The sequence below is a fragment of the Mustelus asterias genome, chromosome 20, assembly GCF_964213995.1.
Source record: "Mustelus asterias chromosome 20, sMusAst1.hap1.1, whole genome shotgun sequence".
Classification (NCBI taxonomy): domain Eukaryota; kingdom Metazoa; phylum Chordata; class Chondrichthyes; order Carcharhiniformes; family Triakidae; genus Mustelus; species Mustelus asterias.
In genome coordinates, this window is record NC_135820.1 from 64086744 (window position 1) to 64198720 (window position 111977).

Consider the following 111977-nt stretch of genomic DNA (forward strand, 5'->3'; position numbering starts at 1 on the left):
AGACGCCGGGAGAACGTGCAAACTCCACACAGATAGTGACCCAAGCCGGGAATCGAACCTGGGTCCCAGGTGCTGTGAGGCAGCAATGCTAACCACTGTACCACCATGCTGCCTGTATATATATTTATCATATATATTTATGCAATACACTAGCTTAACTGTTAGCTGGTACTAATGGTATCTTGCATGAATATATGATTTAAAATAACATAATTGATATGATCACATATACAAAGTAGGAGCAAGGGTAGGTCACCTGGCCCCTCCAGCCTGCTCCACCCAATAGATCATCGCTGATCTGATTGTAACCTCAACTCCACATTCCTGCCTGCCCCAATAACCTTTCACCCCCCTTCTTAATTAAAAACCCCTCCAGCTTCTGCTTTTAAAATATTCAAAGACTCTGCTTCCACTGCCTTTTGAGGAAGAGAGTTCCAGAGGCTCACGAAAATCTGAGAAGAAATTCCTCCTCATCTCCGTCTTAAAAGGGCGATCCCTTATCCTTAAACACTGAGCCCTAGTTCCAGATTCTTCGACAAGGGGAAATACCCTCTCCATATCCACCCTATCAATGCCCCTCAGGATCTTAAAAGTTTCAATCAATTCACCTCTTACTCTTCTAAACTCTAATGGATACAAGCCTAACCTCTCCAACTTTTCCTCATAAGACAGCCTGCCCATTACTAGCATTAGGTAAGCCTCTGAAATGCCTCTAATGCATTTACATCTTTCCTTAAATAAGGAGATCAATGCTGTACTCAATACGCTAGATGTGGTCTCACTAATGCCCTATACAACTGAAGTATAACCTCCCTACTTTGGCAATTAGCTTTCCTAATTACATGCTGTACCTGTATACTAACCTTTTATGATTCATGCACTAGGACACCCAGATCGTCTGCACCCCCAGTTCTGCAATCTCTCACCATTAAGATAATAAGCTTTTTTATTCTTCCTGTCAAAATACAATTCCACATTTGCCCACATGATACTCCCATCTGCCATATTTATGCCCACTCATGTAATCTATCAATGTCCCTTTGTAATCTCCTTGCACCCTCTTCACAATTTACTTTCCTACCTATCTTTGTGTCGATAAACAGACAATGTGCACATTATGTTAGCATTTCATGTAAACATGAAGTACATTTATATTCTCAAACATTTTAAGGTGTGTCACAATTTTGATGCATAATGCAAATATGCGAGCTGCATCAAGATTGGTGGCTGAAGGCAAAATGTTGGTCAAGAGACGATGGGAGAACTCCCGCCTCTTGGAATAGTCTGTGGGGATGTTTAGTGCGTAAGAACAGGACAATGTAGGGGAGGTGATGGCCTAGTGGTGTTATCACTAGACTATGAATCCAGAAACTCCGCTAATGTTCTGGGGACCCGGGTTCGAATCCCGCCACGGCAGATGGTGGAATTTGAATTCAATAAAAAATATCTGGAATTAAAAATCTAATGACCATGAAACCATCGTCAATTGTCAGAAAAACCCATCTGGTTCACTAATGTCCTTTAGGGAAGGAAATCTGCCGTCTCTTACCCACTCTGGCCTACATATGACTCCAGAACCATAGCAATGTGGTTGACTTTCAACTGCCCTCGGGGGCATGTAGGGGTAGGCAACAAATGCTGGCCAGCTAGCGACGTCCATGTCCCATGAATGAATAAGAAAAAAACAGGACGATGGAGCCTTAGTTTAAGGTTTCATCTGAAGATGGCACTTCCACCGATGTAACTTCTCCTCAGTGCTTGAGCTTAGGACTAAGTGCAAGACCTAAAAACGGGGCTTGAACCTATGGCCCTCCAGAGAAGCCAAGCTGATGCAGCAAGCTCCACACTGCTGCAGTGTAGTTGAAATAAATCAAAGGATGCTTTGTGTAAAACCATTACTATTACTTTGGCCTCGTGCAATTCTGATTCTAAATAATTTTGTACGGACCATTTGTCTGCAGGACTGTGGAATTGTTGACTGCACTTTAATGCAAGTTTAGCATGGCAGCTTTTGAAATAAATATTGAACGGTGAAAACAAATTTCAAAGTTCCTTTTTATAATTTACCAGTGTTCTGAAATTTAATTATGGTAGCAATGATTTTGAAATTCTGCAGTAATGTGAACCCATTCAGCCACTGAATTGAAGTAATCAGATCTTGTAACCATTTAATAACTCCATCAAATGTCCGTCCATAGTTCATAACAACATTGATTTTTGGTTTGTGCATTTTGTTTCAGAACAGAAATAATTCTTTTTTACAAAATCAATTTCTCATATAGCCCATCGCTTAAAGTCCTTTTATAAATGGATTGATTAATTTTGGGTTCAATCACAGTTTGGTATTTGTTTACAGTTATGGATTGATGTGTCAAAGAATGTAATTCGGAGCATTACACAGGGTGCACACACACCTAGTTAACTGCACTTTAGGGTGTCATACTTCAACAGGGTGAACAAAGCAGGTGGCACATTTAGGAATGAAAACAGATGGGTGACGGTGAGAGGGGCTGGGAGGAAGCAGTCCGTGCAGGGATCCCCTCTGGTCGTTCCCCTTAGCAACAAGTATTCTGCTTTGGATACGGTTGAGGGGGATGACATACCAGTGGTGAGCCGCAGTGGGAGGATCTCCAGCACTGTGTCCATCTCTGTGGCTCGGGAGGGTAAGGGGCAGAGCGGGAGGGCAATAGTTATTGGGGACTCGTTAGTTAGAGGGATAGATAAGAGGTTCTGTGGCAGCAAAAGAGACTCACGGATGGTATGTTGCCTACCGGATGCCAAGGTCCGTGACGTCTCGGACCGTGTTTTCCGGATTCTGAAGAGGGAGGGGAAACAGTCACAAGTCGTGGTACACATTGGTACCAACGACATAGGTAAGAGAAGGGACGGGTATTTAAAGCAGGAATTTCGGGAGCTGGGCTGGAAGCTGAGAGCCAAGACAAAACATGTGGTCATCTCTGGTACGTTGCCGGTGCCACATGATAGCGAGTTGAGGAACAGGGAGAGAGTGCAATTAAACATGTGGTTGCAGGGATGGTGTAAGAGGGAGGGTTTCAGATACGTGGATAATTGGAACACATTCTGGGGAAGGTGGGACCTGTACAAACAGGACGGGGTGCACCTGAACCAGAGGGGCACCAATATCCTAGGAGGGAAATCTGCTACGGCTCTTCAGGGGGGTTTAAACTAATTTGTCAGGGGAGTGGGAAAAGGAGTTGTAGTCCAGAGGTCAGTGAGGGTGGTGAGGTATTGGGGAAGGTATCAGGGTCAAGGGTGGGTACCGGTAGACAGGAAGGTGGGTTGAAGTGTGTCTACTTCAATGCAAGGAGCATCCGGAACAAGGTAGATGAACTTGGGGCGTGGATTGGTACTTGGGACTACGATGTTGTGGCCATTACCGAGACGTGGGTAGAACAAGGACAGGAATGGTTGTTGGACGCTCCGGGGTATAGATGTTTCACTAAGTGTAGGGAAGCTGGTAAAAGAGGTGGAGGAGTGGCATTGTTAATCAAGGATAGTTTAACGGCTGCAGAAAGGCACTTCGAGGGGGATCTGCACACTGAGGTAATATGGGCTGAGGTTAGAAATAGGAAAGGAGCGGTCACGTTGTTAGGAGTTTACTATAGGCCCCCAAATAGTAATAGAGATGTGGAGGAAGTAATTGCTAAGCAGATTATGGATGTGTGTGGGGGTCACAGGGTAGTTGTCATGGGGGACTTTAACTTTCCAAATATTGATTGGAACCTTTGTAGGTCAAATAGTTCGGATGGGACAGTTTTTGTGCAGTGTGCGCAGGAGGGTTTCCTGACACAATATGTGGATAGGCCGACAAGAGGTGAGGCCACATTGGATTTGGTACTGGGAAATGAACCGGGCCAAGTGTTAGATTTGGTTGTGGGAGAGCACTTTGGAGATAGTGACCACAATTCGGTGTCTTTTGTTATTGCAATGGAGAGGGATAGGGCCGTACGGCAGGGCAAGGTTTACAATTGGGGGAGAGGTAATTATGATGCGATTAGGCAAGAATTAGGGGGCATAAGTTGGGAATAGAAACTGTCAGAGAAAGGAACTAATGAAAAGTGGAGCTTTTTCAAGGGACAAATACTGGATGTCCTTGATAGGTATGTCCCTGTCAGGCAGGGAGGAAATGGCCGAGTGAGGGAACCATGGTTCACGAAAGAGGTGGAATGTCTTGTGAAAAGGAAGAGGGAAGCTTATGTAGGGATGAGGAAACAAGGTTCAAATGGCTCGATTGAGGGTTACAAGTTAGCAAGGAATGAGCTGAAAAAGGGGCTTAGGAGAGCTAGGAGGGGACATGAGAAGCCCTTGGCGGGTCAGATCAAGGAAAACCCCAAGGCTTTTTACTCTTATGTGAGGAATAAAAGAATGACCAGGGTGAGGTTAGGGCCGGTCAAGGACAGTAGTGGGAACTTGTGTATGGAGTCAGTAGAGATAGGCGAGGTGATGAATGAATACTTTTCTTCAGTGTTCACCAAGGAGAGGGGCCATGCTTTTGAGGAAGAGAAGGTGTTACAGGCTAATAGGCTGGAGGAAATAGGTGTTCGGAGGGAGGATGTCCTGGCAGATTTGAATAAACTGAAGGTCGATAAGTCCCCTGGGCCTGATGAAATATATCCTAGGATTCTTTGGGAGGCAAGGGATGAGATTGCAGAGCCTTTGGCTTTGATCTTTGGGTCCTCGCTGTTCACGGGGATAGTCATGATGTGGAGATGCCGGCGTTGGACTGGGGTAAACACAGTAAGAGGTTTAACAACACCAGGTTAAAGTCCAACAGGTTTATTTGGTAGCAAAAGCCACACAAGCTTGTGTGGTTTTTGCTACCAAATAAACCTGTTGGACTTTAACCTGGTGTTGTTAAACTTCTTACACGGGGATAGTGCCAGAGGACTGGAGAATGGCGAATGTTGTTCCTCTGTTTAAGAAAGGGAATAGAAATGACCCTGGTAATTATAGACCGGTTAGTCTTACTTCGGTGGTTGGTAAATTGATGGAAAAGGTCCTTAGGGATGGGATTTACGACCATTTAGAAAGATGCGGATTAATCCGGGATAGTCAGCATGGATTTGTGAAGGGCAAGTCGTGCCTCACAAATTTGATTGAATTTTTTGAGGAGGTAACTAAGTGTGTTGATGAAGGTAGGGCAGTTGATGTCATATACATGGATTTTAGTAAGGCGTTTGATAAGGTCCCCCATGGTCGGCTTATGATGAAAGTGAGGAGGTGTGGGATAGAGGGAAAGTTGGCCGATTGGATAGGCTGTCTGATCGAAGACAGAGGGTGGTGGTGGATGGAAAATTTTCGGATTGGAGGTAGGTTGCTAGCGGAGTGCCACAGGGATCAGTGCTTGGTCCTCTGCTCTTTGTGATTTTTATTAATGACTTAGAGGAGGGGGCTGAAGGGTGGATCAGTAAATTTGCTGATGACACCAAGATTGGTGGAGTAGTGGATGAGGTGGAGGGCTGTTGTAGGCTGCAAAGAGACATAGATAGGATGCAAAGCTGGGCTGAAAAATGGCAAATGGAGTTTAACCCTGATAAATGTGAGGTGATTCATTTTGGTAGGACTAATTTAAATGTGGATTACAGGGCCAAAGGTAGGGTTCTGAAGACTGTGGAGGAACAGAGAGATCTTGGGGTCCATATCCACAGATCTCTAAAGGTTGCCACTCAAGTGGATAGAGCTGTGAAGAAGGCCTATAGTGTGTTAGCTTTTATTAACAGGGGGTTGGAGTTTAAGAGCCGTGGAGTTATGCTGCAACTGTACAGGACCTTGGTGAGACCACATTTGGAATATTGTGTGCAGTTCTGGTCACCTCACTATAAGAAGGATGTGGAAGCGCTGGAAAGAGTGCAGAGGAGATTTACCAGGATGCTGCCTGGTTTGGAGGGTAGGTCTTATGAGGAAAGGTTGAGAGAGCTAGGGCTGTTCTCTCTGGAGCGGAGGAGGCTGAGGGGAGACTTAATAGAGGTTTATAAAATGATGAAGGGGATAGATAGAGTGAACGTTCAAAGACTATTTCCTCGGGTGGATGGAGCTATTACAAGGGGACATAACTATAGGGTTCGTGGTGGGAGTTATAGGAAGGATATCAGAGGTAGGTTCTTTACACAGAGAGTGGTTGGGGTGTGGAATGGACTGCCTGCAGTGATAGTGGAATCAGACACTTTAGGAACATTTAAGCGGTTATTGGATAGGCACATGGAGCACACCAGGGTGATAGGGAGTGGGATAGCTTGATCTTGGTTTCAGATAAAGCTCGGCACAACATGGTGGGCCGAAGGGCCTGTTCTGTGCTGTACTGTTCTATGTTCTATGTTCACAGTGGTTAGCACTGCTGCCTCACAGCGCCAGGGACCCTGATTCGATTCCCAACTTGGGTCACTGTCAGTGCGGAATCTGCACATTCTCCCCGTGTCTGCGTGGATTTCCTCCGGGTGCTCCGGTTTCCTCCCACAGTCCGAAAGACATGCTGGTTAGGTGCATTGGCCATACTAAATTCTCCCTCTTTGTACCCGAACAGGCGCCGGAGTGTGGCGACTAGAGGATTTTCACAGTAACTTCATTGCAGTGTTAATGTAAGCCTACTTGTGACACTAATGAATAAACTTTAAAAACTTTAAACTTTAGAGCAAAATAAATTAACAACGATAATTATATCTAATATCAACTGACAATGCATAACAATCCTGCCTCCATGGTCTCGCCCACCATATCTCTAACCTCCAGCCCTACAAGCCACCGAATTCACTGCACCCCTCAAATTCTGGCCCCATGCGCATCCCAATTTTAGTTGCACCACCAGCTGGGTTTCCTCCGGGTGCTCCGGTTTCCTCCTGCAGCCCAAAAATGTGTGGGTGTGGTTGATGGGCCGTGCTAAATTTTGCCTAGGTGTTAGGGGGATTAGTGGGGTAAATTGTGGGGTTACAGGGATTGGGCCTGGGTGAGATTGTTGTCGGTGCAGGCTTGATGGGCTGAATGGTCTTGTTCTGCACTGTAGGTATTCTATGATTCATTGATGGCCTGCTTTTGGCTGCCCTGCGCGCCAAGTTTTGGAATTCCCTCCATAAAACTACATCCTTCTACCTCCTTTTAAAATGCTCCTTAAACCTACCTCTTTGACATATCTTAATATCTTCTTATGTGGCTCAGTGTCAAATTTTATTTCTATTGTACTTGTGAAGTGGCTTGGCATGTTTTGCTGTATTAAAGATGCATATTGCAGTTGTATAATATTAAACACATGCCTTCAGTGCACATCATCAAGTCAATTCAAAATTATCATTACTGCAACAAAAGTGATGGAATATTATGCCAAATCCAAATTTTAAGTTAGGATGAGCTGATTCCTGCCACACTTTCAGTAACTCCTTGTTTTCATCTGTTGTAAATTCCATATTTTGGGCTTCTCTGAGCTTGAAGTCAATGGAAAGACAAATTGGGAGAGATGCATAAATGGCAACCAATCTGGCATCACTTATTTTACGCCGGTTAAGTCAAAAATATTTCTGATGACCTGATGGTTGCCCCAGTTGCTCGCAAGTCTCAAAGCCCCAAATCCTTTGTGTGTGCAGTTACATAAATGATCAATTGCCCTTTGAGGCTCTTGTGTATCTTAATTACAGTTGCTGTTATGCAAAAACCTCTTCCTAATCATATTGATTCCATTACATCCATTATTGCCTGGTAGTGAAGCATTGTGGTGATTTGACAAAGAACTGTAAAGACCTACTATCAAATTCAGACACCCACTGGATAAACGTGCTGAGCCATTGGAGGAGCCAGACTCATTTGCTTCATGATAAATGACTTTCATTTGTGCATGTCGAGGGGGGAAAACACAATTCACAAAGGACGCAACAGCCACAGCTGAAGGAAAGGGATTTTTTGCAGGCTTCTCAGGAGGGTAGGGAGGTAGCGAGACGTAAAGGAGGAAATTTGATGTATGTAAATGATAAGTTGTTTATGGTGGACTAAATGGAACAGAATAAGTCAGACGGAACAGTGTGCGCAGGTAGGAACATACGACTGGAGAAGATCTCTCAAACAAGTTGGTGGTTGCTCTGGGCCCTCCTCTTTCCACGTTCAGATGCTCTGAGTCAGAAGTTGAGAAAGTGGTTAGCACTGCTGCCTCAGGGACCCGGGTTCGATTCCCAGCTTGGGTGACTGTGTGGAGTTTGCACGTTCTCCCCGTGTCTGTGTGGGTTTCCTCCAGCTGCTCCGGTTTCCTCCCACACTCCAAGGATGTGCAGGTTAGGTTGATTGGCTATGGCAAATTGTCTCTTATTGTTGGGGAGGGATTAGCAGGGCAATTACATGGGATTGCAGGGATGGAGCCTAGGTAGGATTGTTGTCGGTGCAGCCTTGATGGGCCGAATGGTTTCTGCACTGTAGGGATTCTATGAAAAGGGCAATTCTGCATGACCATTACATGCAATATTTTCTATATTTTCCACAAAGTGTGCGTTGTGGGATCACGACACAAAAACAGACCACTCACCCAAACAGGTCTATGCAGATGTTCATGTTCTACACAAGCCTCCACTTACCTTATCAACATTAACCTTCTGTTACTCCTCTATTGCATGGAATTGCTGGTTTATGTGCATAAAATTACATAGAATATACAGCACAGAAACAAGCCATTTGGCCCATCCAGTCATGCTGGCTTTTATGTTCCATTTGAACCTCCCATCCTTTTTCATTTAATTCTTGCGGTATAATTCTTTCTTCATTTCTCCGCCATCTGCACATCTATTCCCTCTTAATTACATCCCCTCCACTGGAACTGACAGCATCTAGGACCAATTTCCATCCCATTTCCCCACGCTTCCATTCAGGCTGCAAGTGTTGCACATGCCTGTCATTTTAATTCTCCACTCCACTCCCACTCTGATCTTTTCCTCAGTCTGCATTCTTCTCATGAAACTCGATAGAAGGTCAAGAAACAGAATTTCATCCTCCAGTTAGGCAGTTCCAAGCTTTCAGGACTCTCTGTTGAATTCAACAGTTTCAGATCATAATCACAGCTCCCATCTTCTCAGACAGCAGCTGTTGCTATTGTCACTCACACCCCCTCAACCTAGTTTTTTTTTGTTTACTTACATCGGTCGGGGCATTGAGTATAAAAATTGGCAGGTCATGCTGCAGCTGTACGGAACATTGGTTGGGCCTCATTTGGAATATTGCGTACAATTCTGGTCGCCACACTACCAGAAGGATGTGGATGCTTTAGAGAGGGTACGGAAGAGGTTTACCAGGATGTTGCCTGATCTGGAGGATATTAGCTATGAGGAGAGGTTGGATAAACTTGTTCTCACTGGAACGACGGAGGTTGATAGAGGTTTACAAGATTATGAGTGGCATAGACAGAGTGGATATCAGATGCTCTTTTCCTTGGGTGGAAAAGTCAAGTACTAGGGGTAGATTTAAGGTACATGGGGAAAAGTTTAGAGGAGATGTGCAAGGCAAGTTTTTTTTACACAGAGGGTGATGAATGCCTGGAACGCGCTGTCTGGGGAGGTGGTGGGAGCAGGTACAACAGCAGCATTTAAGGAGCATCTAGACGAATACATGAATAGGATGGGAATGGAAGGATACAGACTCTGTAAGTGCATACGGTTTTAGTTTAGGGCATTATGATTGGTGCAGGCTTGGAGGGCTGAAGGGCTTGTTCCTATGCTGTACTTATCTTTGTTCTTTGTACTTGTCCCTTTATCATCCCCTTTTGCTTTTTCCTTTGGCAGTCTCTCAGGTTTGAGGATGACTTGCATCCACTCTGGGGAGGTGGGTTCTGCGATGGCCGAATACTCCAATCCTGGAGCCGCAGGCTCTGCCACAGGTTTGGCAAGGGGCGTTTGAAAAGATGGGTGGGTGGGATGGTGTGGATTCTGCACCCTCTTTCCACTGTTTATGCTTAGCCTCTGCGTGCTCCACCTGGTGACGCTCAAAGTGACTGACACCTTCGCAGATGCTGCTTCTCCAGTTTGTGTATTCCAAGGCAAGTGATTCCACATGTCGATGGGAATGTTGCATTTATTTAGGGAGACTTTCAGAGTGTCCTTGTAGCATTTCCTCTACCCTCCTCGTGATCGCTTGCCATTGTGGGGCTCAGAGTAGAGCACTTGTTTTGGGAGTCTTGTGTTGGGCTTGCGGACAATGTGGCCCGCCCATCACAGCTGGTCAGGTGTGACCAGTGCCTCTGCTGGGGATATCGGCAAGGGAGAGGACACTAACATTGGTACACCTATCCTGCCAGTGGATTTGCAGGATTTTGCAGAGGCAGCGTTGGTGATATCTCTCCAGGGATTTGAGGTGTCTGCTGTACATTGTAATTGTTTCTGACGCATATAGGAGGACAAGGACCACGGCTGCTCTGTAAGCCATGGGTTTGGTGCTGGACGGCATGGACAAGTTGGGCCGAAGGGCCTGTTTTCATGCTGTAAACCTCTATGACTTGAGGTCTCAGGCTTCGAACTCTGTTCCTCAGGCATCCGAAGGCTGCACTGACTGCGTTCCCTTGTGCGCTGCATCATCAACATCCCTTTTTTTGTCATTTGATTTCTGATCTCTGCATACTCATTGTAATGATAAACATTCTGGCTGGAATTTTCCAGCCATTCATGCCCCGTTGCCGCTGCAAGTGAGGACGCAAAGTTTGGCACTCAGCCAAATCACAGTGGTTAGCACTGCTGCCTCACAGGGACCCGGGTTTGATTCCTGGCTTGGGACACTGTCTGTGCGGAGTTTGCACATTCTCCTCGTGTCTGCGTGGATTTCCTCCGGGTGCTCCGGTTTCCTCCCACAGTCCGAAAGATGTGCTGGTTAGGTGCATTGGCCGTGCTAAATTCCCTCTCCATATACCCAAACAGGTGCCGAAGTGTGGCGACTCGGGGATTTTCACAGTAAAGTCATTGCAGTGTTAATGTAAGCCTACTTGTGACACTGATAAATAAATAAGATAAAATCTCCTTTCACTGCAGCGGGACCAGAAAATCCTGCTGGCGCGAACGGCGAGAAACGTCCGGCCAATCTATTCCAATCTGTGCATTGTGCTTACTTCTCCAATTATTTCATTATTGCTTTAGTAAATTTCATCAGTTATTTTTAACCATTGCTACTGGTGATCTACGCTACACAGTCTTAGTACTGATTTCACAAGGGAGTAAAGCTCAATTATCTCACAATAGCCACGAAACAGTAATCCCATGAGTAATATTGTCAGATTTTGATTGTGCTCAGTGGGATTTGATGGCCTACAAGATGATTTTTTTTCTTGACATGAGCAATTCATTAAGACAAGTTGGTAGAGAAAAGAAAATAACCCATTCTGCATATAAGAGCAGAGAAACAACATGAAAGCACATGAAGCAACATTTCCCTTGCACTCATGTCGTACAAAGAGAAGCCTGAGTTGCAATTTGTAGGACACTGGTTACTCACTGGACACTGAGACAGGCAAGACAGGTGAAGTGCAATGAGAGAACAATGCCATATTTGCACTAGGGTTCTACTAAAGTAGAAATATTGTACTAGGTAATTCGAAAATGCATTAATTTGATATGCAGAAATCTAATTCACTTGCAAAACTCGGGATTCTTCACAAACCACTAAGGTCTGTGAACCATTTGGGCGGCACGGTAGCACAGTGGTTAGCACTGCTGCTTCACAGCTCCAGGGACCTGGGTTCGATTCCCGGCTCGGGTCACTGTCTGTGTGGAGTTTGCACATTCTCCTCGTGTCTGCGTGGGTTTCCTCTGGGTGCTCCGGTTTCCTCCCACGGTCCAAAGATGTGTGGGTTAGGTTGATTGGCCATGCTAAAATTGCCCCTTAGTATCCTGAGATGCGTAGGTTCGAGGGATTAGTGGGTAAAATATGTAGGGATATGGGGGTAGGGCCTGGGTGGGATTGTGGTCGGTGCAGACTCGATGGGCCGAATGGCCTCTTTCTGTACTGTAGGGTTTCTATGATTTCATAGTTGTCATATTGCAAATTATTGAGGAATGTCCATTAATGATATGTGACTGGCAACTTTAAATTTGTGTTGCTGCAGCCTCTGATGAGTTAAAATCTACATCTCAGAAGCCACTGATTCTGAACGGTATTGGGACAGTCTTTCCCAGTCCATCAGTTTTTTTTTAAGTTATTGAAACAGAGATAAATACTTGAATGGGGCAGCATGGTGACACAGTGGTTAGCAGCCTCACAACACCTGGGTTCAATTCCAGCCTCAGGTCACTATCCGTGTGCAGTTTGCACGTCTCCCCATGTCTGTGTGGATTTCTTCCGGGTGCTCCGGTTTCCTCCCACAGTCCAAAAGTTGCGCAGGTTAGGTTGATTGGCCATGTAAAATTGACTATCGTGTCAGGGGGATTAGCAGGGCAAATATGTGGGGTTATGGGAATAGGGCCTGGGTGGGATTGTGGTTAGTGCAGTCTCGATGGGCCAAATGGCCTCCTTCTGCACTGTAGGGATTCTATGAGACAAATAGTTGAATTTATATAATGTCTTTTGTGGCCCCATGGTATCCCAAAGTACATGTGTGAAAGGTTTGTTACTGGATTATCTTTTAACCAGATTAGCTTGAATTCTGAGGATTCCCCTCTCGAAAGGAAAAAAAATGTTTCCTATCTGAATTTTCTTCATTTTTCTAAACCCTTCAATCAAATTACCTGTTCGCCCCTTCATCTCCAGGGGAAATAATTCCACTTCCCAATCTCTCACCAGTCCTTTCATCCCTCGCATCACAATTACTGAACTTTCTCCAAGGCCCGTGCGTCTTTCCAAAGTTTAAAACTGAACATGACAAATGAGGTCTGTGCTCTGTATAATTGTAGGAAAGTTCCCTGGCTTCTATATTCTCTGCCTTTTGTGATAAAACCAAGTATCCCGTTCATACTTTTGACGACTAGAGCCACATACAATTCTCGTTTTTTTTGGCAATTATTGGCAATTACAGAATACAGACAGAGAATATTATTTCATTATTTGTCATTAATTTGTGTGCCACTTTATAATGTGATAAGCCATCGAATTACTTCTGATTTTGAGTTCAAAAACTTTAATACTGCACCATCAAGGCAGTTTATGCTTCTTCAGTTTCTGGTCCATTTTTTGAGTTCCAGTTTAATATAGGACGGTGTTTTAACATTTTTTGTCTAAGTGCTGGGCAGACTTGAAACTGCGAGAGTTTCAGATGTCTTTTGGCTGCGTTTTTAAACCCCCCATACACATCCTGGATGCAAAATTCTGAGCAAGCCTGTTACTCGCTGCAGAAGCTTGTGGATGTGACTTAAAAGCCTGCAGAGGGAGACATTGCGCATGTTCAGGCCTCTGATCCTGCACATGCGCATTAGCAGTAGCAGGGGTCTGACAGACAAAGAGAGAGCTGTCAGGCCCCTGCTAGTGCAGGCAACCTGAAGCAGCTCCCCTCCCCCCTGCAATCGCGGGGGCCAGCGGCCGTAGATGCAACTCCCGCTGACTCACTCACTGCCTAGACTGATCGCGGACCCCCACCCTCCCCCAACGTTCACTGCAGAGTGGTGGCGGGCCCCCTTCCACATTAGCCCTGCCCCTCCCCCAACTGGCCCTTATCCATCACTTTAGATGGATTCATGAAAGGGAAATCATGTCTGACAAATTTATTAGCATTATTCGAGGAAGACAGAGTTGATAAAGGGAAAGGGTAGATGTGTTGTATCTGGACTTCGAGAAGGTCCCCCCCCCGCCGCATCCCCCCCACATCACCGCAACTGCAATGTGCACTGCGTCTCCAATATGCACTGTAGAAACACGCCAAGATCTTTTTAATTGCACTTTCAAAATGCATGACCTCTATCAACTAAAGGAACAAGGGCAGCAGAGGCATGGGAACACCTGCAAGACCCCCTCCAAGCCAAACAATAAACTGCATTGGAAATTTATTACCATTCTTTCGCTGTCACTGAGTCAAATCCTGGAGCTCCTTAACAGGACCATGTGTGTGCCCTCGCCAGATAGACAGTAGCCATTCATCAGGGCACCTCACCACCACCTCTCAAGGAAAATTAAGGACAAGTAATAAGCTGCAACCATGCCAGTGACATTTGCATCCCCTGAACAAAGAAAAAAAACTCCACTTGTTGCCAGTTTCCATGTGGAACTGTTCTGGTTAATGGTAACCCTTTGCCGATGAGAATGAACCAATTGCTAATCCAACACAGAGCCTGCCCTCCAATCCCACAAGACTTGAATTCATTGAATGAGACTTTATTCTTCTTTGTTACTGTATTTTTATACTTGAAAACAGCATGTCAAAGGTAATTAGCCCCAGTACCTTTATATTGAACAACTTATTGTGTGACGCTATGAAGGGAAACAGTGGCCGGCTGAAGTATTTTTCCCATTATAGTGTCACTGAGTCAATTCAGTAGAATTCCCATCTGAGCCTTCCCAGCTCAGCATTCAACAACCTGAACTAATAGTTGCTCTTATCTGTACATTATCTAACTAGCCACTATTATTGACTCCATTCCATAAGCAATGCTGCCATGGTTGAGAAAAATGCCAAAGAACTTCAATGAGCTCAATAACATTATACATTGCCACAAACGGAATGTGCTGCTTTAATATATTTTTCTTCTTTCCAAATGAAATCGCTTTTCATACATTTGTGCAGGATGGTTTGATTCTAAGTATTTTATGTTGCCATTGTGTTCAAGCTGCTTTGAGGTATTACTGTAAAATACCAGATTGAGGTCTATGTTGCATCGTGTAGCAAAACTATCCACCTACTTAGAATCATAGAATCCCTACAGTGCAGAAAGAGGTCATTTGGCCCATTGAGGCTGCACTGATCGCAATCCCTCCCAGGCCCTATCCCCATAACCCCACATACTTACCCTGCTAACCCCCTGACACTCAGGTCAATTTAGCATGGCCAATCAACCTAACCCGCACATCTTTGGACTGTGGGAGGAAACTGGAGCACCCGGAGGAAACCCACGCAGACACGGGGAGAATGTGCAGACTTCACACTGACAGTGACCCAAGCTGGGAATCGAATCCGGGCCCCTGGTGCTGAGAGGCAGCAGAGCTAACCACTGTGCCACTTTTCACATCTGTTGATAGTTTTATATCCTGCTGGTTTCCTGGCCCAAACTTCAGCTTCAGTCAAATTTTCACCAAAGATGTGGCAAATTATTGAAGTTTTTCTCTTTTGTAATAAAATTAGTAGCAGACTTAGTGGGCTGAATTTTCACTAGGAGATGGGAAGCAGGAGCCAGGACAGTTTCCATACCCCAAACCTGCCACTGTGGGGGAAACAGTCACTGACCTGGGATTTTGGGAAGGAGGTGCCCTATTAATTGGCATTAAGACAGGTTCATTGTCCAATTGAGGACAACAGGCGGGTTCTCAAATCTGGAGAGCCAATCAAAGGCCTTCCAACTCAAGAGGAGCCACAGAAAAGGGCAAGCAGCTGAGTAAACATTTTAACATGAAGATGTAACATAAATTTTAATTAAACATTTGAACGGGGCATCATAGTGGCACAGTGGTTAAAACTGCTGCTTCACAGCGCCAGGGACCTGGGTTCAATTCCGGCCTCGGTTCACTGCCTGTGTGGAGTTTGCACATTCTCCCCGTGTCTGCATGGGTTGCCTCTGGGTGCTCCGGTTTCCTCCCACCCTCCAAAGATGTGCAGGTTAGGTTGGATGGCCATACTAAATTGACTATTAGTGTCAGGGGGATGAGCAGGGTAAATATGAGGGGTTACGAGAATAGGGCCTGGGTGGGATTGTGGTCGGTGCAGACTCGAAGGGCCGAAAAGCTTTCTTCTGCACTGTCAGTTCTATGATTGGAAATGCACACTTAGCCAGGCCTCCATATTTGGAGAGGAATCCCTGTACAGAGCGACTTTTAGTTGAGCCTGCACCCTGGCAGGCTGGGAGGGTTTGTGGGCCTGCTTGGATCACAAGCCCTTGGTCTTCTTCTGGTTGACTGTCTCCATGAGGTAGCCCCTTAATGCTTCAGGAAAATCCCAGTGAACTTCCTTTCCATCCCCTTAACATGGCTTTGAATGAGCCTTATTGGCTGTCTGCCTCGTGGGCAAAACCTGCCTTGGCGGAAATGTAAGATGATAAAAGGTATGGATAAGGTAGACGTGGAGCAGATGCTTCCTCTTGTGGGGCATTCTAGGATGATAGGCCATAGCCTTAGGATAAGGCGTAGCAAATTTAAAACAGAGTTGAGGAGAAACTACTTCTCCCAAAGGATTGTGAATCTGTCAAATTCGCTACCCCAAAGTGCGGATGCTGGGACAGTGAGTAAATTTAAGGAGGAGTTAGACAGATTTTTAATTGGTAATGGGTTGAAAGGGTTCTGGGGAGAAGGCAGGAAAATGGAGATGAGGAGCATATCAGCCATGATCGAATGGCAGAGTGGACTCGATGGATCGAACGGCCCAATTCTGCTCCTGTATCTTATGAACTTCTGAACTTAAGCCATGTGCTAAATTAGTGATAAAACACTGACTTTATCATTTCAGATACATATTTCATCACATAACCATTCTGATTTTGCTTCAGGCAGGTTATGATTAATTGCAAATGGACAATTAAAATCAATTAGATTTTAAGTATGTATTGTAAATAGTGTTTGGAAGATATTTCAGTTTGTATATATTTGCACTATTGTTTGAACCCAGTTAACTCCTGGGTAAACACACATATAACCAATTAACAGAATAAGGAAACCTGCCCAGTGGATTTGGACGTTATTGGTACCTCATACTTTACATTATTCCAGTATTAGGATGCTGGGATGTATGACCATATTACTGCTGGGCTTAGACAATACATTAAGCACACGTCATTCGTTAAGAAATTGTAGTCATTATATTTCTCAAAGATGACCAATACATTATGACTCATTACATTCAATCTTACAATAGCATTTCAAGAAGAACTAGTCCAATTCAATAAATGGTACTTAAATGTTTTATTCAAGATGACATTCCAGTTAAGGTGATGGTTGTGTGGTTAGTCTCATAGTAACACATCATTTCACTTAAGAATTAAACTGCACTGATTCCTGCACACAAAATAAAAGAAAGCCTTCAAAGCAGCCAGGAAGAATAATAGAATTACAATGAGGGTAACTGCACTGTCTTCATGAACATTGATGACTGAATTACATTGAGAGCAAAAATGAATGAAATAGACAGTATATTCTTATCAATCATGCGGATGTAGCTTTAATGTGACATTACAATACAAATTTCTATACCAAAATAATGTTTACCATTAACTCTATCAATAAATTTAGTGCATAATACTGTGCGTCAAAAAATAATTTAATGAAGAATTTATCTCGGAAAGGAAATTTATGAACCATTAGGGTGGAGAATTGTCACTTCTTCCATTAAATACCTGTGAGAAAAAGAAATAATTTTATCAACTTTTATTTCGATTCCATTAATAATGCATTCGTATGTGGATAAGACTTGAGATTTTAGTTAAGCAATTTTGTTGTGGTTAACTTGGGTATCTGACATCTGGGCTAAGAAATCCACACAGGGAGAATTTTTATTCTTTTGACATGGATTATGCATTCTATCATTGTAGGGGCTCCCCCCCCCCAACAAATGCTTAAATCAAGAGTAATTGTGTGGCACAGTGGTTAGCACTGCTGCCTCACAGCACTAGGGACCCAGGTTCAATTCCCAGCTTGGGTCATTGACTGTGTAGAGTTTGCACATTCTTCCCGTGTCTGTGTGGGTTTCCCCTGGGTGCTCCAGTTTCCTCCCACAGTCAGAAAGACATGCTGGTTCGGTGCATTGGCCTGAACAGGTGCCGGAGTGTGGCGACTAGGGGAATTTCACAGTATCTTCATTGCAGTGTTAATGTAAGCCTTACTTGTGACTAATAAATAAACTTTAATTGGGCCCAGCAAAGCCCAAGGAGCCAGACAACTAAACAGAAGTCTAGACTGCTGTAGATTAAGCAGCTAACATTTGCATAATTCAGCAACACAGATCAGTAAGAAGGTTTGTGCTGCTTGTTCAACCAGAACCACTATACCTTGACTGGTATCAGATGGGATAAATGTTCACCTCCATGGTAGGCCCATCTCTCCAAGCTCCATCCATGAACCAAACTGGCTGATCAATCACCAACAGTGTTCTGGGATTACTGTGGACCTGTTTAGCTCAAGGACTGGAGTTTGCTGCAGAGGTTTCATAGAATCCCTACCATGCAGAAGGAGGCCATTCAGACCATTGAGTCTCCAACAGAGCATCCCACCCAGGCTCTATCCCCGTAGCCCCACATATTTACCGCGCTAATCCCCCTAACCTACTCATCTTGAGACACTAAGGGATAATTTAGCATGGCCAATCCACCTAACCCGCACATCTTTGGACTTCAGGAGGAAACTGCAGCACCTGGAGTAAACCCATGCAGACACGGGAAGAATGGGCAAACCCCAGTCATCCAAGGCCAGAATCGAATCCGGGCCCTTGGCGTTGTGAGACAGCAGTGCTAACTATTGTGCCACCATGCTGCCCTCGCCTTAGTTCCAATCATCTATGGACACCTTGAAACCAATATAACACCAAGCAGACCATTCTCAATTTTCGCCCACTAGCCAAGACTTGCTGCCTAGTGCTAGTCATTTGAAAATGAGGTACCGAGGTTTTGAACACTTGCTAAGTGGACCCCAGATAATGGATAGGAGCATTAAGTTAGACATCATAGCAATAATATGTGTGCATCCTCCTGATCACAGTTTGTATCAAGTGTGACAATTGTTGACTCAGTGGAGCAGTCCAAAAATGTGCGGGTTAGGTTGATTGGCCAGGTTAAAAATTGCCCCTTAGAGTCCTGGGATGCGTAGGTTAGAGGGATTAGCGGGTAAATATGTGGGGGTAGGGCCTGGGTGGGATTGTGGTCGGTGCAGACTCGATGGGCCGAATGGCCTCCTTCTGCACTGTAGGGATTCTATGACTCTATGATAAATGTATCCATGTAATACGTCACATAGACCATGAAATGTTTAGGTTCAATCCTCAGCAAGTGTTGAGTTAGCTGATTGTGTTTAAGCAGCAATAGATGCTTCACTCATCATTGCTGGCTTTCAAAAGTCTAGGGAAAATAAATTAAACCGGAGCCCCTGATTGTCACTATTATTCGGGGACACTTATAAGTCAAATTCCTCAGTGGTTTAGAATGGGAACATTCATTTGAATCAACACCTGTTATGAGGTCACCCATGACAAAAAGCATGAGGGTGACCTCCATTATTGCTTTGAAAAGGGGAAGTGAAGAAATTGAAGGAGGAAAGGGAAGGAGAACTCAATAACAGCAAAAACTCACCATTACTGGGATTGATTCCATAAGTTGCTTCCAGGGCTGCAGAGACATCCTCAGGGAGCTGCCGTACATTTATATTTTCAAGTCTGCAGCAGATCACAAACAATTTTCAACTCCAAACTGATTTTTAAAATCCCTAAACCTAATCCTAACCCTGCTGGTACTTTATTTTAAATGTGGCCTCCATTACTAGTAAGTAATGATAGGCCGGATTTTCCAACCTTGCCCACAGCTGGGATTTTCCTGTCCCACTGCAGTGAACAGAGATTTGGCTGAGCGCCAAATTCTCCATTCTTGCTGGCTGCCGGCAGCAAGGTGTGAACCACCAGAGAACTCTGGTCCATGTCTTGTAATACTTCCTCAATTCAAGGATGATAATTTGAAGTTATGTTATTTAACTTATGTCACATATTTTTAGTTCTGTGATAGTTTCAGAGCACAGAATAGAAATAAAGTGTGGAATTTTACCCGTACGTCCGGCCATACAATCCCACCCGAGACCAACAGAGAATGCCATCCTCTGAGCCTAGCCTGTCCCAGAATTGGAGCGGGCGTGCCAGTAAAATTATAGCCATTGTGTAGTTGGGAGCAGATATTTTATTCTTTGGCTAATTTTACCTTTACCTCCTCTCATGAATGTGTTGGCCGCTTTGCTGGGTACATTCCTACAAGAGTCCCAATATCTGCTCTTTATACACAAGTCTAGATTTTTATTTTTATTTATTCTTTCATGGGATATGGGTGTCACAGGTAAGGACAGCATTTATTGCCCAAACCTTGAACTAAGTGAGTGGCTTGCTGCACCACTTATTGATGAGGATCTGGAGTCACATATAGGCCAAACAAGGATGGCAGATTTTCTTCCTAAAAGGACATCAATGAGCCATATGGGTTTTTACAACAATGGTTTGATTGGTCACCATTACTGAGGTTAGTTTTCAATTCCAGATTTCATTAATTAAATTTCACCAGCTGTTGTGCTGGGATATGAACGCATGTCCCCAATTTTCTTTTGCCTGGCCTCTGAATTGCTAGTCCTTCATCAGATCGTGAGCATTAGCCATCTTACCATTGAGGTGCTATAGTTGAGACCCATCCTGCTCTTGTTGAACTCACTTCCACTCTTTCTTGCCATCATAGTTTGTTTCCCCTTTCAATGCCGGGAGCATGCAGACCAATTTTTGTAGCCGAGAACCCCCCAGCCCTTATCAGTATCAGAACCGAAGACAATAACTGAGTACAGACCATGGATTGAACCTAGAGTATTCCTGCATAACGGATGAGTTTAACCTTTTGGGGAAGTGGAGATGCACATGAACAGAGCAGACAATTTAGTTTAACATCTAATCTGATAGGTGACACCTCCAGAAATGAAGGCTCCCTCAGTACTGCACAGGAGTGTCAGTGTGATTCTCTGCTCCAGGCTCTGGAGTGAAGCTTGGCTTCTCACATAGAGGCAAGACCCCTACCCTCTGAGCCACAACTAACATCTGAACATCCAACCCAGCTACTGAGTGTAGGTGGGCTATTTTATCAATGTGGATATCCAACTAATTCCAACTTTATTTTCAGCCCTTGCCGCACAAATGTACTTTTCCAGAAGGGGGGTCAATGAATTTCATACTGGGGAAGAATCATGGATCATTTTCCTCTTCCTTATCCCAAGTAAGTTGAGGCTAATTGTAATGTCCCAATTGCTACTACGAACTGAAACTGGAACATTCTATTCTATATAGATCAGTTCTCCATTGGATGGGGAAGTTGTCATCCTGAGATGCGTAGGTTAGAGGGATTAGCAAGTAAATATGTGGGGGTAGGGCCTGGGTGGGATTGTGGTCGGTGCAGACTCGATGGGCCGAATGGCCTCCTTCCGCACTGTAGGGTTTCTATGATTTCTATGATTGGTCACAATGGAGCTATATGATTTTTTTATTTACATTCCACTTTTAGTTAATGGGACTCTCATTATTTTATGTATCAAAATGGATAACCTTTATGTCACAAAATTAGTGTTTGGACACAGTGTGTTAGTAGTGAAACATGCCACTTGTTAATGCCAATTAGCTTGGAATATTAATTATACCTTTGATTGCCCAGAATTGCAGCCAAGTATTTTCTGATTGCCATCTGCCTCTGGTAACGAGCATAGGTATCTGTAAAGATGTCATCAGAATGTCTCTTGGCTAAGAGTTCAGGCTCTTCCTCAAGGCTGCTATCACTATTTTAAAAAGACAAAATTATTCCCAGATATTACAATGGTTTGAGGATGGTAGTTTGAAATTATATTACTTAACTTAAACCACATACACTGTATTTTAACAGTTCACAATCTCTTAGCAGGGAAGGGCCTAAAGGCTAATAACTGCAATTTTCACTGTTGCACCCACAGGTAACCAAACAATATATCCTTTCATAAAGCACCAGTATCATGTATGCATCATGCTGAGTAACACATTCAGTTTACAATGAATTCACCAAAGCTACAGCGACTCTATATAAAAAGTATGTATATTATGTATTCAAATAAACTCACTGTGTACCGAAAACGCAGTGGATTTCATGCACAAATACTGAGATGAACTGTTATTACTCTGCCAGTGAAGGTACTTAGGCCAAACTTTACTCTAAAAGGAATATGCTATTTAGCTATTCAATGAGAGAACATTGAAGTCTAGGGAAATGCTATAAATATCCCTTATTATTTTTCAAAGCCTCTGTGCCTCATTTTTCCTCCTACTAAATTGCACCCCTTACACTTATTTCAAACAGGCACCTAAAGAAGAAAGATACAGGGCCAAGGGGAAGGGACAGGGGAGAGGTGGGACTAGTTAACTTGTTCTTGCAGCGAGCTGGCACAGACTCGAGGGAGTGATTGGCTTCCTTCTGTGGTGCACCCATTTTATTTTATGATGCTAATTTTCCATTTACATGACCGTGTTTGTGAATGTGTTCTTGGTATTTCGCTTTTTTCAGTTTTAACTATAAGTACACCCCCCTCCCCCAATTTGGTGCTATCTGCACATTTCCATATTGTATTTCCAATTGCCTAGTCCAAATAATTTAAAGAAATGGTGAACAGTGATCTCGGCACCAATCCTTGTGGAACATAATTTTCCACCTCCTGCTAGTCTGAGTAACTGCCTTTCACTCCTTACTTTTTAGTTTTCTATTTGTAACCAATTTACTATCCATTCTGCTCCTTGTCCCCTGTCTCCAAATGCTCTGACCTTAATTGGGGGATTCTATTTATCAGAGGCATTTTAGATCCCAAATGTATCACCTCCGCTATGTTACCCTTATCTAATTTTTCTTCAAATAATTCAATAAGGTTGGTACAGTATGACCTTCCCTTTTAAAATCCGAGCTGATTGTTCTTTATTATATTTTCAGCTTTCGAGATGTTTTCTATTACAACTTTGAGTAAAGGTTCTAATATATTTTCTGCCACCAACATTACGCTTACTAGTTCCCTGTATGTAATCTGTCTCCCTCTCTGAATATAGATATCTCCTCCCTAACCTGTTTGAGAATGCCTGGCTATAATGCATCAGAACCGAGGTTCAATCCTCTCTAAGTTTGTCTAACTTGTCAATTATCCCCCTCAGAAGTCCATTTTTGATCTATGTAGGAATAACATGTCCCCTTTGTTATGCTCCCTGGTAAAAACCTGAGGCAAAATTCAATATTTCTGCCACTTCACTGTTATTGCTTGTGATTTCACGTTGTCTATCCCTTAGTAGCCCTACCCCTACCTTAGATCCTTAATCTTTCTTTTGTTACTTATCTACCTATGGAATATATTACTGTTTCTTTTTGTATCTTTTGATGATTTTCTTTTGGCATCTAAGTGTTCCAGGGTAGTTTGGGTGCCTGTAATTAAGTTACCATTCTCTATTTATTTATTTTTATAAAGTTATTATTATTTATTTATTATTCTCACAAGTAAACATACATTAACACTGCAATGAAGTTACTATGAATATCCCCTAGTTGCCACACTCCGACACCTGTTTGGGTACACTGAGGGAGAATTTAGCATGGCCAATGCACCTAACCAGCACGTCTTTGGAGGAAACCGGAGCACCCGGGGAAAACCCATGCAGACACGGGGAGAATGTGCAGACTCCACACAGACAGTGACCCAAGCCAGGAATCGAACCCAGATCCCTGGCGCTGTGAACCAGCAGTGGTAACCAAGGTTAACGTTAATGTCAATGGATGTAATCCATTTTAAAGCGATTTTTTGATCAAATATTAGAATCATAGAACCCCTACAGTACAGAAGGAAGCCATTTGGCCCATCGGGTCTGTACCAACTATGATCCCACCCAGGCCCTATTCCCGTAACCCTCATTTACCCTGCTAATGCCCCTGACATTAGGATCAATTTAGCATGGCCAATCAACCTAACCTGCACATCTTTGGACTGTGGGAGGAAACCGGAGCACCCAGAGGAAACCCACGCAGACACGGGGAGCAAGTGCAAACTCGACACAGACAGTGACCCAACGAAATTATATTCTTTGGAATAAAATTTCAGGCAATTAACATCACATTATTAGAAACTGAGAGAGAGGCATTTAAACTGATAAAGCGCTACAAAATAAATCACAGCAAATTGGAGAAGTGTTGGCTCACCCCAATCTTTTGCCCATAATTGTCTGCAGAAGCTTCCTTGCAGATATTTGGCCAAGGACTTTCCTGTAGGTGTTGGTGAATATTGCATCTGCATGCCTTTCAGTTCTGAATGTATAAATAAGCAGCAAGAATTATTAAAGTCACATTGGAATTAATCAACTTCTAATAAAGTGTACTTAAGTTTTTTTTTGATGAAACTCCATCAACCAGACAAGCCGCAACCTTGAGAAATATTTTAATGCTTTATTTCATCATAAACATTTTAATCATTACCCATCAGAGTCAAAATGGGGGTGAAGATATCAGCATTACAACTGAGGATAGAACAGAGAGTAACATACAAACATAGTAATCGTGTTTATGTTGAACAGTGAATGACAGGTGCATTGGACAGAAAACTGAATTAATGAAAAGTTCACAGGAGAAATTTAACATTAGATGATACATGCAAACCCAATAGGCACAACCAGGGAATCTGGAAAGATAATTTAGTTTGACATAGGTTTTTAATCCTATACCTCGCAATTGCTGCTGACCTCCCAGCAAGTTTTACAATTCTGTTACTCAGATGCATAAGCATTGATGTTGTGAGAAAGTTGGACTGCAGAAATCAAGAAATGACATTCTGTCAGAGTGATGGGTTAGTTTGGTTATCTAAGCAAACCACTACTAGACATTGCAAAAGGCAGAACATGTCTCACAAATGTTTTAGGAGAAGAGATTGTTCCTCTAAATAGTGAATTGTTGAACCCATTTATAAATACGTTTACAACTTGGATTACACACAGCATACAGGGAATATGCCTTGAATGGACAGAGGGTGAAATGATGGTGAATGAGGGTGAAATCTAGGTAGCACAGATGTCAAATACACAAGTGATTGTATAGATGCATCTATTACAGTGTAAATTTTGAGCTAACAGTGTCTGGACTCACCGTTTGCCAGTGGAGTCCAGGGCAGACTCATTGTCCTCAGAGATCCCGTCAGCTAGGGCAATGTCGCTCTCCTCTCCTGGGGAGGTGAGCAATCTCCCCAGTGTTGACCTATTTTCAAATCTACGGTCAGAGACAGAGAAGAGTCCTTGCTTAATTACAAGAAGAAGGTTACGAATAGCAATCTGTAACTGCCTTAATAGACTTTGAAGTGTAAATTATTGGATCACTGCACACAATACATCAAACAATTATGTAAAACTTATCTATTAATCTTTAAGCGATTAATCATATCTTAATACAGTGGGGATTCAAAACGTGTTTTCCCACCAATTCGTCTATCACAGTATTGGGAAGTCGAGTCTGGGGAATACATGATTTTAGTATTTCACTTTTGTAATCTTAAATTGTCACCTATCTTTTTTTTCTTTTTCATTTTTGTATTATCCACTCACAAACATTATACTGTATTCCGGACCTTGCTTACATTTAGCAGAAATCTTGCAGTTACTGTTACTAGCATTGACTGAGACCAGTTGAGTTTTATCCCGTTAAAACACACTGGTTTGTTTGACAACATTTAATTAACTTTTGACACTTATGCCAGTGTGAATCTCACATCAAAACCAATAAAACAGGTTAAGGGAGCCCTTAAGGTTACACTAAAACGGAACTATACACTATGTGCACACACACATGTATATTATATATAGAGAGTACTATGCATAGTATATGTAGTATATAAAGTGTATTTATTAGTCACAAGTAGGCTTTACATTAACACTGCAATGAAGTTACTGTGAAAATGCTCTAGTTGCCACATTCTGGTGCCTGTTCAGGTACACTGAGGGAGAATTTAGCATGGCCAATGCACTTAACCAGCACGTCTTTAGGATTGTGGGAGGAAACCAAAGCACCCGGAGGAAACCCATGCAGACATGGGGAAAACATGCAAACTCCACTCAGTGACCCAAGCCAGGAATCGAAGCTGGGTCCCTGGCGCTGTGAGGCAGCAGTGCTATATAGTATGCACACATATATATGTATGTACTATATGGAGGAGAAATATATTTGACGACTGGAGAAGCAATCCTTCTTTTGTAATTCGATATTATTTAATGCAAAATCGGATATTTCAAATTCAAAATGTAAACACATTTAATTCACCAAACTTTGTGGATAATTCAGCTTCACTTCGGTTCATACTGACATTCTCCCTCACTGCCTTAGATTATCCTAGAGAAACAGGTCTGCTACTGCCGAACAGTTCTGCCGAATGCAATAGATGTGACACTGACTATACAATCTATAGTACAATCGCCGGACTCACCTCAAGACTGGATACACCGGTGAACACAGTGTGTGCACGGTCAGACAGTAAAACACTAGGAGGGAAGCTCTGCCCAGCATTGTCTGTTGTTAGACAGAGAGGGGGAAAAAAACAAGAGTTGATAATAAATCATTTAAAATTGCACAAGAGTTGTGAAAACCGTTGCTTGGGGGAAAAAAAAGACTTTGAATCTTTCGAAGTATAATGCAGAACGCGGTGTGCAGAGCAAACTTACTTACCCCTGGTGGTTTTCGATAGTGGCTGGAGGGTCGAGTCGAGTTTGGCAGCTGCTGAACTGCTCGGCTGTTTGAACTCGGTTCCTTTGCCAGCTTATTTATATTGCCAGTGGCGACCGGAGAGGGAGGGCGATACCGACGCCTACACCACACTTAATTTACGTAGTTTATTGTTTTTTTTCTCTCCATAAGAAAGTAATGAGAACACTGGCGCATATACTGCTTAACGCATTTTATTCAGGGATTCAGGCACTTTCCAGCTGATTATTTTGCTTTCTTGCCAACAGCATTGCTTATATGCAATGTCCATACCAAATACATCAATAAACACATTTCTAAAAGGTTTATGTTTTTGGGGGTGGGGGGAGAATGTGTTTGTTGTGCTTAGAGCTTGACACTTAAAAAAACATTAAAATCTACAGTGTTCCAAAGTGAAGGAAGCAAATCGGATATATATATATATATATATATAAACAGAGATTAAAAAGAACAACTAGAGATTGTGGGAAAATTTGAAAACATTGGAAATAGGCAGGCGGTCCGTCTAAAAATGAGAAACTGCACCCCACCCCAAACTTCTTCCCTACATTCTAAAAAATGTCAAAATAGATTCCATGTAGGGAAAAGTGAAGGGGAATGGTTACTATGCAATATGGGGGAACACCTGTGTAAGTGGGGGGAGGGGGGAATACTTCATTTAAATAGGCTATAATCATGATGTTCTGAAACAGTAAAGACAGTGTGCAATTAACACTATCCTCATAACAGTAATTTGTCCTTCAGACAGCAAACAGAAATGCCTGTGCAACATTCCTTTAAATACGCACAAAGTACATTGAGTTCATTTTTTTTAAAAAAAAGGAAAATCGACAGAGGGCAAGAGAACGCCTCAAAATCGAGACATTTTGCAGGTTCTAACTTTGCTGAGTAATTTCAAATTTACCCCTCTGCCCATGGGGCGCTTGAAGATGCTTAACGCATCTTGATTGTCCAACGCTGGGGTGTAATTGTAGCAAGTAGTGAAATTATTGGTATTCTGAATATTCACAGTGCTGGTGAGGTGAAGGCTTGTCTCAAACTACTCAGATTTTGAGCGGGAATGAAGTGCTTCCAAATCGTCATTTCATTTATCATAAAACTAAGGACATATTCATAATAGGAATTATAGCCTTGATGTGGGGAATGCAGATATACTTAAACAATATTTGCAGCAGGAATTGTCCATGCGTCTGCAATGCGCTCTAAAACTCACAAAGCAACATGCTTAGAAAGCCCTCTACCAGAACATAGAACATAGAAAGCCACAGCACAAACAGGCCCTTCGGCCCACAAGTTGCGCCGATCACATCCCCACCTCTAGGCCTATCTATAGCCCTCAATCCCATTAAATCCCATGTACTCATCCAGAAGTCTCTTAAAAGACCCCAACGAGTTTGCCTCCACCACCACCGACGTCAGCCGATTCCACTCACCCACCACCCTCTGAGTGAAAAACTTACCCCTGACATCTCCTCTGTACCTACCCCCCAGCACCTTAAACCTGTGTCCTCTCGTAGCAACCATTTCAGCCCTTGGAAATAGCCTCTGAGAGTCTACCCTATCCAGACCTCTCAACATCTTGTAAACCTCTATCAGGTCACCTCTCATCCTTCGTCTCTCCAGGGAGAAGAGACCAAGCTCCCTCAACCTATCCTCATAAGGCATGCCCCCCAATCCAGGCAACATCCTTGTAAATTTCCTCTGCACCCTTTCAATGGCTTCAACATCTTTCCTGTAATGAGGTGACCAGAACTGCGCGCAGTACTCCAAGTGGGGTCTAACCAGGGTCCTATAAAGCTGCAGCATTATCTCCCGACTCCTAAACTCAATCCCTCGATTAATGAAGGCCAGTACGCCGTACGCCTTCTTGACCGCATCCTCCACCTGCGAGGCCGATTTAAGAGTCCTATGGACCCGGACCCCAAGGTCCTTCTGATCCTCTACACTGCTAAGAATGGTACCCTTCATATTATACTGCTGCTTCATCCCATTGGATCTGCCAAAATGGATCACCACACACTTATCCGGGTTGAAGTCCATCTGCCACTTCTCCGCCCAGTCTTGCATTCTATCTATGTCTCGCTGCATCTTCTGACATCCCTCCAAACTATCCACAACACCACCTACCTTGGTGTCGTCAGCAAACTTACCGTTTCGTGAGGAATCTTTAAGCACGTATGACTACGTTGGGCATTCGTCGATCAGATAATCTCATTAATATTCAACACATATTTCTTACTCAGAAATCGACTGCTCACCGAAGCTCAGTTTGTGCTCTGCCAGGGATACTGAGCTCTAGAACTAATTAAAGCCTTGGTCCAAACATAGACAAAAGAAGTGAGGTGAGAGTGACTGCCCTTGACATCAAAGCAGCCTTTGACTAAATACACCATGTCAATTCAAATCAATGGCCATCAGGGAAATTCTCTCCACTGGTTGGAGTCCTACCTGACCCAAAGGAAGATGGGTTGTGATTGTTGGAGGCCTATCATCTCAGCCTCAGGACATTGCTGTAGGAGTTCCTCAGGGTAATGTCCCAGGCACAACCATCTTCAGCTACACCAATGACTTTCCCTTCACTACAAGGTCAGAAGTTTAGATGTTCACTGGTGCTTGCACAGTACCATTTGCACCCTCTCAGATACAGAAGCAGTCTGTGCCCACATGCAGCACAATCTGGATAACATTCAGGCTTGGGCTACTGGCAGTAACGTTGGCACCACACAAGCAAAAGTGCGAGGGAAGCTTTCATCTCCCTTTGATATTTAACAGCATTATCATTACTGAAATAAGAACACAAGAACTAGGAGCAAGAGTAGGCCATCTGGCCCCACAAGCCTGCTCCGTCATTCAGTAAGATCATGGCTGATCTTTTTGTGGACTCAGCTCCACTTACCTGCCCGCTCACCATAACCCTTAATTCCTTTACTGTTCAAAAATTTATCTATCCTTGCCTTAAAAACATCTAATGAGGTAGTCTCAACTGCTTCACTGGGCAGGGAATTCCACAGATTCACAATCCTTTGAGTGAAGAAGTTCCTACTTGACTCAGTCTTAAATCTGCTCCCCCTAATTTTTATGCTATGCCCCCTAGTTCTAGTTTCACCTGCCAGTGGAAACAACCTCCCTGCTTCTATCTTATCCCCTTCATAATCTTACATGTTTCTATAAGATCTTCCCTCATTCCTCTGAATTCCAGTGAGTATAGTCCCAGTCTACTCAGTCTCTCCTCATAAACCAACACTCTGAACTCCAGAATCAACCTAGTGAATCTCCTCGGCACCCCCTACCTCCACTGTCAACATCTTGGAGGTCATTACTGACCAGGAACGTAATTGAAACAACCATGTAAATACTCCAGCTACAAGGGTGGATTGGAGGCTGAGAATTCTGTGGTGATTAACTCACCTCCTGACTCTCAAAGCTTATCTACCACGTACAATTCCAAGTGAAGGGCATGATAACTGGATGAGTGTAGCTTCAATAACATTCATGAAGCTTGACACCATCTAAGCAACCCGTTTGATGGGCACCCCATCCACTAGTTTAAACATTCATTTTCTCTACCACTAGTGCACAATGCCAGTAATGTGTACCATCTGCAAGATATGCTGTGACAACTCACTAAGTCCTCTTCAACAGACCTATGACCTTACCACCTAGCAGAATTAAGGCAGCAGACACATGCTGATGCCCCAATGTGGGCACAGGTTCCCCTCCATGCCACAGACTTTGTGACTTGGAAATATTTCGCAATTCCTCACTATTGGTGGGTCAAAATCCTGGAATTTCCTGCCTAATATTACTATAGCTGTACCTACACCACATGAATTGAAGTGGCTCAAGAAGATGGCTCACCACCACCTTCCCAAGTGCAATTAGGAATGGAAAACAAGTGCTGGCCTATCCAGCGATGCTCCCATCCCATGAAATAATATTTTTCTAAAGTTTGGAACTGATAAAATGTTATCAACTTGAAATGTCAATTATGTTACTCTTTCGGCAGTTGCTATCAGATCTATTTTTATAGCATTTTCTGTCATGATTTATATACTGCAGCTGTCCATCTAAGAGAAGCTGCGGTTAGTAGACATTTGAGAGCAGTTATACAATCACTTCATTGGTGATATAAAGTGTCATCCATTTTAAAATCTAACTGTGCAACCTTTACACCAATACTGGGCACTGCACCTCAGAACGGATGTGTTGCCTGTGGAAACAGTGGAGTACAGAAATACCAGACTGTTACTCGGGTTCCAAGGGTTAACTTGCAAGGAGATGTCATAAATATATTTTTCGTGCCTTCTCTTTGCTTTCCTAATTGTGTTATATATTTAAGTGGTTGCATGATTGCTTTAAGAGCTGATTGCATGACTTGACAGTGGTGTTATTCGGGTGTTTTACAGGTTTATGTTTTATTTTCTATTCTATAAAGACAAAAACCCCTGCATTGTTGTTGTTATTTTGAATCTACGCGTGCAAACTGTATCATTTTCTTTTTGTGTAAATCCCACAGCCCTTAACATAGTTCAGACATTACAAAAAGAAAATTGATAATGAGCCGCGATTTCATTACATCAAGAAAAGATCCTAAGAGAATAAAAGCATCATGGATCCTTACACCTCGAATATTAGAAGACTGGGGAAAATCAACAACAGGATTAAAGGTTGGAGTGCCAGTGAAGTAAGAAACAAAAGGACAAAATAAATATTGCATTTCTTATGAAAATAAAATCGGGTAGATTCCTCTAAGCTGCAGGGTCCATGCATGTGTTGCAGCGTGTAACAGCAGAGCAGGAAACTCACTACGCAGTTGAAAAAGGGTAGAAGTTCTCTGTGTGGTTTTAAAAGAGAGGGAGGGGGTGAGGGGGTTTCGATCAGAGAAGGTAGTATCCGGCTTTGCTGTATAGCTGGAGCTAGCTGGAAAAAAAAATACATCAAGTCTACGATTTACAGGGTTAAAAAGGGGAGTACTGGGAAGACAGCAAAATAAAAAAATATACTGGGCAGTCTCAAGTCACTTGTACCAGCAAGGGAAACGGTGGGTCAATTAGGATCCATGGTCCTTTCAATGAAGGAAATGAATGGAGTTCCTATGTTGAGCATTTTCAGTACTCTGTACAAGCGAAAAAATTGCTTGCTCGTACAAGCTTTTCTCAGTACAATAGAAAGTAAAACCTTCAAATTGCTCCCCAGCTTGGTTCATCCAGCAAAATCAGGAACCAAAACCTACGATGACTTGACAATGATCCTTGAAGAGCCACTGATCATCAGGAAATGGTTTAAGTTTCACTGAAGGAATCAAATGGAAGACAAAGGTATTGTTCAGTTTGTGGCAACCTTAAAATGGCTGGCACAACATTGTGAGTTTGCTGACTTATTAGGGATACTCTTTGAGGTTGTCTAGTTTGTGGTCTCCAATGTGAGGCTGTACACAGAAGGTTGGTTACTGAACATGCTTCAACTTTAAAGACAGCAGTAGAAACTGCAGTATGAATTGAACTGGCTATTATACAAACTTCATAATTTGGTGCGGAAATGAGGATCTATAAGTTGGAAACTGCCCATAAGAAGTCAAAACACCAATAATCATGTCACAGATATGCCCAATCCATCACGCAAACCAGCCTCCCATCCATTGACTCTGTCTACACTTCCCGCTGCTTCGGCAAAGCAGCCAGCATATTAAGGACCACACATTCTCTCTTCCACCTTCCGTCGGGAAAAAGATACAAAAGTCTGAGGTCACATACCAACCGACTCAAGAACAGCTTCTTCCCTGCTGCCATCAGACTTTTGAATGGACCTACCCTGCATTACGTTGATCTTTCTCTACACCCTAGCTATAACTGTAACACTATATTCTGCATTCTCTCATTTCCTTCTCTATGAACAGTATGCTTTGTCTGTGTAGCGCGTAAGAAACAATACTTTTCACTCTATGCTAATACATGTGACAATAATAAATCAAATCAAATCAAAATCAAAATAGACCATTTAGTGAGTCAATTTTGGAGCAAGGCTAGTCAATGCAAGAAGTGTGGAAAAATGGATCACATTACAAAAGCTTGTTGGGCTAGATGAGCTTGCTCTGAGAAGAATATTGAAGAAGAAGAAAAAGTTGCATTTTAGAAAAAGAATTTACAACACGGAAGAAAATAATTATGGCTGTGAAGAAAAGGATGTCCAGAAATATGCTGAAGAGCTCCAACTGAACATCTTATCTATACAGGGTGAATCACATAGACTGTGGGTGATTCCGAAATTAAGTGGACAACCTATTAGGATGGAGGTTGATACTGGTGTTGCTGTCTCTTTAATACCAACAAAAGCTGAAGCATCTTCCTTTAAAATCAGCTGATTTGATTTTAAGGACATGCACGAAAGAGATCATGCCGTTAAAGGGCTACATCATGGTCAACATAGAGTTGAGTGGACAGACAGTGGAGTTGCCTCTCCCATGTGGTCCGTGGTAATTTTCCAGCTCTATTTGGGAGATTGTGGTTGGAGAAGATAAAGCTTAACTGGAGTGTGCCAAAAGACTTGTTGATGCCAAAACAAGCCTACAGCACCTGGATAAATACAAGCGTGTTTTCGAAGAGACACTTGGCTCAATGAAGGGAGTCCAAGTGAAACTCAAGATAAAGCCTAAAAGTCAACCAAAAAGTCTCAAAGCAAGAATGGTGCTCGATGCAATTCAACTCAAGGTTGAAGAAGAATTAGTATGACTTGTTAACACTGGTGTGTTAGAGCCAGTTATAATGAGTGATTGGCCATCCCTATTGTACCTGTCATGAAACCAAATAGTCCAGTTTGTATTTGTGGTGATTTTAAAACAATCATAAATCCAGTATTTTGTGCTTAGTATCATAAAACTCCCCCTTTTCCTTTGTCTTCTCCTAATTGCTCCTTGATATAGGGGTGGCTCTGAATTTGTTAGTCTGAATCATTGCTATCTTTTCCATGAATGTCTCCCACTGATCTGGTACGGATTTAACTTCAAGTAGTTTTCTCCCTAATTGAGAATTGTTATTACTGGTCTGCTTTTCTGTAGCCATCCTAAATCCAACTAATTTATGGTCATTTCCACCAAAGTGCTCCCCAACTGATTTCCCTTCCATCTGCCCAGCTTCATTCTCTAAAACTAAGTCCAGAACTGTCTCCTCTCTTGTTGGACTTGCTACGGATTGGCGAAAAAAGTTATCCTTAATGCATGATGTCCATTGAAGACCGGGATGAGGAGGGTTTTTTTTCTCTCAGAGGGTAGTGGATCTGTGGAATTCTTTGCTGCAGAGGACTGTAGGGGTTGGGTCGTTAAGTATGTTCAAGGCTGAGAGTGACAGTTTTTAATCAGTAAGAGAACCAAGGGCTATGGGGATAAGGCAGGGAAGTAGAATTGAGGATTTAATGAGGTCAGTCATGATCACATTGAATGGCAGAGCAGACTTGATGGGCCGAATGGCCTACTTTTGCTCCTATATCTTATGGCCTTAAGAATTTTGCTTCCTCTGTGCCTTTCATGCTATGATATACCAGTAATTATTAGGGTAGTTGAGATCTTCCACTATTACTGCTTCACCATTTCTGCAATTCTCAGAGAATTGTTTACATATTTGCCCTTCTATCTCTCTCTGATTAGTTGGAGGTGTATAGGATGATTGAGGATGAGTATATCGAATTTGATGCATTAACGCCAAAGGGTGCATGGATACTTCCAAGAGGCCATCCAGAAGTGCTTTAAGTTCACAACAACTTTGCATAATTTTCTACAGTGTCATAGAGTCATAGAGGTTTACAGCATGGAAACAGTCCTTCAGCCCAACTTACCCATGCTGCCCTTTTTTTAACAACTAAGTTAGTCCCAATTGTCCGCATTTGGCCCATATCCCTCTATACCCATTTTACCCATGTAACTGTCTAAACGCTTTTTAAAAGACAAAATTGCACCCTCCTCTACTACTACCTCTGGCAGCTTGTTCCAGACACTCACCAACCTCTGTGTGAAAAAAATGCCTCTCTGGACCCGTTTGTATCTCCCCCCCTCACCTCAAACCTATGCCCTCTAGTTTTAGACTCCCCTACCTTTGGGAAAATATATTGACTATCTAGCTGATCTATGCCCCTCATTATTTTATAGACCACGATAAGATCACCCCTAAGCCTCCTATGCGCCAGAGAAAAAAGTCCCAGTCTATCCAGCCTCTCCTTATAACTCAAACCATCAAGTCCTGGTAGCATCCTAGTAAATCTGCATTTAAATCTGCATTCAAACCTGCATTTAAAAAGTTTATTTAAAGTTTATTTTTATTAGTGTCACAAGTAAGCTTACATTAACACTATAATGAAGTTACTGTGAAAATCCTCTAGTCGGCACACTCCGGCACCTGTTCAGGTACACTGAGGGAGAATTTGGCATGGCCAATGCACCTAACCAGTGCACCTTTCAGACTGTGGGAGTAAACAGGAGCACCCGGAAGAAACCCACGCAGTCACGGGAAGAATATGTAGACTCCGCACAGACAGTGACCCAAGTCAGGAATCGAACCCAGGTCCCTGGCGCTGTGATACAGCATTACTAACCACTGTGCCACCGTGCCACGTAATCCACTGGGCCAGTTGAGAACTTTAAAAATGTTTAATGTTAGAACCCAGAACACTTATTCTCACAATTGATCACGTCAACTGTGACCTGGTTGGTAACTCTTTACCCTCTCAGTCTCCAGGTTCAAGCCCCACTTCAAGGCCTGAGTACAAACATCAAAGCTGACATTGCTGTTGAAAGTGTTAGCTTTAGGGTGAGATGTTAAACTGAGGCCTCATCTGCCTTGTTGAGTGGACTCAAAGATCCTGTGTCACTATTTTAAAGAATTCTCTTTCCCAGAAGGTGGTGGAGGCTGGGTCATTGAATTCATCCAATGCAGAGTTGGACAGATTTTTGACAGGCAAGGGAGCCAGGGTAATGGGAGGCAGATGGCAAAATGGAGCTGAAGCCACAACTGGATCAGTCATGATCTTACTGAACAGCAGAGCAGATTGGATGGTCTGTTCCTGCTCTGAAGTTATATGTTCATTATTAAATTGCTGCTTGCGGGTGTTTGCTGTGTGAAAACTGGCAACTGTCTTTCCCACATTACAACAGTGACTACACTTCCAAAGTATTTATTTGACAGTAAACGATTTTTGAGACATCTGGTTGTTGTGAAAGGAGTTGTGTAAATGCCAGTCGTTTTTTATTAAAAATTTATCAGCTTGAGGAATGGAACTCTGTATATATGGACATGTATACACAAAGCTTCCAAATCACTACACCACAGTGCCAGTCAGACTGAATTTTATCTTTGGTGCAAGGACTGACTAACTTTTTTAAAATTCATTCGTGGGACAAGGACATCATTGGCTGGCCAGCATTTATTGCCCATTCCTAGTTGCCCTTGAACTGGGTAGCTCACTCAGCTATTTCAGAGGGCAGTTGAGAGTCAACCACATTGCTGTGGCTCTGGAGTCACACGTAGGCCAGACCAGGTAAGGATGGCAGATTTCCTTCCCTAAAGGACATTTGTGACCCAGATGGGTTTTTCCGACATTGACAATGTTTTCTTGGTAATCAGTAAATCCCTTGATTCCAGATTTTTTTTAATTGAATTCAAATTCCACCATCTGCCACAGCAGGATTTGAACCCAGCACATTATCTGAGTTTCTAGATTAATAGTCTAGTGATAATACCACTAGGCCATCACCTCCCCTGACCACCGTAGTGGCAGATTTATAGGTGCACAAGAATTATAAATTCTTTGCGCTGGCAAAGCCTGACACTAACTAAGGTGCTGCAGGAGTGGATTCTTCACATTTAGCACTGATGCATGTGCAGAGGCCAGAGGCAACAGCCCACGTCCTTCACATCCCCCACACCCCCCCCCTCTCCCCCACACCCCCATTTTTAAATACTCAATCAAGATTTAAAAGTTCTAAGAAGAATGAGGGGGCATCTCATAGAAACCTATCAAATTCTAACAGGACCAGGTAGGGTAGATACAAGAAGGGTGTTCCTGATGGAGGGGCCATCCAGACCAGGGGTCACAGTCTGAGAACACAGGGTAGATGGTTTAGGACAGAGATGAAGAGAAATTTCTTCATCCAGAGAGTGGTCAGCCTGTGGAATTCATTACCACAGAAAGCAGTTGAGGCCAAAACATTGAATGTTTTCAAGAAGCAGTTAGATGTAGCTTTTGAGGCAAAGGAGATCAAAGCATATGGGGGGCGGGCGGAAGTGAGATGATGCCATTGAGTTGGATGATCAGCCATGATCAAAATGAATGGTGGAGCAGGCTAGAAGGGCCGAATGGTCTCCTCCTGCTCCTGTTTTCAATGTTTTAATTATTGAGTTGCCCAAATGGGTTCAATCCCTACACTGAGCGGTAGCGAGGACTAATCTGCAACCGGTTCAAACTCTAAGTGGTGTGTTTTGACCCCATGTGGGGGCGTGGGGAGGGGAGGGGTGGCCCGAGGAGTTGGGGGGGGGGGGGGGGTTCCTCCTGGACATATCACTGGGAACAAAGTGCCAACTTGGATCTTCTGTTTGACAGCGCAGTGAATTTACAGTTCAGGGGCTGAATCTATTCCTGCCCAGGGAATCTGGCGGGGATATTTCCCCAGAAGATATTCCTACATGGCCGCTGGATAAAACTTGCAGCGGAACGGCATCTCTACAACCACGATGCTGATTATGGAGTGGCGTTTGCGAAAACGCTTGAGTCCTTCTTCGACCACTGTATCATGATGCCCCTTGGTGTACCGCTGTTTAGTGGGGTCTGTGTGCAATCTGCTTGCTGAAACGCCTGCATTATCATCTGCAAATGTTAAACAGCAAGTTCAAGGCGACAATGTCCCTAGAATAGAATGCAATTTCAATATCCGCCGCTTCTGGACTTATTACATATCACTTGTTCTTACTCATCTCTCGGTTACGTCTGCTGGTTTAACGATGTTCAAACCGTCCAATCTCTTTACACTCGGAGGGACTGAGCAGGTACCGCTTGTTCCTGGCCGTAATGAACATTTGGACATAGATGGTTAAATTATATTTGGCTTATCTCGATTGTACACAAGATAGAAAATTGGTTTCATTTTGTATTTGTTAAGTAATCAAAGTAAGGAATAGACGGGGCAAATGTTTCAGAATTGCACTGATGTAAAGAACAAGATTTTTGTGTGCTGAAGTAATGTGGAAAATGCAATAAGCCTTTGTAGGTGTTTCTAACATCAGACATCATTGTGATTACTGTGATAATTCCGACCGACATCATCGACTTCATATTCTTACCATCAGCAGAGTTATTATTTGTGCCTGGAACAGAGACGTTAACGCTCCATATAGCTGCTGCATGAGGTAGAGGAAGAATAGTACGTGACAACAGGCGAGATTTCCAAGTTTAAACAAGCCTGACTATCATCTCGGATGATGAACTAACCTTTTGACTTTGAAAATAAAACTTGATTAAAACTTCCAAACCAGCGTTAGAGATAAGACATGGGCTGTAAAAAAGTTCAATATCAAATATAATTTTGAGTTGGCCCAGAGTATAAGCCACTATCACAAGTTCCTTTTGAACTGGCTACTCCTGATACAATATCACCACCGGTAGATGGTCTGGAAGCACTGATTCATGTTATTTTTCAATCATATTGCAGTGTAACCATCCCTAATTAGGAATGGATAACACGAGATATATGAAATGTCTAAGACACCAGAAGATATTTCACTGAATCACGCAACACAAAAGTTTTTAAGTTTATTTATGAGTGTCACAAGTAGGCTTACATTAACACTGCAATGAAGTTACCGTGAAAATCCCCTAATCGCCACACTGCGGCGCCTGTTTGGGTACACTGAGGGAGAATTTAGCATGGCCAATGCACCGAACCAGCATGTCTATCGGACTGTGGAAGGAAACTGGAACACCCTGTAGTAACTTTAAAAAGGGAACTGAATACAGGTTCAGGGTTACAAGGATAGAGCAGAAAAATGGGACCGATTGGCGAGTTCTTTCAAAGAGCCAATATGGATGTGATGGGCCACATCTTCTTGTGCTGTATGTTTTTACGAAATCTCAATGATTCATTTGAACTGGGGGGAAGGCAGGTTTGACCCCTGGTTTGTGCTAAGGCAATTAATTTCAGGATGATGACATCACTATAGCTTGTGTTTCGTTGGTGGAGGGGGGGGGGCAGTTTCACGGCTGGTTGGAGTCATACCTAGCACAAAGGAAGATATTTGTGGTTGTTGGAGGTCAGTCATCTCACTCATTGGACCTCACTGCTGGAGTTTTAAAGTTTATTTATTAGTGTCACAAGTAGGCTTACATTAACGCTGCAATGAAGTTACTGCGAAAATCTCCTAGTCACCACACTCCGGTGCCTGTTCGGGTACCCTGAGGGAGAATTTAGCATGGCCAATGCAACCAACCAGTGCATCTTTCGGAATGTGGGAGGAAACTGGAGCACCCGAAGGAAACCCATGCAGACATGGGGACAGACTCCACACAGATAGTGATCCAAGGCTGGAATTGAACCCGGGTCCCTGGCACTGTGAGACAGCTGTGCTAACCACTGTGCCACCAAGTAAACCATTTGGCCCATCATGTCAGCTCTTTGATGGAGTTATCCATTAATCCTGCTCCCAAGCACATTTCCATAGCCCTGCAATATTTTTCCCCTTCAAGTCTTTATCCTATTCTCTGCTGGACATTGCTATTGAATCTGCTTCCTTCACACTATCAAGCAGTGAATTCCAGTCAATCTCACCATGGAAAGAAAATGTTTCCTTATGTTAGCTCTTTTTCTGTCACCCTCTTTACCATTCATCTGCGATGATGTTAGAACATAAAGGATTAGTATTTATAAACAGAATCAAGACTCACTCAAAGACATTTCAGAAATATACAAAGCTCAAGGGGTAACTAAGGAGAGGATAGGGCCTCTAAGAGACTTGAATGATAATCTGAGAGTGGAAGTGGGAGATATGAGCACGGTTTTTAAATAATACTTTGCCATGTGTCTTCAGAAAAGAGGATGACATTGTAGTTAAGAAGGAAGAGAGTGCAAGATTGGATTGGGTAAACATAGCGAGAGAGGAAATGCTCGTGGATTCAACATCTTTGAATCATTGAATCCCTACAGTACGGAAGGAGGCCATTTGGCCCATCGAGCCGGCACTGACATCGATCCCATCCAGGCCCTATCCCCATAACCCCATGTATTTACCCTGCTAATCCCCTTTACACCAAGGGCCAATCAACCTAACCCACACATCTTTGGAGTGTGAAAGGAAACCAGAGGAAACCCACACAGACACAGGGAGAATGTGCAGACTCTACACAGACTGAGGCTGGAATTGAACCCAGGTCCCTGGCACTGTGAGGCAGCAATGATAACCACCGTGCCGCCCATTTGGAAGAAGATAACTCATCCACCTCAAGATGAAAGGTTGTGGAGGAAAGAAGCAGATGTTCTGGCCATCATTTTCCAACTCTCAGCAGATCTGGCAGCATCCGTGAAGAGAAAAACAGAGTTATTGTTTGTACTCGAAACATTAACTTTGATTTTCTCTCCACAAATGCTGCCAGGCCTACTGAACTTTTCCAGCACTTTGTGTTCTTGATTCAGATTTCCAGCATCTACAGTATTTTGCTTTTATTTTCCAATTCTCTCTGGCTAGAGGCAAGTTCAGTAAGAGTTTTAACAACACCAGGTTAAAGTCCAACAGGTTTATTTGGTAGCAAATGCCATTAGCTTTCGGAGCGCTGCTCCTTCGTCAGATGGAGTGGATATCTGCTCTCAAACAGGGCATACAGAGACACAAAATCAAGTTACAGAATACTGATTAGAATGCAAATCTCTACAGCCAACCAGAGATTCGCATTCTAATCAGTATTCTGTAACTTGATTTTGTTTCTCTGTATGCCTTGTTTGAGAGCAGATATCCACTCCATCTGACGAAGGAGCAGCGCTCCAAAAGCTAATGGCATTTGCTACCAAATAAACCTGTTGGACTTTAACCTGGTGTTGTTAAAACTCTTACTGTGTTTACCCCAGTCCAACGCCGGCATCTCCACATCATAGAGGCAAGTTGCCAGAGGACTGAAGAACTGCTAACTTTATAATACTGTTTAAAAAGGGAGGAAAGAATAGATTTGAGTAACCACATAAACGTCAACCTAAGATCAGTGGTGGACAAATTATTCAAAAAATTATGAGACAGTTGTTACAACCAGGTGAGAAGGGGTGAATTTGTTCCCTTCTATTCAGCCTCCTCAGTTGGTCATGAAGCCTTTTCCAATTTGAATGTATTTAACTGTTTAAGCTATGAGCAATAAGGAGCCAATCAAACAAAGTTTTCTTGAGTCAAAGAAAGAGCAAATATATTCAGCAGTAACCCGGAGAAAAAAATAACATAAATGTGATGTTAAGCATTTGGTTCTCATGTAGTTATTAGGGCTCACACACACAGGTATCTGAAATAAGGGTCGTTAGAGTCTAATAAAAGAAAGGTAAAATAAGATATGGTTAAGTGTCTGTTGATTGTCCTTGAGGTGTAGATTTTAAATGTTGCAGCCAATCTGGGTTAGCTGGTTTCATGAGTACGGTCAGATGTAGAAGATGTTGCAATTATTATGAGACCTCAGCTTGCTACTAGGTTTTTGGTACAGTTAGCTTATTAGACCAGGCGTCAAATTCATTCTAAAAGGAGGGGGAGAGAGCGCAGCCTTCAGCCTGTTTCCTCTTCTGAAGACCTTCTTGACACCGTCTGTGTCACTTGCAATCTCTCTTTAGTGACTGGGCAGTCTTGCCTTGAAATACTGCACTCATTGTGTATTTCCAAGCCACTTTGCATGCGTCTGTCTGCGGCAGCAATTGTTTCAAAATGTACTTTGTACAATAACTTGACTCGCATTTTAATACCTCTTCCTAAGACAGTTATGAGCTTTGATGGGTGTTTGGATGAAAAGAAATGTCTCCCAACTTCACTCCCCTGAAGGTGCTTTGTTTGTTCCTCACCTTTTAATTGGGAAGGTGGCCTTGCATTTTTAAGCAGTTTGCTCTGTCTCAGTTAAAATTGCAAAATTTCCAGCCAGCTGAAAGTTTAAAAATCATATTTTCCTAAATAAAGGGGCATAGCCTCGTGACAGTATAAATCATCACTTAGAAACGTATGGTTTAATGAAGGACACTGAGGTTGGATTTACTAAAGGAAAGTTCTTTCTGATTGACTTGAATTAATTTTTGGGGGAATAACAAGATAAGACAATAAGGGTAGCACATTTGATGTAGTTTACATGGATTTTAGCAAGGACTTTGTTTAAAGTTTATTTATTTATTAGTCACAAGTAGGCTTACATTACACTGCAATGAAGTTACTGTGAAAATCCCTTCGTTGTCACACTCTGGCGCCTGTTTGGGTTCACATCTGCTCCTGCATTGTTTCAAAGGGCAATGGATCAGGTCCTGAACAGACGGGGCGGAGTCCAGATCTCAACGACATCCTAGTCACTGGAAGTGATGAAGAGGTACACCTTTGGAACTTGGATGCCACTCTTCAGAGCTTGGAAGACTATGGTCTGAGGGCCTACAAAGAAAGGTTTACAAGGAAAGATTTCAGGACTAACACTGAGCCTGAAACCCTACTACTCCAAGAGAATGGAGCTGTCAGTTTAGTCAGGGTGTCTTCTAAGGGTGATCATTCTGCCATCATTGAGGAAACTGGCCTTAGTGAAGCTACATGAAGATCACTGCGGAGTCATACCCATGAAGGAAATAGCAAGGAATTATTTCTAGTGGCCTGGACTTGATGCTGAGGTTGAAGAAAAAGCTAGAACCTGTTCTTCCTATGCAAAGGTAAGAAATCTACCACCCTTAGCATGCCTGCATCCATGGGAGTGGCCTGAAGAAGCTTGACAACGTGTGCATGCGGATTTTGCAGGACCTTTTGAAGGACATATGTTTTTAGTAACTGTTGACACTAACACCAAATCGCCAGAGGTCTCTGTAATAACATCTATCTCATTAGAGATGACCATTAAGCAGCTGGGAGAAGTGTTTAGTCACTTTGGATTTCCAGGTAAGCTGATGAGCGAAAATGGACCTCAATTTGTCTCACAGGAATTTGAGAACATCTTACAAAAAACTGGCATTCAAGACATTATATCCGCACCATATCACCCTGTCACTAATGGATTAGCAGAACACTGCATCCAAATCATGAAACATGCTTTGTAAACAACGAAAGAACAAGGTTCACTTATCCAACGCTTCAACAAATTCTTACTCGTCTATCAGAACATTACATATGCCACAGTCTGCATTACTCATGATGAAAAGGCAGCTGCAATCTTGGTCTTCTAAAACTTCCAAAAACCAAGGAGCTTGTGCGACAGCAACAAGAAGTAAAAGTGAGATGGCATGAAAGCAAGGTAAAGCACAGAGTTTTCCACCAAGAACAAGGGGTCTTGACTCAGAATTACTCCTCGTGGAGAAATGGGTTTCTGCCACCGTCCTTATGTAAACTGGACCTGCCTCTTACACTGTCCAGACCTCAGATGATCTTATCTGGAAGAGACATGCAGACCAAGTTACAGGCTAGAAAAACAGATCGACTGAGATTTGAGCCTGTTGAGAATTTAGGTTCAGCCTTACCAAGTCAGGACATTCCTGCGACTCCTACACCACCAGACGCTGCTGACCATATTAACACTGCACCCTCATGTCAACGCCATTTAAACCAGCCACCTCTGTCCTCAGTATGAAGATGAAAACAGCAGAGGTTCACCATCAACTGTTCCAAGAGCGATGATTTCCAGATCGCCTAACTCATTGACTATTGTCCCTGTAGAACTTGTTTTGGGCATGTTGAAGGGATATGGAGAGAAAGCAGGAATGGGATACTAAAAGTGCTTGATCGGCTATGATCACATTGAATGATGGTGCAGGCTCAAAGGGCCGAATGGCCTACTCCTGCACCTATTTTCTATGTTTCTAAGGGGGGAGGAAATGTTACGTATTTGTTCCTTTTGGCTCACTGTTGAGCCTGCTGCAGTAATGTATGCAAGGAAATTGTTAGGGCACGAGATCAAAAATCCCTAGATATGTTAAGAAATTGGATAGACCCCAACTATTCGTTATTTTGGCATTGATGCGACGATATAATGTTTCACTCCAGGTACGATTCTGTTGACACACTAGGAAGCTTTCATCAAAACAACCTTTATTTAACAATACAGCTTAACTATAACAAATAAATCAGTTTAACCTTTAACATTTGAATAATACTTAAGTACGAAAAGATAAAATTCTTAACTGCTAACCTATCTCTACTAATTCCAATTCAAGCAATATTCCTCTTATAGACTTAAACTCCTCTTCAAAATCAGTTAGCAAAAACCCAGACTTACGTGTTTGCACTTATTAATAGTCTTTTGAACATCTCTGAAGAGAGAGAGGTCTTTCTAAAAATTACATTTCTTAATGACACAGTATCATCACAAAGTGATGCAATATGATGTAGAGCGGGAAACGGGAAGCAGCAGGTATGAGAGAGAGCACACCATAATAAAGCTACGTTAATTTATTGAGTGTTTCTGAGCATCATTCTCACTTGGGGGGAGGGGGGTGGTGAGCAGAAAAGTGGAATTCAGTCTGGGGAAATTTGAGGTAATGCTTTAGGGGAGAACACAAGGTAAGGAAATACATAATACATGGAAGGAAAAGAAGTAGCGTTAAGGAACAAAGATAACTTGCTCTGAATATCCACAGATTCTGGAAGGTCACAAGCCAGATAGATAAAGATGCATAATAAGGCATAAAAAATATTTGTCTCTATTAGCTGAAGCATCAAGTACAAGAGCTGGGAGGTTATGCCAGAACTGTATAAAATACATGTTAATGGGCAGTTACTGTACTCCGTCTGGCTTTGGTCACCACATTAGTGGAAGGATGATCACACCAGAGAGGTTCCTGAGAAGACTTAAGAGGCTATTGCCAGGACTTGCTCATTCTGGTCATATAAAAATGTTGGATAGACTGGGGCCCTTTGTTTCAGAACAGAGGAGTTGAGAGAAGATTAAAGTGAGGTGTTTAAAATTGGCATTGAGCAGATAGAAGATAGCTACTAGCAGAAAGGTCAATAACCAGCAGACATTCATTGAAATAATTGACAGATTGATTAAAAGGGAGTTGGGAAGAATTGTGTTTTCACCCAGAGTGTGACGGGGGTCTGCAACTCTGCCTGGAAGGATCGTAGAGACAGATATTCCCATTGCATTAAAAATAATTGGAAAAGCGCCTGCAGGATGATGACCTACAGGACTGCAGATCAAGCGTTGGAACGTTTAGGCCAGCACAGACATATTGGGCAATGGCCTCCTTCTGTGCTATCAATGATTCTATGAAGTCTGGGGTATTTAAATAGCATACGGTGAGTGTAGAGCTGAGAGAGAGAGAGGGTGTGTGAGTGTGTGAGTGAGTGAGAGAGAGAGGTGAGAGAGAGAGGTGAGTGAGTGAGTGAGTGACATAGAAAATAGGTGCAGGAGTAGGCCCTTCGAGCCTACACAACCATTCAATATGATCATGGCTGATCATGCACTTTTTCCCAGTCCCATGTGAGTGAGTGTGAGAGAGTGCATGTGTGAGTGTGTGTAAGAGAGAGAGAGTGCCTGTGTGTAAGAGGGAGAGAGTGTGTGTGTGTGTGTGTGAGTGAGTGTGTGTGAGAGTGTGTGTGAGAGAGAGTGTGCGTGCGTGAGAGTGTGTGTGAGAGAGAGTGTGTGTGTGTGTGAGAGAGAGTGTGTGTGTGAGAGAGAGTGTGTGTGAGAGAGAGAGTGTGTGTGTGAGAGAGAGAGTGTGTGTGTGAGAGAGGGTGTGTGTGAGAGAGTGTGTGAGAGAGTGTGTTTGTGTGTGAGAGAGTTTGTGTGAGAGAGTTTGTGTGTGAGAGAGTGTGTGTGTGTGAGAGAGAGTGTGTGTGTGTGAGAGAGAGTGTGTGTGTGTGAGAGAGAGTGTGTGAGAGAGAGTGTGTGTGAGAGAGGATGTGTGTGTGAGAGAGAGGATTGTGTGTGAGACAGGATGTGTGTGAGAGAGAGGATGTGTGTGAGAGAGAGGATGTGTGTGTGAGAGAGGATGTGTGTGTGAGAGAGGATGTGTGTGTGAGAGAGGATGTGTGTGTGAGAGAGGATGTGTGTGAGAGAGAGAGGATGTGTGTGAGAGAGGATGTGTGTGTGAGAGAAGATGTGTGTGTGAGAGAGGATGTGTGTGTGAGAGAGGATGTGCGTGTGAGAGAGGATGTGTGTGTGAGAGAGGATGTGCGTGTGAGAGAGGATGTGCGTGTGAGAGAGGATGTGCGTGTGAGAGAGGATGTGTATGAGACAGAGGATGTGTGTGTGAGAGAATATGTGCGTGTGAGAGAAGACGTGCGTGTGAGAGAGGATGTGCGTGTGAGAGAGGATGTGCGTGTGAGAGAGGATGTGCGTGTGAGAGAGGATGTGTGTGTGAGAGGATGTGCGTGTGAGAGAGGATGTGCATGTGAGGGAGGATGTGCGTGTGAGGGAGGATGTGCGTGAGAGAGAGGATGTGCGTGTGAGAGAGGATGTGTGTGTGAGAGAGGATGTGTGTGTGAGAGAGGATGTGTGTGAGAGAGGATGTGTGTGCGAGAGAGGATGTGTGTGAGAGAGAATGTGCGTGTGAGAGAGGATGAGCGTGTGAGTGCACATCCTCTCTCACACTTGCGGACAGCGAAGAGCATTGTCGGGCTATACAGCAGGATATAGATAGGCTGGAAAATTGGGCGGAGAGGTGGCAGATGGAGTTTAATCCAGATAAATGCGAAGTGATGCATTTTGGAAGAAACAATGTAGGGAGGAGTTATACAATAAATGGCAGAGTCATCAGGAGTATAGAAACACAGAGGGACCTAGGTGTGCAAGTCCACAAATCCTTGAAGGTGGCAACACAGGTGGAGAAGGTGGTGAAGAAGGCATATGGTATGCTTGCCTTTATAGGACGGGGTATAGAGTATAAAAGCTGGAGTCTGATGATGCAGCTGTATAGAACGCTGGTTAGGCCACATTTGGAGTACTGCGTCCAGTTCTGGTCGCCGCACTACCAGAAGGACGTGGAGGCACTAGAGAGAGTGCAGAGAAGGTTTACCAGGATGTTGCCTGGTATGGACGGTCTTAGCTATGAGGAGAGATTGGGTAGACTGGGGTTGTTCTCCTTGGAAAGACGGAGAATGAGGGGAGATCTAATAGAGGTGTACAAGATTATGAAGGGGATAGATAGGGTGAATGGTGGGAAGCTTTTTCCCAGATCAGAAGTGACGTTCACGAGGGGTCACGGACTCAAGGTGAGAGGGGCGAAGTATAACTCAGATATTAGAGGGGTATTTTTTACACAGAGGGTGGTGGGGGCCTGGAAAGCGCTGCCAAGTAGGGTGGTGGAGGCAGGCACGCTGACATCGTTTAAGACTTACCTGGATAGTCACATGAGCAGCCTGGGAATGGAGGGATACAAACGATTGGTCTAGTTGGACCAAGGAGCGGCACAGGCTTGAAGGGCCGAAGGGCCTGTTTCCTGTGCTGTACTGTTCTTTGTTCTTTGTGAGGGAGGATGTGCGTGTGAGGGAGGATGTCCGTGAGAGAGAGGATGTGCGTGTGAGAGAGGATGTGCGTGTGAGAGAGAATGTGTGTGAGAGAATGTGTGAGAGAGAGAATGTGTGTGTGAGAATGTGTGTGCGAGAGAGAATGTGTGTGCGAGAGAGAATCTGTGTGCGAGAGAGAGACTGTGTGTGAGAGAGAGAGTGCGTGTGAGAGAGAGAGTGCGTGTGAGAGAGTGTGTGCGTGTGAGAGAGTGTGTATAAGCGAGGGTGTGTGTAAGAGAGAGAGTGTGTGAGAGAGAATGTGTGAGAGAGAGTGTGTGTAAGAGAGTGTGTGTAAGAGGGAAAGTGTGTGTGTAAGAGAGAGAGAGACAGTGAGTGTGAGTGAGACAGTGTGTGTGAGACAGAGTGAGTGTGTATGTGAAAGTGTGTGTGTGTGTTTGAGAGAGAGAGGGAGGTGTGTATGTGTGTGTGACTGTGTGTGTGAGTGTGTGTGTGAGAGTGTGCGTGTGTATGCATGAGAGAGTGAATGTGTGTGTGAGAGAGAGGGTGTGTCTGAGAACGAGTGAGTGTGTGCATGTGAGAGAGAGAATGAGTGAGTGTGAAACAGAGAGAGTGTGTGTGAAACAGAGAGAGTGTGTGTATCTAAGAGAGTGTGTGTAAGAGTGAGTGCAAGAGAGAATGTGTGAAACAAAGGAGTGTCTATGTGTAAGAGAGTGTGTGTGAGACAGTGAATGAGTGTAAGAGAGAGTGTGTGTGTAAGAGTGAGTACCTGTGTGTGTAAGAAAGAATGTGTGAGAGTACCAATGTGTGAGGCAGTGAGTGTCAGTGTGTAAGAGAGAATGTGTGAGACAGTGAGTGCCTGTGTGTGTGAGAGAGAGTGTGTATGACAGTGAGTGCCTGTGTGTAAGAGTGTGTGAGACAGTGAGTGCCAGTGTGTAAGAGTGTGTGAGACAGTGAGTGCCTGTGTGTGTGAGAGAGAGTGTGTATGACAGTGAGTGCCTGTGTGTAAGAGTGTGTGAGACAGTGAGTGCCAGTGTGTAAGAATGTGTGAGACAGTGAATGCCTGTGTGTGTGAGAGAGAGAGAGAATGTGAGAGACAGTGAATGCCTGTGTGTGTGTGTGTGTGAGAGAGAGAGAGACAGTGAGTACTTGTGTGTAAGAGAGAGTGTGTGAGACAGTGAGTGCCTGTGTGTGAGAGTGTGTGAGACAGTGAGTGCCAGTGTGTGTGTGTGTGTGTGAGAGAGAGACAGTGAATGTGTGTAAGAGAGAATGTGTGAGACAGTGAGTGCCAGTGTGTGAGAGTGTGTGAGACAGTGAGTGCCTGTGTGTGTAAGAGAGAATGTGTGAGACAGTGAGTGCCTGTGTGTGTGTGAGAGTGTGTGACAGTGAGTGCCTGTGTGTGTGTCTGAGAGAGAGAATGTGTGTGCCAGTGAATGCCTGTGTGCAAGAGTGTGTGAGACAGTGAGTGCCAGTGTGTGTGTGAGAGAGAGGCAGATATCCACTCCATCTGACGAAGGAGCAGCGCTCCGAAAGCTAATGGCATTTGCTACCAAATAAACCTGTTGGACTTTAACATGGTGTTGTTAAAACTCTTACTGAAAGAGTGTGTGACAGTGAGTGCCTGTGTGTGTGAGAGTGAATGTGTGTGCCAGTGAGTGCCTGTGTGTGAGAGAGTGTGTGTGAGACAGTGAGTGCCTGTGTGTGTGAGAGTGTGTGAGACAGTGAGTGCCTGTGTGTGAGACAGTGAGTGCCTGTGTGTGTGAGAGTGTGTGTGAGTGCCTGTGTGTGTGTGAGAGAGTGCCTGTGTGTGTGTGAGACAGTGAGTGCCTGCGTGAGAGAATGTGAGAGGCAGTGAGTGCCTGTGTGTGTGAGAGAGTGTGTGAGACAGTGAGTCCCTACGTTTGAGAGAATGTGTGAGACAGTGAGTGCCTTTGTCTGAGAGAGAGTGTGTGAGACAGTGAGTGCCTGTGTGTGTGAGAGAGAGAGTGTGTGTGACAGTGAGTGCCTGTGTGTGTGTGAGACAGTGAGTGCCTGTGTGTGAGAGTGTGTGAGACAGTGAGTGCCCATGTGTGAGAGAGTGTGTGTGAGACAGTGAGTGCCTGTGTGTGAGACAGTGAGTGCCTGTGTGTGTGAGTGTGTGTGAGTGAGTGCCTGTGTGTGTGTGTGTGAGAAAGAGTGTGAGAGACAGTGAGTGATTGTGTGTGAGAGTGTGTGAGACAGTGAGTCCCTGCGTGTGAGAGAGTGTGAGACAGTGAGTGCCTTTGTGTGAGAGTGTGAGACAGTGAGTGCCTGTGTGTGTGTGAGAGAGTGTGTGTGACAGTGAGTGCCTGTGTGTGTGTGAGACAGAGTGCCTGTGTGTGTGTGAGACAGTGAGTGCCTGTGTGTGAGAGAGAGTGTGTGAGACAGTGAGTGCCTGTGTGTGAGAGAGTGTGAGACAGTGAGTGCCTGAGTGTGTGAGAGAATGAGTGCCTGTGTGTGAGAGAGAATGTGTGAGACAGTGAGTGCCTGTGTGTGAGACAGGGTGTGAGACAGTGAGTGCCAATGTGTGAGAGAGTGTGTGAGACAGTGACTGCCTGTGTGTGAGAGACTGTGTGAGACAGTGAATGCCTGTGTGTGTGAGAGAGAGAATGTGTGAGACGGTGAGTGCCTGTGTGTGTGGGAGATAGTGAGTGCCTGAGTGGTGTGTGTGTGAGAAAGAGTGTGAGAGACAGTGAGTGATTGTGTGTGAGACAGTGTGAGATAGTGAGTGCCTGTGTGTGTGTGTGAGAATGAGTGCCTGTGTGAGAGAGAGAATGTGTGAGACAGTGAATGCCTGTGTGTGTGTGAGAGAATGTATGAGACAGTGAGTGCCTGTGTGTGTGTGTGAGAATGAGTGCCTGTGTGAGAGAGAGAATGTGTGAGACAGTGAATGCCTGTGTGTGTGTGAGAGAATGTATGAGACAGTGAGTGCCTGTGTGTGTGTGTGAGAGAGTGCCAGTGTGTGAGACAGTGAGTGCCTGTGTGTGAGAGAGTGTGAGACAGTGAGTGCCAGTGTGTAAGAGAGGATGTGTGAGAGAGTGCCAGTGTGTGAGAGAGTGAGGGCGGTACTTCCGGCTATCGGGGGGCTGCGTGAACCGCAGCTTCCTGGGGAATGTGGCAGGCGGATGGTGAGTGGAAAGGGCCTGTGTGTGTGAAAAGTGAAGCCTGGGGTATGGGACTTTCCCTGATAGCCAAGCTGCCAGTCCCTCACTCGGCAGCTCTCTGTCTTGTTGCTGTGATTTCTTTCCGATAAGCGGGAACTCTGTGGCCCCGAGAGCGGCACAAGCTGAAGCGGCGACACATTGTTGCGGGAATCTGGCTACTTTGTCACCAGTTTAGAAACAGGAGTGTGTGGGGCTGCGGCTAAATGTTACAGCTCAGGACTTCTTACTCTAAATGTGTACTGCCTGCAAACCCAAGCTTCTGTCTGCTTTCCGAAGTTTCAATTCATGTTTCAAAGGGAATGTTGAAGCTACAGTTTAGAGGGTGGATTGTGTGTCTGGGTGTGGGCGCTAGGAGGCCGTAAGGAGTTTGAAGATTGATTCACGAGTATGATGCTAGAAATGATTAAGCACAGTTTGGAGCAGCCTTCAGATAGTTAGATTATTTATACTGCTGTACAACAATCCACTGGGAATCAGGGTTGTGATTGAGTAGGGAAAGATTATTTTGATTGGGGAGTGAAGGGTCATCAAGTTAAAATTGTCATTAGGAATGAAGTGGTGGGGGAATGTTCTGAGAGATGTTTTTATGCAAAGTGACTTGCATAGGGCATGGAATGCTTTGTTGGAGGGATCAGCTGAGTATATATATATATGTATAATACAAAATACTGTAGACGCTGGGGTCAGAAACAACAGAAAATGCTGGAAAATCTTAGTGGGTCTGACAGCATCTGTGGAGAGAGAACAAGAGCCAACGTTTCAAGTCCAGGTGGAAGCTGAAGAACCTTTGGGGGGAGAGTATGGCTTAGTTTTCAATTGTTGTAACAAGGAGTCGAATAGCTGTCTTCTGTGTTGTAAGCTTTTTCATTATCTTCATTGACATTTATCTTAAATCGCTTATGTTCGTGTTAGAATTTATCCACATATAAAATATCAACAAACCCCCACTATGCCCACCATGTACAAACAGGACAAATAAGAAATAAAAGCATGGAGAGGATTAAGTTGCCTAGGCTCTGTTGCCAAATTACCAGCGTTTGGGAGTTGCGGATTGAACACTTGTGTGTCTGGTGGGTTTGACAGTTGAAGAATGAGGATGAAACAGGCAGGCAGCTACAGCACTGCGTGTAGTAGCATAATTATATAATAGGAAGTGAGGGGAATGCATTTTGTGATAGTCAGGATGCAAGATAGAGAAGAAGCACTGTTAGGATTGAATCCGGAAAGGTTTACTTATCGTCCCAATATGTTTCAAGGTGCTTTGCTTCATCCCAAAAGTAATTTGTTTAAAAATTGTAACAGATGTAACCTGCATCGTACCATGTTGTATCTGTTTTCCACCTATCCTCCTCAAAGCAAATTTTAACATAATCACCACCTTAGACACATTTTAGTGTAAATTCAAAGTTGGGATTCTGACCTGACTCCAGAGTATACAGGGGTGAGGGATGAGGGGTGGGGGATGAGGGGTGGGGGATGGGGGCAGTCTTCTGCCACTTTGCTTTGGCACTACTTAGATACTTACATGAATGGGAGTAGGCCATCCTGTCTCTTAAGCCTGATTCATCGAGATCATGGCTAACCTTAACTTTATGCCTCTGCTTTGGTTCCTTATCCCTTATGATCGGGCCCTGGACCAGAAATCCCAAATTACATTAGGAAGCCAGTCTCGAGCCCAATTTTTCTGTTGCGGCATAAATGTGTGGATAGGATGCTTCACTCCAGCAGTAATTCCGCTAAAAATTAGGGATTTTTTATATTAAAACAAACTTTATTTAATAACACAGCCTAAGTATAACTTTAACAAAACGAAGCAGCATAACAGTTGAACAATAGTGAAAACATGAAAGGGAACACTTTTAATTTCTAATTTATCACTGTTTCAGTTCCAAATAAGCAACATTCTCTTACAGACTTAAAATTCCACTTTAAATTCCACTAGAGAATTCTAGAACCAGGGTCATAGATTCAAGATAAGTAACAGTAGGTGTAAAGGGGACATGAGGATGAATTTTTTTATGCAGAGAGCGATGGCTGTCTGGAATTCGCTGCACAAGTTCGTGGTAGAGGCAGGGACCCGAAACTCTTTTTAAAAAGTACCTGGATCTGCACCTTCATTGCTGTAAGGTACACGGCTATGGCTGGGTGCAGAAAGGTGGAAATAGAAAGAGCACCTAGGTGTCCTTGGGCTGGCATGGACAAGATGGGTTGAATTGCCTCCTCCTGCGCTATAACTTTACTATGGTTCTAAATACAGTTAGCAACCATAAGTTTCAGAGCAGTTTACAGACCTCTGCATTAAACAAATCCCACCCAGACCTGAAAACTGCTTTTCTCTGCTCCACACCTAGCTCCTTCCATTAACCACATCACATGACCCTGTCAATCAACCTAATCAAAAACCCCAGGGGAAATCTTCATCTATGAACAAAAATCCATTAGCTCTCTCCTAAGTAAGCACTATGTGGCTAAAATGAGTAATTATCTTGCTCTTCCAGCACCTGAGCTGCATTCCCTCCAGACATACCAACTACCTTTGGAAGAAAAACAGAATTTTAAAACCTTCCCCTTAAACATAAAAAAACAATAGCAACTACTATCATCACACTTAATACCTTTGGCTAGCAATAATCCATTGATCTCAGATTTAAAACAAGTGAAGAGGGTACTTGGCAGAGCACATACTTCTGTCACACGGTGCTAACTTGACATTAAACTATTATTACATTTATACACTTCCAGCTGATCTTTTGTCCTATAAATGCTGGTAGAATTTATAATCAGGGGTTCTTCACTATTCCAGATGTATTATTGATGCTCTGAAACGGAAAAGCTGAAAAAAGAAATCTTTAAGAGCTTTCATCTCACTGAGGAGGCTTCAGGCCAATCCACATCCAACAGCCTGCTCTGAAAACTCTGCTCACATTTTGACAGCTGTGAAAAATTGTACAACAGTAGCAAACAGAATCCACATAATTCTAAACCAACATCATTCTAAATAAAACAATAAAGTCCAAATGACGCGCTGGTGAGGTGCATTGGCCATACTAAATTCTCCCTCAGTGCAGCTGAACAGGCAGCAGAGCATGGCGACTAGGGGATTTTCACAATAACTTCATTTTGCAGTGTTAATGTAAGCCTACTTGTGACACTAATAAATAAACTTAAAAAAAAACTTTTTTAAAAAAAGTAAATTTGGTCTATCCTAATGTAAAATAAAGCAAGGTCTGCATCCACACCTCTGCCAAAAAAATAATAGTTCTTCCTTGGACCATACCCTATCTGTGTATCAGGTTTTGTTTAAATCTGCCTGTGGGTTTTTGAGATGCATTGTTTGTAGACTAACAGGAGTGAAAACATCACTTCTGCCCATCTTGAGTGGTGGAGGTAATTATTAATAGCATCTATTGCTTTTTACGAGAGTTCGACACTTCTGTCACTGTTTGTGAAGAATTGTATTCTAATTGCTCACCTGAAAGACCCGGTCATTTTTGTTCAGGCTTGCACCATTAGAAAGAGTTTATTTCCATCAGACCTTCGAACTTTTTTCAAATTTCTAAAAGCTTGATCATCCTTGCATATTTGAGAAATACAACCCTAGTTGATGTAAGTTCTCTTGGTAATCTAACCCGTGGAGCCTTACTAATGTTCCAGTGAATCTGTGAAGCTATCCTTCCAAGGCCAATATATCCTTTCCTAGCACTGTGCACAGTACCCTCAGGGCTTTGAAGAATTGTGGCAAATCATCCTCCCCTTTATATTCTATCTCTCCCACTATAAAGGCTGCAGTCCTTTAACCCTTTTGATATTTTTGAACCTGACAATTGCATTTTAATGACCTGTGCACATGGATCCCTAAATTCCTTTGAAAATCCATTCTTCCACCATTCAAATTACATTCCGGTCTATCCGTTGGTCTCAAAATGGATGATTCACACTTGTCTGTGTTGCAATCCACCTGCCACAACTTTGCCCACCTTAATTTATCAAAGTATTTTACTTTGTGTAGCTAGAAGCATAAATTTACTGTGGCACCATTCTGTGTCATTGGCAACCTCGAATATTTGGTTCCGTATTGTGTTATGCAAGTCATCTCTAATATAGTGAATAGGTGATCCCGCAACACAGATTTTTGCGGCACACCACTTGTTACTTCTTTCCAATTCAACTATGTATCCACTGCCAGTTTAGCCAAAAACTTAACCAGGCTAAAAAAAAACTGCTTTCAAATCCATGGATTTTAATTTTAGCTTTTGTTCCTTCTATTTAGAACCTTGTCAAATTTATTCTGGACGTCCAAGTAAACGACATCCATTGGTATTCCTCTGTCTACCACTTCATTTTTTTTTCCTCAAAAAATTCGATTAGATCAGTGGTTCCCAAACTTTTTTCACTGGGCCGCACTTTCGGAATAAAAATTTGCTTGCTCCACACCGAATTTTTTATTGATAAGAAATACATTCAAAAACAAAAAAAAACAACTAGCAGTGCTTGATTCATAACATAGAACACAACTACTTTATAATATGATCATGGGACATCCAGAAAGTATAAAACAATGCAGCTACATAAAAACATGATTCATTCCCAAAATATACTTGTAGACGAGCCTCTTACACATGTAACCTTAAGTAAGTATACAAACTCAATGAGAGGTGTGAGCTTGTTTTTGTCGGGTAATCTCATTTATATTAGGTCTAATTTGAGACAACCAAACTCTCATCTCCTCATCAACACAAAAAAACACTTTTCTGGTCTTCGATATTTGTCAGAGCTGAAAATCCGTTTTCACAACTGTGGAGAACTGTAGAAGAATAGCTAATGCTCTTGAAGAGATGCGTGGATACTGTTTCTGGTTGTATATCCAAAAAGAGTCCAGTGGCATACTCCCGTGTTTCATTTTCAAGGTGCGATCACTCAAAATGCAGGCCATTTCCTCCTCCTCCTCATCCAATGTCAGACCTGAACAGCTGGAATTCGCAAAGGGGTCTCTAACCCAGTCGGATTTTTCTGTAGACAACGATGGGAAGTAATGATCAATCTTTTCTACCAGTGTTGCAAGATGTTCCTGTATGAGGCCGTACAATTCATTGCTTGTTTTAAAACTTTTTACCAGTGGGAACATTTCGAGGTTATGTTGCATCGCTCTTTCGAGCCAGAGCTGAAGCTTTGTTTTGAATGCAGTTAGTTTGTCTGTAGTTGTGAGGATATTGTCATCGCGGCCTTGCATACTGACATTGAAAAGATATCGGCCAAATATGCCAGCTTTGCACACCAGTCATTGTCATCCAGTTGGTGGTACAATGGGTTCCCTTCTTGTTCCAAAAATTCTCTTAATTCATTCTTCAGTTCCAACACCCGATTTAAAACTTTTCCGCGGGACATCCAGTGAACCTCTGAGTGCAGAATTAGGATTGATGTTTTGATACCATGTCTTTGCAGAGTTGAGCAAATAACCGCGCCTTTAGTGGTTTTGCTTTGGTGAAGTTCACAATGCGCACAGTCTGATCTAGAACCAACTTCAAATCAGCTCTTGGTGATTAATGCCTCTCTGTGTAAAAAACAGTGAGTTGATATTACATCTGGATTTTTCTGTTTGATGAGTGCCGCCAAGCCTCTCACATTCCCTATCATACATGGTGCTCCATCCATACAAATTCCAATACAAGAATCCCATGAAATCTCAACTTTTTCCAAATACTCAGACAAGGTTTGGAAAATATCTTGTCCTCTGGTATGTTTTTCAAGTTCCTTGCAAAATAGAAACTGTGTGATTATTCCGTCATTGTGAATGAATCTGATATAGGCAAGCAACTGTGCTTTTCCACTAATGTCAGTCGATTCATCAACTTAAATGGCAAATTTAGAATTCTTCATACTTTCGGAAACACGCTTCTCAATATTAGCTGACATATCAACTATTCTTCTGCGAATTGTATTATCAGACAAAGGGATTTCCATAACTTCTCGCTCAGCATCATCACCAGACAAAGTTTCCACAATCAAGCTGCAGGCAGGCTGAATCAATTTTTCAGCTATTGTATGTGGTTTTGTCTGTTGAGCAATCAATTCAGCCACTTGGTAAGATACAATCTGCATCTTATCTGACTGTCATTCGTTTTTCGAAATATGATCGTTGGCATTTCTGCTGTTCCAAAAGCCTTTCAAAATATTGAACATCCTTGTTTGCCATATATTGTCGACAAACTTTCTTTTTTGGAGGTAATTATAGACCGGTTAATCTTACTTCGGTGGTTGGTAAATTGATGGAAAAGGTCCTTAGGGATGGGATTTACGACCATTTAGAAAGATGCGGATTAATCCGGGATAGTCAGCACGGATTCGTGAAGGGCAAGTCGTGCCTCACAATTTTGATAGAATTTTTTGAGGAGGTAACTAAGTGTGTTGATGAAGGTAGGGCAGTTGATGTCATATACATGGATTTTAGTAAGGCGTTTGATAAGGTCCCCCATGGTCGGCTTATGAGGAAAGTGAGGAGGTGTGGGATAGAGGGAAAGTTGGCCGATTGGATAGGTAACTGGCTGTCTGATCGAAGACAGAGGGTGGTGGTGGATGGAAAATTTTCAGATTGGAGGCAGGTTGCTAGCGGAGTGCCACAGGGATCAGTGCTTGGTCCTCTGCTCTTTGTGATTTTTATTAATGACTTAGAGGAGGGGGCTGAAGGGTGGATCAGTAAATTTGCTGATGACACCAAGATTGGTGGAGTAATGGATGGGGTGGAGGGCTGTTGTAGGCTGCAAAGAGACATAGATAGGATGCAAAGCTGGGCTGAAAAATGGCAAATGGAGTTTAACCCTGATAAATGTGAGGTGATTCATTTTGGTAGGACTAATTTAAATGTGGATTACAGGGTCAAAGGTAGGGTTCTGAAGACTGTGGAGGAACAGAGAGATCTTGGGGTCCATATCCACAGATCTCTAAAGGTTGCCGCTCAAGTGGATAGAGCTGTGAAGAAGGCCTATAGTGTGTTAGCTTTTATTAACAGGGGGTTGGAGTTTAAGAGCCGTGGGGTTATGCTGCAACTGTACAGGCCCTTGGTGAGACCACATTTGGAATATTGTGTGCAGTTCTGGTCACCTCACTATAAGAAGGATGTGGAAGCGCTGGAAAGAGTGCAGAGGAGATTTACCAGGATGCTGCCTGGTTTGGAGGGTAGGTCTTATGAGGAAAGGTTGAGGGAGCTAGGGCTGTTCTCTCTGGAGCGGAGGAGGCTGAGGGGAGACTTAATAGAGATTTATAAAATGATGAAGGGGATAGATAGAGTGAACGTTCAAAGATTATTTCCTCGGGTGGATGGAGCTATTACAAGGGGGCATAACTATAGGGTTCATGGTGGGAGATACAGGAAGGATATCAGAGGTAGGTTCTTTACGCAGAGAGTGGTTGGGGTGTGGAATGGACTGCCTGCAGTGATAGTGGAGTCAGACACTTTAGGAACATTTAAGCGGTTATTAGATAGGCACATGGAGCACACCAGGATGATAGGGAGTGGGATAGCTTGATCTTGGTTTCAGATAAAGCTCGGCACAACATCGTGGGCCGAAGGGCCTGTTCTGTGCTGTACTGTTCCATGTTCTATGTTTGCTTGGGCCTTCTACTGGTGTAGAATTAAATGACTTCTTCAGCACTCAGTTTGAACGGCGATTCTAGATCACAACATGGACTCGGATCGTCCTCAGCATCACTTGATACTCTTGCACTCACTTTGAAAAAATATCTATCCATGTTCAAATGTTTCTTTGATTGTCCTTGAATCTTCCCACCACACTTGCCATCCTCTCTCGCCGCACCAGTGTGGCGCGCTGCACCCTTTGGGAACCACTGGATTAGATTATTCAGACAAAAGTATGTTGGCTCTCTCTAATCAATGCTCAATGCTTAACTTCACCGGACTAGATGTTAAACCATCAAGTCCATAATTTTCTGTTTTATTTCTCTCACTTTCCTCAAATAATGGAATTATATTTGCACTTTGAAACTGACCAATTCAACTACTGCCAGCTGCAATACCTAAAGGTTTAAAATTTAACTGCAGACAGAAGAGTTCTGTGTTTGTCTTGAAGCACATGTATGTGTGTGCTGCTGTCTTCTGGGCCACCTGAGTGAAGTTTGAATGAAATCTAATGATTTCATACCAATAATTGTAATATAAACAACCAGACTTTGGTGCAATTATCTGATTAATCCATTGAATCTCTACAGTATAGAAGGAGGCCATTTGGCTCATTGGGTGTGTACCAACCACAATCCCACCCAGGCTCTATTCCCACAACCCCACGCATTTACCCTGTTAATCCCTCTGACACGAGGGTCAATTTAGCATGGCCAATCAACTTAACTCACACATCTTTGGACTGTGGAGGAAACCCAACGGGAAGAATGTGCAAACTCCACACAGACAGTGATCCGACCCTGGCACTGTGAGGCAGCAGTGCTAACCACTGTGCCGTCCTGATCAGACATGTATTTTTATCTCTATGGTATATTGCATGGGAACTGTGTTGTCTCTAAAATCAATTTGACATAACCAATGGATGTATGTGAAATCTTTCTACCTGTACTTGGTCTGCCAGTGCTATAAGACCCCACTAATGACAGGGATTGGATTTTCTTTCCTTGTAATGGCGATAGCAGAGAAACACTTGTGGAGATTCCAGACCTATTCTGGTGATGTCCAGACAGGCCAGTAAGTAATGCAGGACTGAATGGTCAGACTGAGAACTGGATTTATGTCAAAGATTCATGAAAAAGATTATGTCCAGTGGTTGTGTCAGTTTGCCAATGGTGACACTGCTATCTTTGTCAAATGTTTGGTTACATGTCCCTGATCACTTTAGTGTTTCTGTTTCACACAAATCCCAAAATTGTAGTGTTAATTATGGAGTTAGGGGCTGATCTGACTCTGGAACAAAGCAAAATGAGACTCCCTCCTGCAAGCAATAGTCTCACACTACTTCAGTTTAACACTAAAGTGTTTGGAAAAGCAGTTACATTTCCTAGCATTATCCTTCAATTTTGTGTTTCTTTCTCAATATTTAAGTGATAGAACAAATAAAAGTTTGTAGCCAGCAAATCGGGAAATCAGCAAAAGGAAATGTTTCAAATTCCATGCAAAGCAAAACACGCAGTCACACCTTTCCGATTTGTTTGTGAAATCTTTCAATTTTCTCCAATGTTAATGTCCCAAACCATTTTCAACTTGGGGTGCATTCTCCATCACTGCATCATTCCTTATTGGATGTCCTTAGTTCTAACGCATTTCCAACACATTTCAGCCAGCCACTTTTTATCATTAACACTTGGTTCCACTTTTGATACACAATGTTCTCCTTTCTGTGTCACTTCAGGTTATTGTATTTCAAGAGAGATGATGTGACACCTGGATAGGAACTGTTCATTCTGCTCTTTCATTATTATGTTCTTGGGGCTATGGGCTTGCAAGTAATCCCAATTTACAAATGAAAAGCAGTGTCAGACAGGTCATATCGTGCAAGGAATACCAATACTACACCATTGCCAATTTGAACTTTCTATTGCTTTGCAACTCTTGCATAACGACTTGGCAGACGGATTGGCCCATCTGTTGCTGCTGAGCTCTTGAACAGCCAGAGTTCCCCCGAGGACAATTTAATCAAAAACCTTTGCAAAAAGTGCAGCATCGATCACTTTTCTATTAATTTCATAATTTTTCTGAAAGATTTCCCAAAGGCGAAATTTATTTTGAAGTCCTAAAACAGTGACTTCTTTGGCTTATCCACCGGCATCAAATAAGAGAGGCGTGGGGTCGTTTACACGCGACAGTGTTTAGATTTGGCTACAGAATAAATTACTTGAGACAAGATACACGAGTTTATGATATTTGTACTTGTAAGCTTCTGAAATCAAAATGTACATTGGAAATTCAACAAATTAAACTGTGCACTTTTATTGTTTCGTTTCACCTCAGTTGGATGGACTGACTCTCTATGTTGGCAAGTAAGACAGATGCGACATGGACAAGGATATTCAATTTTGCAAGTGCTACTAGATGGTTCACTTTTAAACTGTTGTTGCTGAAATTATCTCCCTCAAGTGCCAGTTTCAGTTATCTCTAAGCAGTTTTTCTACCTCTGCACTGCAATGGAAATGGCCATCTTAATAATGTGCTTCCTGGTAGTCAGGGCTCGATGTAATCCCAGTGTGAGCTTCTTTTAAGGTTATGACAGCTAATTATTCTACATCAGGGTTCTAGCAAGTAATCAGGAGAGGCAATGATGTTGTGCTATTGTTGCTGGATTACTAATCCAGGGACGCAGGGTAATAAGAACTAGGAACAGGAATAGGCAATTCGGTCCCACGAGCGTGCACTATCATTCAATATGATCATGGCTGATGTTGTCTCAGCCTCAGCTCCATTCTCCTGCCTCTTGTCCGCAACCCTCTATGAATTAAAAACCTGTCCATCTCCTCCAATTTACTCAATGTCCTGGCATCCACCGCATTTTGGGGTAGTGAATTCCAAAGATTCACGACCCTTTGAGAGAAGTAGTTTCTCCAGGGACCCTAGTTTGAATAGTGCCGTGGCAGATGGCGAAATTTAAATTCGATAAAAATCAGGAATTAAAAGTCCAATGATGAACATGAAATCCTTGATGATTGTCGTAAAAACCCATCTGGTTCACTAATTTCCTTTTGGGGAAGGAACTTTGCCATATTTAACTGGCCTAGCCTACATGTGACTCCAGAACCACAGCAGTGTGGTTGACTTTAAAAATGCCCTCTGAAATAGCCACTCAGTTCAAGGGTCATTAGGGATGGGCAATAAATGCTGATCCAGCCAATGATACTCACATGTCGTTAGTGAATTGCTAAAGATTAAATCTGAAAAAGAAGACACAAGGTAAAGAAATGTGCACATGCAAAATGGATGAAAACTTATACTCCTGCATTAAAATGGCCGCAGGTGTATCTCCAATGCTGTGAAGGGCACAGTTGTTGTATCTTAGACTGAAACGCAGTACTTAATCTACAGTCCATTCTAGTGCCGACGGAAGATCTCTGATTGTTACGCTGGCCACCAAAGAGAACTACTCCCCTTGGGCGAGGACATTTATTTCATTCTCTGAGTCAGTCAGATAGATTTGGGAGAAGACCCAGGATGGTTGCTCCTTTATCAGGCCAAAGAAAAGAACTGTTTTTAAGAGTTAACCATCAAGTCGAATGCTGGTGAGAGTCAACCACACTACTGTGGTTCTGAAGTCACATGTGGGCTAGACCAGGTGAGGACACAAGATTTTCTTCCCAAAGGGGAATTGGTGAACCAGCTGGGTTGTTACGACAATCGACAATGGTTTCATGGTCATCACTAGACTTTGAAATTCCTGATTTTTATTGAATGCGGGTGAGAGCAGCTTCACTCTGAAGAAACAAAGCTTGTGGAAAGTAAAAGACCAAGAAGTCATCGCCAATGTGTGTCTTGCTACCAAAAGTCCATTCAATAGTGCTGAGAAGGTTGAGTGAAGGGATTTCATTTGAAAGGACATTAGAAGATTCACCCTGTAAGGGATCTCAGGAGGAGCTTGGGCCTTTGCTGTTTGTAATAAATATAAATGATTTGGAGGAAAATGTAACTGGATTGATTAGTAAGTTTGCGGACGACACAAAGGTTGGTGGATTTGCGGATAGCGATGAGGACCATCAGAGGATACAGCAGGATATAAATCAGTTGGAGACTTGGGCCGAGAGATGGCAGATGGAGTTTAATCTGGACAAATGTGAGGTCATGCATAATACAGATCGGAAATATACAGTAAATGGCAGAATCCTTAAGAGTATTGATAGGCAAAGGGATCTGGGTGTACAGGTACACAGGTCACTGAAAGTGGCAATGCAGGTGGAGAAGGTAGTCAAGAAGGCATACGGCATGCTTGCCTTCATCGGCCAGGGCATTGAGTTTAGTTCATGTTGATTTTAGTTTATTTATTACAGTAAAAGTCTTAAAATTTGAATAATTCTTGTGCAATTCCTTTGAGTTGATGACTGGGGATTTCATATCTTTTTAAAGAAGTTATTGGTCTCTGCAGAGATAGTAACAGGAGGCATAGTGGTTATACTACTGGACCTGCAATGATCTGGAGGCCTGAATTTGAAATCCACCGTGACAGCTGGAGAATTTAATTTCAGTTCATTAAATAAATTCAGATTTTTTAAAAAATAGCATCGGTAATAAGACCATACAACTATGGATTGTTGTTTTTAAATAAAAAAAACCTCCTGATTTTCTAATGTGCTTAAAGGCAGGAAATCTGCTACCATTACCCAATCTGGTCTATATGTGACTCCAGACTTGCAGCAATGCCCTTGATGATCTATTTAAGGCTTTGTCCAGTCCCTCTGAAATGGTCGAACAAGCCAATCAGTTGTATCAAAACCACTATTAAAATACTTTAGAAATAGGATATAAAATCTGACCTTGTCAGTGATGTCCACATCCTGTGATTTTAAATTTTAAAATATTTCCAAATGGATCAAGAATTTCCTATTTTCAGAGAAAAAGTTGTATTGGAATTTTCTTTTTGAATCAAATAAAATGTTTGCTGCTCTTTTGGATATCTGAGTAGATGGATGAGCGCTTTTTCTGAATTGGAGTGTTATCCATTCAGAGTGCCAATTGCAAACGTGGATGTGAGCTACCAATGCTTTTTTTGTCCATTTGGACAGACCAGTTATAAAGTTACCTCTAAAGTGTACGAGAGAGAAGGCTTGAAGTTAATACTGGGTTTTCAACCTTTTGGAAATGCCAGCACACTCTCCTTCAGGAACCCTCGCAAATGTTTATGCGTTCCCATATGTTCCTATTTAATGTTTCCTATGTAACATTTAATAGTCAACGTTGATTCAAGGTTACTGAAAGGTGTTTTCTTTTATTAACACGTAGCAACACAATCAATAGACCATTAAGTCAATAAAAGGAAAGGTGAAGCGATGGGCAATAAATCCTGGCCAGCCAGCGACACCCACGTCCCACGAATGAATAATAATAAACAAAGAAACCTGGTAACTATCGACTGAGCTTCGTTGAGGTCCAGGGATCCCAATTTGAAAATGTATACGTTGACTGAGAACAGTATATTTTGAAACAGTGAATTTTAAATGAACTGATGGATTATGGATTCTACAAATGTTAGATCACGTTCATTAACCATTTATCATTTAACTATCTGTTTTCTGAATTTCCCCCCTCAGGTACGTAACGTGGCAGAATAAAAGTAAAATATTAGAAATCTTAACAGCCGCCGGAAAGACGCATTGTAATTCTACAGTGGAAGAATGGCTACAGAGTTTGATCTGTCTCCTCCAGAAATACCAGAACCTACCTTATTTGACAACATCCTCCGTTATGGCTTGTTCCTAGGGGCAATTTTCCAGATAATCTGCATTTTGTCTATCTTATTACCCTCTTCTAAATCACCAGAGCCAGTAAGAACTTACTCATTTTCTTCCTAATTTGAAAAAAGATTATATTCCTGATTTGAAGGCGAGGGAGGAGCCATTATTGGTTGTGTTGGTTGTAGTTGTTGCTTCTTTAAATACAAAATCTTGTATTTAGTTGAAAAATCTCTCAATTTAATGCTTCATCATACAAGTTCCTGATTTATTATCTGGAAATTAAGTATATTTTCATCAGTTTCATTGTGGGAAGCTGATAGAGGCTGTATGAAGGCAGAATGTTTTTTTTGACGATGGGGGTGGGGGAGTTGCCAGAAGTATGTCTGGGTAGGGTTTCTTCCCATTTGTCTGACCCTGCCGTGATCTTGATCCATTTCCTGGCTCCATAGCAGAATTCTTCTATTTCCATTCATTTCTCCACTGGGAGTCCAGCCCTTCTGTGGTGTGGTATTGCAATGGGGTACCATAGTCTCTGAAAGCCGCCTAACTGATTTGGCCAAGAGGTTTCAATTTGATACTGATTGAACCTAGGAGCCAAGTGAAGGGCAGTTGGAAGGGGATATGGGGATAAGGTGGGAAAGTGGAGTTGAGGATTATCAGATCCGTCATGATTTCATTGAATGACAGAGCAGACTCGATGGGCTGAATGGCCTACTTCTGCTCCTATGCCTTATGGTCTTATACAATAGGAGAAAATTCCAAATGTAATCAACTGCTAAACTATACAGATTAAATGCCATCTTTCTGTTGAATAAGGTAACTTCAGTTTTAGCTGATCATTCCTCCACTGTTAAGGAAACGAAAATATGCCATCTGCTGTTATTGCAATTAATTTATTATGCGTCTGAGGACACTCAGTGGGGCAGGATTGGATCACGGCAGTGAAATTGTCTGCAGTGCTCACTATCTGAGCCTAAACTAATGGCATTAGGTGAAGTACCCACTGATGACTGGCATTCGTGAAACTGGATCGTAGCAAAAAAATCATTGCCTTCAGTGAGAAAATTGCTCAGAGTGCAAAAAATAAAAAAAATGAAGGAAGTGAAACATGGGGCAAAAGGAATCTACATAGGCAGCTAGGGAGGAAAGCATGTACTGTCATATTAAAATGACCACAGCGCATTTTTTCCATATTGTGTTCTGTAATTATACAAGCACTATTCATTGCTTGTAGTGGGTGTATTCATGTTAATGTGATTGATCCATTAATTAGAGGGCATTAAAAAGTGTGAAGTGTTAAAACAGAGTCTGCATAAAGTGTTGGAAGACTTAAATTTCCGAACCAAATCTGTTCTAAATTCCAGATTAAAGGACACAGCTTGCAAACTGTTATATGTTAGACTGAAACAGGCTGCCCTAGAGTGGGACCTAACATCCAGTTTAGTTCATATAGAAGACACCAAGATTGGTGGCATGGTGGACAGTGAGGAAGGTTATCTCCAATTGCAGTGGGATCTTGATCAATTGGGCCAGTGGGCTGACGAATGGCAGATGGAGTTTAATTTAGACAAATGCGAGGTAATGCATTTTGGTAGATTGAACCAGGGCAGGACTTACTCGGTTAATGGTAGAGCGTTGGGGAGAGTTACAGAACAAAGAGATCTAGGGGTACATGTTCATAGCTCCTTGAAAGTGGAGTCACAGGAGGACAGAGTGGTGAAGAAGGCATTCGGCATGCTTGGTTTCATCGGTCAGAACATTGAATACAGGAGTTGGGATGTCTTGTTGAAGTTGTACAAGACATTGGTAAGGCCACATTTGGAATACTGTGTGCAATTCTGGTCACCCTATTATAGAAAGGATATTATTAAACTAGAAAGAGCGCAGAAAAGATTTACTAGGATGCTACCGGGACTTGTTGGATTGAGTTATAAGGAGAGGCTGAATAGACTCTGACTTTATTCTCAGGAGCGTAGGAGGCTGAGGGGTGACCTTATAGAGGTCTATAAAATAATGAGGGGCGTAGACAAGGTAGATAGTCAATATCTTTTCCCAAAGATAGGGGAGTCTAAAACTAGAGGGCATAGGTTTAAGTTGAGAGGGGAGAGATACAAAAGTGTCCAGAGGGGCAATTGTTTCACACAGAGGGTGGTGAGTGTCTGGAATAAGCTGCCAGAGGTAGTAATAGAGGCGGGTACAATTTTATCTTTTAAAAAGCATTTAGATAGTTACATGGGTACAATGGGTATAGAGGGATATGGGCCAAATGCAGGCAATTGGGATTAGCTTAGGGGTTTTTAAAAAAAAAATAAGGGCGGCATGGACAAGTTGGGCCGAAGGGCCTGTTTCCATGCTGTAAACCTCTATGACTCTTAAGACATCTGAACACCACACTGACTGCTAGAGAATGATTGTGGATCATTGGTGCTTTGCCCATTTCAAATGGGCAAATGGGGCATAGATCAGCTAGATAGTCAATATCTTTTCCCAAAGGTAGGGGAGTCTAAAACTAGAGGGCATAGGTTTAAGGTGAGAGGGGAGAGATACAAAAGTGTCCAGAGGGGCAATTGTTTCACACAATGGGTGGTGAGTGTCTGGAACAAGCTGCCAGAGATAGTAGTAGAGGCGGGTGCAATTTTGTCTTTTAAAAAGCATTTAGACAGTTTCATGGGTAAGATGGGTATAGAGGGATATGGGCCAAATGCGAGCAATTGATCTAGATTAGGGGTTTTAAAAAAAAAAGGGCGGCATGGACAAGTTGGGCCGAAGGGCTTTCATACTGTAAACCTCTATGACTCTATGAAATCTCAGGGCAACAATTAAACCCAAATTCAGTGGGCAGAATCTTCTGGTCCCGTTAGTAAAGAGGAACTTGGCGGGTGGAGGTGCTTAATTTGGCGGGAGGCCAAAAATCACTCTCCTGAAGGCGGGATGAACTTTAGCAATTATGTTCTTGGGACTTCAAGGGCGGGTCAAACTTACGAATGAACAATATCGAGAAGCCATTTCACATGCATTAGCATGTTGACCATGCTCATTAAAAGGCCAGCTCAGTGAAGTTAAGTTTCCCCTCCAAATTAAGTTACGAGCCAGTGAGAAATGAGAACGCTTTGATCCACGACTGCATCTGACGAGATAGGCTTCTACCATGATTAGCGGTGAGTTGCTGCTGTGTTGTCTTCATTGGAGAGCACCTGTAAATGCCAGCCGAGGCTTCAGACCAACTAGTGGCAGTGCAATTTGTGTGGAGGATGACCAAGGAAGGGTTAATGGGGAAGGGTGGAGCAGTGACTAGGCAAAGATGTTCGGGATAGTGTAGGCTGCTTGGGTGCCCTTTAATTATGGAGCTGGACCTACAACCTCATGGGATAATGGTGGGATAGTGACACACTTAGCTCCTTGAATAGATAGCAGTGCTTAATTGTAGTTTAAATTTATCATTATAACTGATGTGTTATATATATATTGTAAGCAATGTCTTTGTAATTAACCTCAGTTGAAATGGCACATGGTTAGAATCATTTGTCCATCATAAGCGTAAATGGTGGGCACTGCTCCTTATGTAAAAAATCTAATATAACACAAAATTCAGGATATTAGTGAAATATGTAGATTATAAATTTAGAAATGAAATTATAAAATACACACTTTCCTTTCATTGGTAAAATATTCTAAAATTCATCCATGATTTTAAGTGTTTCATTCTTACCTCCTCACCTGAGAACAGTGAGTTATTCTTGGGTTATGTTCCACAATCCACTCATTACTCAAGTGGCTACTTTTCACACCCAATGCTAGTTGACAAGTGTCAGTGGATACTCAACCATATAGGTCCCAAAATCAGGTCTACATTTGTCTTCGCCTGACGCTGTACATTCCCTCAGAGACGGCCGCGGGATAGTGGTGAGAAGCCGTATTTTCAACATTTTTGTCCAGAAATGCTGGAGTAAAGAGACTAAAATGTAATGTGATGCCCATGTTGCTGTCCTAACTAACTAACTCACCACAAACTAGACGATCAAAGCTTGACAGTGAATTAACCCTCTGGATTTGACAGACAGTATTGAGCAACTGTGGATTCATTCTACGAATATGATTTAAGCGGTTTTAAGTTATTGCAATGACTTATCCCCTCTATACCTGAGATTGTGAGGAAGCATACTCTAGGATTCTAAGGGGCAATTTTTAACCTGGCCAATCAACCTAACCATACATTTCAAATAGAACATTGACAAAATGTTTCATGAATGTGATATCCAAGACCAATATTTACTTGTGTTTGAGATAGAATTAAGTTTCAAAATATATTTACAGTGTCATAAAGTTTTTCGCAATGTGCTGGAAATTTGATGATTGAGCATATTTCAATTCTGTTGAGAACAATATTGATAATTTAGTACATTTGCATAGTGATGGTTTATAATATCCTTTGACTGTTTTTCTCATTACTTGTTCCTCATTATCCTTTTTTACATAACAACCAAGTGAATCAGAAGGTTCCGCATACATTGGAGCCAGCTCATTTCACGTCTTTAGTTTGAAAACGTATTTATTTTTCATTCCTTTTTCTTTGCTTACTTTCTTTCATTGTCTTTTTATATAAGTTCTGCTCTCACAAAGTTCTTGTCGTGGAGATGCCGGCCTTGGACTGGAATAGGCACATTAAGAAGTCTCACAACACCATCAGGTTAAAGTCCAACAGGTTTATTTGGTGGAATGAGCTTTCAGAGTGCTGCTACTCCTTCATCAGATGAGTCCTGATGAGGGAGCAGTGCTCCGAAAGCTCGTCTACCAAATAAACCTGTTGAGCTTTAACCTGGTGTTGTGAGACTACTTACTGTGCGAAGGTCTTGTATGTATCCCCGGTTCAGTTTCAGTACTTACGCTGCCTAATCAGCTAATCAATTCATAACCAGTATCCAGCGGTCTGCACTTACTGGTTCTTGTTTGACCAGCTTCTTATATCACTGATACAAGAGCAAAATATCATGGATGCAGGACGTTGGCAATAAAAATAAAAAATGCTGAAAATACTCAGCGGGTTGGGCAGCAGTTGACGCTTCAAGACGAAGAACTTCCATCAGAACCTGGAAAAGTTAGGATGCAGAGGCAGGGGGAAGGGAGAAACGAATGAGAGAAAGGTTCTGTAAAAGGATGGAAAGCAGGAGTGACTATAACGATAAAGGGGATGGTAGTGCAAAGTAAAAGAGGAAGGTGATGGGACAAATAAAGAAATAAAAGATGGATCCAGAGAAGGGAGAAATGAAAAGAGCAGAATCAATATCATCAGCTGCCGTCCAGAAAAACAAGGAGGAGCAGTGGCTCTGATCCAGAATTGTCAAACTCAATGTCATGACTTCAATGAGGCCCATGAGGTTGGCCTCTTGGAGTATGAACTCCTTGATTGAGGTCATAATTGCCCGCCCATTCAGGGGAAGGTGGAAAACAACAAGAAGCCCAAAGCAAGGGCAATTTGACAATAGTAATCAGGAGAGACAATTGGAGGACAGTGAAAAAGGTTTGGTTAAAAAATTACACAAATGGTCCCGTATGGTCACCTGGAACGGTTGAGGCTAGGATGGTGTCTGTATCCTACAGAATATGCCCTGTCTCTCCGCCGCCCGTAGGTAAGACCTCGGAGTCCAAAATGGATACTGCAGGCGAAACTGCGTCTCGTCCTCTGCTGCCCGAGGATGGAGGTGAACTAGAATGCCACCGCTTGCGTCATAAGTGATGGGCGCCTATTACACTCCTCCCACGTCAGATGCCAAGTTGGAGGATCCAAACCCAGCGCTGAAACGTCACAAGAGACCCATGAGGATCATGAGCCGCTGAGACTCCTCAGACCTGGGGGGGGAGCGGGGGGAAGGAGGGGGGGTTTGAGGGGTGTACAGACTTCAATGAGGTACATGAGGCTGGCCTTTTGGAATATGAACCCATTGATTGAGTTCATAATTGCCCGCCCAATCAGGGAGCCTCATCTGTATATAAATATGGGAGTATCAGATCTTCTGGCACTCTGGATTTTGACTTTGTACTGGAAGCACTCTGAGTGGAATAGAGTTTGGAAATAAAGGGAATCTGGTGAAGGGATACCAGCCTCTCATAGAGTCATAGATGTTTACAGCATGGAAATAGGCCCTTCGGCCCAACTTGTCCATGCCGCTCTTTTTTTCTTAAATGCCGAAGCTAGTCCCAATTGCCCGCATTTGGCCCATATCCATCTTACCCATGTAACTGTCTAAATGCTTTTTAAAAGACAACATTGTACCCGCCTCTACTACTGTTTCCAGACACTCACCACCCTCTGTGTGAAAACATTGCCCCTCTGGTATCTCTCCCCTCTCACTTTAAACCTATGCCCTCTAGTTTTAGACTCCCCTACCTTTGGGAAAAGATATTGACTATCTAGCTGAACTATGCCCCTCATTATCTATAAGATCATCCCTTAGCCTTCTACGCTCCAGAGAAAATCGTCCCAGTTTATCTAGCCTCTCCTTATAACTCAAACCATCAAGTCCCGGTAGCATCCTAGTAAATCTTTTCTGCACTCTTTCTAGTTTAATAATATCCTTTCTATAATAGGGTAACCAGAACTGTACACAGTAGTCCAAGTGTGGCCTTACCAATGTCTTGTACAACTTCAACAAGACGTCCCAACTCCTGTATTCAATGTTCTGACCGATGAAACCAAGCATGCTGAATACCTTCTTGACCACTCTGTCCACCTGTGCCTCCACTTTCAAGGAGCTATGAACCTGTATCCCTAGATCTCTTTGTTCTATAACTCTCCTCAATGCCCTACCATTAACTCAGTAAGTCCTGCCCTTTTTCAATCTACCAAAATGCATCACCTCGCATTTGTCTAAATTAAACTCCATCTGCCATTTGTCAGCCCATTGGCCCAATTGATCAAGATCCAGTTGCAATCTGAGATAACCTTCTTCACTGTCCATTGTGCCACCAATCTTAGTGTCATCTGCAAATCATAGAGTTTTACAGGACAGAAAGAGGCCCTTTGGCCCATCATGACTGCATTAGCCATCAAGCACCATTTTCCATCATTTGGTCCATAGCATTGTATGCTGTGGTGTTTCAAATGCTCATCTAAATACTTCTTAAATGTTGCAGTAAGTAGTCTCACAACACCAGGTCTGAGGAGTTATTTCAAGGCTGTGAAGTAATCAATCAAAAGATGAGGTGCTATTCCTTGTGCTTGTGTCGTGCTTCATTGGAACAGTATTGGAGACTGAGGTCAGAGTGGGAATGAGACACAATTAAAATGGCAGCTAACTGGAAGTTTGGGATCACTCCTGCGAACTGAACAAAGTCAGTCACCAAGCGGTTTTCTAACCTGAGTTTGTCTCTCCAATGTAGAGGAGACTGCATCATGAGTGACGGAGACAGTATCAAGCAAACCGTTGATTTAGCAGAGGCCCTGGGGAGTGGGAATGGAGGAGAGTAAAGGTGTTGCATCTCCTGTGTTTGCAAGGGAAGGGAGGAGGGCATTTAGAGCGATTGAGGTGTGGGCCGGGATGTCTTCTGTTCAATTAACTTCTCCGATTTTGGAGATTAACCAATATCTACCATAAACCCACTGACTTCCATGGCTACCTCCCACCTTGCTTTCAGTAAGGACTCTATTCCATTCTCCCTGTTTCTCCATCACATCTGTTCTGGTGATGCAATCTTCTGTACCGCTTATAGAATCCCTACAGTGCAGAAAGAGGCCATTCAGCCCATTGAGTCTGCACAGAAACACTCCCAACTAGACCATATCCCTGTATTTGCATTGGAAACCACCTCCCCGGTCAGTGCTAGTTGGCAATTTAGCATGACCAATCCACCAAACCTGCACATCTTTGGACTGTGGGAGGAAACCGGAGCACCCGGAGGAAACCCACGCAGGTATGGGGAGAATGTGCAAACTCCACACAGACAGTCACCCGGTGCCGGAATTGAACCCAGGTCCCTGGCACTGTGAGACAGCAGTGCTAACCAGCTAACCACTGTGCCACCATGCTGCCCACTTTTTCCGATGTATCTTTCTATTACCCCAATTAAGATGCAACTGCCCCACCCACACCAGGTCCTTGAACTGTGTTTGTACCATTCTCACAGCTTCGCCCCCTCCCTACCAGACGCATTATAGGGTTCCACTGGTCCTCCCCCTCCACACCACCAGCCTTCACATTCAATAGATTATCCTCTGCCACCCCGAGCTTGATACCACCACCTAGCACATCTTTCCCTCACCATTCAGCATTCTGAAGGGACCGCGCCCGCTCTACCATCTTGGTCAACTCCTCAATCACCTCTCCAACACATTCTCCCCTTTTCTTTGCACCTATAGGGGCAACAGATGCAGCACTTTCTCTTTTACCTCCTCTGATCTTTCAGTTTAGTACGATGTGCACTCCTCTGCATTGGGGAGACTAAGTGTGGATCTGTTCAGTCCATCAAGATGACTCTGGTCTCCTGCTTGTTTGTTATTGTAATTTTCCATCCTCTGCTATTTGCCTCCTTAGCAGGTCCAGTGGAGCTCTGCTAAAGCTGGAGGGATTGCCCCTAATCTTTCAGGTACTTCACAACCTTTTGGGCCCAATATCAAATTTAACAATAACAGAGCATGGCCACTATTCCCATTATTTTGGACAGCAGGTGTTGGTAACATCTGCTCTTCCCATCAACACCTTTATAGAATCCCTACAGTACAGGAGGAGGCCATTCGGCCCATCGAATCTGTACTGACCACAATCCCACCCAGGCCCTATTCCTGTAACCCCACACATTTACTCTGCTAATCCCCCTGACACTAGGGTCAATTTAGCATGGCCCACCAACCTAACCCGCACATCTTTACACCCAGCTTGTGTGTCTTTCATTTGTACCATTACCATCTCATTTTCCCTTGCACCTTCACCCCTTTTGTCATTTAATCTCTTCATGTCTCCCCTGTGGTCCCTTTTGCTCCTTCGACCTACTCCCCTGCCGCCACTTAAAATCTGTTGCCTCTCTGACTCCTGATGAAAGACCGTTGACTTTGTTTCTCTCTCCACAGATGATGCTGGACCTGCTGAGCATTTTGAAGCATTTTGTGAAATTATTACTTTTATAATGCTGGCTGTTTTGCCATATGATGGTTTCATAGTTGGAGTTTGACGTGAGGATTTGGGCAGCATCAAAACAAAGGGCGGCATGGTAGCACAGTGGTTAGCACTGCAACCTCACAGCGCCAGGGACCCGGGTTCGATTCCCGGCTTGGGTCACTGTCTGTGTGGAGTTTGCAAATTCTCCCCGTGTCTGCGTGGGTTTCCTCCGGGTGCTGCAGTTTCCTTCCACACTCCAAAGATGTGCGGGTTAGGTGGATTGGCCATGCTAAATTGTCCCTTAGTGTCAGGGGGACTAGCAATATGTGGTGTTACAGGGTGGGATTGCTGTCGGTGCAGGCTCGATGGGCTGAATGGCCTCCTTCTGCACTGTAGGGATTCTATGACTCTATGATATGGGTAGAGTCGAACATTACAGGAACAAAAAAATTATACGCAAAGAGAAAGAAGGTAGGTTGGGTGGGATTTAATGGGGACAAGTACCCTTTCTAAAAACTCTCTTAACCCACTTTCACCTCCTAATTTTGCTTCATTGCTTTAAGAGAAAGATCTTCTGTTGTCTAGGGAAGCTTATATAAACACTTCAATAATTGAGATATCTCATCAAGTGTTGTATGAAAAACTAATAGATAAGCTGAAAGTGCCATCTTTCTGTCAGACGGTGTATCTCTGAAGAGTACCTGTCTAAAGTGTTTTCAACAGCTTGAACTCCCTCCAAAATTAGGCTCTTTTTATATAAGTGCTTTTATATAAGTAGTGGCTGGCACGGTGGCACAGTGGTTAGCTCTGCTGCCTCACAGCGCCAGGGACACGGGTTCGATTCCCAGCTTGGGTCACTGTCTGTGTGGAGTTTGCAAATTCTCCCTGTGTCTGTGTGGGTTTCCTCCCACAGTCCAAAGATGTGCGGGTTTAGGTTGATTGGCCACGCTAAATTGCCCCTTAGTGTGTCCTGGCATGTGTAGGTTAGAGGGATTAGCAGGATAATTGTGTGGGACTGTGGGGATAGGGCCTGGGGTGGGATTGTTGTCAGTGCAGACTTGATGGGCTGAATGGCCTCCTTCTGCATTGTAGGGATTCTAATAAGCATTTTATAACAGAACTATAATGGGTTACGATAGCATGCCACTTACTTAGGATATAATTGCTTTCAAAGTAGTCTCCAGTTGATGAATCTGAATTTATTGATATTTCTGTCCAGTGTGTGTCAAACCTGTTTTATTACGGAGGTACTTATCAAGATAAGGTGCAAGGAGAACTCCAAAACAGGCTTCTTAACTTGAACACTGGGGAACTCTTTACTACAAGTGTGCACTGTCCCCAGTAAGGACGTATTCTGCTTAACCAGGTTCCACCTGGGAGGAGCTAGCCCCACCTCAAGGGTCACATGACCCACATCCTTAAAGGGTTGGTATGCACCCTGAACTCTCAACATACATATATAACATGTTTGACTTCCTGTTGCGTTGAAATTTATGTTTGCAGCTGTGGGTAAAGTTCTGCTTTTTCATATAATTTAGGTGCTTTTCAGTTTTAACATGTTATATATGCACTGGTGCCTCACCTGCTGAAATTACTGACAATTTTTGCGGTGAATGCAAAAGCGTAAAACCTTTGAAAGGACATCTCGCATTTTCCCTTTCCCATTTTGCCTGCCTCTGATATTATTTTTCCTCTAAATTCAGCAGGGGGAAATCCTGGAATTCATCCTATTGTCAATGCTAAACTTGGGAAAGAATGGTGCAGATCAGAGTTTATAACATTATGCGCACTGAGGATTGACGGCTGTCAGTGACATTGAGAGTGTAAGGAAGAGATTTACTGAGGTGTTACCAACAATGAGAGGCTTTAAATTATGAGGATGGATGACTGATACTGGAGCTGTTTTCTCCGAAGAACGGACCAAGGTGTTTAAAATGGTGGAGTTTTGATAAGCAAAACCTGGCGAGTGAGTTAATAACTGGAGGATATAATTTTATCACTGAAGAAATAGGTGGATTTATATATTGTTTCAATGCAGGGGTTTTCCAGGCCACGTCATAGAGTCATAGAGGATTACAGCATGGAAACAGGCCCTTCAGCCCAACTTGTCCATGCCCCTTTTTTTTTAACAACTAAGCTGGTCCCAATTGCCCGCGTTTGGCCCACATCCCTCTATAGCCATCTTACCCGTGTAACTGTCTAAATGCTTTTTAAAAGACAAAATTGTACCAGCCTCTACCGTTACCTCTGGCAGCTTGTTCCAGACACTCACCACCCTCTGCGTGAAAAAATTGCCCCTCTGGACCCTTTTGTATCTCTCCCCTCTCACCTTAAACCTATGCCCTCTAGTTTTAGACTCCCCTACCTTTGGGAAAGGATATTGACTATCCAGCTGATCTATGCCCCTCATTATTTTATAGACCTCTATAAGATCACCCCTCAGCCTCCTACGCTCCAGAGAAAAAAGTCCCAGTCTATCCAGCCTCTCCTTATAACTCAAACCATCAAGTCTCGGTAGCATCCTAGTAAATCTTTTCTGCACTCTTTCTAGTTTAATAATATCCTTTCTGTAATAGGGTGACCAGAACTGTACACAGTATTCCAAGTGGGACCTTACCAATGTCTTGTACAACTTCAACAAGACGTCCTAACTTCTGTATTCACGTAATGTCCTCCTAGAAAGCAGCATCCATAATTGCGTTTTTAAAAAGGGAAATGGGTAAAAGATGAGAAAAGAACTAGTTATGGGATTAAATAGAAATGTTTGGCAAACATCGCAGGTTCAATGAAGTGAGGAGCCTTCTGTGGTCTTTCTTTGAAGTGTATCTTTTGGCTTTGGCACAATAATTATCATCCTTTGTGCCATCTGGTGTTTATAATCTTGTGGCATTGGCAGTGTAGTAGGGGGCTAAATTTGATCTCATTTTTTGAGTGCTCTGCAATAGTTATTTCTCCTATTTCTTTTTGCCGCCTTCTTCCCCGACACACATTCCTCTCTTTCGCCAACTGCATTTCCTTCCTTCGGACAGTTTTGGCAGGGAATAGAGCGATAAAGAGGCAGAAGGTTTTTAGTTTAGAAAGCTGTTATGTCGGTGCAAGCTTGGTGATAGAAGGACCTGTTCCTGTGCTGTATTGTTCTTTGTTCATGAATCTTGTACAGGCCAGTCATGTAGATCAGAGATATGTACTGAAGGAAGATGGCATGGGGAGAGGAGCAGACATGAGAAACTGTATTCAAAACACTTCACGTAACTTCATGTGTTATATAGATGACACCAATGTCTAACCTTGTTTTTTTTAAATTGGTGATAACATAAGAACATAAGAACATAAGAAATAGAAGCAGGAGTAGGCCATCTAGCCCCTCGAGCCTGCCCCGCCATTCAATAAGATCATGGCTGATCTGACGTGGATCAGTACCACTTACCCGCCTGATCCCCATAACCCTTAATTCCCTTACCGATCAGGAATCCATCCATCCGCGCTTTAAACATATTCAGCGAGGTAGCCTCCACCACCTCAGTGGGCAGAGAATTCCAGAGATTCACCACCCTCTGGGAGAAGAAGTTCCTCCTCAACTCTGTCTTAAACTGACCCCCCTTTATTTTGAGGCTGTGTCCTCTAGTTTTAACTTCCTTACTAAGTGGAAAGAATCTCTCCGCCTCCACCCTATCCAGCCCCCGCATTATCTTATAAGTCTCCATAAGATCCCCCCTCATCCTTCTAAACTCCAACGAGTACAAACCCAATCTCCTCAGCCTCTCCTCATAATCCAAACCCCTCATCTCCGGTATCAACCTGGTGAACCTTCTCTGCACTCCCTCCAATGCCAATATATCCTTCCTCATATAAGGGGACCAATACTGCACACAGTATTCCAGCAGCGGCCTCACCAATGCCCTGTACAGGTGCATCAAGACATCCCTGCTTTTATATTCTATCCCCCTCACGATATAGGCCAACATCCCATTTGCCTTCTTGATCACCTGTTGTACCTGCAGACTGGGCTTTTGCGTCTCATGCACAAGGACCCCCAGGTCCCTTTGTACGGTAGCATGTTTTAATTTGTTTCCATTGAGATAGTAATCCCATTTGTTATTATTTCCTCCAAAGTGTATAACCTCGCATTTATCAACGTTATACTCCATTTGCCATATCCTCGCCCACTCACTCAGCCTGTCCAAATCTCTCTGCAGATCTTCTCCGTCCTCCACACGATTCACTTTTCCACTTATCTTTGTGTCGTCTGCAAACTTCGTTACCCTACACTCCGTCCCCTCCTCCAGATCATCTATATAAATGGTAAATAGTTGCGGCCCGAGTACCGATCCCTGCGGCACGCCACTAGTTACCTTCCTCCAACCGGAAAAACACCCATTTATTCCGACTCTTTGCTTCCTGTCGGATAGCCAGTCCCCAATCCACTTTAACACACTACCCCCAACTCCGTGTGCCCTAATCTTCTTCAGCAGCCTTTTATGGGGCACCTTATCAAACGCCTTTTGGAAATCCAAAAACACCGCATCCACCGGTTCTCCTCCATCAACCGCCCTAGTCACATCTTCATAAAAATCCAACATGTCAAACACGACTTTCCCCTCAGAACTTGGCTATCAGCCAAAACCTGATAGCTAAGTTCCGCACACACGAGGACGGCCTCAACCGGGATATTGGGTTCATGTCACACTATCTGTAACCCCCACAGTTGCCTGGACCTGCAGAGTTTCACTGGCTGTCTTGTCTGGAGACAATACACATCTTTTTAGCCTGTCTTGATGCTCTCTCCACTCACGTTGTTTTGTTTCTTAAAGACTTGATTAGCTGTAAGTATTCGCATTCCAACCATTATTCATGTAAATTGAGTCTGTGTCTTTATAATGCCCTGTTTGTGAACAGAATTCCCACTCACCTGAAGAAGGGGCTTGGAGCTCCGAAAGCTTGTGTGGCTTTTGCTACCAAATAAACCTGTGTTGGACTTTAACCTGGTGTTGTTAAACTTCTTACTTCTTTTTGCTACCATGCCCTTCCCCTGTTTTTTTGGCATACCTGCAAGTACTGTCTTCAGATTACTTGTTACTTTATGTGGTCCCATGTGTGATATTTCTTTCTCTGCTTGAAGCTGAAAACCCCAGCGTGTTCAGTTGTTCTGTGGCCTCACCGCCCGACATTGCAGTGCGCTTAGAAGGGACAGTCTGCCATCATTCATTCAATTGGAACTTGTTGTCGAGGAAATTGCTTCTGACTCTCAATTTTGTAAAAGACATGTGCTGATCCTCTATTCAGTCGCACAAATCAAAGCCATGGAATCAATCCTTTGATTCTTCCCTTCATAACCGGTTGCTGTCCTGTAACTTTAAACCCTTTTTCACATCTTCTGAACTGATTGTTTTGCAAATAGTCATAAATTCTCGACCTTGTCACCAAGCTGTAACTTGGGAGAATATGATGAGTAGCTTAAAGCCTTCAGGGAAATGATTAAGGGAGGGGAATTGAATCATTGCTGCTGATAGAATATCCATGAACCTCAGGCATTCATGGATATTGAATGTTAAGCTCTTTCTATGGCTTTTGCAAAAGCACTTGATCTAGTATCACACAATAAAAGTTTTTTAAGTTAAAGTTTATTTATTAGACACAAGTAAGGCTTACATTAACACTGCAATGAAGTTACTGTGAAATTCCCCCAGTTGCCACACTCCGACGCCTGTTTGGGTAAATGCACCTAACCAGCACGTCTTTCAGACTGTGGGAGGAAACCGGAGCACATGGAGGAAACCCACACAGACAGTGACCCAAGCTGGGAATCGAACCCATCTCCCTGGCGCTGTGAGGCAGCAGTGCTAAGCACTGTGGCACTGTGCTGCCCGCAGTTGAGAGGTTGAGAGAATTTAAAACAGGCTATTCAGCCCAACCAACCCACATCTGCATCTGCCCTCCATGTGGGCAAATGGTTCAAGATACATTTACCAACCCTGTTTCCATATTCCTTCATCCTTTTTGCCTTCATGTGCCTATCCAATTTAAATTTGAATATTTCTGTAGTTTCTGCTTCAACCGTTGGCCCTGGAAGCATATTCCACAGCCTCAGAACTCAGTGTGAAGAAGTTTCCCCTACCTTTGCTCGAAGTCTCCACATTTAACCTTGTATTTATTGCTCCAATCTCATTCTTACAGATACTGGAAACTGTTGGCTTCTATCTATCCTGGCATGATGTTGTTGTCCTGTTATTGGTGCTATTACAATTACTAACTGGGAATTCAGTTTTCTTTTTAAATATTAATGGTCTCTGTCCACATACTAACATTACAACAGTGACTATACTTCAATAAGTACTTCATTAGCGTAAAGCATTTTGAGATATGCAGTGTTCATGAAAGGCACTATATAAACGCAGTTCTGTCTTTAGGCCCGTGGTAAGGATAGTTGTGAGGAGCAGCACAGTTTTTTTGGTAACTAATGCACTACTCATTGCTTCATTTGTAAAATTGTTCACTGGGTTAGTTTGTTTTCTTTTCTTAGAATATCCTCTTGGACAGCTATACTCCCAGGGTATTGTTGGAGAGACGTGACTGAATATGATTTCTGGGTATGCCAACAAACCTGCAGGCATTGTGCACCTCATGAGGGATGGAGGCCTTACCTGGGCAGGTTGATGCAATGACTGAGCTTCTTGAAGGCAGTATTGCTCAACTATTACCTTGTGCATGAATTTCACTGAATCCCAGGCAGCTTTTCCCAGCTGCCACTAATGAGTGAGAAGCTGGAGACCCTCTGATAGCTTTGGTTTGCTGTTATTGGTGGATTAAAGCACGCAGTAATGCTGGTCATTACGTTGCGAGACACTTGACATGAACATCCAGCCCTTCACGCGATAATCACAAATTTTCTTTGGCCATTCTGTGCTTTCAGTGCTATGATCACTGTTGGAACCTGCTCTGCAATGCAAAGCGTATTAGATGCTATGTTGCAATGTTATGAATCATGCCTTTCTTCCCCATTATTCATTTCAATTAGTCTTATAGTTATTAAGGTATAGAAGGCGACCATTTGGTCCATCAAGCTCATGCCTGCTCACTGTAAGGCAATCCAGTCAATCTTATTCCTCCACTCCATCTCTTTAGCAATGCAAGTTTATCTCGCTCGAGTGTGCATCCAGTTTCCTTGTGTTAGGGACCAGATCAGAAATTCCAAGGTATATCATGAAGTTAGCCTAGACCCCAACTTTTTTTTGATTCTGGCATTAGGGTGGGCATAAAGTGCTTTGCTCCAGGTATGATTCGATTGGCACACTGGGAAGCTTTTATTAAAACAAACTTTATTTAACAACATAGCTAAAATGTAACAAAATGAATTATCGTAACTTTTACCAATTGAAATACTTAAACAAGACAAAGTAGAATTCTTAACAGCAAACTATCTCTATAGTTCCAATTTAAGCAATGTCCCCATTGACATCCATCCTCCTCCAAAACCAGTTATCACCAAAAACTGATATACTCATGTGGGTGCTATGTTTCCAACCTTTCTTCCCCTCAGGACAGATATAGAAAGACACATGTCTTCTGACTCCCATACAGCAGCCTCCAGAGAAAGATCTAACTTCAAACACCAGAACTGCAGAGACATATATTTCCTGGCAGATCCCAGTCTCCAATCTTCAGAGAGAGAAAGAGCTACTTCTCTCTACAGTTCCCAAGCAGCAACTGAACTGTATTTGTCTCTCTCAGCCTAGCCCTGCACAGTCACATGACCTTTCCTGTCAAAAATCTAGTCAAAACCCAAGATGAAAACACTAACGTAATGCATTAACTGCATTAATCCAGATTAAAACAACATTCCAGCAATTAAGATCAATTAATCTGTTGCAGTAACAACCAGGAATGCTGGCTAAAGACAATGCGGCACCGATAAATAGAAAGGACTTAAAAGATTGCAGAAAAAATCCTACACAAGAAACATGACACAAATATATTTCTTAAAGACACAGTATCATCACACTTTTGAAATCATTGACCATTTCCACCAGCCTTGTAGGAGTGAGTTCCAGGGCATTGCTACTCTCTGTGTTTAAAACAAAAGGTTCTCCCTCATATCTCTTGCGCAAACCCTTAAATCTGTGTTCCCCAGTCCTTGTACGATCAGCCGGGAACAGATTTTCTTTGTTACCTTATGCAAACCTGTTGTAATCTTGTACATTTCTATCCTATCTCTCCTCAACCTCCTCTGTCCCAAGGTGAACAACCTCGGCTTCTCCAAGCTAACCTTGTAGCTAAATTCCCTCATCACTGGGACTATTCTGGTAAATCTCCGCACTCTTCCAAAGGCCTTCAGATCCTTCCTAGAATATGGTGACTGGAACTGGACGCAATACTCTAGTTAGGGCCTAACCAGAGCTTTGTAAAAATTTGGCAAAACGTCCCCACATCAGCACTTAATACCTTTATTTATGAAGCCCAAGATCCCATATGCTTTGCTAACTACTCTCTCAATAACTTCTGTCACCTTCAAGGACCAGTTCACATGCTGAGGTGTCTCTGACCCTGCACGCTCGACAACTGTGCCATTAAGTTTGTATTACCTCATCCTATTTCTCCTTCCAAAAAGCATCACTTCACACTTCCCTGTATTGAAATTCCATTTTGTCTGTGAATGGCTGTAACTGGAAGATAGGTGCTTTGATGGAACTTTATTATAGCTTTCGTTCAAAGCGTAGAGGTTTCATCACTGTGTTCATAGAAATCATAGAATCCTGCAGTGCAGAAGGAGGCCATTTGGCCCATTTAGTCTGCACTGACCACAATCCCACCCAGGCCCTATCCCCATAACCCCATACATTTACCCCAGCTGGTCCCCCTGACACTAAGGGGCAATTTAGCATGGCCAATCCACCTAACCTGCACATCTTTGGACTGTGGGAGGAAACTGGAGCACTGGGGGAAAACCCACACAGACACGGGGAGAACGTGCACACTCCACGCAGACGGTGACCCAAGCCGGGAATCAAACCCGGGTCCCTGGCCGCTGGTGCTAAAATTGTGCCACCGCGCTGCTCACCGTGTCCTGACAATTTAATCAACATGAATACATCTCCACAGGGGAGAACGATATAACATCTTCATGCAAAATCAATTGGCACATCATGTTTTCAGCAAAAAAGTCTGTTCTACGTTTTATTAAAGTTACCGTCAGAATGATAAATGGTTTTTGTCTCTGAACGGGTTTGCTGTCCAAAATTGGCTGCTACATTACACCGGTTACTGCACTTCAAAAGTATTTTGTTGGCTGTGCAGTGTTTTGAGACATCCAGCGGTTGTGGAAGTTGCTATATTAAATACAAGTCTTTTTCTTTTAAATCCCGGAGCATTAAATTGGATGTCTTGAAGCTGCATTTCCATATTGTGACACTAGGGTGCAGTAGAGTCCTCCTTATTAGCTAGTGATGCAGTGAAACCAGGCTGCGTTACAGTGGAATCCACATTCGGGGACAAGCTCAATCAACAGGATACTTTTGTGCATAAAACCTGTTCATAAAATGGAATGATCCTTCATGACAGTTTTCATTCAAAGCACAGAGGTTTTGCCAAGGTGTTTTGACAATTTTGTACCACCGTGTGAACATCTCTTCCATAAGGGAGAACTATATAACAAAGATGTGCGGGTTAGGTTGATTGGCCATGTTAAATTGACCATTAGTGTCGGGGGATTAGCGGGGTAAATATGTTGGGTTACAGGTATAGGGCCTGGGTGGGATTGTTGTTGGCACAGGCTCGATGGGCCAAACGGCCTCCTTCTGCACTGTAGGGATTCTTTGTTTTTGCATAATGTTTTAACTGTGTTACCACTAAATATGCTACACGTCTTTAAAAATGACCCAAATAATTGGTAGAAATTACAATATATGATATTTGACACTAAGGAACATAGGAAAAGGCATCGCTGTAGCTCACAGAATTGGAATATGCTTTAGTAAGTCTTTATTATTGTATAGAAATGTTGCTACCCTAAAAGGGTAAAGTTAATGAAAGTGCAAATATGAGCGTGGAATATGCCTCGACCATTAGTCAGACGTATCGTGAATATAAGTGACAGTTGCAGCAGTTTGTGATTTCTGGAATACACCAGACAGTACTTGTACAGTGTGACAAGAATCTGAACCCTTTACCTGACCTAAACCTGTGAACCTTTTGCTCAGCCGAATGTATTATTTTCTTTAATGTGTGCTGCATGCTGTGTACCAACACAAGTGAACAATTGCAGCTCATGGGGTGCAGAGAAGATTTACAAGCATGTTGCCTGGATTGGTTGGCATGCCTTATGAGGATAGGTTGAGGGAGCTCGGTCTTTTCTCCTTGGAGAGACGAAGGATGAGAGGTGACCCGATAGAGGTGTACAAGATGTTGAGAGGTATAGATCGGGTGGATTCTCGGAGGCTTTTTCCCAGGGCTGAAATGGCTGCTACGAGAGGACACAGGTTTAAGGTGCTGGGGAGTAGGTACAGAGGAGATGTCAGGGGTAAGTTTTTCACTCAGAGGGTGGTGGGTGAGTGGAATCGGCTGCCGTCGGTGGTGGTGGAGGCAAACTCGATAGGGTCTTTTAAGAGACTTCTGGATGAGTACATGGAACTTATTAGGATTGAGGGTTATAGGTAAGCCTATATATAAGCCTAGGTAGGTAGGGACATGACCGGTGCAACTTGTGGGCCGAAGGGCCTGTTTGTGCTGTATTTTTTCTATGTTCCATGATTTTGGGTAGATTATCAGTTGCGTGAGGAATCCTGCTTTATACTTTTACCCAGGAAGGAATAATGTTGGACATGATGCTATAAATATTTAGCTAAATTAGTAGTGAAAGTGCGTAGTGGCTCATCATTTGGCCCCAGTTTTATTTGCTTTTCTTTTTGTTCCCCTGCTTCTTCTGACTTCTAGTGGAGTCCCGCCCCCGGGTTGTCTTCAGAGACTTGTTATATGTTATGATAAAACCAATGGTAATATGTTGTGAAGGTCAGCTGACCCAGTAGACAATGTAACCAATGGCAACATGATGTGGTGGTCAGCTGACCCAGTATAAATAGAAAGCAGATGGGGATTGTGGGGAGCATTTGTGGCCCAAGTGGTGGTATAATGAAGTTTCGCTATAAAACCTTTTCTTTAATTTACTTTGTGAAGTTGGTTCTTTTAGTGCTTGTTACTGGAGTACCCTTACTGCTGGATGAACATTATATCCAAATCAGGAGTAGGCTCTTCAAGCCTGCCTCCACCATTCAATAAGATCATGGCTGATCTGATTGTAACTTCATCCCCACATTTCTGCCGACCCCCGATAACCTGTCGCACCCTTGGTAATCAAGAATCCATCTAGCTCTGCCTTAGAAATATTCAAAGCCTCTGCTTCCATTGCCTTTTGAGGAACAGAGTTCCAGAGCCTCACCACCCTCTGAGAGAGAGAAAATTCTCCACATCTCTGTCTTACATGAGCAATCTCTTATTATTAAACAGTGACCTCTAGTTCTAGATTCTCCGACAAGAGGAAACATTCTCTCCACATCCACCCTGTCAATATCCCTCAGAAGCCTAAAGGTTTCGATCAAGTCGCCTCTTACTCTTCTAAACTTTAGTGGATACAAACTTAATGGGCGGAATCTTCCAGCCGTTCACACTGGGGGGATTTTCTGGTTGCACTGAAGCGAACGGAGATTTGGCTAGGCGCCAAATTCTCCGTCCCCGCTTGCATCGCCTGCAAGGCATGGACGGCTGGTAAGGCCATGCCCAACATCTCCAACCTTTCCTTCTAAAACAACCGGTCCATTTCTGGTATTAGTCTAATCAACCTTCTCTGAACATATTTGCATCTTTCCTTGAATAAGGAGACCATTGCTATACACTATAGATGTCCAGATGTGATCTCATAAATTCCCTGTGCAACTGAAACGTACACTTTTGTAATCAATTCCTCTCACAATAACTAAGATCACAATAGTTACGAGACAGTTGAACATTTGAGGAGAATCCCAGCTTGGTCTGAACTTGACTCCGCACAGGAATTTCCCAGCAAGGATCAATATATCCAATGAAGGTTGGGAATATAACAAGTTTACCGCGCTCTTCCTTCCCACACTCATAGCCCTGCTGAAGGACGGTTGTGTAACACCTTTTCAACTTTAGTCTTGGTCACAGATCTAATCTACAACCCAGCTTACTCTCTGATCAATTCATCTCACAACTGTATTTGATTTTCCTTTGTACCAAGAACCATTAACGCATAGGTGAATTCTTGTCTCTCTGATTTGATTTGATTTGATTTATTATTGCTACATGTATTAGTATACAGTGAAAAGTATTGTTTCTTGCGTGCCATACAGACAAAGCATACCATACATTGAGAAGAAAAGGAGAGGGTGCAGGATGTCATGTTACAGTCATAGTTAGGGTGTAGAGAAAGATCAACTTAATACAAGGTAGATCCATTCAGAAGTCTGATGGCAGCAGGGAAGATGCTGTTCTTGAGTTGGTTGGTACGTGACCTCAGACTTTTGTATCTTTTTCCTGATGGAAGAAGAGAGTTTGTCCAGGGTGCGTGGGGTCCTTGATTATTATGCTGGCTGCTTTTCTGAGGAAGCGGGAAATGCAGACGGAGTCTCAGTGAGGGCTGGGCTCCTTCGCTCTCCTCATAACCCACAGAAAACATCCTTGAGTTAATGTGTTGAGAGTAATACCAGCACTCAGTGGCATTCTCTCCCTATTCCTCTCCCGAATTTAGTACAGGCATGGACAGCAGCAATCAATCAACTCGATAGACTGACCTTTCCCCCTTTTTTCTAAATCATAATTCCAGGGAGCTATTGACAAACTTAATTCAAAGATTGAACAACTTCAGTTGTTTAACTATTTTTGTTAGTGTAAGCTATGGCTGCTGTCAGAGAGAGCACCAATCCTCATGGGGGGCCTTTAGAATTCCACTTCTTTCTAGATTTGGTAAATTGGAAAGCAAAACCAATTACTTTCTTGGAAGTGCTTCTTCCTCTCCAGATTTTCAGTGTGTTTTTTTGTGTGTTTCTGCTTCCTGGCACTGAAGAGAATGTGTAATTAACATAGAACACAAATATAGAATGCCTACTGTGCAGAAGGGTGCCATTCGGCCCATTGAGGAAATTTCCACTCCATCTGACGAAGGAGCAGTGCTCCGAAAGCTTATGGTATTTGCTACCAAATAAACCTGTTGGACTTTAACCTGGTGTTGTGAGACTTCTTACCAGTTCTTTTGACCAGCAATCCAGCTAGAGTAATTTCAGCTCTCTTTAGTTTGAAATATTCAGATTTTTAGCTTGATAATTGCATTAGACCTATGTTAGGCAAAGCCACCTACACGACCTGCTAGAGGGGTGCGCATTTTCATTAAAGCCTTAATTTTTCTTATCACTGTCATCAAATTCAGTGATTTACAAAGATTTATTTTTCCTCCAATATTGTTTGGCAAAAAGAAAGGAAAATTCATTTGTCCCTCCCCGGACTGAGCTCAGTCCTGAGGCATGCAGATAATGGGTTGTAATGAAATAAAAACAGAAATTGCTGGACATTTTGGCAGCATCTGTAGAGAGAAACAGTTAACATCTAAGGTGGATGACCTTTCATCAGCTTTGATTAGTCATCAACCTGAAATGTTAATTCTGTTCCTCTCCACAGATGCTGTCAAACACGCTGCGTATTTCCAGCATGTTCTGTTTCTTTTTAATTGCAGATTTGCAGTATCTGCTGTATTTTGCTTTTTGCAAGGGACATAATGAGGTGGGTGGAGCCTGCGTCAGAACCCACCAGCTCCAACACTGAAGAATAGTGTTGGATCGACCATCTGGTACCAAAATGTGACTTGTGTCGGGTCCGCAAGCACTCAGCGGAATCAATGTGCCTGCACAAGTTGCAAACTTCACAACCTCACAGAGCACATTAGAAGCTTGTAGAACTCTAGTTGCTGTCATTTCCCCAGGAACGATTTCCTGATCGTCTGCAATGACATAAAACCGGAGTTAAGCATCGCTGGTGGAATTAAAGTTGCTGGAGGCCATGCCGAACTGATCATCCTTTAATGACCATGTAAAATTTGTTGAAGTTTCCCTGGGCTTTCTGTAGCCACCAGTGTGTCAATTCCTTGAATTGACCCTTTATCTACAGTTGCAATCAGTTAGTAAGCCATCGAAAGCACCAAAATGAAAACCTGATCCTTGGTCTTTTGCAAGTCAGACTGTGAGAGAGAGAAAAATAAACCTCATTTTGTTTTTAGGCAAGGAACCCGCTGAGGATTAATAATTTAAGCAGCAGTTTCAGCCGATGGCCACTTACCAAGAAGTTATTAGTTTATCCAAGTCGAGACGCAGTCATATTGAGGTTTATTTTTGTTAAATATTTCTTTTTTTTTTGTGTGTGCGTTGATAGCAGGGTAAAAAAGCGCAGTACGTCCAGCTGAGAAACCACTTACAGTTGCAGCTGACTCGTGAATAAAGATTAATCAGCTTGTTGGCCGACCGTGCAGTCCTGACTGAGGTGGAGGAGTGAAAACCAAGCCGAAACTTGGACTGCTTTTCATTTTAATCTAGTTATGACTTGACGTGTTTAATTTTGAGCAGAGGCAAGATTTCTTTTCCTATGTTCTTGACAATATTGATCAAATTTGTTTCGACCAACATCTCAGTGTTGTGACAGGCTTTCAGTTTGACAGTACTTGGGGCGGCACGGTGGCACAGTGGTTAGCACTGCTGCCTCACAGCTCCAGGGACTCGGGTTCGATTCCCGGCTTGGGTCACTCTCTGTACGGAGACTGCACATTCTCCCCATGTCTCCTGTGGGTTTCCTCCCACAGTCCGAAAGACGTGCTGGTTAGGTGCATTGGCCGTGCTAAATTCTCCCTCAGTGTACCCGAACAGGCGCCAGTGTGTGACGACTAGGGGATTTTCACAGCAACTTCATTGCAGTGTTAATGTAAGCCTACTTGTGACTAATAAATAAACTTTGAAATAATTAAATCCTTTCATGTTCTTTATCCCCGCAAAGTTAGTACTCCCACGTTCGACCATTTGTTTCCCGATGTGTGAAAACATACGCAAATAAGTATGACTGTAGTGAGCTGACTAATGTCAGATACTTTGGCAGTTTGGCCCCTTCAGTTGGATTCAACAGGCCTGTACTGAGGGGACAAAAACAGTAAATGCTGGAAAATCTCAGCAGATCTGAACAGCGTCTGTGGGGAGAGAATGGTTGTGGAGGTGCCGGCGTTGGACTGGGGTAAACACAGTGAGAAGTTTAACAACGCCAGGTTAAAGTCCAACAGGTTTATTAACCTGGTGTTGTTAAACTTCTTACTGAGAGAATGGAGCCAGCGTTTTGAGTCCAGACGCCCCTTCGTCAGAGCTGACTCGAAACGTTGGGTCGATTCTCTCTCCACAGATGCTGTCAGACCTGCGGAGATTTTCCAGCATTTTCCGTTTTTGTTTCAGATTCCAGCATTCACAGTATTTTGCTTTTCTCTGTACTGAGGGGAAATGTGAGGGCCTCTGATTCCTAAGTGTTAAGTTGTGATTTCTGCTATGAATTGAGCAAGCCAAGTAAAGACAGGAGGAAAAAAGTGAAAAATACAAAATGGTGGAAGTGTAGCAAACCAGGCTGCATCTGTAGAGAGAGAGAAACAAAACAATGATTTGGGTTGGTGACCTTTCAGCAGAACTGGACAAAAGTTGGCGATGTAACAGATTTTAAATTTTTGCTAAAATATTGAGCGTGGTAATTGGTGTAATTTCTTGCCACTGATATATGTTAATGAACATCAGGTTACTGTTATCCTTGATTTCTCAGACTCCAGAATGGAAAGATTAAGTCGATTTGTTCACCATTCCATAAGAGCATTCTTTCAATACATCAACCATGATGCGAATCTTCCAAAGATATTTTGAACATTCACTGTTTGCATATATAGTTTAAATGAAGAATCATATGGACTCGAAACATTAACCGCTTCTCTCTCCACAGATGCTGCCAGACCTGCTGAGTTTTTTTCAGCTCTTTCTGTTTTTATTGTGGATCCATTACAGGCAGAGTCTGGGGAATTTATAATGGGGAATAGAGAAGTGGCAGAGAAGCTAAATGATTACTTCGTGTCTACCTTCACTGAGGAAGATATAATAAATCTCCCAAAATTAGAGATCCACAGGAATAGGGGAAATGAACAATTCAAGGAGATTAGTATTATTAAGAAGGTTGTGGAATCAGAGAATCCCTACTGTGCAGAGAGAGTCTGACCCATTGAGTTCTGCAGCAATTCTCTGAAAGAGCATCCCACCCAGGTCTTCACCTCCACCCTCTCCTCATAACCTAGCACATTTACCATGCCTAATCCACCAAACCCGCACATCTTTGGACTGTGGGAGGAAACCGGAGCACCCGGAGGAAACGCATACAGACGGAGAGAATGTGCAAACTTTGTATTGGAGAAATTATTGGGACTGAAGATTGTTAAGCCCCAGGACCTGATATTCTGCATCTGAGTGTTGAAAGAGGATATGGAGATAGTGGATGCATTGTTGATCATTTTCCAAAATCCTATAGATCCTGGAATGGTTTATGCAGATTTGAAGGTGGCAAATGTCACTCCACTATTTAAGAAGGGAGGGAGGGAGAGAGAAAACGGAGCTACAGACCTGTTAGCCTTATCTCAGTAGCCAAGAAAATGCTTGAATCTACAGTGAAGGACATCTTAAATGGGCACTTGAATTAAGGATAATAATGATTTGATTGGGCATAGTCAACATGGGAAGTCATGTTTGATGAACCTGTCGGTTTTTGAAGATGTTACTAACCAAATTGATAAAGAGATGTTGGTTGATGTAGTGCATTTGGATTTTGAGTAGCTTTTGAGAAAGTACCCATATCTCATTTGGTTGGTTAGTAAAATTAAAGCACATGGAATAGGAGGCAATATGATTAAGGATTGGTTAGCAGGCAGAAAACAGAGTAGGAAAAGGGTCACTCATGCCGGCAGGCTGTGACTAGTGGGATACCACAAAGATCCATACTTGGGGCCCCAACTGTTCACAATATATAATCAAGGATTTGGATGTGGGGACCAAATGTGATATTTCCAAGTTCACAGATGACACAGAACCAGGGGTGAATGTGTGTTGTGAGGAAGATGCGAAATGGCTTCAAGCGGGCAAGAACCTGGCAGGTGGAATATAATGTGGAGAAATGTGAGGTTATCCAATTTGGTAGGAGGAACAGGTGTGCAGAGTATTTCTTAACTGGTAAGAGATTAGAAAGTGTAGATGTACAAAGGGACCTGGCTGTATTCATCAGGGACCTGGCTGTATTCATCAATAGACCAGTGAAAGCGTGCAGGTTTAGTGAGCAATTAGGAAGGCAAATGGTATGTTAGCCTTTATCGCAGGAGGATTTGAGTACAGTAGTGAAACTCCAATTGTATAGAACCTTGGGTAGACCAGACCTGGAGTGCTGTGTGCAGCACTGATCCTCTTACCATAGGAAGGATGTTATTGTCATACAGGGAATGCAACGAAGGCTCACCAGTTTTGTTCCAGGGATGGCAGGACTGTCCTATGAAGAGAGATTCAGGAAACTGGACCTGTATTCCCTTTCCAGTTTCGAAGAATGAGAAGTGATTTCATTGAAACTTACAAAATACATAAAGGGGTAGGCCGGGTAGATGCAGGGAAGATGCTACCTCTGGTGTCTAGAACCAGAGGACACAAGGAGGAACCCAAACACTTAAGAGGGAAGCCACTTAGGACCAGGATGAGGAGGTTTTATTTTAACTCAGAGAGTTGTGAATCTTTGGAATTCTCTACCCCAGAGGCATGTCAACCCTCAGTCACTAAGCATGTCTAAAGTAGACATTGACAAATTGCTGAACACTGGTGACATAAAGGTATGTGAGGATAGTGTGGGAAAAAGACATTGAAGTGGATGATCAATCACCATCATATTTAATGGCGGAGCAGGCCTGACCAGCTGAATGGCCTACTCCTGCTCCAATATTGTTACCCTCTACAAAGTGTTGAACCCTTGTTAATTTACTACTCCACATTAGTCTCTCGTATCTTATCAGTGGTCATTGTCCATCCAAATATAAAGTCTCCGTCTGGTATTTTCCGATTTTGTTCGTACCCGGCTCATTGCAAATGTGAATGGAGAATTTGGCGTCCCAGCCAAAACTCCATTCACTGCCGCGGTATGGACGAGTTCGGAGGTTTTCGACTCCCATTGTTTTCCACTGCTTTCAAATACAATGGCAAATAATGGTCACGAGAAGAGTCACTTAAGTCACCTGCACCCCTACTCATGTAGCAGTCATTGTGCCAAAAATCAGGTTACATTTTACAATGGGGAGAAGATGCTGAACATGCTTTTCTTCCTCCTTGTAAGATACTGAGCAACTGTGAGCTTTTAAAATCCTCTTGAGAATATACCTTTTCAATTTTGCTTTTAGTCGCTCCTACAAACTGCAACTACCCCACGTGTTTACTCTGCTAAAATTGCAAAGTTATTGAAAGATCACCACCTGATGGTAGGGCAGAGAGTTCATCGAAAATGATAAGTGGAGGTGCAGAATGTGTGGAACATGCAACTCAGATAAAAGCAAATTTGTGCAGATGTTGGAAATCTGAAATGGAAACACAAAATGCTGAAAAAATCTCAGCAGCATCTATAGAGAGAGAAACCATTCCAATGTATCAAGTCTGTACGGCATCTTCAGTGGACCTGAGGTGTTGGCTCTGTTCCTCACTCCACAGATGTTGCAGGTCCGGCTGAGTTTTTCCAGCTTTTTCTTTGGAAATTTTTTACTCCATTCTAGAAGTGACAAAGGCAGCGCTCAGAGTGGTCCAGGCAACCCTAAATGCATTCTTTGCTTGCTCCAAAAACCAAATTCAAATGCCAATTGAATCCAATTCATGGTCCACATGAGAGAGACAAACAAGATCCAAGCTGACAGGGGGTGAGACATTGCACCCCATCTTGGACTTGATCCAACACTTGATCTTCGCCAAAAGGCTGAGATCACTGCACATTCCCCTTTCTCAATCTACAGCCATTCAGATACACAACTGAGATTACTCAATTTTAAACATATGGTGACACCAATATGGGATTTGAACCCTGAGGTGGGGAAATTGGAATTAGTTTGTCGGGTGAGGCAGCAAGCAAGGCCATGCAAAGAGAATGAGCAGTAAAAAGCCGAAAGAATTAACAAACTAATCCCTCTCGCTCTCTTAGAATCACTGCACGCTGCTGTGAAAAGAACATGTTAACACAGATTAACGCCTTTGTTAAAACAGTTTAGATCAGCTTTCTAAAATTCCCCACACTGCCAGTGTTAAAGGGCAACTTGCCGTGGTAATGTACCTTAAGATGCCTCCCTTTTATTAGTTTTGGCAAACACGCAAGGTGAGGATGCAATTGCATTATTTTCAGTCCTGTCCAATTGCCTTTGTTGTAAAAATAAAATACTGCGGACGCTGGAATTCTGAAATACAAACAGAAAATGCTAGGTAAACGCAGCAGGTCTGGCTGCATCTGTGGAGAGAGAAACAGAGGTAATGTTTTGAGTCTAAATGATCCTTTGACAGAAGTGGCGAGGTGGGAATGAGTTCTGAAGAAGGGTCATTCAGACTTGAAACGTTCATTCTGTTTTTCTCCACAGACGCTGCTAGACGTGCTGAATTTATCCAGCATTTTCCGTTCTCTTTAATAACTTTTTGCGGGTCCAGTGGCACTGGTCACTCTGGTAAGCAGACCTTGTGTTCCCTCAGGCATGCCCTTAGTTTGCAGTCAGTACTGACTCACACATGCAACTGTGTGTGTTCTGTTTTTCCAGAAGATGGAGTGGAAAGCACTCCAGTAAACCAACAATTTGTAGTTTCGCATTGATATATGCATGAACAAGAAGCAATTTTCAGAATGAATATAGTCATTTCCCTGCTCTTATTTAAATAACAAGGCTGCGTTTGCTACTGACATGGTACATGCCCACTCGTACCGTTTTGCTCTGACACTTGATGTCATTTCAAGCTCCCACAGATCAGAATCCAAACTAAAAGACTAAACCAGCTTTCCAGAATGAAAACAATGCGCCTGCAATTTAACAGAAATAAGTTGCCAAATAAAAGAAAACGTGACACAAAGTTAAATGCGACCCAGAAACTAGGCATGTGTATCACTTTCCCCTCGATCTCCAACTCAATTCCATGCACTAGGATTGTCAGTTATATACACAATCCCAAGTTATTCTGTTTTTTTAAAAACTCGCTGCTTATGTAATCAGGAAGGGAAAACAAAGTTTCTCTGATTTTATCGCAGAAGATTTTTTGAAGACGGGTTTTGCTGGAACAGCCTCTCTGACCGATGGTTTTCTACCCATGCACACGGTGGCTATCTTGTATTGGCAGGAGACACAGTGAAACAACAAACCATGTGATTTTTAACTTTTCTCATGAGCTTCATCAGTTAGCTGTCCTGTGCTCACTGGCACTTTAATTTCTCTATGGTAGACTACATACAAATACAATCATGTCCTGGTCTGGATTTTCACACTATCTGACTAACAAGAGAAACTTGTGCCTCTGAGTTTCAATCAATGGGGGACAGCGAGAGAGAGAGAGAGCATGAAGTGAAACCAATGCTGTGACCCGCGCTAGGCTCTTGTGCGCTAGCGATTCGTTTGCAAAACTTCCAATTAAACTTAACAGCTTGGAATGTAATGGCCACCACCCCCACCCCTTTTACTGCCTTCTCCAACTTGGTAAAGACTAGAGATTATTGAACTCCATTGTCTCAAAACTAATGTGACTTGTGAAAGTAAACATTTTGACATCAGTACAGCCTGCTATCTTGTCCTGGGAACCAAACCAGAAACACGAAAGCCATTTACAGTTGATGCTCTCTGTCAGTTGAATCTAACATTGTAGCAATGTTGTAACAAATGAAAGTAAAATTCCTTCCAATCATTTAGGTAAAAGTCCCAAAGTGTTACACTGGTCAAGGGCACTTCTACTGTCTATATCATACAAAGAACAAAGAACAATACAGCACAGGAACAGGCCCTTCGGCCCTCCAAGCCCGCGCCGCTCCCCGGTCCAGGATTGAATCCTGAATCCAGGATCCCCGCCCAATTTTCCAGCCTATCTACATACCAATATCCTATCCACCGAGCTGTCCCTCACAGCTACGATGCTTTGTTCATTACAACCTATTAACTCACCCCCACCCCCCCATTCCAGACCATGTGATCTCCAGGGAGAAGCGAAAACCCAGAGTGAAAAACCCCAGGGCCAATATGGGGAAAAAAAAATCTGGGAAATTCCTCTCCGACCCCCTGAGGCGATCGCAACGAGTCCAGGAGATCACACTGGCCCTGATCGGAAAATGCTTCCCAACCCTAGTCATTTCCACTTCCACGAACACCATATGAATTCCCTGCCCCCGAGACAGGTTCCCAACTATCCGCAGTCTCGCTCTGTACTGGCACCAGCAAGATGATCATAGAATGAAGCCTTGAAACGAGAAACAAGGAACAATTAGCCCGCGCCGCTCCCTGGTCCAAACTAGACCACTCTTTTGTATCCCTCCATTCCCACTCCGTTCATATAGCTGTCTAGATAAGTCTTAAACGTTCCCAGTGTGTCCGCCTCCACCACCTTGCCCGGCAACACATTCCAGGCCCCCACGACCCTCTGTGTGAAATATGTCCTTCTGATATCTGTGTTAAACCTCTCCCCCTTCACCTTGAACCTATGACCCCTCGTGAACGTCACCACCGACCCGGGGAAAAGCTTCCCACCGTTCACCCTATCCATGCCTTTCATAATTTTATACACCTCTATTAAGTCTCCCCTCATCCTCCGTCTTTCCAAGGAGAACAACCCCAGTTTCCCCAATCTCTCCTCATAACCAAGCCCCTCCATACCAGGCAACATCCTGGTAAACCTCCTCTGTACTCTCTCCAAAGCCTCCACGTCCTTCTGGTAGTGTGGCGACCAGAACTGGACGCAGTATTCCAAATGCGGCCGAACCAACGTTCTATACATCTGCAACATCAGACCCCAACTTTTATACTCTATGCCCCGTCCTATAAAGGCAAGCATGCCATATGCCTTCTTCACCACCTTCTCCACCTGTGACGTCACCTTCAAAGATCTGTGGACTTGCACACCCAGGTCCCTCTGCGTCTCTACACCCTTTATGGTTCTTCCATTTATCGTGTACCTCCTCCCTACATTATTCCCACCAAAATGCATCACTTCGCATTTATCAGGATTGAACTCCATCTGCCATTTCCTTGCCCAAATTTCCAGCCTATCTATATCCTTCTGTAGCCTCTGACAATGTTCCTCACTGTCTGCAAGTCCTGCCAGTTTTGTGTCGTCTGCAAACTTACTGATCACCCCAGTTACTCCTTCTTCCAGATCATTTATATAAATCACAAACAGCAGAGGTCCCAATACAGAGCCCTGCGGTACACCACTAGTCACAGGCCTCCAGCCGGAAAAAGACCCTTCCACTACCACCCTCTGTCTTCTATGACCAAGCCAGTTCTCCACCCATCTAGCCACCTCCCCCTTTATCCCATGGGATCCAACCTTTTTCACTAGCCTACCATGAGGGACTTTGTCAAACGCTTTACTAAAGTCCATATAGACAACATCCACGGCCTTTCCTTCGTCAACCATTTTGGTCACTTCTTCAAATACGTCTGTAAAATGAATTAATACAACTCATATGAAAGTGGATCAGTATAAAGGTTCTGCCACTTAGTCTGTACATTAGCTCTATTAAAGTTAAAAGTTTATTTATTAGTGTCACAAGTAGGCTTACATTATCACTGCAATAAAGTTACTGTGAAAATCCCCTAGTTGCGACACTCCGACGCCTGTTCAGGTACATCGAGGGAGAATTTAGCACGGCCAAAGCACCTAACCACATTTTTCCAACTGTGGGAAGAAACCGGAGTACCCGGAGGAAACCCACACAGACCAGGGAAAATGTGCAGACTCCGCACAGACAATGACCCAAGCCGGGAATCTAACCCGGGTCCCTGGCGCCGTGCGCCAGCAGTGCTTACCACCATGCCACCCCTGTTTGTTCATACTAAACATACAATATATTATGATGCTTCCCTGTCTCTTAGTTAATTACATAAGAACATAAGAAATAGGAGCAGAAGTAGGCCATCTAGCCCCTCAAGCCTGCTCCGCCATTCGATAAGATCATGGCTGATCTGATAGTGGGTTCAGTTCCACTTACCCGCCCGCTCCCCATAACCCTTAATTCCCTTAATGGTTAAAAATCTATCTATCTGTGACTTAAACACATTTAACGAGGTAGCCTCTACTGCTTCATTGGGCAGAGAATTCCAAAGATTCACTACCCTCTGGGAGAAGAAGTTCCTCCTCAACTCTGTTCTAAATTGACTCCCCCATATTTTGAGGCTATGCCCCCTAGTTCTTGTTTCCATTGTAAGTGGAAATAACCTCGCTGCTTCTACCCTGTCTAGCCCCTTCATTATCTTATATGTCTCTATAAGATCTCCCCTCAACCTTCTAAACTCCAATGAGTACAGGCCCAGTCTACTCAATCTCTCCTCATAAGCTAACCCCCTCATTTCCGGAATCAACCTGGTGAACCGTCTCTGTACCCCCTCCAAAGCTAATATATCCTTTCTTAAATAAGGGGACCAAAATTGTACACAGTACTCTAGGTGCGGCTCACCAGTACCCTGTACAGTTGCAGCTCATAATTGTTTTACTAATTTTGAGAAGTTGGATAGTGGAAAGATTTCAAATAATAACTTGTAGCATCTTTTAAAATAATGAACCATCCCTAAGTGTTTCTTTGGAATATTTTAAAGCAAAACCTGATGCTGAGCTGGCATAAAGTCTGGTGACCAAAGGCTTGATCAAAGAGGTAGGCTTTAATGAGTGTCTTAAAGGAAGAAAACGAAGCAGGGTTGAGAGGTGTAGGGAGGGATTTCCAAGCTTTAGGTCCTAGGTAACTGCAGTCACGGCCCCAGTGATGGATTAAAATTGTCGATGTTCAAAAGGCAAGATTTTTTTTATTCATTCGTGGGACATAGGTGTCGCTGGCTGACCAGCATTTATTGCCCACCCCTAGTTACCTTTGGAGGGCAGTTGAGAGTCAACCATATTGCTGTGGCTCTGGAGTCACAGGGAAGCCAGACCAGGTAAGGACGGCAGATTTCCTTCCCTAAGGACATTAGTGAACCAGATTTGAACCCAAGTCTCTAGAACAATAGCTGAGTTTCTGGATTAATAGTCGAGCGATAATACCACTAGGCATCTTGAAGGGTTGGAGGGGATTACAAAGATGGGGGAGGATGGGGGGTTTGAAACCAAGGATGAGAATTTTAAAATATTAATCTTACTGGCCAGGAGACACTCCCTATCAGCGAGCACATGGGTGATGGAAGAATGGAACTAGTACAGATTGAGACACAGACAGCAAGGTTTTGGTTGACCTCAAGATTACAAAGGATAGATGTGAGAGGCCAGCCAGGGATACATTGGAATAGTCAAGTCTAGTGATAAATGCGGGATTCAGCAGCAGATGAGCTGTGACCGGGTCAAAATCTGGCAGTGCTTTGGAGGTTGAAATAGGCAATCTTAATGATGGCATGAATATGAAGCTAGAAGCTCATTTTGGGATCAAGTACGACATCAAGGTTGCAAGCAGACTGGTTTAGTCTCTGATTGTTTACTAGGGAGAGGGACAGAATTGGTAGTTAGGGAATGGAATTTGGAGATGAAATGGAAAACAATGCTTTTGAACTTCCTATTATTTCCTTGGAGAAATCTTCTCTGTATCCAGCACTGGATGTTGGATAAGCAGTCTGGTGATTTAACAACAAGAAGAGTCGAAAGGGGTAGCATTGAGGTAGAACTGGATGTGAAAATGACTGCTTTGTATTTGGATTATGTCACCAAGGGCAGTATGCAGCTGAGAAATAGGAAAGGGACAAAGATGGATCCTTGAGGGATGGTGGGAGCAGGGCGAGAAGCCATTGCAGATGATATTCTGGTTGTGATTAGATAATTAAGAGTAGAACTATATGAGGGCACCCCCACTGATATCCAATCAGTGGAAAAGCATTGGTGGAGACTGCTGTAGACCAACCATGTGAAAGGCTGCAGGCAGGGGTGCTTAAGGGGAATGTTAGTTTTGTTTGTTTGACATCTTATTTTGTTGTGAACTGATCTTTGAAGGGTTTTTCAATACCTGTGTGTTTATTTACATAAGATTAAGAATTGTGAAATGGTTAAATGCTTTTTGTCATTGATACCATGGCTTTAATTGATAAAAAGCTTTATGATAAAGTAAGAGGGACAATGTATTTCAAAGGGGGTGCATTATTTTTGTTTCCTGCGTCGAGACTAGATTTCCTCCATGGTTCATGACTCCTCTGAGGTGCCATGAATCATGTCTACTAACAGAATGGGCTTGGCAAAGGTTTCTGGAAATGACAGGAATACCAGAATCCAATTCCATCTACCCTTTTAAAGGTCTGCTGACTCCAAAACAATCTGGACCAAAATGCTTGTTCAATGACTTTGCCATTTTCTCATTCCCCATGATAATTCCTCCTGCCACAGTCTCCGAGTGACCAAAATTTCCTTTAACTATTCTTTGTAAAAGCTGAGATCTGTTTTTACAGTGACTAGGTCACTCTTATTTACAATGACTAGATTATTCTTATTTATAATGACTAGATCACTCTTATTTACAATGACTAGATCGTTCTTATTTACAATGACTAGATCATTATTCAATTATTTTCCTCCTTTTATATCAATTTTTCTCTTGCTCTTTCATTTAAAAATTCTCCCAATTCTCAGGTTTACTAATATTCTTCACAACATCATAAACTCTTATTTTAATCTAATACTACCCTTGGCTTGCTTAGATCCCTGGATGTTTTTTATTTGAATAAATGATTTATAATGCAATACGCATGCGTTGAAAATGTTGAATCTTTACTTCAGATGCTTCCCACTATTTTTTTTATTACCATAACTTTAATCTATTTACCCAACCAACCCTATCCATTCCCCCCTCATACCGTAAAGTAAAGTTTATTTATTAGTCACAAGTAGGCTTACATTCACACTGCAATGAAGTTACTGTTGGGGTACACTGAGAAGGAGAACTTAGCATGGCCAATCCACCTAACCTGCACACCTTTGGACTGTGGGAGGAAAACAGAACACCCAGAGGAAACTCACGCAGACACAGGGGGAATGTGCAAACTCCACACAGTGACCCAAGCTGGGAATCAAACCCGGGTCCTGGTGCTGTGAGGCAGCAGTACTAACCACTGTGCCACCGTTTGATAAGTTTACAATCCTAGTTTTGGACTTGAGTCTGTTGCTCTCAAATTTTATAAGGCATTCAATTGTATGATGATCACATTTTCCCAGAGGTTCTTCCCCACTGGGATTACTAATTAATCTTTCCTAATTACACCATACTTGATCTAAAATAATTCTATTCTTAACTATTGCCATGAGGTATTGTTCAAGGAAACTCCCTCAGAAGCATTCCATAACCTCATCTTACAGACTACCTTTGCCAACCTGAATTGTATTTTATGACAGCCCTCATGAATTGAATGCAAGTATTGTAAATAGATTAATGTTTCCAATAAAGTGACAATCAGAAGAAAGTCATACAAACGCGTTAAGTGTTTTCCCACGAATATCTAACAGTGATTCATTCTCTTAAATGTATTAAGAAAACTAAAAATTGATCTTGCGGTATTTTTAAAAGTTCCTCCAGCTGTATAAAATATAATAGATTGAGCTTGCCATATTCCTAGTTAACGCACAATAACATCATTTAGTGCTGTGTGTGCAACCTACCGCAGAAAATACATGAAGTCATGGTTTATATAGGATGCCTCATCAAAATTTATTTCACCTCTTATGGCAGAGCTTTTAATACTGGGGAACCTTTGGCATAGCATTTTCACTTTTAAAGCATTATGAATAATAGCAATATTTATTTGAATGAGAGATTGATATTTTCACCAAAATACAACAACTGGTTGAAGTGGCCCAAGTAATGTTGGTCCAAATTTTCAAAAAATATGAACTTTACCTCCCAGCATTTCTCTCATGAAATGCTGCTCTAATAAATGCAAGACACTGTTACTGGCAAGAGAAACAGAATTGTAAACCGTATGATGGAAAATACCAAATCTATCATCTTGTCAGTTGTGTTGAAACAATAACTTTGTCTCCAACCTTATTGTGTTTCATTGGGGAGATAATGTTTCGTTTACTGTAATTTTAGACGTTTTTAATTTTCCTCTACTATCTCAAAGGTATGGGAGTTATGCCACAGATCCCCCCCCCAGGCTAGCTTGAAAGCCTTGGTCTGAAACTGTGGGATGAGATCAGTAAAATGTCAACTGTAAGGCAATATTGATTGCTGCATGACATAAGGGTCACAGCGAGGGGATAAAGCATCTTGGAATTTGATTGTGTCATGGGGGGACGTTCAGATCTCTAGCACGAAGGCGAGTAAGGCTTTACATATAAGTGGTCATTGGATAGGTTATAAAAACACAAACAAAATAATCAGATTTTAAGAGGACCAATTTTACACACTTGAGAAGTCTTAGAACAGGCTTGGCAAATTTGAACAAAAACAGAAAATGCTGGAAAGCCTCAGCAGATCTGACAGCATCTGTGGAGAGAGAAGAGAGCCAAAGTTTCAAGTCTGGATGACTCTTCGTCAGAGCTCTGTCAGCTCTAGGATGGAGTAAGACGACTGAAAGTTAAATACGGGAGAGGATGATAACTGAAATTATAGGGGCTGTATAATTTTCTGTCTCCATCAGCTTTCCCAGAAATATACTTTATTCATGAACTTGAACCAGTACATTGCATCACAGTTCAAAGTACAGTACAGTTCAATTTCTTCCAATACAGGGTGTGGTCCTCTGGTCTGCCTTACTGCTTCAGAATTACAGGTTACATTTACAATATACATTTTATACCAAACATTCTCTGCTGCACGCAGGTTCCAAACCATCGGTGTTCTATGTAAGATGTCTCACAACACCAGGTTAAAGTCCAACAGGTTTATTTGGAATCGCGAGCTTTCGGAGCGCTGCTCACCAGGTGATGAAGGAACAGTGCTCCGAAAGCTCGCGATTCCAAATAAACCTGTTGGACTTTAACTTGGTGTTGTGAGACTTCTTACTGTGCCCACTCCAGTCCAACGCCGGCATCTCCACTTCCGTGTTCTGTGACAGGAAGGCTTTAGATGGTGGCCTTTCCTATTGAGCCTTACCCATTTGTAGCACTATCCCAAGCTTCAGTGTGTGCTCTGACCACCTAGATCAGATCCTTGGAATATGCCAGTCTGCAACGCTCGGTCGTGGGCAGCTCTTTGCAGTGGAAAATCCACACATTTTAGGCAGATGAGAAAGAGTGTCGTTTGTCGAATTGATCACCATCCAGTAGCAGTCGATGTTTGTCTCGGTCTGCGTCCCTGGGAACAGCTTATGGAGCACAAGAGTTTATGAAAGGTTTGGTCACAAAGAATCTGGATAGAAATAAAATCATAAAAGATCATTGCGTTTTCCTTGCAGAAAAGGTACAACAAAGGGTTTTGGGAGTGCACTTAGCTTTCAAGGAGGCTTTTTAATGCAGTTTAGTTGGAAAGGCTGCTTTGAAAATGTAATCAGTGGAGAAGTTTTACAGTAAATGTGTAATTGTCTGGCAGTACAGGGTTTGTCTAATACCATCTTTATTTTAATATTTTCATAAATCTTCTGGTAGATTCACAAGCCGGTGGTTAAATTTACAGATGACACAGAACTAGCACAAATGGCAGACCATGAAACAGATCAGGGGATAAGTTACACATGGTAAATAAATTTGAAAATAGGGTAGACCAATGAAATTCAATGCGGAAAAGTACAAAATGCTCTGTTTAGTGGACAAAACAGTATTCAGGATGGACTATCCTGTTACTTAAATGGAAAGAAAATAAGGTGAAAATGGAAGAGATCTGAGAATTGTGACTGACAATAAACTGAAACTATGGCAACGATGTTCAAAGGCAGTGAGTAAAACAAATTGGATGTCGGGATGTATGGAAAGGTCAATATTAACCCACATATTGCAATAATCCTGCCATTTACAAATCATTGATGCAACTGCATTTTGAATATGTGTACAGTTCAAGTGGCAGCAATGAGGAAAGGGCATTGCAGTTATTGAAAACACATCGAGAGAGCAACCAGAATGATTTGAGGCGAGGAGCAATTGGATTATGATGAATTATTATTTTGATGTAGCAAGTTCTCCGAGGTTAAGAGGTGGCGTGGTTTCAGTGTTTAGGTTTCTAACAGGAACCTGATAATACAGATCATCTATTTTACCTCGTGTGGAATCATAGGGCGCTGGCCTGTGCTTGAAGTGGGGGCGGGGTATAAATTCCAAACTAATCTGCAGACTCATTGGGCCCAGAGCTTGGGAGGTGGGACGATCACAGTCAAATTGCCCGCTTCCTGTTCTTTTTGCTTACCATGACGTGGTAAAATACACATCTCTTTAACCTGTGCTTAACCCTATCTCCACTCACATTGTCTGTACCTTTAAGACTTGATTACCTGTCAGGAAACGTTTTGCTTACCCCAGGTGGGGAGCCGCACGGTTTCTTGCCTGCTCTCCTAAGCCTGGCCAGCTGAGAAATGTGCAGCCTACCTGGTTCCTGAGGCTTTTAGTGCGGGGCAGCAACATCAGGGGAATTAGCTATGCTGCCCATTTACTGCACTGGCTGTCATAAACCAGGTAAGTTTAAAGGTCTCTGTGTTTAAATACACTTTGAAAAGCCAGAGAAAAAAAAAAGTGTATGAGGTAAGGAAGTCCAAAGATGTGCGGGTTAGGTTGATTGGCCATGCTAAAAATTGCCCTTAGTGTCCTGAGATGCGTAGGTTAGAGGGATTAGTGGGTAAATATATAGGGATATGGGGATAGGGCCTGGGTGGGATTGTGGTCGGTGCAGACTCGATGGGCTGAATGGCCTCTTTCTGTACTGTGGGGTTTCTATGATTCTATGATTCTAAGAGTAGGATGGATTGGGATGGTTTAGGAGTCACAGTCCCAGGATAAGTGATCAATCAGTTAGGGCTTCAATGAGGAGAAAGGCGTTCACTCAGAGGGTTGTGAATCTTTGGAAATCTCTACCCCGGAGGGTTGTGGATTCTCCGTCATTGAATATTTTGAAGTCAGAGATAGATATATTTTTGGTGTCTCAGAGAATCTAGGACAGCATGGTGGCACAGTGGTTAGCACTGCTGCCTCACAGTGTAAGTGACCTGGGTTCAATTCCGATTTTGGGTAACTGTGTGGAGTTTGTACATTCTCCCCATGCCTTTGTGGGTTTCCTCCAGTTTCCCCCCCCACAGTCCAAAGAGGTGCAGCTTAGATGAATTGGCCTTGGTAAATATGTGTGGTTACAGGGAAAGGGTAAGGGGGGATGGGCCTGGGTAAGATGCTCTTTCGGAGAATTGGTGTAGGCTCAATGGGCTGAATGGCCTCCTCAGTATGGGACTTCTCTGTATGTGTAGAATAGGCAGAAAAATGGCATGGCAAAATATAATCAGCCATGATTGTACTGAATGGCGGAGCAGTCTCAAGGGGCCATGTGGCATACTGGTCCTTTTCTTATTTTTTAACCTTTCACTACTGGACACTTTCCACTTGTCATATCCCAGTTTATTGCAGACTAATTGACCTAGATTGGTGACAAATGGTCAACACCTCCATTATTGTTGCATCATGAAACTGTGAAAGGCAAACTAGATAATCTTGGTCTTTTTGTTCTGTCTGGCAATCTCTATGTTTCAAATAGAATGAGGTGGACAATGGACTGAATGAGCATGGCTGAGGTACTAAATAAGTACTTTGCAGCTGTCTTTACCAAGGAAGACGATGCTGCCAAAGTCATAGAGAAAGAGGAGGTAGTTGAGATTGTGGATGAGTGATAAAAGGAGAGGCGCGATCTTACTAGCTTGCCTTGCTGCTCGATCAGTGTGGTGAGCCGGGAAGATAGCGTGGGACATCAAAAATCCAATCTGCATCCGGTGCAAATCGGATTGCCAGCCTCCCGGCGCCTCTTTAACAATCTTCCCGGGGACTCATCGGCAAGGTCCTGATGCCCCGATGCCGGCGGCTCGTGTTGGTGTGGGTTGGGGGGAGGGCGGGAAGTGGGAGTTGGTCTCCCAGTTCACTGGGAGATTGGGGCACCCTGTGCAGTGGCACCCGAATGCTCTGAAGCCTGCTTCTCCGGCGTACTTAGTCTCTGCCCACCCCCTCCCTGCACCAGTGCAAAGCTCCTAGCTGTCAGAAAAACTGACAGTGCCAGAAGATTGCAGTGCCAACTCGCCCAAATGAGCAGCGCGGAACACTTCCATTTTCATCCATGCTGGAATTTTTGGGGGAAGATTCCACCCGAGCTGTCAGAAAGGCTATCTGCACTTAAAGGTCGATAAATCTCCAGGGCAAATGGGACGGGGTTGAGGATGTTGAGGAAACCGAGAATAGACATGGCAACAGTACGGATCATAATATTCCAATCCTCCTTAGATATGATAATGCCAGAACAATGCAGAACTGCACGTGTTAAACCTTTGTTCATAAAAGTGTGTCAGGGTAAACCCAGCAATGATCGGCCAACAGTTTAATGTCGGTGGTGGAAAATCTTGCAGACGCAATAATCCTGGAGAAAATTAAAAGTCCATTGGACATTCTGGGTTAGTAAAAGGAAAGTCAGCATGGATTGTTAATGGCAAATTGTGTTTAACTAACTTAATTAACTTTTTTGATGAGGTAACAGAGTGGGTAAATGAGGGTCATATCCTTGAGGTGTCTTACATAGATGTCCAAAGGGTGTTTGATAAAGTGCCACATAATAGACGTGTCAGCAAAGTTGTTAACTTTTGTGAAATGTCTTTGAATTGGGCCCCTGTTAAACTTTATTCAGCATGCTCATCTTTAAATGTTTTTAAATTTTACTAAATGCTTTTGTTTTCTTTAACCTAATCAGGAATGGGACCAACCGGAGTCAAAACCTTTGGATGTCGCTAAGAAGCAGAAGCCAATAACCCCTTCATCAGGCAAGAAAGCCAAGAAAGAGAGCAAGAAGAAGAGATAGGTTACTGGAAGAGATTGGAATAAAATTAACATAGAAATTCCTGTGGTGGTTCTGGCTTTTTATTCACCATTCCTGAAAATGGATGAACATTTTTATTCATTGCTGTTTGCATATATTATGGGGAGTGATTTTCCGGGCCCATTTTTCACAGATACAAATCCTGTTATGGCCACTAAATCTTCAGAAGACGGCCATAAAAGTATTTGTGCCGGGGAGGTTCTCCCCCCACCCCCGTCCCCAAAATCCTCCCGCACCCCTCTCTCCGCGACCTTATCAGTCAGCAAATGCGTGAACCTGCTTATCATTAACTTAAGTATATTTAAATGTTCATAAACAGCTTTATGCCATTGTTTCTGGGGTCATTGTGTGCTTCAACCCCGCTGGTGTGCCGGAGGCATGGAGGACAGTGTGGTCAGAAACATAGCAGGGCAGTGCCCTGACGTGGCACCATGGCAGTGCCAAAGGGTGCGGGATGATGATGGGAGATTGCTGGCAATGTTGGTTTGGGGTGGTGGGGGGAATCTGTCTCTTTGCTTTGAGGTTAAGGCAACTTTAAAAATGGTGCCTCAATCTCGGTCGAGCTGACCTTGCCGGCGCGTTAGGCCTGCCCCTCAAGAATGAAAGCACAAAACACTCCCCACCCCTGCAACCCCCCACTGCTATTTTTTGACCAAGTGTCATAATATATGGAGAGAAAACCTGGCTGTGTTTCTGGGGAGAAACACGCCGATTTTCAGACAGCATCTAATACTTGATATTTATTGGGAAATATTTCACCCATGGTGTTCCACAAAGATGTTTCAACTGTGACCTTAATTTTGCTATCCCATCTTTCTATCCCATCTCTCCTGCATCATCTGGGAATTTGAAAAATTACCAATTTGTAACCAGCTTCATGGTGTTAGCGACTTTACACCTATACTTCATTGAAAATAGCTGCACATGCGTACAACTAAAGGTTCTTTTATATTCCCATGGATTGTAGTCTCAGGAGAGCAATTTACGTGCAGCTCTCCTCCACTCTTATACACTACTAGAATGCACCCTGAATAGTAAATAGGGATCAGTGCTTCTAACACTTTGAACATGTGTGACCATTGATGTTCTGTCTTCCAGTGTTCAGAGACCAAATAGGAGCTCACATCACTGTGTGCCCCAGTATGCTAGATATAACTCAGCATTTTTATCATGCAGGCTCCAAAATCTCTCCAATAAAGCTGGGCCCAAATACCACAAGCGATCTCTCGATCTTTTGTGTAACATCAGGACCCTTCCACCTCCCTTCACCAATGCCAGGAAGCAATGTTCATGGCTATTTTGTTTTCTTTAACATCCCTTCCTGGGGATTTTAGTGCTTGGGTATCTGCTGACAGCAGAATTGAAACTTTTACCTTGTGCATGGGGTCAAGTGCGACTGATATGTTAGCAGCTAACAGCAAGCCCATAACATAAAACACCTTGGAATTCATTTGCAAATCTGTGTTGAACAGCCCAGCACCATTTGAGACCTGTGTTCAGAAAAGAACTGAATTTAGATAACCAGAATCTCCCATCCTGCCAATTTGTTCTGCATGTTTGGATGTGATCTTTATAGAAGATGGGAGTGGGAGGAGGCCATTTGGCCCTTCGAGCATGCTCTGCCATTCATCACGTTCATGGCTGATCATCCAACTCAATAGCCTAACCCTGCTTTCTCCCCATAACCTTTGATCCCGTTTGCCCCAAGTGCTATATCTGGCCGCCTCTTGAATACATTCAATGTTTTGGCACCAACTGCTTCCTGTGGTAATGAATTCCACAGGCTCACCACTCTTTGGGTGAAGAAATGTCTCCTCATCTCCATCCTAAATGGTCTACCCTGTATCCTCAGACTGTGACCCCTGGTTCTGGACACCTCCAACATTGGGAACATCCTTCCTCCATCTACCCTGTCTAGTCCTGTTAGAATTTTATAAGTCTTTATGAGATCCCCCTCATTGTCTGAACTCCAGTGAAAACAATCCTAACCTAGTCAATTTCTCCTCATATATCAGTCCCGCCATCCCCGGAATCAGCCTGGTAAACCTTTGCTGCACTCCCTTGAGAACAAGAACATCCTTCTTCAGAAAAGGAGACCAAAGCTGCACACAATATTCTAGGTGTGGCCTCACCAAGGCCCTGTATAATTGCAACAACACATCCCTGCTCCTGTACTCAAAACCTCTCGCAATGAAGGCCAAAATACTATTTGCCTTCTTTACCGCCTGCTGTACCTGCATGCTTACCTTCAGCGACTGGTGCACAAAGACACCCAGGTCCCGCTGCACACTCCCCTCTCCCACTTTACAGCCATTCAGGTAATAATCTGCCTCCTTGTTTTTCTTTCCAAAGTGAATAACCTCACACTTATCCAAATTATATTGCATCTGCCATTGATTTGCCTACCCACCCAACCTGTCCAGATCATGCTGAAGGATCTCTGCATCCTCGTCACAACTTGTTATCATCTGCAAGCTTTGAGATGTTACATTTTGTTCCCTCATCCAAATCATTAATATATATTGTGAATAGCTGGGGTCCCAGTACCGATCCCTGTGGCACCCCACTAGTTACTGCTGCCAATTTGAAAAGGACCCATTAATTCCTACTCTTTGTTTCTTTAAGACTGAAGATCTGTTGAACTATCTCTCTTTCCGCTCTCGAATCTCACTTTTTTCCCCCCTAAAAAGCCTCCTGATGATGCCTTTGAAGCCAGAAACCTATTGGGGGTAGTTTGTCCCATGTTGGCTTTACATTTTCATTGACGTGTTTGGGATTTCCCATTTATTTGGTGGTAGAAGGTCACTGCATAGTTGTTCATATTAAAAGTATAAATTATAACTGCTTCAAGCACATTGTGTGTGGAAATTCTCGGATGTCATGCATCACAATGGGACAGGAGAACTTTCCTTTGCATTTTCTGGAAGTCAATAAAATGAAGAATCTCTCAATGATGTTTACTCCACTTACAGTGATATTAATTTGCTGATCTGTTGAGATGGTGCATCCATTTTATGAAGATGTACTGATTGCTTTTAGAATTAAAAGATCGCTTCCAATGATTAAATGTATTGAAACTAATATTTGTCATTGTGACTAACAGACTTTACATACTTCTGAAATGTAAGTGAACCTTATCGCTGTTGTTTTTTATTCTGCATTGTAGACTATTTTCTTTGTATTAAGAATTGTAAACATTTGGTTTGTATTACCAGAATCTTGTTTAAAATGTACAAAGCTATTCAAGGTACAAAGTTTGTGCTAATGTGGGCAGTAATAGCCAAACGTAACTATTTATGAAAATCAATATATATTGTTACAAAATGTCACACATTGGAACATGTGGATCTGGAGCTTATGGTTAAGTCTTAAATTGGTACCTGTGGGCTGTAGTGTATAATCTGTAGATCTGAGTAATACTGTGGACCTTACTGGCATTAAGAAGCCTTTGGACAAGTGCTTGTACAGATTTTCAGTGCCTCAAGTCTGTCATTTTAGAACAGGCAAAATATATGCTGTCTCCTCAAATATAAGATATTAAATGCAATGGGAATTTTATTGTACCTGTTAATTTGCCCGCCGTTTGGAAATCTTTTGTCTTTGGTTTACTTAAGGTCTGACTATCAAGTTTTAACTTCTCTCGTTGCATTGACTTGCAATTCTTTCATATCTGTGCAAAAGTGGCAATAAATCTGTATCATAAAATACATTGAGAAATAGATGCTTCGGGATGAATCTTTCATTACATTTTCATCATGCTTTATTTTTTATTAATCTTGGCTTTCTTCTTTCAAGTTGTCAGTAGAGAAGCTGAAGAAAATTGATTGCATTGTAAATAAATTAACTCTTGAATCTGTATGAAATATAATGTGTGATATAGCAGGCTATGAATGGTATTAGGCTGGATAGAGTGAGAATTGAATCTGGCTTTGTAGGAGACGTTTTATCAAAACCAATCATGATAGCCATTTGTAACAAAACCACTAATTCTTTGGAATACAAACTATTGTGTGAAAAGTTAATTTTAAAATGTTTCTTCTGGACTAGATATGGTTGTGCTGAACTTGAATGTTATCAAGCAACGAATTAACATTGTGAGAAATGATTTCAAAGGTTATTTTGTTCATGTTTCCCATCTCCTTCAGTTATGTAAAACAAATGTTGCGAATATGTGTGTTTTTTTAATTCATACGTTTTAGCAGTTTAACTTCTGGTTTGGGAATTTAAATTTTGTATATCTTTTTAAAGTTTATTTATTAGTCACAATCAAGGCTTACATTAACACTGCAATGAAGTTACTGTGCAATTCCCCTATTTGTCACAGTCCGGCTGCTGTTCGGGTCAATGCACCTAGCCAGCACGTCTTTCAGAACGTGGGAGGAAACTGAAGCACTCGGAGGAAACCCACGCAGACGTGGGGAGAACGTGCAGACTCCACACAGACAGTGACCCAAGCCAGGAATCGAACCCGGGTCCCTGGCGTTGTGAAGCAACAGTGCTAACCACTGTGCTCCCTTGCTGCCCGGTTTCTATTTATTATATATTTATTATATTTCCATTTATATGCAAGATAAATGGAAACATCTGGTTGAGAAGCCGGTAAACGACCCTGAAGTATGTGTAAATCAAAGGGTAACCTTATTTGCAGGCCGATTTGGAAATGGGAAAACCTGAAACAATGGGTGACCCCTCTGTGGATCTCTTGGTAGAGACAGGGTGACTACAGTTATCCTACTGGAGATATAAAAAAACTCATGTGGGTTCCAGAATCAAAAGGTTATTTTGAAGGAAAAATATAATGAGTTTAAATTTATCTTTGGACATTCCAGGTCTGCCATTCCTTTATAAATAGGCTCTGCAATGAAGTACTTTTTTTGTTTGTTTTGGGTTTTTATACAGCTTTTGTTTTGCTCACACAGGCAGTCATCTTAGGAACAGGTTTGAGACAGGCAGAGAGAGAATCTGTGTGGAGATATTGAACAGTTGGAACCACAGCAGAGGGCTTTCAGAAATCAAATCTGTGTACGTCGGGTTGCGGGGGGACAGTGTTTTTTTTATTTCAAAAGCCACTAGCAAGAATTTGAGTGAGGCCCGTGCTTAAGCTGTGGGAATCTACAATGGGTGGGACAGTGGTGAACACTGTTGCCTCACAGCACCAGGGACCTGGGTTCGATTTCCGGCTTGGGTCACTGTCTGTGTCGTGTCTGCATGTTTTTCCCCGTGTCTGCACCAGTTTCCTCCCACAGTCTGAAAGACGTGCTGGTTAGGTGCATTGGCCAAGCTAAATTCTCCCTCAGTGTACCCGAACAGGCGCCAGAGTGCGGCGACTCAGGGATTTTCACAATAACTTCATTGCAGTGTTAATGTAAACCTATTTGTGATACTAATAAATAAACTAAACTAATCATGTGGTATTGAAGGAGATTTGCAGGATTGCTTAAGCTAGTGGAAGGTCCCCAAGATCTCGTAACTCCAAGAATAAATAGCTGGAATGCTAAGGAGAACTGAAGCAAGTTCTAGAGAGCTGTGGCATACCTTGGTTTGGTTTCAGGAGAAGCGAATGAAACCTGATGACCTTGTAATGTATAAAAGCGCTCTTGGGTGGCACAGTGGTTAGCACTACTGACTCAGCGCCAGGGACCCGGGTTCAATTCCCAGCTTGGGTCACTGTCTGTGTGGGGTTTGCACATTCTCCCCATGTCTGCGTGGGTTTCCTCCGGGTGCTCCAGTTTCCTCCCACAGTCCAAAGATGTGCAGGTTAGGTGGATTGGCCATGCTAAATTGCCCCTTAGTGTCAGGGGGACGAGCTAGGGTAAATGCATGGGGTTATGGGGATGGGGCCTGGGTGGGATTGTAGTCGGTGCAGACTCAATGGGCCGAATGGCCACCTTCTGCACTGCGGGACTATATGATTCTAAAATTGGACAGGTTATCAATATTTATATTTTAAGTTTTTTGAGTCTAAAGTGTAAGTATTTCCAGATTATAATCTTGCGATCATCCTGATGAGTGCAAGATGAGAAGCTTTGGCAAATAACATCTCTTTTCAGCAACACTCCAGTTCTGAATACCAAATTGCAAATTATAATGCTTGCCTTGTTTAATTCTTATACAATAAAGGTTTTTGTTTTAAACATGAAATCTTGTGGTTGTCGTTCTTTCAGTTAATAATAGGGGGTTTGAATTTCTCTTTATTCATCATCAGTCTTGACAGAGATCATAATACAAATGATGGGAATGGATGACTTTGCATAGCAAAGTTGAACTTCATGGTTCCGTATTTGGCCATCATCTGCTAGCCATCACTTCAGCACAATTGTCCAGATGCTGGTATTTCTGACCTGCTGGGATAGTTTCTGAAGCAGGTTCCTTAGGCTTGGCAGCTGCAGTGCCAACTCTAGTTAATACTGAGCTGAATGCACAACAGGACAAAACTATCCTTGCCACTCAAGTAGCAATGGAGAATCAATCAAGAAAGTTCATTTAAAGTTTGCCTTCACTGTGTTATCTTTACAAACCCCCTTACAACATATGATTAGCTTTGTTAAATAATTCAGTGATTCCATCTGCTGTGGCAGTTCCCAACTGTAACCTCACCCAAGGCCAGAAGTATTTCAGCACGATTACAGTTGTTGCGAACATTAGAGGGCGGACGATGGGGCACAGTGGTTAGTACAGGAACCCCGGTTCAATTCCAGCCTTCAATGACTGTGTGGAGTTTGCACATTCTCCCGTGTCTGCATGGGTTTTCTCCAGGTGCTCCAGTGTCCTCCCCCACTCCAAAGATATGCAGGTTGGGTTCATTGCCATGCTAAATTTGTCCCAAGGTGTGTAGTTTAGGGGGATTAGTGGGGTAAATGTGTGGGGTTATGGTTAGTGCCT

At 43.0% G+C, this 111977-nt stretch overlaps 2 protein-coding genes across 3 annotated transcripts; one reads left to right on the top strand and one right to left on the bottom strand.

Moving 5' to 3' along the window:
* Positions 1 to 16875: 16875 nt before the first annotated feature.
* On the bottom strand, positions 16876 to 26571 carry LOC144508321 (glucagon family neuropeptides-like). The gene is made up of 7 exons (XM_078236149.1): positions 26508 to 26571; positions 26269 to 26351; positions 24942 to 25061; positions 24006 to 24110; positions 21451 to 21585; positions 19371 to 19453; positions 16876 to 17426 (listed from the first exon to the last, which is right to left on the bottom strand). The coding sequence occupies exons 2-7, from the start codon at positions 26346 to 26348 to the stop codon at positions 17419 to 17421; spliced, it is 531 nt and encodes a 176-aa protein (XP_078092275.1). The 5' UTR covers positions 26349 to 26351; positions 26508 to 26571; the 3' UTR covers positions 16876 to 17418.
* Positions 26572 to 50258: 23687 nt separating this feature from the next.
* manbal (mannosidase beta like) lies at positions 50259 to 111230 on the top strand. Of its 2 annotated transcripts, none has more exons than XM_078236698.1 (3): positions 50259 to 50325; positions 63607 to 63840; positions 104970 to 111230. In XM_078236698.1, the coding sequence occupies exons 2-3, from the start codon at positions 63691 to 63693 to the stop codon at positions 105075 to 105077; spliced, it is 258 nt and encodes an 85-aa protein (XP_078092824.1). In that variant the 5' UTR covers positions 50259 to 50325; positions 63607 to 63690; the 3' UTR covers positions 105078 to 111230. The 2 variants fall into 2 exon arrangements, with proteins under 2 accessions (XP_078092824.1, XP_078092825.1); XM_078236699.1 differs by lacking the exon at positions 50259 to 50325 and adding an exon at positions 50348 to 50367.
* The last annotated feature ends 747 nt before the right edge of the window (positions 111231 to 111977 follow it).

Coding starts and splice junctions, on each gene's coding strand:
- LOC144508321 (XM_078236149.1), bottom strand. CDS start 26,348: ATGCTGGGCAGAGCTTCCCTCCTAGTGTTTTACTGTCTGACCGTGCAC. Junction 24,111..24,941: donor CTGGACTCCACTGGCAAACG/GTGAGTCCAGAC, acceptor TTATACATTCAG/AACTGAAAGGCATGCAGATG. Junction 21,586..24,005: donor ATTATGGGCAAAAGATTGGG/GTGAGCCAACAC, acceptor TTTTTAAAATAG/TGATAGCAGCCTTGAGGAAG.
- manbal (XM_078236698.1), top strand. CDS start 63,691: ATGGCTACAGAGTTTGATCTGTCTCCTCCAGAAATACCAGAACCTACC. Junction 63,841..104,969: donor CTTCTAAATCACCAGAGCCA/GTAAGAACTTAC, acceptor TAACCTAATCAG/GAATGGGACCAACCGGAGTC.